The sequence below is a fragment of the Hyperoodon ampullatus genome (genome assembly GCF_949752795.1).
Source record: "Hyperoodon ampullatus genome assembly, chromosome: 16".
NCBI lineage: Eukaryota > Metazoa > Chordata > Mammalia > Artiodactyla > Ziphiidae > Hyperoodon > Hyperoodon ampullatus.
Window position 1 is genome coordinate 58,657,986 of NC_136929.1, and position 144,179 is coordinate 58,802,164.

General features: G+C 39.3%; 3 protein-coding genes across 3 annotated transcripts in view; 1 reads left to right on the forward strand and 2 right to left on the reverse strand.

The window, feature by feature from the left end:
* Positions 1-31,340: 31,340 nt before the first annotated feature.
* Positions 31,341-79,360, reverse strand: SUCLA2 (succinate-CoA ligase ADP-forming subunit beta; the record flags this gene model as incomplete). The annotated part of the gene is made up of 11 exons (XM_079721582.1): positions 31,341-31,415; positions 36,327-36,415; positions 37,398-37,518; positions 41,895-42,037; positions 42,128-42,289; positions 48,512-48,650; positions 51,564-51,692; positions 61,930-62,092; positions 62,286-62,385; positions 72,294-72,474; positions 79,271-79,360. 11 exons carry the CDS (start codon positions 79,358-79,360, stop codon positions 31,341-31,343), a joined length of 1,392 nt encoding a protein of 463 aa, XP_079577708.1.
* A 36,541-nt stretch (positions 79,361-115,901) lies between these two features.
* NUDT15 (nudix hydrolase 15) lies at positions 115,902-124,987 on the forward strand (the record flags this gene model as incomplete). The annotated part of the gene is made up of 3 exons (XM_079721907.1): positions 115,902-116,059; positions 120,756-120,952; positions 124,827-124,987. The coding sequence occupies 3 exons, from the start codon at positions 115,902-115,904 to the stop codon at positions 124,985-124,987; spliced, it is 516 nt and encodes a 171-aa protein (XP_079578033.1).
* Positions 124,988-134,428: 9,441 nt separating this feature from the next.
* The window catches only part of MED4 (mediator complex subunit 4), a gene marked incomplete at its 5' end in the record, with an annotated part of 20,777 nt that continues 11,026 nt past the window's right edge, over positions 134,429-144,179 (reverse strand). The window contains 6 exons of the mRNA XM_079722063.1: positions 134,429-135,085; positions 136,874-137,005; positions 138,527-138,613; positions 139,423-139,480; positions 141,443-141,613; positions 143,898-143,964. Coding sequence (XP_079578189.1) covers positions 134,913-135,085; positions 136,874-137,005; positions 138,527-138,613; positions 139,423-139,480; positions 141,443-141,613; positions 143,898-143,964 — 688 coding nt within the window. The 3' untranslated portion in view covers positions 134,429-134,912. The remainder of the gene's footprint in view (positions 135,086-136,873; positions 137,006-138,526; positions 138,614-139,422; positions 139,481-141,442; positions 141,614-143,897; positions 143,965-144,179) is intronic.

Here is a 144,179-nt window from a genome sequence, read left to right on the forward strand (position 1 = left end):
AGTAATCAAGACAGTATGGTACTGGCACAAAAACAGAAATATAGATCAATGGAACAGGACAGAAAGCCCAGAGATAAACCCACGCACATATGGTCACCTTATCTTTGATAAAGGGGGCAAGAATATACAATGGAGAAAAGACAGCCTCTTCAATAAGTGGTGCTGGGAAAACTGCTGGGACCAGCTACATGTAAAAGAATGAAATTAGAACACTTCCTAACACCATACACAAAAATAAACTCAAAATGGATTAAAGACCTAAGTGTAAGGCCCACCTCCTAGAGAAATGGAAATAAAAACAAAAATAAACAAATGGGACCTAATGAAACTTAAAAGCTTTTGCACAGCAAAGGAAACCATAAACAAGATGAAAAGACAGCCCTCAGAATGGGAGAAAATATTTGCAAATGAAGCAACTGACAAAGGAATAATCTCCAAAATATACAAGTAGCTCATGCAGCTCAATCTCAAAAAAAAAGAAAAATCCAATCCAAAAATTGGCAGAAGACCTAAATAGACAATTCTCCAAAAAAGATAAACAGATTGCCAACAAACACATGAAAGGACGCTCAACATCACTAATCATTAGAGAAATGCAAATCAAAACTATAATGAGGTATCACCTCACACCAGTCAGAATGGCCATCATCAAAAACCTACAAACAATAAATGCTGGAGAGGGTGTGGAGAAAAGGGAACCCTCTTGCACTGTTGGTGGGAATGTAAATTGATACAGCCACTATGGAGAACAGTATGGAAGTTCCTTAGAAAATTAAAGATAGAACAACCATACGACCCAGCAATCCCACTACTGGGCATATACCCGGAGAAAACCATAATTCAAAAAGAGTCATGTATCACAATATTCATTGCAGAACTATTTACAATAGCCAGGAAGTGGAAGCAACCTAAGTGTGCATTGACAGATGAATGGATAAAGAAAATGTGGCACACATATACAATGGAGTATAACTCAACCGTAAAAAGAAACGGAATTGAGTTATTTGTAGTGAGGTGGATGTACCTAGAGACTGTCATACAGAGTGAAGGAAGTCAGAAAGAGAAAAACAAATACCGTATGCTAACACATATATATGGAATCTAAAAAAAGAAAAAAAAAAGGTTCTGAAGAAGCTAGGGGCAGGACAGGAATAAAGATACAGACGTAGAGAATGCACTTGAGGACACGGGGACGGGGAAGGGTAGGGTGGGACAAAGTGAGAGAGTGGCATGGACATATATACACTACCAAATGTAAAATAGCTAGTGGGAAGCAGCTGCATAGCACAGGAAGATCAGCTTGGTGCTTTGTGTCCACCTAGAGGGGTGGGATAGGGAAGGTGGGAGAGAGACGCAAGAGGGAGGGGATATGGGGATATACATATATGTATAGCTGATTCACTTTGTTATACAACAGAAATTAACACACCATTGTAAAGCAATTATACTCCAATAAAGATGTTAAAAAAATACTTTAAGCAAAGTCAAAAGACAAAGGACAGACTGGTAGTAAATACCTGCGACACATACCAAAGCTAATATCCCCAATCTATTTTTTAGACTTTTTTAATTGAGGGAAAATTATAAGTAAAATGGGCAAAAGACATGAACAGACAATTCATAAAAGGATTTTTAAATGGACTTTCAATAAATGAAAAGATGTTTAACTTCACTCATAATAAGTGAAATGTAAAACTTTAAAACTTTACTGAGATAGCATTTATCACTTATAAGATTGGCAAAAAAAAAAAAAAAATCAAGGAGTTGCAATGCCCTCTCTGGACAAGACTGTGGGGAAAACAGGCACTTCCATACATTGTTGAGGGGAAAGCAAAGTGGAATAGTCCCCATGGAGGGGAATTTGGCAATATCTAAAAAACTATATTGGAACTTCCCTGGCGGTCTAGTGGTTAAGACCTCGCCTTCCAATGCAGGGGGTGTGGGTTCAATCCCTGGTCAGGGAGCTAAGGTCCCATATGCCTCGTGGCCAAAAAACCAAAAAAGGTAAAACAGAAGCAATTGTAACAAATTTGATAGACTTTAAAAATGGCCCACATCAAAAAAAAATCTTTAAAAAAATATATATATAAATAAAAATTTAAAAACTACATCAAACCAGTAATCCCATTTGTGGGAATGTATCCTAAAGATACACGTCCAATAACACCAACATATACAGGCACATGGTTATTCATTACAGCATTACTTGTACCTGCAAAATACTGGAAACTTCCTAATGTCCAGAGCAAGGGAATTGGTTGCATACGTTATGGTATGTACACCCAAGTGAGTACCACATAAAGAAGAAAGAGGAAGATGCCTATGAACTGAAGTAAAGCAGTTTCCAGGAGGTATTAAGTTAAAAAGAAAATTTTAAGCAAGTTGCAAAAACAGCATATATAGCATGCCACCATTTGTGTAAATTTTTTTAAATAAGAAAAAAATGCACAGATATTCTTATTATTATTTAAAAAAAAGAAAAAACCCAGAACTAATAAACCAGTAAACAATGAAACTGGTTACCTACAGAGGGGAGGGGAGAGAGAGAAATGGGAAACAATGGTGCTTCTGTATTTGTCTTTTTGTGTAGCTTTCACTTTTGAAAGCATCAACTGATCTCTTACTTGTCCCAAAAGATAGAGTGGAATCAGTAAGAATGGGAAGGAAAAAACCCTAAAATTGAAAGCAAACTGAAACAAATGAATCTAATCGTATGGATGAATAGTTTAATCACACTGAAAGAAAAAAATGAAAAGAACCAATCCAGGTAACTTATGAACACAGTACAGCAAAGTGTTTGACTATATTCCCCCCACCTGGGGCAGGTAGGATAGGGAGTAAGGGAAAGGAGTGCAAACAAAGCCTAACTCTTTTTAGTAGCTTGGCTTATGGCCGTGGGATGGGCAAAACAATTCTGAAACTATCTTGGATGCACTATTAGACTGAGAAAAAGAGTGAATATGTTGATATTGTTGAAATACGCGACTCTCATTGTGGAAGGAAGGACATTCGAATATTGATTCAGATTCAAAAACAGCTTCCGTCTGTGACATGGTTCCTTTCTATTGTCAGCTTGAACAGTTTGTTGGGCCTCTAGTGTTTTTCATAGGTCATTTTACATCTATGCCACATGAGACCAAGTAAATCTGAAGCACCTTTAAAAGGCAAGGTGAGGGCTTCCCTGGTGGCGCAGTGGTTGAGAGTCCGCCTGCCGATGCAGGGGACACGGGTTTGTGCCCCGGTCCGGGAAGATCCCACATGCCGCGGAGCGGCTGGGCCTGTGAGCCATGGCTGCTGAGCCTGCGCTTCCAGAGCCTGTGCTAAAAGGCAAGGTGAGACTCAAGGGCAATGACAATGATCCCAGATCCCACATCAAGTGGCTACAAAACAAATTTAAATTAGTCTTCGTAAGTGTGAAGTAGAAGGGACTTTCAATTGTGCTGGCATTCAGGAACCATTCATGGGACTTCCCTGGTGGCTCAGTGGTTAAGAATCCGCCTGCCAATGCAGGGGACACGGCTTCGAGCCCTGGTCCGGGAAGATCCCACATGCCGCGGAGCAACTAAGGCCGCGCGCCACAACTACTGAGCCCACGTGCTGCAACTACAGAAGCCTGTGCGCCTAGAGCCCGTGCTCCACAACAAGAGAAGCCACCGCAATGAGAAGCCCGCGCACCGCAGTGAAGAGTAGCCCCCACTCACCGCAACTAGAGAAAGCCCGCGCGCAGCAACAAAGACCCAACGCAGCCAAAAATAAATTAATTAATTAATTTAAAACAAAAAAAGAACCATTCGTATCCACTAGTTTGTTTTCTATATCTGTGAGTCCTAGTGGTTACCAGTGGGGAGAGGGAAGGGGGGAGGGGCAAGACAGGGGTATAGGAATTAGAGGAACAAACTACTGTGTATAAAATAGATAAGCAACAAGGATATACTGTACAACACAGGGAATATAGCCATTATTTTTTAGTAACTTGAAGTGGAGTAAAATCTATAAAAATATTGAATCACTATGTTGTACACCTGAAACTAATGTAATATTTTAAATCAACTACACTTCAATTTAAAAAAAAAAGAGCCATTAATAAGATCCTTTGAACCCTGGGCCTTGCAGGCTGCCAGGAAGCTCAGAGACCAGTTGAGAAACACAATTACCTTCATGCTTCACATAGGTGCTGCACCCTCCCTGCCTGGACTGTGATTTTCTATTCCCAAGCTAACTAATGTCACCGTGCGTGTGGTGCTGGCACTAGAGCTGCCTGCCTCACCTCTGCACAGGTGCTCAGGCCACTCCTTCACCAGGAATGCCCTTGCCCTACCTGTCCCCACCTGGCTGACTCCCACTCCTCCTTGAAGACCTGGCTACCCAAACTTTCCCTGATCTCCCCAGGGTGGTGAAGTACTGCCCGGCCCCTCCCCGCACCATCTCTTCCCTTCATCACCCTGAGCACACCCTTATCACAGTGGAAACTACATTCTAGCAAATGTAGTAAAGTTTCCCCTTAAAACCCCTAAAATGACAGAGACGTTAGTCACATTTGTATCCCCACTACTTACTAATGAGTCTAGCAATTGACAAATGTTTGTTCAACTCAGCTGAATTCCAAGTCTTTTGTTGTAAGCCACCGAAGCGTTTTTGCGGAAAGAAGAGTATAAATAAACAGGAAATATGAAATTTGGTGGGTGGAAGGACGTAGCTCTACCTCCCAGGAAAAGGAACAATCCTTCTCAGAAATTCTCTTTGGTGAATCGTAGGTGTCACAGTAGAAAATAAGGAAGGGATTTTATCTGATAATGAACTGGCTGGTTTGACTTGTGGAAAATCAACCTCTAGTGCCGTCTCTCAGGGTGACTGGGATTTTCATGTGAGAAAAAGCAGCTAATTATTGGGTGCTTAATTATAGCACTGCCTTGTCTAGAAATGGTAAAAGTAATAGACTGAGCTGTGTTGACTTAAGGTGACAGCTTATAGGAACCTTAAAGTCAATTTTAAACACAAATCATATTCCCTGTAAGTTATTTACTACCCAAACTTGTGTTCTTTGCTGATTAAAGATGCAGCAGCAGTGAGCTACCTGAGTTACTTTTAGCCAGACACAAGAAGAGGTGTCTTACCCTTACAAACTCAGCAGTGAGATGTTCATTTGATTTTGCCACCTCTGAGGAGTTCATGTCTCATTTCTTCATACAAGGTCTGGTGTTCTTCCTACCTCTACGCAGCGTTAACAGCTTTTTTGGAATGTGATTATAAAAGCACCACCCCCTTATACACTTGCTATCTGTGTTCTTAACTAATGCTCACTCCAGCTTTGCTATAGTTTACCAAGCAGCCTATTTTCCTTTGGGCGAGTTTTTCTCACTGTCTCCTAACTTAGGGCATAAAATCTACTCCAAATACATTTCGATTTGGTGGCTTAAGGAGTATGTTTATCTTTGCATCCCAGAGATTGCAGATTCAGGGTTGATTGAGTCTGACCCCTACTCCTGCCGATGACAGAAAATGCTCTAGCTCTGAGGTCATCAACCTTTCCAGTCTGGGAGATGAAAGCCTGTGCATTAGCAGAAGGAAAGAGCAAAAAGAAAACTAAAGAATAGAGAGGAAAGGTGGGCAGCCAACAGGGAAGAGAAGAAGAGGAAGAACTGAAACCGCACGAAGCTCGTGAGGAATAGGGGAGCCCCAGCAGGAACAGCCCCTGTGTGAGTTCTCCTCCTATTCAGAAAGGGAATCTTTCTGAATTGAGATCTTCCAGCAACTAGCGTCAAATGACAGAATATTCTACCATCAAATGACAGAATATTCTAACATCACTTTCACTTTAAAACCAACAAGGTATAGAGGAAGAGTGTGGAAATATCGTTTGAAAAAACATGGCATTTAAGTCAAAAGGCCGGGTTCAGGTCACAGTGACCTGACCGTGCAAAGACGTGATAGTGCTATCAAGGGTATTTCTTCTTAACTGATGTTCAGAAGTTCTCATAAGAGTCCCAGCCAAGACTGTTTCAAGTTCTTTGAGGGGAATGGTTTACTAGTCTACAACTTCCATCTGCAAACTGACTTCAGTCAATCCGGGGGCTACAGATTAACTAAATGAGTCCTCTTCTCTGGGAAATTAATTGGGTTTCTCTTCTCAGTGCCACTTCTGCTGGAGGACAGGCTGGGCAGAGAAAATAAATCAAGTCCAATTATGGGCATGGGCTTCCCTGGTGGCGTAGTGGTTGAGAGTCCGCCTGCCGATGCAGGGGACACGGGTTCGTGCCCCGGTCCGCGAAGATCCCACATGCTGCGGAGCGGCTGGGACCGTGAGCCATGGCCGCTGAGCCTGTGCGACCCAAGAGGCCACAACAGTGAGAGGCCCACGTACCGCAAAAAAAAAAAAAAAAAAAAAAAAAAAAAAATTATGGGCATGAATTTGGCAACTATAATAAAAGCCAGGACTCGTGAGCCTGGCTCTAGTGCTGTCTCTCTGGAACTCTCCCACTCAGACTCTTCTCCATCCCTCCACTCAAAGCTGTTCTATTTTTGCCCTCAGAAGGCTTGAATGTCTGTAAGCTGGTCCCTGAATCTGTTACCAGTCTATGCAACAAGGTAAGAAGTTACACCAGAACATAAATGAAAGCACTGAAGCACTGAAGCTTCCTTCATTGAAAAATCTTGCTACCAAGACAAAAATACATATCAGCTGAACTAAATAGCGGGCTTAGCGATGTAACTGATGTACATCTTGGCAGCAGATCCTTGCCTGGTTGCAAATCAGTAACAAATAGCTTCAGAGAATGGCATTGTGCTAAGGAATAAAATGGTATCTCCTCCTGGTGCTAAAGGACAATAAGAAGCTTAAAACCAAAGAAACAATTCCCTAGGTAGGGGTTCTAACACAAAAAAAAATCATTTCTAGAAGGTAGACACAGTACTTGAGGTTTGGGAGGGAACCACTGAAATGGGGTATCCTGGCATGACCGAGTCTGGTACTTAGTAGGGGCATAAATCAGTATCAACTCATTTTCTCATACCCTCTGCCCCAATCCAGTGTTTTGCAAAGGACCACCTGCATTAGAATTACCTAAGGGGTTTAATAAACATACACGTTGCCAGGTCAACTGAATTAGAATCTCTAGGTATGAGAACTAGGAAGCTGCATGCTTAACAGGCATCTGAAAGATTTTTTTATGTACACTAAAATCCAGAACCACTGGACTAGGTCAGCCAAGACTGCAGAAGAGATCTTATTACAGTTTTTACAGCTGCAAAGGAAACAAAAATAAAAGCCAAAAGTGGGCTTCAAAGAAGTTTGTGTCGCTGCCACACTTATTTCAGAAACTATGTGAGTACAGTGTAGTTGATCAACTGATGCAAATACTGCTTAATCTATAAAGAGGCCTTGCCGTACAGTCTGTCTACCATTTATTGTTTAAGCAAACCAAATGTATGATGATTTCCTGGCCCATGTTTAACTGCCATTAACTTCCTAGGATTCTTGACACTGGATAGCACATTTCTCAATAAGATACTGGATATCTGATTACATTGAAGTGAGAAACAATGGTTTCTTTGGTTTTGATTTTTTAAATATATATTTATTTATTTACTTTGGCTGCGCCGGGTCTTAGTTGCGGCAGGCAGGACCTAGTTCCCCGACCAGGGATCGAACCTGGTCCCCCTGCATTGGGAGCTCAGAGTCTTACCCACTGGACCACCAGGGAAGTCCCTAAATGAAACTTCCCCACTTTAGAACCAGCCTGAAATTCAATTGGCCTTTTTCTCACTGAGGAAATTTCAAAACGATGGACTTATTTCAAATAGAATTTTACTCACAAGTCCCCTAAATAACTGTCTTGCCAAGCCCTGCTCAAGTAAGCAAGCTGAGTGCACTACTAGAAGTTATTTGGCATTGCAGTGACAACGTAAACCGGGATGTCGTTTTTTATAATCCCACTCACTACAGGGTCTTATCAACAATGATACCTCTGTAAGATGGGCACTAGGCCAAGTGCTGTACCACAAAAAGTAACCTTTGCCTGTTGTGGCATTAATGCTCAGCCAAGCAGCTGGTCTCAGTCCACAGTCAAGTACAGAACAGGTATCAAAGGGCAGAATCTAAACCACTGGGGGAAGCACCACAGAAAGGAATCATACCAGACACCAAATGTCAGGAATGCTGGGTTTACCTAAGGTGTCAGATACGGTTCCTTATCTGGTCCTCTTGAGGACCTCCAACAGTAAGAAAAGGATTAGATAGGAAGATTCAGATCTATGCCTTCCCCCTTCACAAGAGTCTTGGTGCACCAGACATAAAGTAAATCATCACTCAACCCAGTATTTCCATTTCTTCCTTATCTGCCCACACAGGCTTATACATCTGGTGTCAAATATTATAGCTTATTTTTGCTCTAGTAGAATCTGAATCATCAGAAAGAGAAAAGTTAAATTTTTCACAAATAAACAGTGATAACTTTGATAGCTAAATGACTGAAGGGGAAACTCCTTCGCCTGTGATAACTTGTGCTATAGTTTCAACATTCTCCAACCGCAAGTAAAAGTTAAATAAAGAGTGTGTCTGTAAATGCTAGTTTCATGTACATCCAAGAACACACAGGAAGTTGGTATTTAATAAAGATGGTATTCTAAAATTGGTGGGAAATGGATGAAAGAGTAAACAAATTGTGTTTGTGAAGTTGGCCAGCCATTTAGGGGGAATAAATATATGCATTCATAACTCAAGTTCAGACCTTATGCCAAAATAAATTAAGCCTTTCAAAATATGTCACAAAAACCAGAAACCACAAAGACTGTACATTTAATTATATTAAAAAATTACATATGAGAAAAATACTATATGATTCCACTTATATGAGGTATCTAAAATAGTCAAACTCACAGAAACAGAGTAGAATGGTGGTTTTCCAGGGGCTGGGGAAGGGGGAAATGAGGAGCTGCTATTCAATGGGTATAAAGCTTCAGTTGTACAAGATGAACAAGTTCTGGAGATCTGTTAAACAGCACTGTGCCTACAGCTCACAATACTGTTATGTGCACTTAAAAATTTGTTGAGAGGGTAGATTTCCTGTTAAGTGTTCTCACCACGATAAAAAACTACAAATGATAAAACATATGTATTATAACAAATGGTTAATCTCAAATACGCAAAAAAGTTCTTAAATATCAAAGAATAAACGGTCATTGGAAAAAGTCAAAGAGCATGGAATGGAAGTCATACACATACACTCCTCCACAAAGGACTAGTAAACAGATGAAAGCCTAGTCAACATTCAACAGGAAGAACATGGTTTTTGCCTATTTGGAATTAGTGACACGCTGTTGTCAAAGGTTTGGAAAAACCATTATGCACCGCGAATGGGAGAGTAACCAGTACAGATTTTCTGCAAAGCAGCTCAGCAACTGCCATGAAAATATTACATACAGTTATGATTCTACACAGCTATTCCACCTACAGGTTTTTATCTGAAGGAGAAATTAACCACGTGATAAACATAGGCACCAGGGCATTCACCTCTGTTATTTATAATGCTAAAAATGTAGAAACTAAATGTCAAAAATGCAAGACTGGGTTGTGTAAGATGATAGTACATGCATTCTCTTGTGTGTGTAGCCATTGAAAAAGATGCAGACCTATATCGGACACCATGGAAAGTTACCTAAGTGTTTACTGAAGAAAAGCAAATTGTAAAACATTATATATAATTTGATCCCATTTGTGTAAAAGTATATTCGTATGTCTGTGCACATATGTTCATATATAGAGAAGACCAGAAGTATGTTTACCAAACTGTTAACAAGTTATCTCTGGGATCTGGCATTGCAATTGATTTTTACTTGTCTTACACTTTCTGTATTGTTGGGGGTTTTTGTTTTTACAATGAGTGTGTATCATTTTCACTAAACAAAGGTCTCTTTTTGTAAGACGATGCTAGTTTCATCAAACACATATATCAAAAACAGAATAAAAAGATGCTTTCTGTATTTGGAACTCATCAGAGGAATAATCACGCACTATTCAAGGTCTGTCTCCAGTTTCCTTCTTATGAAATGTCCATCCCTTTACCCTGGAACATGTTGCCTGAACATGCAAGATCTCAACTAGTGGTCAGATAACTCCTACCAAAGACATTGATAATGTTAGTATTCAGTTAGCATCATACAAACCAGACTTGAAGCTCAGGCCACCCCTGGCCCTTTCACTGCATCCCCCTCTAATTCACTAAACAGATCGATTTCGATATTAGAGTCAACTAGACGCTAGAGCACACAGAAGTCACGTGGCTTTTTTGATGAATGGTAATTGCTTCAGAGATTTACAAAGCTGCGAGTACCATAATGTTCACTAGAAACTATTCAATGTTGAGCCTCTCAACCCTAGATGTTTGTTTACATCCTACTTCCAATTCGTGTGTTTACATCCTCACAAATTGGTGTGATAGAGTCTTCCTTGGTCCTACTCAAAATGTGGTATGTGTGAACTGATGCTGATCCAGAGATAGTTCGCAAATCTCAAAGACATAAGAAGATATTTAAGAGTAATTAGAAACTCTTATAGCAATTTGAAAGAGCAATTTTATGCTGTTGAATCAAAAATAAATAAAAGAATTGGGGCTTATAATTTGTATGCTTTTTAAAATTTTATTTCTTTAGGAATAGTTTTTATTGTGTGTTATAAAAGAATCAGTCCATGACAGATTAGAAATGTTTAAATTGCTAACTTTTAAAAAAAGTCCCTTCACCTCAGTTTCAGGGGTGAAACTAATTTCCAGCAGTATGGATATGTTAGCATATTAAGTTTCCCATTACTGTCGTAACAAATTACCACCAAGTTTAGCATCTTAAAACAACACAAATTTATTACCTCCCACTTCTGTGGGTCAGAAGTCCCAGTGGGCTTGTCTGGTTTCTCTGCTCAGTCTCACAAAACCAAAATCAAGGTGTCAGCCAGCTACACTTTCATCAGGAGGCTCTGGGAAGAATCCACTACTGTATGCATTCCAACTGTTAGCAAAATCCGATTCCTTTCAGCTGTGGCACTGAGGTCACCCTTCCCTTGCTGGCTGTCAGCTGAGGGCCATCTTCAGCTAAAGGTCCCTCTCTGGTCCTTGCACATGGATACTCCTTCTCAGAAGCAGCAATGATGCACTGAATTCTCATGCTTGGAATCTCTCAACTTCCCCTTCAGCCGCATTGCTCTTGCTTCCAGCTGGCGACTGTATTCTGCTTTTAAGGGCTCGTAGGATTTAGATTGGACCTTGCTACAGACTATCTGTGTCCCCCAAAATTCATGTTGAAACTTAATGCCCAGTGTGGTAGTATTAGGAAGTGGGGCCTTTGGGAGGTGCTCAGATTATGAGGGTGGAGCCCCCATGAACGGAATTAGTGCCCTTATAAAAGGGACCCCCAAGAGCTCCCTCACCCTTTCTACCACGTGAGGACACAGTGAGAAGGCGTCATCTATGAACCAGGAAGCGGGCTCTCGCCAGACAATGAATCTACCAGTACCTTGATCTTAGACTTCCCAGCCTCCAGAGCTGTGAGAAACACATTTCTGTTGTTTATAAACCACCCAGTCTATGGTATTTTGTTATAGAAGCCCAAACAGACTAAACATTGGCCTTCAGGGATAATCCAGGATAATCTTCCTATTTTAAGGGCCACAGCCTTAATCACACCTGCAAGGTCCTTTGCCATGTAATGTAACATAGGCACAGGTTGCAGGGATTGGAACCACAGGATGTGGACATCTGTGAAGGGGGCGTTATTCTGCCGACCACAGACAGGGCAAGGTGAAGTCCAGGAGTCCTCACATACTTGTTCTTCAGGTGGGGAACCTAAAGGCTAAGTGAAAGGAATGAACAATGATGAAGGAATGACAAACAGTGGAAGTGACCATGGAGGACACATCAAACTCCCACAGGAAGCTAACCAACCTGACCCTGGAAAGGTAGGCCCTTCCAGTCTCATTTTTCCAGGATGGCTGCTTACTGAGTAGAGTTCGCTGCTGACTGCACCATCAGTGGGATTGTCAAGTGAAAGAAGACAAGTGGTGGTGGCTGCCCCTGACGAAAGCTGAAGGGGAGGCAATACACAGGAAAACAGCAAAGTACACACACAATTGAAAGAAACAAAAAATGGAAAGAAGCTGGTTATGTGTGAAGAAACAAAAAGGTGTCCACGATCTTACCTCCTTATGAGGCAAAGTTATGAACAACAAAGCCCTTCAATTTCTTCAGAGCAGAAAAAGATGCTGACAAAGCCGGCTTTTTGAAAAGAAGAACAAAGACTGCCAAAGCCTCAATCCGATAACATTCAGACAGTAGGTCAAATCCTGGTGCTCAAGGACAGTCAGCTCTATCTCCAGTCTCTTCTGCATCATCACGGACAGGCCTTCATTGCTCAGTTTTCTCCTCACCAGGCTGTCACTTAGACACCAACTTTCACATCATTATTATTTTATCCCTTCATGTTCACCGCTTCATTTTAAATCAAACTTTAAACAAAAATTGATTTACCAACGTCTTATCTTTCATTTTAGATTGCAAGCCTCTATATCTCATTTCAGGTTATCACCACACGATAAATTACGTAAATCTGAAAATTGATTTTTCCACAGGTTTTTCTCACCCTTTACGTTTCAACATGACCAAAGGGCATGATTCTAATTACAGCCTTGCACACCTGACCCACAGCCTGCTAACATTTACGCCTATGATCTTTTAATTTCTCTAAATAGAATTCTTTGCCAGGCAGAAACAACTCACTAAAGTGTAAATAGCTTCAATGTCCTGCTGGGGTTGTGAGTGTCATTTCTCTTTTTTGGTTTATGCTTGTTTTCTCCCTTAACATGTGTCGGTTTTTTAATCCCATCTGCTACAAAGCACCAGTATCTATTGGGCTTACTGTCCTAGGTTCTGTAGCTATAAAGTTGATATAATAGCCAAAATTGGTTATATTCTATGTAGAAACTGGAGACGTTTATATGTATCTACTCAGTTGTAACTTAGAGAATTTAAACATTGAAGTAGGTTTCTCCACATGAAGCAGGTACAGCTGTAGAGAAGGAAGCATCAAGACTGTATAAAGAATATTCATGGGTATACAGGCACACTGCGTTTTACTACACTTGACTTTATTGTGCTTCACAGATGCTGTTTTTTACAAGTTGAAGGTTTGTGGCATCCCTGCCTATCGGTGCCATTTTTCCAACAGCATTTGCTAAATTAGTGTCTCTGTGTCACGTTTTGGAATTCTTGCAATATTTCAAACTTCATTTTTATTTTATTTGTTACGGTGATCTGTTGTGATCAGTGACCTTTGATGTCACTAATATGACTCACTGAAGGCTCAGAAGATGGTTTGCATTTTTTTAGCAATAAAGACATTTTAATGAAGGTATGTATGCTGTTTTTTTAGATACAATGCCATTGCACACTTAATAGACGACAGTATAGTATAAACATAACTTTTATACGCACTGGGAAACCAAAAACTTTGTGTGACTCCCTTTATTGGATATTTGCTTTATTGCAGTCTTCTAGAACCAAACCCAAGATATGGCTGAGGTGTGTCTCTATGCGTGCTTGAGGGATGAGGTAGAAGGGTGTATAAGTAGCCACCAGCCACTTGTTTCAACTCTCCCTTCTCCACAGAACGGACTTCCTGCCCCAACATTACATTACAATCATTCTTACCAAGATTAGTTGTAGCCTGTTTCAGTTCCACTAGATAGTTTTTGTCCTGTTACCTGACTTCTCAGCAGTAATTGATACTGTCAATCGCTCCGGGTCCACCAGTTAAAGCAGGGTTTGAACATCAGCAGCCACGGCCCTCTCCCTCTCAGTGGTCTGAGCATCAGAACTCTTCCAAGCTCCTAGATTCTCATTACTACCTCAGTCCTAGCAGTTACTAATCTCTGAGTGAACTCAGCATGCACTGTTTGCTTTCAGCACCCAGCAGGAGTTGTGATGGTTCTAAAATATGTCAGTAAACTCCCTGATACTTCCCCCTTCAAGAATGGAGCTGGGTAGGGCTTCCCTGGTGGCGCAGTGGTTGAGAGTCCGCCTGCCGGTGCAGGGGACACGGGTTCGTGCCCTGGTCCGGGGAGATCCCACATGCCGCGGAGCGGCTGGGCCCGTGAGCCGTGGCCGCTGAGCCTGCGCGTCCGGAGCCTGTGCTCCGCAACGGGAGAGACCACAACAGTGAGAGGCCCGCGTACTGCAAAAAAAAAAAAAAAAAAAAAAGAATGGAGCTGGGAGGAGCTTCAAGATGGCGGAAGAGTAAGACATGGAGATCACCTTCCTCCCCATAAATACATCAGAAATATATCTACATGTGGAACAACCCCTAAAGAACACCTAATGAACGCTGGCAGAAGACCTCAGACCTCCCAAAAGGCAAGAAACTCCCTACGTACCTGGGTAGGGCAAAAGAAAAAAGGAAAAACAAAGACAAAAGAATAGGGATGGGACCTGCACCAGTGGGAGGGAGCCGTGAAGGAGGAAAAGTTTCCACACACTAGGAAGCCCCTTTGCGGGCGGAGATGGTGGCTGGTGGGGGTGGGGGAGCTTCAGAGCCGCAGAGGAGAGCGCAGCAACAGGGGTGCGGAGGGCAAAGCGGAGAGATTCCCGCACAGAGGATCGGTGCCGCCCGGCACTCACCAGCCCGAGAGGCTTGTCTGCTCACCTGCCAGGACGGGTGGGGGCTGGGAGCTGAGGCTCGGGCTTCGCAGGTCGGATCCCAGGGAGAGGACTGGGGTTGGCGGCGTGAACACAGCCTGAAGGGGTTAGTGCGCCACAGCTAGCCGGGAGGGAGTCCAGGAAAAAGCCTGGAGCTGCCGAAGAGACAAGAGACTTTTTCTTCCCTCTTTGTTTCCTAGTGCGCGAGGAGAGGGGATTAAGAACACCGCTTAAAGGAGCTCCAGAGACGTGTGCGAGTAACAGCTATCAGCGTGGACCCCAGAGACGGGCATGAGACGCTAAGGCGGCTCCTGCCGCCACCAAGAAGCCTGTGTGCGAGCACAGGTCACTCGCCCCACCTCCCCTCCCGGGAGCCTGTGCAGCCCGCCACTGCCAGGGTCCCGTGATCCAGGGACAACTTCCCCGGGAGAACACACGGCGCGAGGGGCGCCGCCGCCTCAGCTGCCACAGGCTCACCCCGCACTCCGTACCCCTCCCTCCCCTCGGCCTGAGTGAGCCAGAGCCCCCGAATCAGCTGTTCCTTTAACCCCGTCCTGTCTGAGTGAAGAACAGACGCCCTCAGGCGACCTACACGCAGAGGCGGGGCCAAATCCAAAGCTGTACCCCCGGAGCTGTGAGAACAAAGAAGAGAAAGGGAAATCTCTCCCAGCAGCCTCAAGAGCAGCGGATTAAATCTCCACAATCAACTCTATGTACCCTGCATCTGTGGAATACCCGAATAGACAACAAATCATCCCAAATTCAGGAGGTGGACTTTGGGAGGAACGATATATATATATTTTACCCTTTTTCTCTTTTTGTGTGTACGTGTATGCTTCTGTGTGTGATTTGTCTATATAGCTTTGCTTTTACCATTTTCCTAGGGTTCTATTTTTTTTTTCTTTCAGTATACTTTTTAGCACTTGTTATCATTGGTGGATTTGTTTCTAGGTGTCGTTGCTCTCTTCTTTCTTTTATTACTTAAAAAAAATTTTTATTCTTAATAATTATTATTTATTTTATTTTTTCTCCCTTTTATTCTGAGCCGTGTGGATGACAGGATCTTGGTGCTCCAGCCAGGCATCAGGCCTGTGCCTCTGAGGTGGGAGAGCCGAGTTCAGGACACTGGTCCACCAGAGAGCTAGCAGCTCCACGTAATATGAAACAGCGAAACTCTCCCAGAGATCTCCATCTCAACACCAACACCCAGCTCCACTCAACAACCAGAAAGCTACAGTGCTGGACACCCTATGCCAAACAACTAGCAAGACAGGAACACAACCCCACCCATTAGCAGAGAGGCTGCCTAAAATCATAGTAAGGTCACAGACACCCCAAAACACACCACCAGATGCGGTCTTGCCCACCAGAAGGACAAGATCCAGCTTCATCCACCAGAACAAAGGGACTAGTCCCCTCCACCAGGAAGCCTACACAACCCACTGAACCAATCTTAGCCACTGGGGGCAGACACCAAAAAACAACAGGAACTATGAACCTGCAGCCTACACAAAGCAGACCCCAAACACAGTAAGTTAAGCAAAATGAGAAGACAGAGAAACACACAACACATGAAGGAGCAAGGTAAACACCCACCAGACAAAACAAATGAAGAGGAAATAGGCAGTCTACCTGAAAAAGAATTTAGAATAATGATAGTAAAGATGATCCAAAATCTTGGAAATAGAATGGAGAAAATACAAGAAATGCTTAACAAGGACTTACAAGAACTAAAGAGAAAACAAACAATGATGAACAACACAATAAATGAAATTAAAAATTCTCTAGGAGGAATCAATAGCAGAATAACTGAGGCAGAAAAACGGAGAAGTGACCTGGGAGATAAAATAGTGGAAATATCTACCACAGAGCAGAATAAAGAAAAAACAATGAAAAGAACTGAGGACAGTCTCAGAGACTTCTGGGACAACATTAAACGCACCAACATTCGAATTATAGGGGTCCCAGAAGAAGAAGAGACAAAGAAAGGGACTGAGAAAATATTTGAAGAAATTATACTTGAAAACTTCCCTAACATGGGAAAGGAAATAATCAACTCCAGGAATTGCAGAGCCCCATACAGGATAAATCCAAGGAGAAACACGCCAAGACACATATTAATCAAACTATCAAAAATTAAATACAGAGAAAAAATATTACAAGCAGCAAGGAAAAAACAACAAATAACATACAAGGAAATCCCCATAAGGTTAACAGCTGATCTTTCAGCAGAAACTCTGCAAGCCAGAGGGAGTGGCAGGACATATTTAAAGAGATGAAATGGAAAAACCTACAACCAAGATTACTCTACCCAGCAAGGATCTCATTCAGATTCGATGGAGAAAACCTTTACAGACAAGCAAAAGCTAAGAGAATTCAGCACCATGAAACCAGCTTTACAACAAACGCTAAAGGAACTTATCTAGCAGGAAACACAAGAGAAGGGAAACACCTACAATAACAAACCCAAAACAATTAAGAAAATGGTAACAGGAACATCCATATCGATAATTACCTTAAATATAAATGTATTAAATACTCCAACCAAAAGACACAGACTGGCTGAATGGACACAAAAATATGACCTGTACGTATGCTGTCTACAAGAGACCCACTTGAGACATAGGGACACATAAAGACTGAAAGTGAGGGGATGGAAAAAGATATTCCATGCAAATGGAAATCAAAAGAAAGCTGGAATAGCAATTCTCATATTAGACAAAACAGACTTTAAAACAAAGACTATTACAAGAGACAAAGAAGGACACTACATAATGATCAAGGGATCAATCCAAGAAGATATAACAATTGTAAATACTTACGCACCCAACATAGGAGCACCTCAATACATAAGGCAAATGCTAACAGCCAGAAAACAGGAAACCAACAGTACACAATCATAGTAGGGGACTTTAACACCCCACTTTCTTTTTTTTTTTTTTGCGGTACGAGGGCCTCTCACTGTTGTGGCCTCTCCCGTTGCGGAGCACAGGCTCCGGACGCGCAGGCTCAGCGGCCATGGCTCACGGGCCCAGCCGCTTCACGGCATGTGGGATCTTCCCGGACCGGGGCACGAACCCGCGTCCCCTGCATCGGCAGGAAGACTCTCAACCACTGCGGCACCAGGGAAGCCCTAACACCCCACTTTCACCAATGGACAGATCATCCAAAATGAAAATAAATAAGGAAACACAAGCTTTAAATGATACATTAAACAAGATGGACTTAATTGATATTTATAGGACATTCCATCTAAAAACAGCAGAATACACTTTCTTCTCAAGTGCTCATGGAACATTCTCCAGGACAGATCATCTCTTGGGTCACAAGTCAAGCTTTGGTAAATTTGAGAAAACTGAAATCGTATCAAGTATCTCTTCCGACCACAGCGCTATGAGACTAGACATCAAATACAGGAAAAAGTCTGTAAAAAAACACAAACACATGGAAACTAAACAATACACTACTTAATAACCAAGAGATCACTGAAGAAATCAAAGAGGAAATCAAGAAATACCTAGAAACAAATAACAATGAAAACACGATGACCCAAAACCTATGGGATGCAGCAAAAGCAGTTCTAAGAGGGAAGTTTACAGCAATACAATCCTACCTTAAGAAACAAGAAACATCTCAAATAAACGATCTAACCTTACACCTAAAGCAATTAGAGAAAGAAGAACAAAAAAAAACCCCAAAGTTAGCAGAAGGAAAGAAATCATAAAGATCAGATTAGAAATAAATGAAAAAGAAATGAAGGAAACAACTGCAAAGATCAATAAAACTAAAAGCTGGTTCTTTGAGAAGATAAACAAAATTGATAAACCATTAGCCAGACTCATCAAGAAAAAAAGGGAGGGCCTCCCTGGTGGCGCAGTGGTTGAGAGTCCGCCTGCCGATGCAGGGGATACGGGTTCGTGCCCCGGTCTGGGAGGATCCCATATGCCGCGGAGCGGCTGGGCCCGTGAGCCATGGCTGCTGAGCCTGCGCATCCGGAGCCTGTGCTCCGCAACGGGAGAGGCCACAACAGTGAGAGGCCCGCGTACCACAAAAAAAAAAAAAAAAAAAAAAAAAAAAAAAAAAAAAAAAAAAAAAAAAAAAAGAAAAAAAGGGAGAAGACTCAAATCAATAGAATTAGAAATGAAAAAGGAGAAGTAACAACTGACACTGCAGAAATACAAAGGATCATGAGAGATTACTACAAGCAACTATATGCCAATAAAATGGACAACCTGGAAGAAATGGACAAATTCTTAGAAAAGTACAACCTTCCAAAACTGAACCAGGAAGAAACAGAAAATATAGAGACCAATCACAAGCACTGAAATTGAAACTGTGATAAAAAATCTTCCAACAAACAAAAGCCAAGGACCAGATGGCTCCACAGGTGAATTCTATCAAACATTTAGAGAAGAGCTAACACCTACCCTTCTCAAACTCTTCAAAAATATAGCAGAGGGAGGAACACTCCCAAACTCATTCTATGAGGCCACCATCACCCTGATACCAAAGCCAGACAAAGATGTCACAAAGAAAGAAAACTACAGGCCAATATCAGTGATGAACATAGATGCAAAAATCCTCAACAAAATACTAGCAAACAGAATCCAACAGCACATTAAAAGGATCATACACCATGATCAAGTGGGGTTTATTCCAGGAATGCAAGGATTCTTCAATATACGCAAATCAATCAATGTGATACACCACACTAAATGAAGAATAAAAACCATATGATCATCTCAATAGATGCAGAAAAAGCTTTTGACAAAATTCAACACCCATTTATGATAAAAACCCTGCAGAAAGTAGGCATAGAGGGAACTTATCTCAACATAATAAAGGCCATATACGACAAACCCACAGCCAACATCGTCCTCAGTGGTGAAAAACTGAAACCACTTCCTCTAAGATCAGGAAAAAGACAAGGTTGCCCACTCTCACCCCTATTATTCAACATTGTTTTGGAAGTTTTAGCCACAGCAATCAGAGAAGAAAAAGAAATAAAAGGAATCCAAATCGGAAGATAAGAAGTAAAGCTGTCACTGTTTGCAGATGACATGATACTATACATAGAGAATCCTGAAGATGCTACCAAAAAACTACTAGAGCTAATCAATGAATTTGGTATAGTAGCAGAATACAACATTAGTGCACAGAAATCTCTTGCATTCCTATACACTAATGATGAAAAATCTGAAAGTGAAATTAAGGAAACCCTCCCATTTACCATTGCAACAAAAAGAATAAAATACCTAGGAATAAACCTACTTAAGGAGACAAAAGACCTATATGCAGAAAACTATAAGACACTGATGGAATTAAAGGTGATACAAATAGATGGAGAGATACACCATGTTCTTGGATTAGAAGAATCAACATTGTGAAAATGACTATACTACCCAAGCAATCTACAGATTCAATGCAATCTCTATCAAATTACCAATTTTTCACAGAACTAAAACGAAAAATTTCACAATTTGTATGGAAACACAGAAGACCCCGCATAGCCAAAGCAATCTTGAGAAAGAATAACAGAGCTGGAGTATTCAGGCTCCCTGACTTCAGACTATACTACAAAGCTACAGTAATCAAGGCAGTATAGTACTGGCACAAAAACAGAAACAGAGATCAATGCAACAGGATGGAAAGCCCAGAGATAAACCCACGCACATATGGTCACCTTATCTTTGATAAAGGAGACAAGAATATACAATGGAGAAAAGACAGCCTCTTCAATAAATGTTACTGGGAAAACTGGACAGCTACATTTAAAAGAATGAAATTAGAACACTCCTTAACACCATACACAAAAATAAACTCAAAATGGATTAAAGACCTAAATGTAAGGCCAGGCACTACAAAACTCTTAGAGGAAAACATAACAGAACCCTCCATGACATAAACCACAGCAAGATCCTTTTTGACCCACCTCCTAGAGAAATGGAAATAAAAACAAAACTAAACAAATGGGACCTAATGAAACTTAAAAGCTTTTGCCCAGCAAAGGAAACCATAAACAAGACGAAAAGACAACCCTCAGAATGGGAGAAAATATTTGCAAATGAAGCAACTGACAAAGGATTAATCTCCAAAATTTACAAGCAGCTCATGAAGCTAAATATCAAAACAACAAACAACCCAATCCAAAAATGGGCAGAAGACCTAAATAGACATTTCTCCAAAGAAGATATACAGATTGCCCACACATGAAAGGATGCTCAACATCACTATCATTAGAGAAATGCAAATCAAATCTACAATATCACCTCACACTAGTCAGAATGGCCACCATCAAAAAATCTACAAATAATAAATGCTGGAGAGGGTGTAAAGAAAAGGGAACCCTCTTGCACTGTTGGTGGGAATGTAAATTGATACAGCCACTATGGAGAACAGTATGGAGGTTCCTTAAAAAACTAAAAATAGAACTACCATACAACCCAGGAATCCCACTACTGGGCATATACCCTGAGAAAACCATAATTCAGAGTCATGTACCACAATGTTCATTGCAGTTCTATTTATAACAGCTAGGACATGGAAGCAACCTAAGTGTCCATTGACAGATGAATGGATAAAGATGTGGCACATATATAGAATGGAATATTACTCAACCATAAAAAGAAACGTAATTGAGTTATTTGTAGTGAGGTGGATGGCCCTAGAGTCTGTCATACAGAGTGAAGTAAGTCAGAAAGAGAAAAACAAATACCGTATGCTAACACATATATATGGAATCTTAAAAAAAAAGAAAAATGGTCATGAAGAACCTAGGGACAGGAGAAGAAAGACACAGACCTACTAGAGAATGAACCTGAGGACACGGGGAGGGGGAAGGGTAAGCTGGGACAAAGTGAGAGCGTGGCATGGACATATATACACTACCAAATGTAAAACCGATAGCTAGCGGAAGCATCCGCATAGCACAGGGAGGTCAGCTCAGTGCTTTGTGACCGCCTGGAGGGGTGGGATAGGGAGGGTGGGAGGGAGGGAGACGTATGAGGGAAGACATATGGGGATATATGTATATGTATAGGTGATTCACCCTGTTATAAAGCAGAAACTAACAGACCATTGTAAAGCAATTATATTCCAATAAAGATATTTAAAAAAACAATGGAGCTGATTTCCCCTCTTCTTGGGGCCTGGACTTAGTGATTCATTTATAATAGAGTGTGGCAGAAATGACAACGAGAGGAGAACACAAGTATCTGAGATTAGAACACAGAAGGAATTGTAGCTTCCTTCTTGTTCCCTTGGATCACTTGCTCTGGAGGGAGCCAACTGCCCTATCACAAGGACACTCAATCAGCCCCGAGGATAGGCGGACACAGGGAGGAACTGAGGTCAACAGCCATGTGTGGGGGCCATCTTGGGAGAACTACTCAAACTTGCAAGTAACTGCATCACCAAAACTACCACCCAGCTGAACTGCTTCCAATTTTCTGACACATAGAAATGATATTAAAATTTTGTTGTTTGAAAATCACTAAATTTGGGGATAATGTATTATCCAAAAACAGATAACTAGAACACTGGCATTACATCCTCTCTGAAATACCAAGCATTGTCTTTAATTCCTGATTAGACCCAACCAATACAAACGCCAATATCTTCTGAGCTAATCACTGGCTGGCATTCTTTGGAATGACTTTTTTTTAATTAAAAGCTAAAGACTTGGACTTTTAATTATAACTTTATCACAATTTTAAATGGTTTAAGGGCTCTGATTTAGTCTTTTAATGTATAGGCAGGGAAGACAGACCAATATATAATCATATGATATACATATAGTTGGTTTCAATATATATATATTTCATGTGTTTTCTATACAATTTCCCTCCCTCTGTCTCTTTGCCTCTGTCTCCCTCTCCCCTCTAAATAATTCTAGTGAAGATGAGAAAGGAGCTTGAGGAAACTGAGGTACAGTGAAATTTAGAAACTTGCCCAACTTATATAGCTAGTAAGTAGTGTAGCCAAGATTCAAACCAGATTCACTTTCAAATTCTGCACTCATAATCAATTTATGCTATGCTGCCTCTCATTGTGTGTGTGTGTGTGTGTGTGTGAGAGAGAGAGAGAGAGAGAGAGAGAGAGAGAGAGAGAGAGAGAGAGAGAGAGAGAGAGAGAGAGAGAGAGAGAGAGAGATCACATTTTAAGAAACAGGTATAGACTTCCGGGTAAGATGGCGGAAGAGTAAGACGCGGAGATCACCTTCCTCCCCATGGATACACCAGAAATACAGCTACACGTGGAACAACTCCTACAGAACACCTACTGAAGGCTGGCAGAAGACCCCAGACCTCCCAAAAGGCAAGAAACTCCCCACATACCTGGGTAGGGCAAAGCGGAGAGATTCCCGCACAGAGGAGCGGTGCCGAGCGGCACTCACCAGCCCGAGGCTTGTCTGCTCGCCCGCCGGGGCGGGCGGCGCTGGAAGCTGAGGCTCAGGCTTCGGTCAGAGCGCAGGGAGAGGACTGGGGCTGGCGGCGAGAACTCAGCCTGAAGGGGGCTAATGCGCCACAGCTAGCCGGGAGGGAGTCCTGGAAAACTCTGGAGCTGCCGAAGAGGCAAGAGACTTTTTCTTCCCTCTTGGTTTCCTGGTGCGCGAGGAGAGGGGATTAAGAGCGCTGCTTAAAGGGGCTCCACAGACGGGCGCGACTCGCGGCTGAAAGCGCGGAGCCCAGAGACGGGCGTGGGACGCTGGGGCTGCTGCTGCCGCCGCCAAGAAGCCTGTGTGCGAGCGCAAGCCACTGTCCACACCACCCTTCCGGGAGCCTGTTCAGCCCGCCACTGCCGGGGTCCCGGGATCCAGGGGCGGCTTCCCTGGGAGAACGCACGGCGTGCCTCGGGCTGGTGCAACGTCACGCCGACCTCTGCCACTGCAGGCTCGCCCCGCACTCCGTGCCCCTCCCTCCCGCCCGGCCTGAGTGAGCCAGAGTCCCTGAAGAGGCTGCTCCTTTAACCCTGTCCTGTCTGAGCGAAGAACAGACACCCTCCGGCGACCTACACACAGAGGCGGGGCCAAATCCAAAGCTGAGACCCAGGAGCTGTGAGAACAAAGAAGAGAAAGGGAAACCTCTCCCAGCAGCCTCAGAAGCAGCGGATTAACGCTCCACAATCAACTTGATGTACTCTGCATCTGTGGAATACATGAATAGACAACAAATCATCCCAAATTGAGGAGCCAGGAGTCAGTGCTGTGCCTCTGAGGTGGGAGAGCCAACTTCAGGACACTGGTCCACAAGAGACCTCCCAGCTCCACATAATATTGAAGGCGAAAATCTTCCAGAGATCTCCATCTAAACACCAGCACCCAGCTTCACTCAACGACCAGCAAGCTACAGTGCTGGACACCCTATGCCAAACAACTAGCAAGACAGGAACACAACGCCACCCATTAGCAGAGAGGTGGCCTAAAATCATAAAAAGTCCGCAGACACCCCAAAACACACCCCCAGACGTGGACCTGCCCACCAGAAAGACAAGATCCAGCCTCATCCACCAGAACACAGGCACTAGTCCCCTCCACCAGGAAGCCTACACAACCCACTAAACCAACCTTAGCCACTGGGGACAGACACCAAAAACAACGGGAACTACGAACCTGCAGCCTGCAAAAAGGAGACCCCAAACACAGTAACATAAGCAAAATGAGAAGACAGAAAAACACACAGCAGGAGAAAGAGCAAGATAAAAACCCACCAGACCTAACAAATGAAGAGGTAATAGGCAGTCTACCTGAAAAAGAATTCAGAATAATGATGGTAAAGATGATCCAAGATTCTATTTCCAAGATCCAAAATCTTGGAAATAGAATAGACAAAATGCAAGAAACAGTTAACAAGGACCTAGAAGAACTAAAGATGAATCAAGCATCGATTAAAAACACAATAAATGAAATAAAAAATACTCTAGATGGGATCAATAGCAGAACAACTGAGGCAGAAGAACGGATAAGTGAGGTGGAAGATAAAATAGTGGAAATAACTGCTGCAGAGCAAAATAAAGAAAAAAGAATGAAAAGAACAGAGGACAGTCTCAGAGACCTCTGGGACAACATTAAACGCACCAACATTCGAATTATAGGGGTTCCAGAAGAAGAAGAGAAAAAGAAAGGGACTGAGAAAATATTTGAAGAGATTATAGTTGAAAACTTCCCTAATATGGGAAAGGAAATAGTTAATCAAGTCCAGGAGGCACAGAGAGTCCCATACAGAATAAATCCAAGGAGAAATACGCCAAGACACATATTAATCAAACTGTCAAAAATTAAACACAAAGAAATCATATTAAAAGCAGCAAGGCAAAAACAACAAATAACACACAAGGGAATCCCCATCAGGATAACAGCTGATCTCTCAGCAGAAACTCTACAAGCCAGAAGGGAGTGGCAGGACATAATTAAAGTGATGAAGGAGAAAAATCTGCAACCAAGATTACTCTACCCAGCAAGGATCTCATTCAGATTTGATGGAGAAATTAAAACGTTTTGCAGACAAGCAAAAGCTGAGAGAGTTCAGCACCACCAAACCAGCTTTACAACAAATGCTAAAGGAACTTCTCTAGGCAAGAAACACAACAGAAGGAAAAGACCTACAATAACGAACCCAAAACAATTAAGAAAATGGGAATAGGAACATACATATCGATAATTACCTTAAATGTAAATGGACTAAATGCCCCCACCAAAAGACACAGATTGGCTGAATGGATACAAAAACAAGACCCATATATATGCTGTCTACAAGAGACCCACTTCAGACCTAGAGACACATACAGACTGAAAGTAAGGGGATGGAAAAAGATATCCCATGCAAATGGAAACCAAAAGAAAGCTGGAGTAGCAATTCTCATATCAGACAAAATAGACTTTAAAATAAAGACTACTAGAAGAGACAAAGAAGGACACTACATAATGATCAAGGGATCGATCCAAGAAGAAGATATAACAATTGTAAATATTTATGCACCAAACGTAGGAGCACCTCAATACATAAGGCAAATACTAACAGCCATAAAAGGAGAAATTGACAGTAACACAATCATAGTAGGGGACTTTAACACCCCACTTTCACCAATGGACAGATCATCCAAAATGAAAATAAATAAGGAAACACAAGCTTTAAATGATACATTAAACAAGATGGACTTAATTGATATTTATAGGACATTCCATCCAAAAACAACAGAATACACATTTTTCTCAAGTGCTCATGGAACATTCTCCAGGATAGATCATATCTTGGGTCACAGATCAAGCCTTGGAAAATGTAAGAAAATTGAAATTGTATCAAGTATCTTTTCTGACCACAATGCTATGAGACTAGATATCAATTACAGGAAAAGAGCTGTAAAAAATACAAACACATGGAGGCTAAACAATACACTACTTAATAACGAAGTGATCACTGAAGAAATCAAAGAGGAAATTAAAAAATACCTAGAAACAAATGACAATGGAGACATGACGACCCAAAACTATGGGATGCAGCAAAAGCAGTTCTGAGAAGGAAGTTTATAGCAATACAATCCCACCTTAAGAAACAGGAAACATCTCGAATAAACAACATAACCTTGCACCTAAAGCAATTAGAGAAAGAAGAACAAAAACATCCCAAAGTTAGCAGAAGGAAAGAAATCATAAAAATCAGATCAGAAATAAATGAAAAAGAAATGAAGGAAACGATAGCAAAGATCAATAAAACTAAAAGCTGGTTCTTTGAGAAGATAAACAAAATTGATAAACCATTAGCCAGACTCATCAAGAAAAAAAGGGAGAAGACTCAAATCAATAGAATTAGAAATGAAAAAGGAGAAGTAACAACTGACACTGCAGAAATACAAAAGATCATGAGAGATTATTACAAGCAACTCTATGCCAATAAAATGGACAACCTGGAAGAAATGGACAAATTCTTAGAAATGCACAACCTGCCAAGACTGAATCAGGAAGAAATAGAAAATATGAACAGACCAATCACAAGCACTGAAATTGAAACTGTGATAAAAAAATCTTCCAACAAACAAAAGCCCAGGACCAGATGGCTTCACAGGCGAATTCTATCAAGCATTTAGAGAAGAGCTAACACCTATCCTTCTCAAACTCTTCCAAAATATAGCAGAGGGAGGAACACTCCCAAACTCATTCTACGAGGCCACCATCACCCTGATACCAAAACCAGACAAGGATGTCACAAAGAAAGAAAACTACAGGCCAATATCACTGATGAACATAGATGCAAAAATCCTCAACAAAATACTAGCAAACAGAATCCAACAGCACATTAAAAGGATCATACACCATGATCACATGGGGTTTATTCCAGGAATGCAAGGATTCTTCATTATATGCAAATCAATCAACGTGATACACCATATTAACAAATTGAAGGAGAAAAACCATATGATCATCTCAATAGATGCAGAGAAATCTTTCAACAAAAGTCAACACCCATTTATGATAAAAACCCTGCAGAAAGTAGGCATAGAGGGAACTTTCCTCAACATAATAAAGGCCATATATGACAAACCCACAGCCAGCATCGTCCTCAATGGTGAAAAACTGAAACCATTTCCACTGAGATCAGGAACAAGACAAGGTTGCCCACTCTCACCACTCTTATTCAACATAGTTTTGGAAGTTTTAGCCACAGCAATCAGAGAAGAAAAGGAAATAAAAGGAATCCAAATCGGAAAAGAAGAAGTAAAGCTGTCACTGTTTGCAGATGACATGATACTATACATAGAGAATCCTAAAGATGCTACCAGAAAACTACTAGAGCTAATCAATGAATTTGGTAAAGTTGCAGGATACAAAATTAATGCACAGAAATCTCTGGCATTCCTATATACTAATGATGAAAAATCTGAAAGTGAAATCAAGGAAACACTCCCATTTACCATTGCAACAAAAAGAATAAAATATCTAGGAATAAACCTACCTAAGGAGACAAAAGACCTGTCTGCAGAAAATTATAAGACACTGATGAAAGAAATTAAAGATGATACAAATAGATGGAGAGATATACCATGTTCTTGGATTGGAAGAATCAACATTGTGAAAATGACTCTACTACCCAAAGCAATCTACAGATTCAATGCAATCCCTATCAAACTACTACTGGCATTTTTCACAGAACTAGAACAAAAAATTTCACAATTTGTATGGAAACACAAAAGACCCTGAATAGCCAAAGCAATCTTGAGAACGAAAAATGGAGCTGGAGGAATCAGGCTCCCTGACTTCAGACTATACTACAAAGCTACAGTAATCAAGACAGGATGGTACTGGCACAAAAACAGAAAGATAGATCAATGGAACAGGATAGAAAGCCAAGAGATAAACCCACGGACATATGGTCACCTTATCTTTGATAAAGGAGGCAGGAATGTACAGTGGAGAAAGGACAGTCTCTTCAATAAGTGGTGCTGGGAAAACTGGACAGGGACATGTAAAAGTATGAGATTAGATCACTCCCTAACACCATACACAAAAATAAGCTCAAAATGGATTAAAGACCTAAATGTAAGGCCAGACACTATCAAACTCTTAGAGGAAAACACAGGCAGAACACTCTATGACATAAATCACAGCAAGATCCTTTTTGACCCACCTCCTAGAGAAATGTAAATAAAGACAAAAATAAACACATGGGACCTAATGAAACTTAAAAGCTTTTGCACAGCAAAGGAAACCATAAACAAGATGAAAAGACAGCCCTCAGAATGGGAGAAAATATTAGCAAATGAAGCAACTGACAAAGGATTAATCTCCAAAATTTATAAGCAGCTCATGCAGCTCAATAACAAAAAAAACAAACAACCCAATCCAAAAATGGGCAGAAGACCTAAATAGACATTTCTCCACAGAAGATATACAGACTGCCAACAAACACATGAAAGGATGCTCAACATCTTTACTCATTAGAGAAATGCAAATCAAAACTACAATGAGATATCATCTCACACCAGTCAGAATGGCCATCATCAAAAAATCTAGAAACAATAAATGCTGGAGAGGGTGTGGAAAAAAGGGATCCCTCTTGCACTGCTGGTGGGAATGTGAATTGGTACAGCCACTATGGAGAACAGTATGGAGGTTCCTTAAAAAACTACAAATAGAACTACCATATGACCCAGCAATCCCACTACTGGGCATATACCCTGAGAAAACCTTAATTCAAAAAGAGACATGTACCAAAATGTTCATAGCAGCCCTATTTACAATAGCCCGGAGATGGAAACAACCCAAGTGTCCATCATCGGATGAATGGGTAAAGAAGATGTGGCACATATATACAATGGAATATTACTCAGCCATAAAAAGAAATGAAATTGAGCTATTTGTAATGAGGTGGATGGACCTAGAGTCTGTCATACAGAGTGAAGTAAGTCAGAAAGAGAAAGACAAATACTGTATGCTGACACATATATATGGAATTTAAGAAAAAAAAATGTCATGAAGAACATAGGGGTAAGACAGAAATAAAGACACAGACCTACTTGAGAATGGACTTGAGGATATGGGGAGGGGGAAGGGTAAGCTGTGACAAAGCGAAAGAGAGGCATGGACATATATACATTACCAAACGTAAGATAGATAGTGGGAAGCAGCCGCAGAGCACAGGGAGATCAGCTGGGTGCTTTGTGACTGCCTGGAGGGGTGGGATGGGGAGGGTGGGAGGGAGGGAGATGCATGAGGGAAGGGATGTGGGAACAGATGTATATGTATGACTGATTCACTTTGTTATAAAGCAGAAACTAATAAAAAAAAAATGCCTACAAAAAAAAAAAAAAAAAAAAGAATGGTCTGGATCTACGGTATCGTATAAATATCCTATACCAAAGTCTTTGGTGACCAAAAATGTTTAATTGTATGTAAGGTACTGCAATAGGTTCTTTTTTTCCCCCTAAGTGGAAATGCATTGTTTTCTTTTCCTTATACAAATAATAAATGTTTGCTTGAAAAGGAATTCTGATAATGTAGAAAGGGCATAGAAAAACAGGTGGAAAGAATGACAGCTTTTAAGCCAATAATGTAACTTGTGAATTAAAGAATCTCTTGTTTACCACTGTCTGACACACACCATTTGTTGAATGGATGAATGAGTATTTGACTTCATAAATAAATAACTATCAAAAGAACCAAGAATCAAATTTGGGAATGTAAAAATGTACTTTGGGCTTCCCTGGTGGTGCAGTGGTTAAGAATCTGCCTGCCAATGCAGGAAGCATGGGTTCGAGCCCTGGTCCGGGAAGATCCCACATGCCGTGGAGCAACTAAGCCCGTGTGCCACAACTACTGAGCCTGCGAGTCACAGCTACTGAAGCCCGTGCACCTAGAACCCGTGCTCCACAACAAGAGAAGCCACCACGATGAGAAGCTTGTGCACCGCAACGAAGAGTAGCCCCTGCTCGCCACAACTAGAGAAAAGCCCACGCACAGCGATGAAAACCCAATGCAGCCAAAAATAGAATAAAATAAATTTTAAGAAAGAATAAATCTTTAAAAAAAAAAAAAAAAAGAAATAGGTATAAGTTCTCAAATTCACCAGTATGTTTACATACATAGTCTACTGCTTGGCTGGTATTTCCTTCCATGGTACTTACACTGTTATTATCACATGATCTGAACATTGTTAATAGTTAAATATCAACTGTTCTATGCAATGAAGAAAAGATGGACATGTACATATATACATACACACACACACACATACACAAGTTGGGACACAAAGGCCAATGTGGGCTTTTTGGAGAAGGTACCAGATGGCACACACATAAACAGTAGAATTCAACTGAAATATCTGTAGATCTCTTTATAATATGTAATATCATGCCCCAGTACATGATCTACAAATCAGTTCCTGAGAGGTGTTTAGTGCAATGATAAACACATCACCTTCGCTGTGTTTACTTAAAAAAGAAAAAAAAACACTAATGCAAATCACATTGGGAGATTTTTTATTAATTTAAATTGACATTGTTAATTTTGTCTGCCAAGTCCTTAATAAATATATCCTTACGTGATACAAACCTACAGCTTCTTCTCAATACCACAAGATCATGAGGACTTGCACATATCAGTGTTCTGTAATGATTAAAATAATGCTCAAATAATTCACAAGTTACTTTACTGAAATACTTAAAAGAATATTCTGGGGAGTGTTTGAAAGGTCTGTTTATAAATAGTGACTGATATATTTAGTTAGGTATTTGTTGTTGAAGATAGACACTTCTTATATAAACATTGTTTTAATACACTGCTCTACTAATGAAACTAGTTATTAGATATAATACATTTCTAACACTAAAGAATAAAGCTTTGTCTTCATATTTATTTCATTCATAAGACTCTTATCAAGGAAGAATGCTGTACCCAACAATAATAAACTGGCATATTGCAAGTGACATTCTGTGAAACTGAGAAAGAAAGCTGCAACAAAACAAACTAGGTAACTGCATTACACATTCTTTATACAAACAGCCCATTCTGAACAGAATTAAATGCAGACCAAATGCTTTTAAAAGTTTTTGTGCCTAGACGGTAATTACAATCTTCACACACTAAAGAGAAAAGGAACAATAATAATACAGAACTCAGTATTTTTAACAATTATAACACATTTAACATCTTCAGCCAACCACTGGGTTCTCAAATCAGATTGGCAACTGAAATTTCACATCCACCTGGGCTTGCTTGGCTAAGGTCACTATCTCAGAGAGCTTTACAACCTGAAAGGAAAAAAACAAGCTTTGTCTCTATTTTCTTTTTTTCTTTTTTATTAGTTTCTGCTTTATAACAAAGTGAATCAGTCATACATATACATCTGTTCCCACATCCCTTCCCTCATGCAGCTCCCTCCCTCCCACCCTCCCCATCCCACCCCTCCATGTCTCTATTTTCATAAAAACATAGAATCAGAACGATTGGTCAATGTAAAATTAACTGCATGTTCAGTCTTTTTCATTTAAAATATCTGGGCTATTCTGACATTGTTATAAATCACTTCACAGTCTTATAAGCATTTGCCGCTCTTGAAGGATAGTCAAATCTAACACTGTTCACAACCCACACCATAACCCACACTGGATTTTATTCATATATATAATATCAGAAGGTATTAAATAGATACATATCTGATATATGTATATATCTCTTTGTCATTGCCTAAATTTTATCTATATTATTTTCCTTTTTTCAAAATTATAGTTGATTTACAATGTTGTGTTAGTTTCAGGTGTACAGCAAAGTGATTCTGTATTATACATATATATATACACATATATATATTCAGTTTTATATATAGATTCTTTTCCCTTATAAATATTGAATATAGTTCCCTGTGCTATATAGTAGGTCCTTGTTGGTTATTTTTTTATATATAGTAGTTTGTATCTGTTAATCCCAAACTCCTAATTTATCCCTCCCCATCTCCCTTTCCCCTTTGGTAACCCTAAGTTTGTTTTCTATGTCTGTGAGTCTGTTCCTGTTTTGTAAATAAGTTCATTTGTGTCATATTTTAGATTCCACATATAAGTGATATCATATGGTATTTGTCTTTCTCTTTCTGACTTACTTCACTTAGAATGATGATCTCTAGGTCCATCCATATTGTTGCAAATGGCATTATATCATTCTTTTTTATGGCTGAGTAGTATTCAATTGCATATATATACTATATCTTCTTTATCCACTCATCTGTTGATGGACATTTAGGCTGCTTCCATGTCTTGGCTATTGTAAATAGTGCTGCTATGACCATAGGGGTGCATGTATCTTTTCCAATTATGGTTTTCTCCAGATATATGCCCAGGAGTGGGATTGCTGGATCACATGGTAGTTCTGTTTTTAGCGGTTGTTTTTTTTTTTTTGCGGTACGCGGGCCTCTCACTGTTGTGGCCTCTCCTGCTGCGGAGCACAGGCTCCGGACGCGCAGGCTCAGCGGCCATGGCTCACGGGCCCAGCCACTCCGCGGCATGTGGGATGCTCCCAGACCGGGGCACGAACCCGCGTCCCCTGCATCGGCAAGCGGACTCTCAACCACTGCGCCACCAGGGAAGCCCTGTTTTTAGTTTTTTGAGGAACCTCCATACTGTTCTCCATAGTGGCTGCACCAATTTACATTCCCACCAACAGTGTAGGAGGGTTCCCTTCTCTCCACACCCTCTCCAGCATTTGTTATTTGTAGAGTAAAATACAGACTGGCCATTCTGACCAGTGTGAGGTGATACCTCACTGTAGTTTTTAATTTGCATTTCTCTAATAATTAGTGATGTTGAGCATTTTTTCATGTGCCTGTTGGCCATCTGTATGTCTTCTTTGGAGAAATGTCTATTTAGATCTTCTGCCTTTATCTTTAAAGATAGAAACAGTGACTGTCTTAGCTGGATACTACAGAACGCAAGGCACATCTAAATAAAAGCAATTCCTTAGTGGTCCAGTGGTTAGGACTCAGCGCTTTCACTGCTGGGCCCCAGTTTAATCTCTAGTCAGGGAACTAAGATCCCGCAAGCCTTGCAGTGCAGCCATAAATAAATAAATAAATAAATAAATCTTTTAAAAAATGTAAATAATCTTAACTTACAATGTTGGGATAGGAGCTTGGGTTTAAGAGTTAGTATTTTACTTTCTGTCAGTAAGTTAACAATTATCAAGCTGAATTCCAATGTTCTCTCTATAATCTGTCTGGGAATATCCAGCTGGTACCATACAACATATACAAATTAAATATATCTAAAACCAAACAACAGATTTAGCTTCTCTCCTCCCCAGTAGAGTAGTTAAGAGAAGATTTTAAAGTTAGACACCTTGAGTTCAGATCCCACTCTGATGCTTATGATACATGATCCTGAATAAGTTAATTTATCTAGCCTCCGTTTCTTCATCTATAAAAATGGAGATTATTTCACCAAACTTGTATTAAATAAGATAATACCTGAAGGAAAAAAAAAGGCTTAGCATTGCATGCACAATAAATTATAAATGGTAGCAGCTGCTAGTATTATATTATTAATATTGTCATGACTTCCATAACCTCCTACTCAGTAGAAAAGCACTACAGACACAACGAAAATCAACTGTTCACTTTTATCTTTCATGGTCTATTTGATCAAGCTCCTACTGATTCTTCTCCTTTCTCTCCATGTCCACAAAGCTTTTCTTAATTCAGGCTCTCATTGCAAACAAGCATATTTTCAGAGAAAAGTTCTAACCTATCCATTACCTTCACCTCACATCTAATTATTACACTAGCCAGACTCCTACTGTCCCTCACTCTTCCCTTCAACAATTGACTCCACATCTCAAAGTCAAAACAGGCTTTCTGAAACACTTTCTCCCTAACATTCCCTTGCTCAAAATCTTAATTTAAACTCAGGACTGAGTGTAAATTCCTCTGTCTCTAAACTGCAGTTGAATTTTATTTACTAGCTAAGTTTTTTCCCAAAGTGTGTCCTAAAGAAGGAAATAAGACCTTTATTATTCTTATGAAAAGATATCACATTAACAAAGCAAATCTCAAAAGCCTAGTTACTGATTAAACCATATAGCCCCAAAGAGTATTCTGTGAAACGTCTATAAACATAGGTGGGAAAGAATCAGAAGTTTTCATTTAAAAACATCTCTGTATCTACTAGGGAGTGTGCACCAAGATATAGTGTTAAGTAAAAGAAATGAGGTAAAATACGTTACCATCATATAATGTGGGAAAGTGGAGAGATATATGTATACGTACATCTATATGTATACACATACATTATTTGCTTGTGTTTTTAAAAAAGTGAAAAGATGAACAAAAAAATCCTAAGAAAACCAAAAAACTGGTTACCTATGGGGAAGGAACAAACAGGAATAGGTATAAAGGTTAGATTCTCTAAGTATACCTTGTTTTACAGTTTGACTTTGGAAATATTATAACAAAAAAAATTTTAAGCAATTCCTTTAAAATAAATAAATGAAGCTAACCATGCATCAAAGGTGGGATAAAACAGAGAACTGTTTCATGTGAATTTTAAAATCCAGCAAATTATGGGAAATACTTCAAAGGACAAAAAGAACTGCACATACAAGTCTTGAACTACTTTCAGTAGTCATATTGTTGGTATTATTATTCTAAAACTGTCATGTCTGTATTGAGGGACAAAGCAAAGGAATATTTATGTTAGTACAGAATGGGAAAAAGAGAAACAGGTATCAGGTAAGAAAAAAAACTGTACCTTGGATTTGCATTGGAAATATTGGAAGTATGTACTCACGTATTTATCTCTTTAAAAAAATACATATTTTCCTAGATTTGCCACTTAAAAATATCTAGAAACAATGAACAACCCAATAGTTGTAAGCGCCCTTAAAGCTTAAATTGTGCTGTCTAAACACCATCTGGCTGATTCCAGGTCTGCAGCAAGAAATATAAAGATGAGCCTGAAAAATCTCATCATATCAGGAAGCATATCACAGGGCATGTAGGAAGGACTCAGGAGTCAACTTGAAGAGGTTCCCACTGACCAAACATGAAATAATCTAAGCATCAATAAAAATAACTAAAATGGACTGAACCACATCAAATATATTTAAATCCATGAGTTCAAAATAGCATGTGCATACATGTGTGCATGCAACACACAACACACATGCCTAAAACCAAAAACTAAGAAACAAAAAAGCCTTGGGTCACTTTAGTAGGCCATAATGGAACAAACCCATTATTTTGAAAACTGATCAATAAAACCAAAGAATTAAGTAAGTATCCTTTTTCTATGAAAAATGTACTTCACGCCAACAAATAGTTGATACAAGAAAGTTTCGCTTTTTATAAGTATGCCATATAATAAATAATCACAGAGTTAGAAAATCACCACTTTGCATAAACAAAATATTGGATCTAGTTATGAATGTCAATGACTAATACCTCCTTATGGAATTACACAAAATCAACCATAAAATATTCTTGCTCCCCGCTCCTCAAAATCAAATACATATATGATCAAACCTATAGATTGAACTACCAGTTTACAGGAAATACAGGAGCAGGGGAACATGTTAAATGACACCCCATGAATACAATCATTAAAATCCAGACTATAGGAAACACTACAAGACCATCAGCCTAGTTTTTTCAACCAATAAAGTTAAGAGTAAAAAAAGAGGCAAGGGAGAATCTATAAAAAGAAATTTAGTGATATATTAACCAACTGCAAGCACAGACTTATTTTGATCCTAATTCTAACAAAGAACCTAGGCAAAAAATAAGAGAATCAGGGAAATTTCAATACTGACTCGATTCTTTTTTTATAAAACATAAACATAATACCACTATCCCATCTGAAACAAGTAATAATCCCTTTATATCATCAATACCTTTATCTTTTACAGATACATGATAAGTATGAAATAATATAATGTCTGGGATTTGCTTCAAAATAATCATGGGCAAGGAAGGAAGTAGGTAAGAATAAGATGAGACAAGATTGATCATGAATTGGTAACTGTTTAAGATGGGTGATAGGTATATGGGGTTCAATACTCCTAGTGTTTAGCTGAAACACTAATTATTAGCAATATTAGCTGGTTCATTTTAGAATCCAAATGTTTATAAATCTTTCATACACTGCAAATTTATCCTCAGATCAACATAACCTGTTTACCATTTTAGCAGCTTCATCCAAGTCATCACAAGCAAGAATTTTAAGTCCACTGTCCGCTATCAGTGCCTTAGCATCATCAACTCGTGTACCTGGAAATGATTTATGCAAATATAGACATTTTAAATATCTACATAAAATCATTTAAAATGTTTGTCACAATATACGTTTACAAATATGAAATTTTAACTAACTTCAGTCATTTAATACAAATGCTTCTAAACCAAAGAAAATACTATAAAAACCTGGAGTTACCTTGTGAAATACTTTGCCTTATCACATTAATGGTAATTCAGACAAGTCAGAATTCAAGATATGCACAACAAATAAATAATGTATCAACTTATACCAAGCAAAACTATGAACAATTTTGCTCCAATGTTAGAATTTTTTTTAAACCCACGTTTTAAAAATTCCCTACTATACTCTCATTTTAAAAATACAGCTATTGGGACAAAGTAAGAGAGTGGCATGGACATATATACACTACCAAATGTATAATAGATAGCTAGTGGGAAGCAGCCGCATAGCACAGGGAGATCAGCTCGGTGCTTTGTGACCACCTAGAGGGGTGGGATAGGGAGGGTGGGAGGGAGATGCAAGAAGCAGGGGATATGAGGATATATGTATTCGTATAGATGATTCACTTCGTGATAGAGCAGAAACTAACACACTATCGTAAAGCCGTTATACTCCGATAAAGATGTTAAAAAAAAAATACAGCTATTTAAAACTATATTTAAAACTAAATGAACCGGGCTTCCCTGGTGGCGCAGTGGTTGAGAGTCCGCCTGCCGATGCAGGGGACACGGCTTCGTGCCCCGGTCCGGGAAGATCCCACATGCCGCGGAGCGGCTGGGCCCGTGAGCCATGGCCGCTGAGCCATGGCCGCTGAGCCTGCGCGTCCGGAGCCTGTGCTCCGCAACGGAAGAGGCCACAACAGTGAGAGGCCCACGTACCACACACACAAAAAAAAACCAAAAAAAAACCCCTAAATGAACCAAACCCCTTGGAATTATGAACTTTTAAGCAATTAGAGTTCACAGAACAACTCCAAGATCCTTTTACACTTACCTTGTAACCGTACCACAATAGGTATTTTAATTTCCAAATCCTTTACTGCCATGACTATACCCTGTGCAATAACATCACACCGCATGATTCCTCCGAAGATGTTGACCAGAATAGACAGTACCTGCCAATAAAATGTTTTAGATTAAAATTTTAAAGGAGTGACTGTTTTCCCTTCCTTCCCAAGAAAACACTAGTATCTGTGCCTTATGATAAAAGTTAACTCCATGGAAACATTTTCAGACCAAACAGCCATACTCTGCATGCAGCTCTCATCACTGAAACCTGTGCAGTCCACCACCCAGCAAAACTTATTTCCCCTCCTTGGGTAATTTCAACACCTGGCTCACAGTCTCTTCTCTCCTGTCACATATTAACAAGACCTCCCAATTCCATTTACTTGTTTCCTATTAAGCATAGTCATTACCAACATTACTAACCCAGACCATGTTGTAAGACAACATATGCAAGATCTCCAATTTAGTCCTCATTAACTATCATCTCTTCATTTTTCCCCATCAACTCTACCAACTTTTCACACAAACCAGGCCCTCAAAATTACTCAACATCTGTATGGCCACTCCTGGCTACACATCACATCCAAACCTCAGGGCCTATTTGGGTTGGCATTCTTTCATCATCACACTGATAGTCTGAATCGCTATTCTTCTCCTTTAGAAAAAAACCTTATTTGTGTTTTAAAAAGAGGCTTAGTTTATTCAGCTACACCAGAACTTCTCAACCAGTGAGATACAAATGGGTTATAGACACACCAAGATACCGTTCCCCTCACCGCTTAGAGCAGGGGTCGCCAAGCCCTGGACCGCTACCGGTCCGTGGCCTCTTAGGAACCGGGCCGCACAGCAGGAGGTGAGCGGCGGGTGAGGGAGCGAAGCTTCATCTGCCGCTCCCCACCGCTCCCACCACTCCGCATCGCTCGCGTTACCGCCTGAACCATCCCCCACACCCACCCCGTCCGTGGAAGAACTGTCTTCCACGAAACTGGTCCCTGGTGCCAAAAAGGTTGGGGACCTCTGCCTTAGAGTAATTAGGAAGGTTCTGGGACGGCTGGCACCTTGAGCCAGTGGCCTCTGACAACAAGCAACCTTCCCCATATACCTCCCATGCCCCACTGAAATGTTACTTTCTGTGAATGCCATGACAGGAAAAAACTTGAGACACACTGAGTTATACTAAGCGTTCCTTATCTTTACCACTATTATTTCTATACTTCAAGAAATAAAGGTCTAGAGTTCATAATGGAATAGAATTCACAGTGGACTCTGGCACCCTCCCATCTCACCCACTCCCGCCCCATGTGGGATAGCTACAGTATGCACCACAGGCATCATCTAGCACTTGAGCCTTAAAGTGACTGGAGCTCTACCATGTCACTTTTACCTCCAGTCCATATCAACTGATCACTACCAAGGACAGATCCTTGACCTGACCAGAATGAACGTCTCTACAACATCAAATGTGTAAATCCCGCTCTTGCTCGACCTCCTCTCCTTTCACGTAACGCCTTTCATCTCTAACTCTATCACGTCCAATCTGTTAAAGCCTCTAGTGCCTCAACCCTTTCCTAATCAACCAGTCTATCAGCTCTCCCCAATCTGGCGTGCTTCACAATAGAGCCTAGAAGCCACAGCTGAGCAAATCGATGACACTGTCGTGGGCACACTCAGCTTCCTCATAGCCACTCCTCTCTCATACCCAGTCTACCTGCCATCCCCATTCAAATAAGGCATGATTCCAGCCTATTAGTTTATCCATTCCAACTTCAAGAAAAGCAAAAGAGTGGGAAAAAACAAAACCAAACACCAAACCTGTGAAACACAAGCATAACCTGAAGAGCAGTATAATAATGATTCATCAGCAATAGTTTGACTCATACCTTAGGAATCTGACCCATACCTTTCAACTTTCTCCATGAGCCTCCTATCCCACTTCAAACTCTCTAACTTCTAGCATATGATCTTCCTTTTCCAGTAATACCATAAGGAGTAACCTCTTCTCCAAAACTAACCTCATCACTAATTACTGTACTGTGTCTCCTCCAGGTCTTCACTCCTTTAGCTATATTCACTCTCTTCTTTATCTTCAAATCTCTTCTCCAGCTAGAAATAGCCCATCTCCTTGGTCTTTTACACAAACACGCATACACCGCACAGCTCTTCTCAAGCTGACCTCCACTCAACTGTGAGAACTACGTCTTTCTGTGCCTCCTCAGACCCCACCGCCGAAAGAGTAACTCTCCTATATGACTCAACACCCTCAATTCCCAATCACAACTCAACCCACTGCAGCCTGGCCTCTGCCCCGCTCTCCTCTCTTTCAGCATCTAACACTACTGCCCATTCCCTTACTTCTCAGAACTCTTCACCCTGGCCTTTGATGTCACCACTCTCTCCTGATCTGCAACTATCTCTGTCGGTTTGTTCTCTCCTTCTTTTATTGGGTCTTCCTTCCTTATTCAATCCTTCAGCACTGGGTGGGAGGAGCCAGGTTCCATTCTTGGCTTCCTCAAATCACTTGCATGAGTCATATCACCAATGCCTAACACTTCAACTTTTCTCAATATACTGAGGACTCTCAAATACACATCTGACCATTATAGGAAGAATATCTTTACAACTATCTACCAGGTAGGCAAACTTAACACATTCATTCAAAAATACCAAATTTCTTTACTTTGCCTCTGACAGCACAGAAGATATCACCAACCAATGATTCTCTGCAGCCAGAAGTGCTAACCAATCCCTCACCATGCCACGCCCAAAAAGGAAAAAAATGAACTTAAGGATTCTATCTCAGCAGTGTAGGTTTCATTGCTTTATTCTTACTGACACTGCCTTCGTTACGGACCTCTTCATCCTTCCCAACAAGCAGGTATAATAACCAAATTGATCTCTCCTGCCAGTGTCTCCCTATTCTCCATTTCACCCTTTACTAGCAGAATTACCTTCTTTTTTAAAAATAAAAAAACAAAAAGGTAAGGAGCTGATAGATGTATTTGTAAATGCGCTGGGGTAGAAGTATTAAATTCAAAACTCCTTAGCTATAGATACAGGGATCTTCACAACTTGGGTCTCAATTTGCCAACATTACTTCTTATCATTCGTCCCAATAATGCTGTATCTTTATGCATAAGCATCTTACCAATCCATGAACACAGTGGCCCTCTCTGGACCCCAATGCCTCTGCACATTTCCTTCCCCTTTTGCCCAACTCTTTCAATTCTCAACACAGTTCAAGGTATCTTGATCCCTACCAATGACAAATTCTCAGTCTAAATTCAGTAAGACTAGTTACATGAAGGCCACTATCTTATTTCCATAAGCCTTAAAAAAACCCACATTGGTCACACAGTAGATATATTACTTAAAAACATATCTGATGAATGATAATATGTCTGTTTCTTGGATCAGAATGCTTCACATCTCTTGTATTCTGATAATCATTTATAAATTCGTAATTAAAATTATGGCATATCTATATATGACAGATTATGCAAACATTACAATGAGTGTTTTAGAATAATACTTTAACACAAAAAGTGCTCAAGAGATGTTAGCAAGAAAAGACTCAAAATGTGTGTATTGAAAGATATATATATGAATGGGTGAAATATATGGCATGTGAATTATATCATTTTTTAATTTTTGGAAGCCAGGTGTTTTTTTTGGTTTATTTTTATTTATTTTATTCATTTATTTTTGGCTGCACTGGGTCTTTGTTGCTGCCTGTGGGCTTTCTCTAGTTGCGGTGAGTGGGGGCTACTCTTCCTGTGGTGCACAGGCTTCTCCTTGTGGTAGCTTCTCTTGTTGCGGAGCATGGGCTCTAGGTGCGCAGGCTTCAGTAGTTGTGGCATGCAGGCTCAGTAGTTGTGGCACACGGGCTTAGTTGCTCCACAGCATGTGGGATCTTCACGGATAAGGGCTCGAACCCATGTCCCCTGCATTGGCAGGCAGATTCTTAACCACTGCGCCACCAGGGAAGCCCCGTGAATTATATCTTAATAAAGCTGTTTCTAGAATGATACATTTGCAATGTGTATGAGTGTATGTGTGAAATATATAAGCATTAACAAGGCTTAAAAAAAATAAATCAAATCAATAGTAACAAAAGCTATGTCTGAATAGAATTAAAGATGATTTTTATTTTCTTTTTAGCTTTACAGACTTTCCAGATTTCTGGCTTTTTTGATCAACTAACAGCTCCAAAATTTTTTCTATAGTAATGGGTTCTCATGCCAAATCACTACCATTTATAGTATTATCTAATATCATCCAGTATTTCTTCACCTTGTTTTCTAAATCACAATGGGAAAGTTTATCTTTCTTTCTTGCTAACTTCTATTTTATTGATTTCAGCAAATTTTTCCAAACTATTGAGGACTTCTGAATTTTAACACTCAACTACTATGACGACCACATTTACTAATTAATCAAGTTACTTCTCTCCATTCAAATTCTAAAACATAAGTTCTGCCCCTACCTTTTTATCTGAAGTGATAAGTTTAAATGCTTCTGTTACTTGATGGACTGTGGCACCACCACCAACATCAAGGAAGTTGGCTGGAGTCCCTCCATGAAGCTTTATTATATCCATTGTGGCCATTGCCAAACCAGCACCATTTACTATCAAGAAGGGAAAATGATTTGTATAAGCAACAAAGAAAATAAATTAAGCTTAGCCAATCCAACTCTTAACATAAAAACAGGTGGTACCTAGACAGCCTATATTTCCATCTAGGCCAATGTAGTTGAGATCTGCCTTAGCTGCATCTTTGTCCCTTTCATCTTCCTGGGTCCAGTCCTGTAGGTCAAAGATTTTCTTCTGGCGGTAAGCTGAATTAGAATCAAAATTGATCTTTGCATCCATACATAGCACTTTGAAGGAAAAAAAGAAAGTGATGTTAATTTCAAGATAAACACAATAAACTATACAGTAATCAGATGTTTTTAACTTCAGAAGAAAAACACATTTTGTTACTTACTTAAAGTATTTCAATCTATGTTCACAATTAAAATTCAAACTGTTTCTTGAAAAAGAATATGTGAGAATTAAAACTGCCCCATCAAAGTTACTGGTTCTACACCTATCCTAAGCAACAGATAAAGAAGGGGGAAAAAAAAAACCCTCAAAAGCATTTAATTTTCTTTTTAATTACCAAGAATTAACTGTCCATGCTCCTAGCTAACTCCTTTGCTTGGGCCCAGGGTCTCAACTCAAGGGGATTGTTCCACTAATTGTCTTTCCTGCACTATAAATTCCACCCCACCCCACTTTTCTATTGGCTAAATCAAACTGACTTGTAAAAATGCTGTTCTTTCCCCCACCTCAATAAAAAGAAAGAAAAAACTCTTTACTCCCTACCTCCCCCCAGCCCCTTACTCTCCTCTTTCTATACAGCATAACTCACGGAAAGAGTTGTCTCTTTAAACCTGGGGTCAGCAAACTATGGCCTACAGGCCAGATTCAGCCTGTGCTGGTTTTTTATGGCCTGTGAGCCTACAAAGGGTTTTATATTTTTAACAGGTTATGAAGAAGAAAGAAGAAAGGGTAAAGGAAGAAGAAGAACAAGTAGAGAAATAGCAGTAACTGAGACTACATCTGCCAAGCCCTGCCTAAAAAACTCCCTGTACCAAGTTTTTCTCCCGCCATTCTCTCTTAAATCCACTCTAATCAGGCTTTTACCTCCAACACTCTACCAAAATGGCCCTTATGAAGGTTAATTCTCTGACTTCATCTTACAGTATGTATTCTATCCCTTCCTTGCTCCAATGTAACTACAACTTTCTCCTTATTCCTGAACAGACAGAGGCTAAAAGAACTGAGCAGTTTCAGCTGTTGCACAAAACAAGAGACAAAGTTTAGAGTCAGCCAAATTAACTATTAACAATAAAAACCAACATTCTTTCAGAGGAAGATGACAGAATTCAGTCTCCCAAAATGTCTAGTATACAACTAGAAATTACTAGATCTGTGAAGAAACAGGAAAATGTAACCAACAGTAAAGAGACAAAGCAGTCAAAAGAAACCAAACTCAAGATGACTCAAATTTTAAAGTATCAGAGGACTGTGAAATAGCTATTTTAAACATGTTTAATGATTTAAGGGAAAATATGGTCATAATAAAGCACCACGTAAGTAATCTCAGCAGAAAAAAAAACTATGAAAGGAACCATATTGAAAATTTGGAACTAAAAAGTACAATATCTGAAATCACTGGTGAATGATAATATGTATGTTTCTTGGATTGTGATCCTTTAGATCCCTTGTATTTTGATAATCATTTATAAATTTATAGTTATAAATTGTGGCATATCTATATATGACAGATTTTACAAATATTAAAATAAGTGTTTTAGAAGAATGCTTTAGTAAATGCAAAAAGTGCTCAAGATATGTTAGCAAAAAAATCTGCATGTAACTTTACAGTTGGCCCTCCATACCTGCAGTTTTGCATCCAAAGATTCAACCAACCACGGATTATGTAGTACTGTAGTACATACTTATTGAAAAAAAAATCTGCTTATAAGTGGACCCTCATGGTTCAAATTCATGTTTTTCAAGAGTCAACCGTATATCTATTAAATTAATAAAATTAACATGCCATTCAAAAAACAATGAGGAACACATAGTAAAGGCATTAATCCTTAGTAGGCCTCTAAAGTATATAAACTCAAGAAGATAAAGACAGGTTCACTCAGGTGATGGTGATTCTCCAATAAAAACATACTTGGGGTGAAATACCTAGGAAGCATATTTCCTAGACCTGAGCTCTGCAACAACAGTTGTCAGCCACTGACAACTCTGCTAACAGCAAGGGTATGTGTAATATCAGTAAACAGAGCCCATACTCAATTCATAGTGTTCAAAAGAGGAAAAACTTTGAAGAAATGTACATTTTGGGGTTTTTTCCCCCCTAGAAGTCACAAATGCACCAGGCCAAAATTAATTCCTTACTTGGATATTTCTCCCAACTGAGTTCAGGTCCATAGGTAAGATAATCAAGACAATTGGCATCCTGGGGAGACTAATATCAGTCCATTCTCTTTCATTCAGCTTTCACTGAGTTTCTGCATTGACCCTTGATAAAACGAAGTACATGGTTCTGAGAACATTATTGTGCCTGAGATCACTGTCCCTGGCAGTGGGAATGGCTTGAGTTTTGGGGGGCGTTTTCTCCAAATTTGGTAATTGAGGATCAAAGCTGTGATAAACTTATATGTATTATTAACCTTTTGTACACTTTTAGAATTCAGGCACATAAGAGATCTGAAATTCAAATAATATAACTTCTGAGATCACAAAGAAACTCCACCCATTCCTATGACAGACAGTCCAAACTGCCATGGCTAAAAGAATTTTAAAACTATCTAGAATTCATAACCTCTCATTCAATCAAAATATTTATGAAATTAGAAAGAACATTAATTTCTTTGAACTTCTAACTCAGATAAGAGAATGTGACTTGGGACTTCAGTTCTCTAGGTCCTCTGGACTTTTATCACATTTGGACTTTAAATCCAGCTGTGTCTTTATGTAATTTACTATTAGAGTATTTCAGAGTATTTTAATGCCATAATCTAATCTCACTGATGAACTTTTGAAATTCCAATAGACAACCTGACTGAACATAACATGGTGTCAGAAACAGAAAAGAATAAATTTTCAGAATTGAGCATAACACTTTCTTAAAGCTGATACTGGTGTACTATTTTGACCCATTTTAGAAACTTCTGGGGGTAAAAATCTAAACTACCTATAGATGCTCCCATAATAGCCAAAGGAACAACGGCTGGGATTGGAAAGGCAGCCTCAAAGTCAGAACAAGATTACCCAAACAGACAACTAACCTCTCCTCCCTCAAGAGCTCCACATCCACCCTGACAGATCACAGGCTTGATGGTTGAGCTCAGTGGGTAAAGAAAATACTAAGGAATGTTTGGGGGGGAGGGGGCGGGATCAAATCTTCCCCACTCCTGATGCTTCCTTTCACATTCAAAGGATTCACTTAGTATAAGATCTGTCTCTCACTGTCTGTTTACTTAATTCTTCCCAGAGGAAAGGACGCAAATTATCTGTCTAGTTAATTTAGATATTATAAAACTAGGCATGCATAATTCTGCTCAATCCTTCTTCCTCTTGGGAGTAAGCTTCCCACAGCAAACAACCATTTCCAACTGCTATTCCCAAGGCATAGTCTATCCCTGAAAGGACTGCCCTGTTAAAGCCTCATATTTGAATAGATTTATTAAGTCTGTCTAATTGTGTAATTTAGTTGTCGGATCCATTTTAATTAGAACTCTGTCAGTGAAGATCAGTAATCACTGGAAGATCTCTCAGAAACCCCAATGATGGCAATGGTATGCTAAGCTATTTAAGCAACTGTATTCAAATATATATATACATTATATATATATGTATTTTTTTATATTACCTTATGTTTTCAGAGCATTACTAGGAAAATAAGTCTAGAGTCTATAAGCTTTCTTCTTACAATTATTCAAACAATTAAACCAGTACAAATTAAGAGGTATACTTCATTCTATGCAGCATATATGTTCCAAAAAAACTGTGCACAAAGGAAATAATTCCAAATTTAGTCATTCAAAATATCCTTAAACTATTTTAAGGAATACTATGATAATTTCCCCAAATGTATATTCTATCTTGTCATATGGTAACTTAGTACCAAAAGGAGACAAATATCATTACTTTCTATTTTTAAAAATATTACTTTTGAAACTCAATATGAACCTTATAAATAAAACATATCAATCTGCATATGTTTATAACTACATGGTCTGCATTGGTCTAAAGCCTCCATTCAAAATATATAAAGAAAGTACTGTGAGAAATGTAGATCTGCTAACAGAGCCTGAGCTTGAACTCATCTGTAAAATAAAGCCTTCTCCTTTCCATTCCCACTGCCTTTGTTACCTCCTGCTTAGACTACTGCTACAGCTTCTTAACCTAAAAGATATACCTTATCGCTAATCTCTTCCTACTCCAATAATGTTGATATACTACTCTCTACCCAAAATATCCCTGTCATACAACTGTGTCATATGTAAGAGTACAAATTCTGCAGTTGACTGTTTAGATTCACCGCCCAGTTATACCACTAGCTATGTGTCCCTGGGCAAGTCACTTAACCTTTTGGTAACTCAGTTTCCTAACCTATAAAATAAGGATAGTAATAGTATCTACCTCACAGAACTGCTATAAACATTTAATGAACTATAGGGGTCCATATCTGAAAAGTTCTTACAATAGTGCCTAGCATATAGTATTTGCTATGTTTTCATTAAATAGAGTTTAAAAAAATAAACTTTACTATAGGAAACCAAAGTATACTTAGAATGTCTCTTCTGTATGGTCAAAATTCAAAACTATGTACTATGAAAGAAGAAACTGAAAACAAACCTAAACATGGGAGACAAGCTGAAACTGAGCAGAGATATTTTTCAAAGACTAAGGAAAACAAATGCAACAATAGAATTAAAATCTTCAAATGAAGAACAAAATCAACAGTCTCTGTATACCAGCAATAAACAGTAAGAAAATTCAATGGCACAAAAGATCCCATTCAAAATAGCAAAAAAATATATTTCTACAGATAAATCTAAAAAGAAATATAATACCTATCCAAAGAAAATAAGTCTTATTTAAAAAAATATAAATCAAGACTTACATAAATGGAAAAATAAGGTATTTCTAGTTGGAAAAACTGATTACTAGGAAGATGTTAATTTTTCCCTAACAATTTATAGGATGAATACAATTCCAATAAAATTCCAGTATGATCAGTTTTGAAACCTGACAAAAGGATTCTAAAGGTTGCCTAGCAATAGGAGTTAGTAATTTCACATCCAAGTACCAAATGCAGGACCAAAGGCTTCAAGGAGTTTGAGAACCCCTAAACTGCATGAAAAACAGTGCATATGCACATGCACACATGGGAACACTGGTGCAGACTCCTTGGTGAGGGTTGCTCGTTTTCATGCAATTTTCACTGCATTTCTTAAAATTTGTCCTTGACCCACAAAGGGTTAAGTAATGCCAATCTAAAAGAATAAATAGGTAAGAACTGCCTCCCTTAAAAAAAAAATATCGGTTTCATACAGATAATTCTCCTTCACTGGACATTTCATTTTTAAAATGTGCATCAGCCCTCACTCTTTAAAAAAATTTAATTATTTTTAGTTTTATAAACTACCTCTACAATCACAAGAAAATTTACTCACTTTTCTTTATACAACCATATAAATGACCAGTTAAAAACTGACTTCTATAATAATGAATATAACTAATTAGAAGTATAAAAGTGAAAGAGAGCTACAAATGCTTAAGATTAGAAATGTCCAAAGAGACTTGAAACAAAATCAAACAAATTACAGCAACAGAAGCAATTAATGTAAAATATCAAGAAAAATTTAGGCTACAATAAAGCAACTTATATTTTTAGAAAAACTATACATGGAAGGCATGATAATTCAAAACCTGATTTACCTTTTAAACATACGTAAAAGAAAAATTGTCAAAGTGACAAGCTAATCTTACTTCCCTAATATTAAAGGACTCTAGTATCAGAATACACACTTTGTACAATAACAATCATGGTGTCTCTAAAGTTTGAAACCTGGGGAGACTAAAATGGCTAATTCCCCAAAACTACAACTATTTATTCACTACTGTAGTGGATACTCTAATCCATCACTGCCCAACAGAACTTTTTGCAATGATGAAACTGTTCTTTATGTGTGCTGTCCAATACAGAGCTGTCCAATACATGGGCCTACAGAGCACTGGAACTGTAAGTAGTGCAGCTGAGAAATATTTCAATCTTATATCATTTCAATTAATTTTAACTGCCTCATGTGACTGGTAGCTGCCATACAGTGCAGCTTTATATACTTATTTAAGGTGTTTGTTTTAAAGGGTCTGTTTAATATTTGGTCACATTCACTCTTTTCATTATAAAATAAGCTTCTACATAGAAATGAGTTCACTTCCTTATGAGTTCAACTTCCTCAGTGAAGAATAGGATAAGTGGATAAACAGACAATCAATGTTTGATAAAAGAAGATAAGGTACCTTACCAGCTCCGTCTGAATCCTCTACCATTGGATTTATTTCTACCATGGTTGCATCATATTTGAGAAAAAGGCTGTAAAGCTTGATCATGTTTTCTGCTGCAGAATCCACAATATTGGCTGGAAATCCCATCTTCTGTGCAAGCTGAAAGCAATTTGTCTCTTTATTATAGGAATGCTGTATACATCCAACCAACATTAAATTATTACAAATAAAAAACCTTGTAGTTTATCATTTAAATAATAAGCATGACTCATTTATGGTCAAACATCAATCACTGAAATAGCATCTACTATCACTAAATGGTTAAACAAAAGTTTTTATTCAAAATCCTCACAAAGCAGGTAGTATGCCCATTTTACAAAGAAAGAGATTCAGAGAGGTCAAATGACTTGTCATTTGCCTCAATTCCTGTCCCTGTGTTATTCCATAGCCTCCATACTACCACTAAGCCTTATGGCCAACCTAAACTGAAAAAAGAGGCTTACATTTTATTAAAACTACATATAAAAGGTAGACTGATAATCCAAATGGTCCAAAAACAATGGCCAAAATATTAACTCACCCTATTTTACCTTTTAGGTAATTTCTGAAGAGTGTCTACCAAGCAATGAAGACACATCCAGTCAAACAAGTATTATCCCATTCATTCAAAAATCTACTGAACACCTAACATATGCTAGATTCAAAAGATATACAGGTACTTAAGCTTCTAATCTAGTAGAAGAGTTTACAGTCTTGAGCAGAGATTCCTCCCTAAATATACCTGAAGAGCCTTTTTTTTTCCCTTTCAATTTTTATTTATTTATTTATTTATTTATGGCTGCATTGGGTCTCCGTTGCTGCACATGGGCTTTCTCTAGTTGTGGCGAGCAGGGGCTACTCTTCGTTGCGGTGTGCGGGCTTCTCATTGTGGTGGCTTCTCTCGTTGCGGAGCATGGGCTCTAGGCGCGCGGGCTTCAGTAGTTGTGGCGCATGGGCTTAGTTGCTCTGCGGCATGTGGGATCTTCCCGGGCCAGGGATCGAAACTGTATCCCCTGCATTTGCAGGCAGATTCTTATCTACTGTGCTCTTCAAGGAAGCCCTGAAGAGCTTTTTAAAAAATACACACACCAGGGCTTCCCTGGTGGTGCAGTGGTTGAGAGTCCGCCTGCCGATGCAGGGGACACAGGTTCGTACCCCGGTCCTGGAAGATCCCACATGCCGCGGAGCGGCTAGGCCCGTGAGTCATGGCCGCTGGGCCTGCGCGTCTGGAGCCTGTGCTCCGCAACGGGAGAGGCCACAACAGTGAGAGGCCCACGAACCGCAAAAAAATACATACACCAAGGTCTCAACCCAGAAGTTGTGGTTCACAAGTTCTACAGTGGACCAAAAATCCATAAATATTTTAAAGTTCTATAAGCAATTCTGAACCACTGGTGTAGAAGCCACATGTCTCTTTTTTTATCCTAACTGTTGCAGCTGCTCAGTAAACCTATGGAGTAGTTTTCTCCTCACTTCCAATTGCTATCTAAGGCTACAATATATCTGACTTTCAATAACAGAAAATATTAAATTCTTTGAAAGTGAATGTGATTCTTGCAAGAAGACAAATGAAAATAAAGTGGATGATCAAACTAAGAAATGTAATTTTGGGTTAAATATTTCAAAAAAAGAATAATGAGAAATAAAGTACCATTTCATTTAGAAAGATTTTCACTAGGTTACAATCTACTGTTTTAAATGTAAACATCTGAGAATTGCAAAAGAATTCTGATCAGCCCAGTATGACATTAGTTTGTCAAGCACTGGGCTGGGAACTATTTCTGTTCATCCATCACTCAAAAAGGTACAATCTTAGTAGATTATTCCTTCAAGTATTCTTGTAAATCAAGTATTTTCTTTTTCATTTAAATTTAAGTCTCCAGTCATCACTCTCACATAACTACCTAATGAATCAAATCTCTGTCCCCTTTAAACATTTATACGATTCACTTGCCTAAATGACTTGCTTCACGCTTTAGCAGGGAAATCTTTGTATCAGTCAAAATTCCTGCTCTATTGTACTTCAATACCATAAGCTTCTTTTGACAGTTTCCTAATAAGAGATGTTAATTTCATTCAAACTTTAATATTCAAACTTCTTTTTAAGATGGGTCACTCATTTTTTATATATAAACTAAACAATTTAATAGCAGTATTACAAACATTAACAAGCAACCCTCACAGGCCATAATACTAAACTTCATGGTTAAGTTTTTGTTTTGGGGGGCTTTTCTTGGGTGGGGTGGGAATCGAATGGGAGGAAGAGGCATACAAGAAGGATGGTACAGAAAACTAGTGAAACTGTAGGCACAATTTACTGAGTATGTGCATACACTGAGAGAAAGTCCACAGCTTTAAACAGATTCTTAAAAGCGTCCATAAAACCCCCCCAAAATAAAATCTCTGATCTATCGTAGGGATCTATGAGACAGTGTCCCTACCATTCCATACAACTTACAGGAAATAAAGGGGGGGGGGGATAGGACATGTTAAATGCCACCATGGGGATGTAAAATCTAGACTATGAAAAATGATAAAGTATAATTAACCCAGGTTCTTCAACAAAATGAAAGAAAATGGATGAAGAAAGTGAGGGAAAGGAAACCTATAAACTAGAAGAAGACCTATGAGACCTATTAACCAACCACAGTGAAAGAACTTATATGGATCCCAACTCAAACTGTAAAAGAAAAAAAAAAAAATTGAGACAATTAGGGAATTTGAATGACTGGGTAAGTGATGATATTAAGAAGTTATTGTTAGTTTTACTAGGGATGGCAATAGTGTAGTGGCTATTTTAAAAGAATCCTTATCTTTTAAAGATACATAGTAAAATATTTATGGAGGATATGAAGAAAAACGCTTTAGATACTTCTAAAAAGTTGCAATTTCAAACTACATATTAACATGCCTTAACACTCAAAAAATTTTTTTAAGACGTTTTGTCAATCACTTCACTTATACAGAGTTAATTCTCTTTAAGGGTTGTAATTATCCAATCAAAAGCTAGAAATGTTTCGGAGTACAACATACCCGGACAGCTTGTTCCTTTTTGATGCCTTCTACAATATCAATAGGTTCTTTAACTATGGCCTCAGGAGTCTCAGCAGCAACATCTTCAATGTTGACACCACCTTGAGAACTTCCTATCAATACAGGACCCTAGCAGGAGGGGAAACAGCCAAAATATCTAGATTTTATTTTGGAACCGTCAATAAAATCTTAATATCTATTTGTGTACACTATCAGACTTATACATCTATCACTCCCCACTATTTTTAAATTCCCTTGAGAATTTATCCTTGCATCTCCTGCACAATGCCCCCCTAAGTGTTCAACTGAAATAATGGAAAAGAAGTGAAAAGGAAGAGGAAGACAATGGCTCACCTGTGAGGGAAAAAGATTAAAAATAGATACAAATGTATACCAAACAACTTAATATAAACATATACATATGTGAAATATAACCTAAGCATTTTTCACAAGAACTGAAGGGACATTAAAGTATTGTTTAAAGAACATTAAAAAAACCATAAAACAGTTTACTGATATTTAATAAGGAAAGCCTAATAAACAAAAGGTCCTGATTTTATAAGCTCTAGCCCTACTGGAAGTCAGTAAAAAAGAAAGCTACCTACCTTGAAAGAATAGCTCTGGCTATTATCATGAGCAATATAAGAAGGTAAGATGATAAATACCAAACAATTAAGTTAACTTTTAAGTCTTCTAAAATCAATCAAGAAAAAACAAAGTAAAATTATCTAATAGATTTACTAATTTATGCATAAAACCAGAAATAATCTTAACATGCAAAAACAAGGAAATGGTAAAACCATGCTACTAAAGATTATTTAATGCATCTAGAAAGGAAAATGATCTCAGCAGTGTAATCTGGGAAAAAATGATACAAAACCTTAGATTCTATTCTCAACTGTGTTTTTTTTAACATAAAGTGTGTTTAAATATGCACCCTCCCACTATTCACACAAGCAGAAAAAAGATAAGAAATAAAACATTAAATGATAAGACTTTTGTTATTTTATGTGTCACTATTTTCCAAAAAAAATTTCTACAGTGAATATATTATTCTTAATCCAGAAAAAAGAAAAAACAAACCTCAAAAGACTAATTTCACTTTTCTATCCCAGCACCTAAGTGTTTCAGTAACAAATTCATTTCAAGGTATAATGTAAAGAAATAATATTATATTCATTACTCTTTGGAGAACAATACAGTCCTTCAAATCCTCAAAATATGGCAATAGCCAAAGGGACCGGGGTGGGGGAGGCGGGGGGTGTGTGTGGAATTTATTATTTTTTAAAGAGAGTTAACTGTTATTTAGGCAAAAAAAAGATTTAAGTATCAGCCTTCCAGGAGAAAAACTGGGTGCTTGAGGAACAAGGATGGGTGGAAGATTTGTATTTCCCTGTACATCTTTGTACCTTTTAAATTTTATACTGCCTGACTAGATTTCAATATACATGTGTAATAGAGAATTTGGCTGGCCTTTGTCCCCAGTGTGTGGGAGGCAACTTCTAAACCCTCCCCTACATCTGAGAGTTTATGTTAATGAGGTGACTCACAACGGACCCCTAGATAATACAAAGGAGATGACTCAGGTGGGCACTGACCAGGTCAGAAAGACTAATGATGTGATTAGAAGGTTGGAGCTTTGAGCCACATGATATCAGCCTACACTTCCAAGAGGGAAGGAGGCCTGGAGATTAAGTTTAACTCAGTGGGCAATGATTCAGTCAATCATTCCTACTTCATAACCCCTGCACACCCCCACTGCCACTACCCAAAAATACTCTGGACATCAGGGTCAGCAAGATGGTGGAAAAGAAAGCCCCAGATTTTGCTCTCCCACAGAAACACTAACTTAACAACAATATATGACCAAAATGTCTATTAGAGAAAACCAGAAACCAGTTAAGACGTTGCAGTACCCCAAGCAAGTTCAACTGCAAGGAAATGGGTAAGAAAAGTCATTTTATTTCATCTAAGTGAGCCCCTCCCCCAAGCCAACACAGCTCAATATCTGAGAAATAGCCCAATGCGGGGCTTCCCCCTTGGGAGGGAAAGAGAAGAGTCAAATGTGCATCCAACATTTCTGCTTTTCAGGGGTCTGTCCAAGGAACTGGTTTCTGTCTCACCTGACTTGGAGGGCTAACAGGGAACCTGCAAACTCTGAATGTCTTGTGGAGGAGAGGCATTGAGAACAAAAGAAAGCTCAGCAACTTGTGACAGCACCAGAGAACTTGTAATACTACAGACAGAAGCCAACACAGCTCACCAAAGTTGGAGGAAAGCACCCAACTCATGGCTTTCTTTTTAACAACTCAAGGAAGTAGAAAAAGAAGAACAAACTGAACCCAATGTTAGCAAAAGGAAGGAAATAATAAAGATTAAAGCAGAAACATATGAAATAGAAAATTTTAAAAAAAACAGAAAAAAATTGGTTTATTAAAATGATCAACAAAATTGACTAACCATTAGCTAGACTAAGAAAAAAAGAAAAGATTCAAATAACAAAAAGCAGCAGTGAAAGAGGAGACATTACAACTGATGCCACAGAAGTGAAAAGGACCATAAAAGACTACTATGAACAATCAAACACCAACAAATTGGGTAACCTAGAAGAAATAAATTCTTAGAAACATACAATCTACCAAGACTGAGCCATGAAGAAATAAAAAATCTGAATAGACCTATAACAAGGAGATTGAATGAGTAATCAAAAACCTCCCGACAAAGAAAACCCAGGACGAGATGGCTTCACTGAAGAATTCCACCATTCTTTCTCAAACTATTCCAAAAAAAAAGAAAACTGAAGAGGAGGGAACACTGCCAAACTCATTCTATAAGGTTAGCATTACCCTGTTACAACATCAGACAAAGATACTACAGGAAAACTACTGACCAATATCCCTGATGAATATTGATGGAAAAACTCTTAACAAAATATTAGCCTACCAAATTCAATGACACATTAAAAGGATTATATATCATGATCAAAGGGGGTTTATTCCTGGAATGCAAGGATAGTTCAACATAGGAAAATCAATCAGTGTACCACACCACATTAGTAGAATCAAGGTCAAAAACCACATGACCATCTCAATTGCTGCAGAAAAAGCATTTGAAAAAATTCAACACCCTTTCATAAAAACACTCAACAAACTAAGAAGAGAAGGACTACACCAACATAATAAAGGCCACAGATGAAAAGCCTACAAAGAACATCATATTCAATGGTGAACAACTAAACGCTTGCCTTCTAAGATTAGGAAAAAGGCAAGGATGCCCATTCTCACCATTTTATCCAATATAGTATTGGAAGTCCTAGCTAGAGCAACCAGACAAGAGAAAGAAACAGAAAGCACCCAAATAGGAAAGGAAGAAGTAAAATTACCTCTGTTCACAGGTATGATCATGCATATACAAAACTCTCAAGAATCCCCCAAAAAACTGGCTAAGAATAAATGAGTTCAGCAAAGTTATAGCACAAAATCAACACACAAATATGTCTTGTATCTCTATACACTGACAATGAACAATCCAAAAAGGAGATTAAGACAATGATCCCATTTATTGATATAACAGAGTCAAAAAGAATAAAATACTTAGGAATAAACTTAACCAAGGAGACAAAAGACTTGTACACTAAAAACTACAAAACAATGCTGAATGAAATTGAAGAAGACACAGATAAGTAAACATCCTGTGTTCATGGATTGGAAGACTTAATATTATTAGAATGTCCAATACTACCCAAAGCAATCTACAGATTCAATGCAATCCCTATTAAAATCCTAATGGTATTTTTTCCCCAATACAATCTTTTTTCCACTGTCCATTTTTTTGCAAAAATAGGGGAAAAAAAAATCCTAAAATTCACATGGAATCTCATAGGACCCTGAATAACCAAAATATCTTGAGAAAGAAAAACAAAGCTGGAGGCCTCTTACTTCCTGATTTCAAAACATATTACAAAGCTATAGTAATCAAAACAGTATGGTTCTGACATAAAGACAGACCTCAATGGAACAGAATAGAGAGCCCAGAAATAAATCCTCATATATATGGTCAAATGGTCTTCCAAAGGTACCAAGGCTACACAATGGGGAAAGGACAGGCTCTTCAACAAATGGTATTAGGGAAACTAGATACCACATGCATAATAATGAAGTTAGACCCTTACCTTATACATATACAAAAATTATCTCAAAATGGATGAAAGACCTAAATGTAAGACCTGAAACTGTAAAACTCCTAGAAAACACAGGGGGAAAAAAAGCTTCATGACATTGCATTTGGCAATAATTTCTTGAATAAGAGAAGATCACAGGCAACAAAAGCAAAATACACAAATGGGACTATATCAAACTTAAAAACTTCTACACAGCAGAAGAAACAACAAAAAGGCAACCTAGAGACTGGGAGAAAATATATGCAAACTGTATGTGAGAGATTAATATTCAGAATACACAAAGAACTATAACTCAACCAGAAAACCAAACAACCCAATTTAAAAATCGGCAAAAGATTTGAATAGACATTTCTCCAAAGGAAATACACATCTTAGCTTAGGATGCTATAACAAAATACCAGACTGGGTGGCTTAAACAACAGACATTTATTTCTCACAATTCATGGTTCACACCCATGTTAATCTCCTTATCAAATGGTTCTTCAGCCACACCCTTCATAATTATCTTCCGAATAGCTTTCTAGTTTTTTGCAATATAGGCAGGCTGAGAATTTTCCAAACGTTTAACTTCTGATTCCTTTTTGCTTAACAATTCCTTCTTCAATTCATTTCTCTCTTCTCAAATTTTACTATAAGCAGTAAGGAGAAATGAAGCCACCCCTTCAATACTTTGCTTAGAAATCTCCTCAGCTGGGACTTCCCTTGTGGCGCAGTGGTTAAGAATCCACCTGCCAACGCAGGGGATATGGGTTTGAGCCCTGGTCCGGGAAGATCCCATGTGCCTCAGCCCAACTAAGCCCGTACTCCAGACCCCAGGAGCCACAACTACTGAGCCTGCACACCACAACTACTGAAGCCTGCGCACCTAGAGCCGGTGCTCTGCAACAAGAGGAGCCACCGCAATGAGAAGCCTGTGCACCGCAATGAAGAGTAGCCCCCGCTCCCGCAACTAGAGAAAGCCCATGCGCAGCAACGAAGACCGAAAGCAGCCAAAATTTTTTAAATTAATAAATAAATTTGTTTAAAAAAATCTCCTCAGCTAAATATTTAATGTCATCACTCCCAAGTTCTACCTTCCACAAAACACTGGAACATGAATACAATTCAGTCAAATTCTTTGCCACTTTACAACAAGGATCATCTTTTTTGCACCATCCAAAGACATATTCTTCATTTCTGAGACCTCACCAGAATGGTCTTTACCATCCGTACTTCTACCAACATTCTGTTCATGATTATTTATATAATCTCTAAGAAGATGGAAGCTTTCTCTGTATCTCTACTCTTTTCTTTCTGAGTCCTCACCAGAATCAACTTTAAAAGTCCTTTCATGGCAATCTCAGCTTTTTCTAGCATGCACCTCAAAACTCTTGCAGTTACACAGTTCCATGACATTGGCAGTTAAGGCTTCAATATATGAATTTTGGGGAAGACATAAACATTCAGTCCATAATAACATACAAATGGCCAACAAGCATGTGAAAGGGTACTCAATATATTATTAATCATTGGGGAAATGCAAATCAAAACCACAATATTACCTCATACCCATTAGGATAATTTCTGTCAATAATAATAATAATAGTGTTTATGAGAAAGTGGAGAAAATGGAACTCTTGTACTCTGTTGGTAGAAATGTAAAATAGTGGACTCACTGTAGAAAACAGTATGGAGGTTCCTCAAAAACTTCAATATATGATCCAGCAATCCCACTTCTGGGTATATATCCAAAAAAACTGAAAACAGAACCTCAAATAGATACTTCCACACCCATGTTAACTGCAACATTATTGATAATAGCCAAGAGGCAGAAGAAACCTGGATGTCCGCCAACAGATGAAAGATAAAGAAAATAATGTACATAAATACAGTGGAATATTACTCAGCCTTTAAAAGTAAGGAAATCTTGACATATGCTACAACATAGATGAACCTTGAGGACATTAGGTTAAGCAAAATAAACCAATCGCAAAAAGACAAATACTGCATGATTCCACTGATATGAGGTATCTAGAAGAGTCAAAATCTTAAAAATAGAAAGAATGGTGGTTGCCAGGAGTTGGAGGAAGGGATAAAGGAGAAGGTGTTTTTCAATGGATATACAGTTTCAGTTTCACAAGATGGTAAATGTCCTTGATCTGTTGTACAATATGCACAAAGTTAACATTATTGTACTGTACGCATAAAAGCTGTTAAAGATAGTAAATTTCATATTCTATGTTTTGACCACAATTTAAAAAATAAAAACCACTCGACTAGAAACTCAGTGAGCTTTTGTGGTTGCCAATATTCTGTGTATTGTCACATATCAATATGTCAGGAGGGTGACACATCCCTGAAGCAAATGGAAACTTTATGCTTGGGACTCTCCCAGACCTTGCCCTATGCATCATCTGTCCATTTTGCTGGTTCTGATTTGTATCCTTTGGCAATAGTAAAACTGTAATCACAAGTGTAGTATTTTCCTAAGTTCTGTGAGTCATTCTAGCAAATTATGAAACCTGAGGGGTACTAGGAATTCCCAAACTTGTTGCCAGCTCATCAGAAGTGAGGGTGACCTGGGGACCCCCAAACTTGAGGCTGATGTCTGAAGTGAGGGCAGTCATGTGGAGGACTGTGCCCTTAACCTGTGAAGTCTGGCTCAATTCTGGTTACTTGGTGTCAGAACTCACTGCAACAAACACAAAAAAAATTTAATAGAAGAATTCATTGTGTGTTTCTGAGACTAAAGAAGAGAACAATGGCAAGCTTAAGTCAAGGGAAATGTTTGAAATTAAAGTCTAATTTTTACTTTCTCTATAAATTCCAAATGAAAAGGTATTCTTCATTTCCTCCCTAGAAAGGCAATTCAAAATTATAAGCTTTTACAGAGATCTAAAGAGAGAGGAAAAAACTCAGATTTAAGAAGAATCTATCAACTACTGTCATGCTATTAAAGTAAAATATAGATAAATGAATCTACTGTCATGCTATTGAAGTATAATATAAGTAAATTAATCTACAGATAACCCCCAAATACAATTTTATTCAACTGAAAAGGTAGAATCAACAAACTTTTAAAGTATTTGAACATTTTATTCTAGTTTTACTGTCCTTTTCTCTTCATACCTACTGATAAGAGAAGTGAAAAGCCACATAAAAGGCAGCACTACTGGGGGAAAAAAGTTTCTCACTAAAGTAATGATTAGATCTCCAAAAGTTTGCTATAAGTTAGAGAAAAGTCTTAAAAAAATACATATGAAATAATAAATATATAAAAGAAAGTGAACAAATTCTCTTTGTACTAATTCCCTGACCAACTAGAAAGAAACCCCAAAATTTACAGCCAATTAGTCAGAAGAAAGCTTACATAGGTAAATAAAATAGAGATCACTTAAAACAATGACTGTATTTTTGCATATGATCATGACTGCTGAATGAATTGGTGCTTCTGTTTAAATGATTTGGTTTTAACTTTTAAATTTTAGTAATAAGCTTTCAGAAAAATTTAAGTTCCAGCAAAGAACTGTAATTTCAAATAAATTAATAATGCTATTTTCACCGTCTTAACCTAAATCCTCTTTTCTTGTTGGTCTTGCAAAAGGTTTTGCCTTAAAATGGATTTGAATTTAAAATCATATGACAAAGAGGCCACTTAAAATAAATATCTCTTTTTAAGAAAAGTATGGAAAATAAAATTTGGAATTCTCACAGCACATTTTATATTTAATCCAAGCAAAGTAAAAAACTGACACAGTTAAACATACCATTCATTTACAGCAGACTGCAATGTTTTACTAGGAAAATAAAGCAGCAAATGTGATTTGTTAAATCAGATTTGTCTCAGCCCAGAAGTTCCCAACAGGCACTGGGCAAATGTTAAGAAATCTGATTTTTAAAAAGTACCAAAACACAGAATAGGAATTTAAATTGATTTTTTTTTTGGCATGTCAACCCCATGGTACATATCTGCCCAGGCTTCCTGATGCAATACATACAAAGAATACCAGTAGAGTTTATGATTCATCTTCTGAAAACAGATAAGCAACAAAAGCAATTTTCAAAGATCAGTTAAGTCCTGGACTTCCCTGGTGGCGGAGTTGTTAAGAATCCGCCTGCCAATTCAGGGGACACGGGTTCAAGCCCTGGTCCGGGAAGATCCCACATGCCGCAGAGCAACTAAGCCCGTGCGCCACAACTACTGAGCCCGCGTAACATAACTACTGAAGCCTGCACACCTAGAGCCCGTGCTCTGCAACAAGAGAAGCCACCACAATGAGAAGCCCACACATGGCAACAAAAAGTAGCCCGTGCTCACTGCAACTAGAGGAAGCCTGCACACAGCAACCAAGACCCAATGCAGCCAAAAATAAATAAATAAATAAATAAAATTTTAAGCCCACATATTAAAAAAAAATCAGTTAAGTCCTAAGCATATGACTTTAATTCAATCAAAATGGGCTTTTCTTTTTAAATAGCTAAATTATTTTTTGTTGTTTAATAGGAACCTGTCCAGAGGGATTCCCAAAATAGTTCTTTTTACCCCAAAAAGTAACACCAACCAACTCCACATTGGCCTAGTATGATAGCATCAAAGCACATTACAATGTCTTTGGCCAGATGGTTCAACTAGTACTATTGAATTTTTAGCATGAATTATTACAACTATATATTACTTGTGCAAATGAAATAAAAACATTTTTCCTTAATAAGACTCAAGAGTTCTGCAAAAATTCAAGTTCTTAAAATGAATTCAAATTTGATCATTTTTCCTAATGCTTTAACATATCTTTAATACAATATATTCACTGTGTTATATACATATCTTTAATAACACATATTCAGTTTGCTACATTTATTCTAATCAAGATGAGCTACTCTGTGCAATATTACAGGACTCATATCTTAAACTGTCCAGGCACATATACCTTGTTCCTGGCTATACAGAAAGTAAAAACATTAATAACTAACAAAATGATAGATGTTGATATATAACATCAATGAAAAGGAAAAGAAAATGTAGTGAAAATAAATGAATTTGTAAAAACATAATTTTTGCAAATATTTGTAATATATAAGGTTATTGTCATGGGATTTCTAAAGTAACTTACAAAACTAAATTCTATCACATAAAGAAACCTACAGAGGTAAAGACATCACTTAGGAACAAAACAATGTTCTTTAATCTTATATTCTTAGTGGGTTTTTACTACCATCTAGTGTTATACCTTGAAAAATACTTTCTTATAAAAATTCAAAGTTACAAAAGATATTTTATAATATCACTCAAACATTACAAGAAAACTTAATTAACTGTAAAAAAATCACAATATGGAAAACAGCTATTTTTTAAAAAGCTGTTTTATATAAGAAAACATTTTCATGACCCCTTAAAATTTTTGTTACATTACTAATTATGTAATTAGTGATGTTCTACATTAAATCCTGACTAGGGCTACCAAATATGTACCAGCCTGCTTCAAAAGACAAGCTAGTTACTACACAGATTCAGCTCATAAAAGTTAACCAATGCACTCAAAAAGCCAGATAATTACACCATAAAATCACTGTCAATGCCCTTTCCAAGCCCTAGGTCTATGAAGGAATTTTCTCTTCATGTGATGCCTTAAGTTCATTGCTAGCATTCTAAGTTCCATAAAGAGAACAGAGCAGAATAAGGTTATGCTCCTTAGAAGCATACTGTTTGCTACTGAATGCCATCCTTGAACTTACCAAGTATCAAATCCTCTTGTGAAACAAACTGCAAACTATAAAAAATACGAAGAGGTTGAAAAAGAAAAAGAGGAAGCCAGGGATACACATTCTCTTAGCGGTTCCAGAGACTTTCTCTTTGGTTAGAAGATCTTACTGTGCTAGAAGTTATTTTCTCAGTCTATGGAATCTAAAGGTGAATCAGAAATGATTTAAGCTGCTCTTAGCAAATTAACAATTTGGAAATTCTGTGGATTTTATTTCAGCATGGTTTTGCCTGCAGTTTTTATTACCACAATATTATAGTATTAAGTTTGATGGCATTAATCATGTTGGTTTTTAAAAATGACATAAAAATATTGTTCCCATGACATATACAAATAGATTATGGATCATACCTTTTTAACCCTTCCCATACAAATAGAAATAATAATCAACTTTTGAAATTGAATGTAATAAGATCATCCTAAATGTATCATGTCTACAATTACTCACTTGAAATGACCTTTCCATTGTAATAGCAAAGTAGTATTCTCTCCTGGGATATCTTCGCTCACAAACCAATACTTGATTGCATATTCTGCCCTTTTCTCCTGTTTGCTTGGTAAACAACCTTTTCCCAATCATCTGTGAGGAAACAGCTTTTGCTTCTTCTGGACTAAAATAAGAAAAAGAACTCTAACTCTTTTCTCCTCCAACTGAGAAAAATAAAAGCACATGACAGCCAAAATCTTACCTCATCTAATACTTAAATCTCAGTATCTTTATCAATTCAATAATAAGGGGCATCTTTTACAAATATACATTGTTTTCTTTAATAATGATGTTTGTATGTGTAAAACATAACTTACGAGAAAACTATCTTCACTCCCCCTTTGAGGCCACTTTCAAATGTTCCTTTTCCTCTACCACCAGCTAAAACTTGTGCCTTTATCACAACATCTTTTGAACCTAGAAGAAAAACACTTCTATTAGATACAAAGTATGGGGCAGCATGCAACACACAATATTTTGTTATTAAACATACATATTAAGCAGTGTTATTAAACGTAGTAAAGTCTCATTTACCCACAAAGTCAAAAAAGGAGGCATTCCATGTACATAGATTTTCTAGATTAGAACACTAAAACATTCACCACCTAAAGACCCACAAACTTAAAAAAATGAGCCACTCATATTAAGCCATTTCTTAAAGCATACTGAAAATAATTATACCTTTCCTTGATACTTTAAATATCTAGTACTTTGCAAGGTACTGAAAGTACAAAATTGAGGGTCAAATGTCTTCCTAACAATTTCTTCCCTCTATTGATATGTAAACTTACTACACTATGACAATTTGAATTATAAATGCTGCTTTGAGTAGAAATGTACAATGACTTTCAGGGAAAGTGCCACTATTGATACCAATTCACACTGTCCCACTGACAGAAAGTCCTGTTAATATACATTCTTGAGCTGTACTGCTGTGAGAAGGACTATTAGGAGTTAAGGTATGTTTATCAAAAGATTCTAGAATGTTACACTTCTAAGTCTTTAAAACATTTTTTAAGAAATACTCTGAATTTTTCTTCTTTAACAGGTAAACTGGTCTCTCTCTTTTCTTCCCCTTTCTAACATGCTGAAGAAAATTACCAAACTAGCTGTTTAAGCCTAGGTACTACTCTTCATGACCCAGAGCAATACATCTTAGAGGGGCATTCTGTCCCCCGAGACAGGCAGAATTTCAAAGCCTCCTCATGTCGCTTCTCATGGTATTTTGCCCAATACTAGCAGTGTAACACCAATATTACATTATGAAAAACAATTAACCTTTAAGGTCAGGGTTAAGGACATTGTCTTATTCGTTGTATCCCTAGCACAAAGCAGTTCCTGGGATATAACCACCACTCCATAAATGTGTATCTGAATAGGCTAAAGATGGGAATTCTACTACTGGGGAAAGGCCACTCCCTAATGCGCATATACCAAGCTGAACGAGAGGGCTCTCCCATCTGATCAAGGAGGTAACAAATAGTTTGTGATCAAACAAATATGAAATGACCAAAAGTTAACACTTAAACAATTACTACAAAATGTTTAGAAAATTAATGATATAAATGTGTCCACATTGGAGATGTACACTTAAGTCAGAAGACGGCCCTATGAATCAGTCCAGGCAGTGTTTTTTAAAAAAAAATCCTCTTTCTCATACTCCACATCCATTCAGTCAGGAAATCATAGTGGTTCCACCTTCAAAATGTATCTAGAATCTTGACCACTCTTCATCACCTCCATTTTAGGCCCTGGTCCCAGCCACCATTACATCTCACCTAGATTACCCTTGTCCCCAAAAGAATATTCTCAAAGCAGCAGCCAAAGTACGCATATAACTTCCTCTACTTAAAACCTTGCACTCAATGCCCACTTCACTCAGAGTTAAAGCCAGAGTCCCTACGATGGCCTCAAGGCCCTGTGTAATCCTCCAGCACCCTTGCCCTTTGCATCACACTCTCTTCATTGTTCACTCCACACCAGCAACTCTAATCTTCCTGTTCCTGGGCATGTTCCTCCCTTCTTTTAGGACTTGGCACTGATGCTCCCTCTCTCCCTGAATACTCTTCATCCAGGTATCCGTTTGGGAAAGGTCCTCATTCCCTTCCAGTTTTTCTTTAAGTCTAAATTGTCCATGAGACTTACCCTGATCACCCTACTTAACACTGCCAACTGCCCACCCATGACCAATCCCCCTTAGCCCGCTCATTTTTTTTCATAGAAATCACCTTTGAACATAACATATAATCTTCCCATGTTTATCATTTTTGTTTTGCTCCCCCCCTAAAATATAGACTCCAGGAGGGCAGAATCTTTGTTATGTTCGTTGATGTTTGCAAGGTCCTGGGAGGGTTCCTAGCACATAATATTTTCTGAATGATAAATAAAAGAACATTTAGAAATCAAGAGAATTCTTATGAATCTAGGTCTTCCACTGCTCTTGAGAAACACAGAACTGGAAATCCTGGGCCCTGCAACTAGAACTGACCGCAAGTGCCTTGTTTACACAAGACATCATTTTAATTTGCCACAGTCCCCACCATTCCCAAGTACCACAACTAATATCAGATGAAGATTAGAGAAAGTTTAGAAATTTCCTTAAAAGTAACAATAATTTTCTTACTGAGAAGACGACAGGTAGCCTCAGGGACTATGGCAAATTAGAGAGTTCATGCCCGAACTAAAAGGAGCAGCCACTAGTCATTCTACCTGTTTCTGGTTACCTGTCAAGTCAGTTTTCTAGTACTTCAGCAATATTCATTTATCTCCAAAGAGGATACCTATAATCCAAACAGTGTAAATGTAATGTAAAAATGGACAACAGTTAAACTGGTGCTTTGCTGGGCTAAATTCAAACATTCCTATTAATTAAGCTGGGAACTTAACATACTGAGCTATTACGTAAGAGTAATGAAGCTCTATTTTTTCAAAAACATTTTATAAGACAGAAGGCTCTTCCCTAAAGCGTCAATTTTCTTTTTTTAAGAAAATAAACTCCTTTAGGGCACAGATGATTCTTCAAAAATTCCTTCTAAAAAAGCCCTGGGCTTTCCTGGTGGCGCAGTGGTTGAGAGTCCACCTGCCAATGCAGGGAACACGGGTTCGTGCCCCGGTCCGGGAGGATCCCACATGCTGTGGAGCGGCTGGGCCTGTGAGCCATGGCTGCTGAGCCTGCGCGTCCAGAGCCTGTGCTCCTCAGCAGGAGAGGCCACAACAGTGAGAGGCCTGCGTACCGCAAAAAAAAAAAAAAAAAAAAAAAAAAAAAGCCCTTCACGGGAACTTCCCTGGTGGTCCACCCTGGCCAGAGAACCAGATCCCGCATGCATGCCACAACTAAGAGTTCACATGCCATAACTAAGAAGTCCATGTGCTGCAACTAAGACCTGACACAGCCTAAATAAATAAATAAATAAAATTTAAAAATAAAATAAAATAAAAAGACCTTCACAACAAAAGAAAAACAAACAAAAAAAAGTAATGACATACAATCTCATCAACTATCAAGACAGGGAGAAGAATTAGAAGATAAATCTGAGGACAACTGACCGAAACAAAGATTTTATTCAATTCCATTAATTCAGTCAACAGTTACATCTACATACCAGACACTGTGCTGGAGTTGCAGATACAACAACGAGCAAATCAGTCTTGCTAGATTTGGCCCTTTGCTCTAGCCAGACAAGATAGTTTATGGATCCCAAGATTGTCTTTAAAATATATTCACCATCCCTCCTAGCTTTAGTCATTCACAAATGTTGTAAGCATTCCTCATTTACAGTCATCTAATAAAACAATGGAAAAAGGAAAAAGAAGGCAAAGTCCTACTGTATGCCATGAGAAATCTCCCTCTGGGCTGACATTCATTAATTGACACCCTCTGCATGTTTATTCACCCAGAGAAAAATTCTATGTTAACTATACTAGAATCCAAACTATATTTCCACAGTCCATAGGGAAATCATAAGAACTCTGCTAAATGCCTTACTGAAATCTTATTTTCTTGTAACTACAAGAAGGAGGTGGGAATCTGCTCTTAGAACTGACCCCAAATTATAACTACTTCATTTCTCTGTGCTTAAAAACCATCCCTTTGATAATCCATTCCAGAAACTTCTCCATGATCTTCCAGCTCATCAACCTTCATTTGTGGACTCATATAGTCTTTTAAAATATTGGAATTAGATTTCTTTCTAACCATTTTTCCACCCCTAACTTCAGTTATTCACAACAGGTAAAACTTGCCTCCAGGACAGTGTTTTCCAACTTTTATCACATCATGACACACACAGAAAATGACAGAATTTGTAGGGAATACTGGGGAAAGAGGTCAGAACTATTTTGGGAGGAGTTACCAGCTATAGGGCTCAGGGGCCCCAGTCCCCATGTTAACTCAGCTTCTCTTGCCACCCACAAAGACAAGCAATAGTTTGCCACACCTGTAATGCATTTATGCCCTAATATATTGCTTGATGACGTAAGACTTTTTAAATAAATGGGAATTAACATTTTATGAATTTTGCAGTAACTGAGAAGCAAAAATTAGCCAAAGTCAGCACTGGGAATTGCTAGCTAGATGGAAATAACCAGGTGTATTTCTAGGGCACCTCATATCACACCCTGTGCAATTATATCTCATAATCAATATCTTCTGATATTAATGACTCACCACAAAAAAAAAAACTGTCTCAACATCCTCAAAGTAGCTAGGAAATACATCTTTTAAAAAGTAGTATTTCTGCTCCTCTAGATTTAAAGGTCCTTATTAGTCACTAATCCCACTCCCATACTACAATCATCATTTGCAGCCTTCTTTGACAAAGACACACTTTCTACATAAACAAGATGCCTTCTGTTTCAAGGAGCTGAAAATCAGAGCTGCCTACCTGCTGCTTACTACCTGTAAGTCCTGGTTCCAGAGAACTTGCCAGAAATACTCACAGTTACAGTATATCCTATACATATTAACTATTCCTTTTTCTACAGCTAAAAATCATTAAAGATTTTTACAATGAGTAAAGAAATCAAGAGACTGGCATCTGAATAAATCCTACTCGTTTTATGAAAAAGTTTGTATACAAATTATTTTTTGACAAAATAGTGAAATTTGACTAAATGAGAAAACATATGGAAAACTAATTAAGAAAACCAATTATAATAATTTGGAAATAGAGAAAGAAATACTGGCTTTCACTGACTGACTTCACTAAATCAGGCCCTTTAATCAGTGGTATGAAAAACACTTTATGCCTTCAGCATTATTAAGAAGGAAAGAACTGGTAAACAAAATATGCATCACTCAAGAGATTAAACTAACAAAATTAAAAGAACAAAGTCAAGGGTCTGAAATTCATCCTTAAGGATAGAAGGGTAGGATAAGAAAACCTTATACTTTCTCAATTACATTTCCAAATTTTCCTTCTTACTTAGCTGGGTCTTCTTTAGAAATTAACATTTAGGTCATATATGTAAGATTGAATCTCAAGAAGGTAGTTAATAAAGTGTCTTTGCAAGAAATACTACAGAAATACAATCATGAGTTTTCTTTAAGCCTTGACCCTAAGAGCCTCTAACATACTTAGCGTTTTAAAGGTTAAAATGACGTACATCTTTTACCATGGACAAGTTCAAACTACAAGTCACCATAAATTAACAAAAATTTCAGCAAAAGTAGTATGAATTTACATAAGGCTTTTGCTGAATAAAAAGAAGCTTGCTTGTAATCTGAATAAAAAGGATTGTTTTTCTAAGCTTTCGACAAAATTCAACACTCATTTATGAAAAAAACCCTCCAGAAAGTAGGCATAGAGGGAACTTACCTCAACATGGTAAAGGCCATATATAACAAACCCACAGCCAATATCATTCTCAATGGTGAAAAACTGAAACCGTTTCCTCTAAGATCAGGAACAAGGCAAGGTTGTCCACTCACACCACTATTGTTCAACCCAGTTTTGGAAGTTTTAGCCACAGCAGCAAGAGAAGAAAAAGAAATAAAAGGAATCCAAATCGGAAAAGGAGAAGTAAAGCTGTCACTGTTGGCAGATGACATGATACTATACATACAGAACCCTAAAGATGCTACCAGAAAACTACTAGAGCTAATCAATGAATTTGGTAAAGTAGCAGGATACAAAATTTAATGCCCAGAAATCTCTTGCATTCCTATACACTAATGACAAAAAATCTGAAAGAGAAAGTAAGGAAACACTCCCATTTATCACTGCAACAAAAAGAATAAAATACCAAGGAATAAACCTACCTAAGGAGACAAAAGACCTGTATGCAGAAAACTAAGACACTGATGAAAGAAATTAAAGATGATACAAATAGATGGAGAGATATATCATGTTCTTGGACTGGAAGAATCAACATTGTGAAAATGACTATACTACCCAAGCAATCTACAGATTCAATGCAGTCCCTATCAAACTACCAATGGCATTTTCCACAAAACTAGAACAAAAAATTTCACAATTTGTATGGAAACACAAAAGACCCCAAATAGCCAGAGCAATCTTGTGAAAGAAAAACAGAGCTGGAGGAATCAGGCTCCCAGACTTCAGACTATACTACAAAGCTACAGTAATCAAGGCAGTATGGTACTGGCACAAAAACAGAAATATAGATCAATGGAACAGGATAGAAAGCCCAGAGATAAACCCACACACACACGGTCACCTTATTTTTGATAAAGGAGGCAAGAATATACAATGGAGAAAAGACAGCCTCTTCATTAAGTGCGGCTGGGAAAACTGGACAGCTACATGTAAAAGAATGAAATTAGAACACTCCCTAACACCACAGACAAAAATAAACTCAAAATGGATTAAAGACCTAAATGTAAGGCCAGATACTACAAAACTCTTAGAGGAAAACATAGGCAGAACACTCTATGACATAAATTACAGCAAGATCCTTTTTGACCCACCTCCTAGAGAAATGGAAATAAAAACAAAAATAAACAAATGGGACCTAATGAAACTTAAAAGCTTCTGCACAGCAAAGGAAACCATAAACAAGAACAAAAGACAACCCTCAGAATGGGAGAAAATATTTGCAAATAAAGCAACTGACAAAGGATTAATCTCCAAAATTTATAAGCAGCTCATGCAGCTCAGTAACAAAAAATCAAACAATCCAATCCAAAAATGGGCAGAAGACCTAAATAGACATTTCTCCAAAGAAGATATACAGATTGCCAACAAACACATAAAAGGATGCTCAACATCACTAATCATTAGAGAAATGCAAATCAAAACTACAATGAGGTATCACCTCACACCAGTCAGAATGGGCATCATCAAAAAATCTACAAACAACAAATGCTGGCGAGGGTGTGGAGAAAAGGGAACCCTCTTGCACTGTTGGTGGGAATGTAAATTGATACAGCCACTATGGAGAGCAGTATGGAGGTTCCTTAGAAAAGTAAAAACAGAACTACCATACGACCCAGCAATCCCACTACTGGGCATAAACCCTGAGAAAACCGTAATTCAAAAAGAGTCATGTACCACAATGTTCACTGCAGCACCACTTAAATAGCCAGGACATGGAAGCAACCTAAGTGTCCATCGACAGATGAATGGATAAAGAAGATGTAGCACATATATATAATGGAATACTACTTAGCCATAAAAAGAAACTAAATTGAGTTATTTGTAGTGAGGTAGATGGACCTAGAGACTGTCATACAGAGTGAATTAAGTCAGAAAGAGAAAAACAAATCCTGTATGCTAACACATATATATGGAATCTAAAAAAAAAAAAAAAAAAAAAAAAAAGGTTCTGAAGAACCTAGGGGCAGGACAGGAATAAAGTCCCAGACATAGAGAATGGACTTGAGGACACGGGGAGGGGGAAGGGTAAGCTGGGACGAAGTGAGATAGTGGCATGGACATATATACACTACCAAATGTAAAATAGATAGCTAGTGGGAAGCAGCTGCACAGCACAGGGGGATCAGCTCGGTGCTTTGTGACCACCTACAGGGGTGGGATAGGGAGAATGGAGGGAGACACAAGAGGGAGGAGATATGGGGATATATGTATATGTATAGCTGATTCACTTTGTTATAAAGCAGAAACTAACATACCATTGTAAAGCAATTATACTCCAATAAAGATGTTAAATAAATAAATTAAGTAAGTATGTAAGTATGTATAAGCCCTTCAAGCCAGCAGTTTCACTCCTGGGATTCTGTACTAAATAAATAAAACCATCAGTCCTTAAAAAAAAAAAAACCTGTTTCTCTGATTAACAATAAACAAAACTGTAAATTAAAAATCATGCTTCCGGGGCTTCCCTGCTGGCGCAGTGGTTGGAAGGCCGCCTGCCGGTGCAGGGGACACGGGTTTGTGCCCCAGTCCGGGAGGATCCCACACACCTTGGAGCGGCTGGACCCGTGAGCCATGGCCACTGAGCCTGAGCGTCTGGAGCCTGTGCTCCGTGGCAGCGAGGCTACAGCAGTGAGAGGCCCGCGTACTGCAAAAAAAAAAAAAAAAAAAAAAATCATGCTTCCTTGACATATATACACTACCAAATGTAAAACAGATAGCTAGTGGGAAGCAGCTGCATCACACAGGGAGAACAGCTCGGTGCTTTGTGACCACCTAGAGCGGTGGGATAGGGAGGGTGGGAGGGAGACGCAAGAGGGAGGGGATATGGGGATATATGTATATATATAGCTGATTCACTTTGTTATACAGCAGAAACTAACACACCATTGTAAAGCAATTATACTCCAATAAAGATGTTTTAAAAACAAATCATGCTTCCATGTCAAGGAAATCAAGCCTACCTCATTCAAAAACATATCATATAACTTATGACAACTTTCTGATCTTCTACATGCTCTCACTTTTGAAAGGAAAACCCATTCTAGAAACAAATAAGTACAAATAGAGATGAAGACTTTTACAATTTTAAAGTTTAAAATGTTCCACATCTTTCTTGAAAAACTAATAAAAGCAAAATCTCCACCAAAGCACATTTAAAGCCATATTAATCAAATGTACCTAAGTGTCCATCATCGGATGAATGGATAAAGGAGATGTGGCACATATATACAATGGAATATTACTCAGCCATAAAAAGAAACGAAACTGAGCTATTTGTAATGAGGTGGATAGACCTAGAGTCTGTCATGCAGAGTGAAGTAAGTCAGAAAGAGAAAGACAAATACCGTATGCTAACACATATATATGGGATTTTTTTTAAAATGTCATGAAGAACCTAGGGGTAAAACGGGAATAAAGAGAATACTTGAGAATGGACTTGAGGATATGGGGAGGGGAAGGGTAAGCTGTGACAAAGTGAAAGAGAGGCATGGACATATATACACTACCAAACGTAAGGTAGATAGATAGTGGGAAGCAGCCGCAGAGCACAGGGAGATCAGCTCGGTGCTTTGTGACCGCCTGGAGGGGTGGTATGGGGAGGGTGGGAGGGAGGGAGATGCATGAGGGAAGGGATGTGGGAACAGATGTATATGTATGACTGATTCACTTTGTTATAAAGCAGAAACTAATAAAAAAAAAAGAGATTAATTATGGTAATCTACATAAAATTGTTGGGATTTTAAATATTACTACTAAGAAAATGCAGTGTATAGCTATTACATTACTCATTATCATGTTCTTATTAAATCCTTAAAAATATAAAGTGAAGCATACTTTCCAAACTCAAAATTTATTTTATAATTAAAAGATTAATATAAATTAACAAAACCTATTAAGGTTTCTGTTATCAATAAAATAATCTACTAATAAACATAGGCAACTATTTAATTCATTTAACGATATTAATATTTATTGATTACCTAAGTGTCAGGCCCTCTTCTAAGAGATTGGGATATATCAGTGAACAAAATAAAGACAAATAAACCCTGCTCTTATAGAGCTTATATTCTAATGCTCAACTTCTTTTTTCCCCCTTCTGGCTCTCTATTTTTCACGTCCAAAAAAAGGACGGGAGAAATACTGGACCTCCCTTTACAATCACATAAACAGGTAAGATTTTCTGTCACCATTTCCCTGAAGAATCATCACAGCCAGAATTTTCTTCCCCATAATTATAGCATATAAAAACAGGACTTCAGCTTCCCGAAGCTTTGATTCTTACGTTATCAGCACTACGGGAGCGCAGAATAATCTCATAATAATTTTAGGATGCCAACAATCATAAGTTCCACCTTCTCTTTTACGTTAATAAAACTTATTTTTTAAATATAAAATAAAAGCCAAAAGTTGTTATTAAACCAAAAGTAAAGTTCGTATCTTATCAAAGATCCCATGTCGAGATGGCATAAGTTTTTCTTAATTTAGTACCTAATTTTTTGGCAATTGCATAAGCCTCATCTGGTGACTTAGCCACGTGTCCTTTGGGAATGGAGACGCCAGCTTCTTGCAACAATTCCATACTCATGTATTCATGTAGTGAGAGATTCCTTTGCTGTTGCTGCTGTATTTGGAGTCCATGGTTGTTAAATAATCCAGAACTTCCCAGAACCTAGAGAAATTGGGGACACATTTATACAGAGAGTGATTTAGCAGTAATTCTTGTTAAAAACACCTTCTGAAAATAATTTATTTAGAGTACTCCGTTCTTCAAAACTATAACAAAATTGTTATATTAAGACATCAAAATATAATATTCAGAGTAAATTACAACACAAAACTAAGAGCTAATCTACTAGCTAATATCAAATGTTACCCTTGTAGTTTTAACTATTTCCTCATCACCTCTAGTCCTTATCTTTTATTTGAGCTTTAGTACCATATCTCTAATGATCTACAGAGCATTTCTACCTCAATGCCAAATTTCGCAGATCTAAAACCAATCTCCTATTTCCACCAAATCAAAAATCCTTCCCATCTTTCTTCTCTCCACCATTCCTCCAGAACCTAACAAATTGCCTGACACTAGATATAACTGAATGATTTGGTACCATTAAGCTTTTGTGCATTCAAAGCTAAAACCCCTACTTCATCTGTAGTGCACATTGTGGTGTGCTGCCCAGATCCTCCCTTGGGACCAAGGCATTCATAGCCCAGCTGCTGGGAGTGTTGGCAGCTGACAGGTCTCAGCTGAGTCCCCTCACTGGAGCCTCCCTGCCTTAAGTCATACCTCCTTTCCCACTGTCAGCCTGCAGCCAATGACTGGCCAATGAGGGTTAAGGGAAGGATGTAAAGACCTGGCACCTCACCCCAATTTGGGACAATTCAGGACCATCCTAGCTGCAGACCTTCCATAGGAAGAGCAGAGGTCCCCAATGCACTGCACCACAGTTCTATGACTCCCTCTATTCAGTCCTCCTTCCTTCACTCTCCCGCAGGTGTTGATCCAGAGATCACTTTCTAGTAAACTTCCTCCATGACACTCTCCATCTAATAGTCTGCAAATTACAGCTCAGAGAACCAATCTGCAACATCATCTTTAATGCATTCCTTCTAAATGATTCCTTTAATTGGTGTCTCCTTTACAAACCCAGTTCAGGTGTATGTCCTTCACAACTGGACTGCGAAAACTTCCAAGAAAGAAGTGCCCTACAAACTTCTCTTTTTCAATCTACATAGAACGTTCATTCATTCAAAAACTTACTGAGCACCTAGACGCTGGAAATAGTGAGGTGAACCCAACAAAACCCTTGCACCTAAAGCTGACAATCTACTGTGTATTTGTGTGTCGGGGGTAGGGGAGGCACAGACAATAAACAAAATACATCAAACAGTAGTAATAAGAGTAAGGAGACAGAAAATGTAATAAGAGTAAGGAGACAGAAAATAAAAAATAAGAAGTGCTATTTTATACAGCTGGAGGAGTTTTCTCCACTAAAATATCCCTCAGTAGAGCTGAGTAAGAATTATTTTTTCAAAAAGAAATAAGTAGGAAACAGAAATAAGATGTCCCTCTACCAGCTGAATAAGTCACTGCTGAAAGACAAAGGATTATGAGAGCTGTCAGCCACCAGTGGCAAGGCCACAACAATGAGAACTATTGAAGGAAGGATGCAATCAGAAAGATCTCTAGCATCTATGGTCCCAAAGCTCCACTAAGTTAGAGCCTAGTCTTAGCCTATCATTAACAACACACAGAAACACCTCCCTCTCTTTTTTCAAACTCCTCAATCCTATCAACTTTATATGGCAATATGTAGAACAAATTAAGTGCTATGAAAGCCTTGGAAAACTGCACTGGAATCACACATTTAAGTGTTATCCACCCATACATTCCCATTATCTCCACACAGAATACAGAATACTGAAACATCGTACATACGAAACAGTATCGTAAGAACTGAATTGAAAGAAATCTTATACAAAACAGTCTGATTTTAAAGAGAAAAGTCTGCATCAAAATTACCTGGGAATGCCTCTAAAAATGCAGATTCTAGGGTCCCCCTTTCATCTACAAAATCAGAGCCTCTGGATTGGGCCACAAGAAATCTGCACTTGTAAAAAGTTATTCAGCTGATTCTTAAGCACGCTACAGCGTGAGAACCACTAGTCTAACAAATCAATCACATAGAATAGCAAGCTATTTCTGATTCATCTGGTAAGCTAAAGTCCTGGATAACATCTCTCTTGGGTAGCTCAATTCCCTGATTTAGTTTCACTTTAATATTAAAAAACAACAACTTCCCAAACTTCAGTATACATCTACCTTGCGAAATCCCATTCCTGGGTATACACTCAACAGAAATGAGTGCTTAGTCTACCAAAAGGCATATATAAGAATGCTCATAGCAGGCTTATTCATAATAGACAAAAAAATGAATTGCCCATCAATAGAAGAATGGGTAAATTGTAGTATATTAATATAATAGAATAATACAGAGCAAAAAAGAAAAAACCTACTGCTCACAAAACAATGGATTAATCTCACAAATATAATTTTAAGGGAAAGAAGACAGACACAAGAATACATACTTATATGATTTCTTTTTTTTTTTTTTTTTGTGGTATGCGGGCCTCTCACTGTTGTGGCCTCTCCCGTTGCGGAGCACAGGCTCCGGATGCGCAGGCTCAGCAGCCATGGCTCACGGGCCCAGCCGCTCCGCGGCATATGGGATCCTCCCAGACCGGGGCACGAACCCGTATCCCCTGCATCGGCAGGCGGACTCTCAACCACTGCGCCACCAGGGAGGCCCATATGATTTCTTTTTATATAGTTCGGACCCAGTCAGAATTAACATACAGTGATGGAAGTCAGAATAAGTGGTTACCTTCTATTAGTGAGTATTGGTAAAGAGAGTGCCTTCTGAGGGCTGAAAACACTGTATGTATATCTTGATCTGAATGGTGGCTACATAGATGGACACATACATAAAAATTAATCTAGCTATCCACTGAAGTTGTACATAAATTATGCACTTTGCTGTACATAAGCTATACCTCAAAATAATAAAAATAAGGGGGGAAGGGGGAGTACCTAGCATAAGCTTGGCGAAAATAGTCATACACTGAAACATTTTTGAATGCCTATATACCAGACACTGTACCAGGGACACATAAAGAATGAGGCCAACCACAGAGTTCACAGATGTATAAATAAACAGCTGCAACACATATAAGAGCAATCACAATCACTAGGTGGCACCTAATTAGCTGGACAGACCAGAAAAAAATACCATAGAGGCCTGATCCTAGTTTAAAAAAAAAAAAATCTAACATTTATAGAGGACACTTTGGGGACAACTGGGGAAATATGAATCTGATTTATACGCTAGACATAAGTATTTCAGCAATTTAAAATTTCCTAAGTATGATAACTATATTGTGGTTATTTAGGAGAATGTCCTTATTCTTAAGAGACATACACTGAAACATCTAAGGGTGAAGAAGTGCCATGATACCTGCAACTTACTCTCAAATGGTTCAGCAAAAATAAATGAATATAATTTATACATACATACATATGTATATAAATTATATGACTGCATAGCATATAATTTTTTTAAAGATAAAGCAAATGTGGCATAAAGTTAAATGTAGGTGAAGGCAATATAGGTGTTCAATGTACTGGCTGGAACATACCTATCAGTTTGAAATTTTTCCAAAAAAGGCTGAGGATAAATCCATGATGCAAAACTCTAAGTATATTTTTATGGTTTCTTTCAAATATCTATATCTATTTTCAAATATCTTTATTTACAAAGAATTAGTAGTACTCATAAGGTATTGCTGATAGTTTTTTATACCACTTTAAAGTTTTTTTAAATATCTGAAATATTTTGATAATCCTTTCCTTGCACCACTACAAGTTGTAACTTGAAATATCATCAGCTGTGAATTATGTTGGTAACACAAATCACTGCATAATCACAAAGATTCCCACATTTAAGTATTTTTCTTTCCTGATATTATCACTTAGAAGATTCCTACTGCCAAAAGGCCACAAATTCCTGGCCAAATTCCTACCCCACCACCTATCCAATCACATACCTAGTTTAAATAATACTTAGTCAAAAGTGGAAAAATGTAGTTACTGGGGAGTATGAGTCATAACAAACAAGAAGATACCTTAAATTATTTAACTTGAACTATTTTTACCAAATATACACTGGATGAAAGACAGAGAAACTAGAAAAGGGTCAGAGAACTAAACAGAATGTTTAAGAGAATTTGCTAAACTCAGTGGGTGACCTTGAACAAGATTCCTTAGGCCCTACACCTCTATGTCCCCATGTACAAAAGCAAGAGGTTAGACCCAATTTTCACTGCAGCACAATTTACAATAGCCAAGACGTGGAAGCAACCTAAATATCCATCGAAAGATGAATGGATTAAGAAGATGTGGTACACATATACAATGAAATACTACTCAGCCATAAAAAAGAATGAAATAATGCCATTTGCAGCAACATGGATGGACCTAAAGATTATCATACTAAGTGAACTCAGTCAGACAGAGAGACAAATACCATATCATATCACTTACATGTGGAATTTTTAAAAAATGGATACAAATTAACTTATTTACAAAACAGAAACAGACTCACAGACACAGAAAACAAACTTATGGTTACCAAAGGGGAAACGTTGTGGGGGGGGGTGGAGTGATAAATTAGGAGATTGGGATTGACATATACACACTACTATATATAAAATAGATAATCAATAAGGACCTACTGTATAGTACACGGAACTCTACTCAATATTCCGTAATAACTTGTATGGGAAGACAGTTTGAAAAAGAATGGATATGTGTATAACTGAATCACTTAGCTGTACACCTGAAACTAACACAACACTGTAAATTAACTATACTCCAATATAAAACAAAAATTAAATTTAAAAAAAAAGCAAGGGGTTAGACTAAGGTGATTCCAAACTCTAAAGCTATATTACTTAATGTGAGGGTGGAAGAGAAGGTGTTTAAGACAATATAATAAGCATCTCTATATGGAGAGATAAAGACTTTTAAAGGAATTTCCAAAAGTATAAAGACAATGTTAAGAATGGAAACATATTTGTTCACCAAAGTCTCATTTTCTAAAAACTAGACAGCCCCCTTTAAGACCCATAAGAGGGAAGTTCAAGGCCAAAAAAGAATCACTTCTCCTATTAGGAAGCAAACTCACAGAATTCACTAGGTTGAATGTATGAATAGTTCTAAAAAGAAAAAAAAAGTCTAAATCAATTCATTTATGGCATGTCTGAGGTTACTTCAGAACACAACCTAAAATTCTGGAATTGACTTAGGAAGCTAATCATGCCCTTCCACAAATTTATCAGTGCCAATGTTGGAAAGAATTGTTTAATTCTTATGCTCTAGGAAAAACCGTAAAGCAGATTCAAGCACACAGGTTTTAGAGCCAGACACTTCTGGAATTAAGCCTCAGCTATGACCTCACCTGCTTGGTGACCTAGACCAAATTACTCGTTCTCTTAGCCAAGGTTTCTCCATCAATGATGCGGAAATTAATGACTGACTTACAGTGTCGCTGAAAAGCCTACTGAGAGATTACATGTAAAATGCTTGGCACAGTTCCTGGCCTACAATAAATGCTCCAACTGAGCCCTCCTACAACCAAGTTCCCTTACTGAACTTATGATTAATCTCTCTACCCAAAAGCTTATTCCCTTTCTTGTCCCCTCCAACTTCAATCCTGTGTTAACTGAACACCAATCAACCAGAGTCAGATGACTAAAATTGCTGTGTTGATAACATCATTAATGCACTAAAATTGCTATTGCAGATACCATCATTAAAGTACAAACTCAGGTTGTTTCTCCAGGGCAAGATGAGTTAATAGGCCCCCAAGCCATGGACCATTTGGCCAGAGAACCATAAACAGGAGACAACCTGACCCTCTGTAACTAGAATTAAGAAATGTCACAGAAATTACACAAGCCAATGATTAATCCCAGCTTCTTTGTTCTTCCCCTTTAAAAACAACTCCTAACTCAAAAGACCAAGTTGTAGTGGATTTGTGACTTGTCTCAACTCCCTTGCTTGGCGCGCTGCAAATAAACGCTTACTTTGCTGCAAACAACCCCTGACAGTTTGGCTTTCTGTGCCATGGGCACACAAGCCCTTGCTCCCTTACACACACACACACACACACACACACACGCATACAAGCCCTTGCTCCCTTACACACACACACGCACACACACACACACACACACATACCCTGCGTCTATCATACTATATTCCATGCAAAAATGAAGTGATCCAAAAGACTATCTTATTTCCCCAGTTGGTAAGCTGGTAAACATCATGTCACTACCGCTATTAAACAGAACAGTACACCACTACTTGGGGGAGATGGGACACTTCCCGGCCTCGTCCCAGAAAAGGCCAGTCAGCAAGCACGGCTGGTTTTGTGAAGCCACTCCTACGTGTGACAGCTTCCAAGAGACACAAGAGTACATCTGAAGGGCATTTTCCCCCTCCCCAGAGAGGGGCCGCGGAAACCTCGGCCCACCGCGCCGGACGCCGGAGCAGCAGGAGAAAGCGTCCGGCCGCCACCTCTCCACACGGAGCCCACCCTGGCTCCCCGCCGCCCCCCTCAGTGACTAGGTGAGCAGCCCTCGCCAGAATGCTGGAGCTCCTCGCAGACTTAAGCCTGGAGCAGAAAAGCGCAAACAAGAGTCCGCTCGCAGTCCTGGCGGGCAGCACTCCCAGGCAAGCCGCCCGCCGGCCCGGCGGGGCACCCCCTGTTACCCAATGTCACCGACTGCGGAGTGACCCCGAGCCGGGCCCCGGATCCCCTCACACCTCGCCCACAGGAGCCAGTCCCCCAACTCGCCCTTTCTCCTGCCGACCCTCAAAGCGAGGGCAGGCTGGGCTGCAATACCTGGGCAGCGGCCCGCAGCGCCGTCCGGGGCCCGTGGCTCCTAAGGGTGGCAGCAGCCAACAGCCGGCTGTAGAACATGGAGGCCGCCATTTCTGAGTCCGACCCAGGCTCCTGGGCGCCGCGCGCAGTCGCAGAAGCTCTAGGCTGCGGACGACGCAGGGGCTCCCGACACGCGGACCGCCCCTGGCCCCGCCCATGGGGCGGAGTCTCGGGTTAACTCTGCTGAGGCTGCTCGCCCCGGGCAGGCAAAGCAGGAATTGCTCCTGAGAAGCTGGGCTTGGCGGGCGTAGAGCAAACTTTGACCTTTGTAACTGTTCACTGCAGCCTCAATATACGACCTTCGGCCATCGCTCAGCAACCTGTAGTTTTCCTAGCGAAATGTAATAGAGAGACGACCAGCGCCACCACCTGTGTGATCTTAAGTTCTCTGAGCCTCAGGTGCCTCATCTCTTTAAGATGGGGTTCATTCAGAAAATAAGAACTGCATGTCTGTTTTGTGCCAAACACTGCAGTTGAGCTTTGGGATACAGCAGTGAGTAAAACAGAGCGGTTCTGCCCTCTAAGAGAAGATGCTCAGCCACTGGTTACTGAGAACTGTTGCCGGGAGACAGCCTCTCAGCTCTGAGGAACTGCTCCAAAAAGGTAAGGGAGGAGCCAGGTTGTACAGGAGTTTTTTGGTGGGGAAAAAAAACATGTAGTCGAACATAGAAGGATCACTGCTAATCACAAAGAGCAGACATCTCAAGTTAATGATTTTAGTGCCTTTCTAGGTATGGGAAGATGCAAGGATCTGGGTTCATTGAAATTATTCCTCAGAAATGCATCTTAACTAACTAGGACCAGTATCCAGAGCACAGAATGCTTCCTGTTTTTCTCCATCCTGAATTCCCCTCGGGGCACACCCAGGAGAGGAGGTGTATGTGTCTGGGGCTCCGGTGGCTGATGATGGCTTGATCCTTGGGTAAGTGGAATGGGGGGCAACATTCGCTATCCAGATTACCAACCCAGAGGATGTATCAGAATCACCTGGGAAGCTTTTTAAAAAAATACTTTCACCAGAACCCATCTAAGGAGTGGAGTCAGGGCATCTGTAAGAGTTCTGCAGGTGAATCACATGCACACATTGTGCATGGAAAAACCCTGAGATGACATGTGCCCCACCAAAGAGTTGACCACTGGACAAATGACTGGGTGCCCATTCGGCTCTGAACAGCGAGCTTTAAAATGTGTCAAAGCGATTTCTGTGGGCAAGATCTTAACCTAAGAGTAAGTGGGCGTTGCTGACAGACAGTAGCCAGGCTCTGGCACCTACCTCTGATGCACAGTGACCCGATCCACAGAACAGCACTGTGCAAAGAAAAAGTGAATCTAAAACAAGCAGCCTATTGAATTAGGGAATGGAAAGGAGCTTTGTGCATCCCCCCTTCCCCCCCACCCAAATCTCTTAAGTTCTTAAAGGTAGGACTTTCTTAAAGACTTTATTGTTTCATTGACACTCATGCGGGGACTGACCTCAAGTCTCCTTTCATCACTAATTGATATTTTGTGCAGTTAGAAACAGGAAGAGGGGAAACAGACATTAGCAGTTCAGATGTCTCTTGCTCCACCTTTCTTCTGCCCAATCTAACCAATCAAATAAAATCTGGATAATGTCCCAAAACCCAGCATTGAGACCTACTGGTTTCTGTTAGGAACAGCTATCCCATCAGATACGAATAGAGCTTATACTTATTTTCAAGCCAGCTCTTTTTAATTGACAGTAGACACAGTAGTTGAGCTACCAAGTACCACCAACCGTCTGAGTCCAAGGCCAGTTATTTAAAGGGCACGTGGGTAAACCCAGAATAAGTCAGCATACTAAAATAAGATGTAATGCTATAGCCCGGCTAGGATCCTGACTGGGTTAACTTTGCTTCACAAGCTTCAAGTCGGTCATAGGTGATTCATTAAAGAAAACATCTCCACTGCCATGCCCTCTGCAATACTAGCTCAAAAACAAGAACAGCAACAGCAGAAGTAGGGAATAGGAGCAGGAGTGAGAAAGAGCACATGCAGGTCCCATGGGCCCCAGCTCCTTTGGAAGCGTAGGCAAGGAGGTGGGAGCAAACTCGTCCCACAGCATTTCTTGGCTGTGCTCAGAGCTCTGTACCTCTAGATAGGTAGGTAAAATGATGATGGGCGTCATATCTGCTAAGTGCTTCACCACTACACAACGAGCCTTAAAAAATGAAATCATTTTATCAAGAAACTACTTTTTGCACAGCAAAAACCTGTGCAGTCCTTATCTACAAGGATCTTAGAAACTAGTAAAGGATAGCAGAATGTGATTAAGGAAAATAGACGCTGAGGTCTTGGTTTGCTTTTTTTTTTTAAGTTGGGAGAGGTAGGAGGGAGAATCCTTGAGGAAGAGGGGAAAGGAAGAATTGTTCTTCAGGTACAATCCTTAACCTTTAGTCTCCCACTTTGTCTATCTCTTCCTTTTACTAGGTGATTAATGGTAGTATGGTATGCAGGAAAAAAGGCAAAAGAAATTTCCTGAGGGAAATTTAATTTTAATTTTTAAATTAAATTTTTCAAAGTTTTTTAAAAACATTAAAGGTTTACACCCTCTACATTTCAATGCCCAGAGCAAAGCCTTAGCTAAACTGTCCTATTGTTAACTATAGAATTAATAGAATTACAAAGTGCTGTAGAAACAACTTGCAACATATCTGCTTACCCCAAACTTCTGAGGGCTAAAATGAATAATAGGGCTTCCCTGGTGGCGCAGTGGTTGAGAGTCTGCCTGCCGATGCAGGGGACACGGGTTCGTGCCCTGGTCCGGGAGGATCCCACATGCTGCGGAGCGGCTGGGCCCGTGGGCCATGGCCACTGGGCCTGCGCATCTGGAGCCTGTGCTCTGCAACGGGAGAGGCCACAGCAGTGAGAGGACTGTGTAATGCAAAAAAAAAAAAAAAAAAGATGAATAATAGCCATCTACTGAACACTTAGTTTTTAGTGCCAGATTCTTACATCCATTTTCTCTCTTTTTTTCCCCTATCCTTTATTTTGCCGTGAGACATTTTCAGAATTCTCTGGTTTTCATCTTACTCCATTTTACACATCCAACCTCTGCAAGAGAAAGAAACTAACCAGATATATACAGTCTCTTGAACTAAAGTTTGGGGGTGAAGGAAGATCAGTAACACAACATAGGACAGCTGGATGTTTACACAAGATTTCTCTTAGTTCTCCTGAAGCCTCAGAAATGGAAGGAGAAGCCTCATCTAGCCCACCCTTGAATGGCAGTGGCAACAGAGAGAGAAACATACATTTGCATATTAATCCTCACAACAAATCCTGCATTTTACATAAAGGAAAACTGAGGCTCAGAAACAGTAAGTAACTTGCCCAGTGTCACAGCTTTTACTTGGCTGTTGCAGCATGATATCTGAACCCAATTCTGGGTGGCAGGATGAGAATTTGAGATAACAACTGAGATTCAAATCTTCTTCTTTAATCCTTTACCTTTCACACCATTTAGATAAAAGTATTCATCACCTAAAGAAAAAAATGATAGTGCAGACCAGCAGAGGACAGGTTTTGAATTGCAAGTTCAAGAGCTTTGAATTGCAAGAGACTGAACTTTAAGTCAACATCCAGTAGGACTCAAGGAAGGTTTATGCCTCAGAAATAGAATTGGAATTACCTTGTCCCTTGAGACAATGGGCAGGAGAGTAGAAGGGAAGCAAGACACTCTCTGGTGGTTCCTTGAGGAAGGTCCCCTTGCTGTGTACTTGCCAAAGCCATTGTCTCCAGGACAAAAGGCAATTCCACCCCCAAAGAGATTCAGGAATCTAAAACAAGGAGCACTGGAGGGAGATTCAAAATCCCTTGAGTACAGGGATGGCACAGGGGTGGAAACCTCTGGCAGGCTGGTGCACCCCTGCAGATGGAGCTGAATAATATTCTCAGGATTTGGGAAAGTCTACAAGGGCTTTCTGAACCCTTGAGAGTTATGTCGACAAGCATGGAGAGCCAGCAGGCCAGAACAAGAAAGGATAGACCTGTAAGGAGAAATGACCCAGAGCATACAAGAAGAGGGTGTATCAATATATGCCAGCTTAGTTAAGTATATGCCAAGGACTAGATGTTCCCTGCTGATCTGTCCTGCATGTATCTCCTGGATCTAAAGAGGAGGGAGAGAGATAGATCCTAATTTAACAAAGGTTAAGTTTCTGGCACTTGATGCAATAATAGTTAATAACAGAATTCAAATTCAAATGTAGAAAAATATACAAATATTTTCATAAACATGAATATATGGAATGAACTTGGAATCACTGCACCACTGGTTCTCAACCTTGGCTGCCCCCTAGTATCACGTGGAGAGCTTTTAAAAATACCTTTACTTGGACCCCACCACCAAAGAGTCTAATTCAGTTGTCCAGGGTGGGTCCTAGAGAGGTATTTTGTAAAAGTTCCCCTAATGTTTCTAATAAGTACCCAAAGATGACAACCACTTCCGTCTTGCTCTTTCTATGATCCTCTCTGTCTCACTGAGGGAAGGGGCTCAGTAAGGGAGGAGGCAGCCACCATGGATGAGCATTGGATTTAAAGTCAATAGACCTGGATTTGAATTCCAGTTCGGCCACCTGCTAGCAGTATGGTCTTAAACAAGTTGTTTACTCTCTCTGAGTTTCAGGTTCTACATTTGTAAACGTGGGTGTATTCATTTCCAATAGCTGCTGTAACAAATTGCCACAAACTTGGTGGCTTTAAAACAACAGAAATTTATCCTCAGTTCTGAAACCAGAAGTCCAAAATCCTTATCATTGGGCCAAATTGAAGGTGTCAGCAGGGACATGCTCCATCTGGAAGATTTAGGGGAAAATCTGTTCCTTGACTTTTCCAGCTTCTAGCAGATACTGGCACTTCTTAGCCTGTAGCCACGTTACTTCAACCTCTGCCTCCTTCTCTTCTATCTGTGTCAGATCTCCTTCTGCTTTTCTCTTATAAGGATACATGTACATTTAGGGCCAACCATAATCCAGAATGATCTCCTCATCTCAAAATCCTAGTTTAATCACATCTGCAAAGTACTTTTTGCCATATAAGTTACAAAGTATGTAAGGTAAATGTAGTTAGGAACAACTAATATAAGTGTGTGAAAGCTCCTTAAATTTTAGACAAATATAAGCTGTAATCAATATTGCCAGTTTTCATGACTTAGCTTTTAAAACCGCCAATGACGTGTGCTGTGTCCCCGGCAGCCCTGGCAGCTTCCCAGCTGCTCTCCTAGAACATCTCCCTTGAGGCAGAACCAGCACCACCCCAAGTCTATACAGTCCCTTATGAGAATTAAAAAGGGAAGTGACTCTATCCTCAAGACACTTCACTTCTGCCTGTTGGAAAATTAACAAAATATATTCTACCATCTCTCAAAAACTTGTTGTAAGAGGAAATTGAGCAAATAAGTGACTATATTAAGAATAGTGGGGGCCAGGTTTCTCTCTATCAGAGAAGGAACTTAAAGCATAGCAAGAAAGAATTTCCTCTCAATTGGAATTAAGTATTAGTGTAAACTCATGGTTTTCAATATATAGATATAAATATACATATTGTATTAGGATTCTCCAGAGAAACAGAACCAATAGGATATGAATATATATATAGAGAGAGATTCATTTTGGTAAATTAGCTCATTCAATAATGAAAGCTGGCAAATGCAAAATCTACAAGGTGAGTCATCAGGCAGGAAACCCAAGGAAGAGCTGATGTTGTGGTTCAAGTCCAAAGGCCATCAGGCTGGAGAATTTGCTCTTTCTTGGGAGAGGTGCGTCTCTTGTTCTAGTCAGGCCTTCGGATGATTGGGTAAGGCCCACCCACACTATGGAGGACAACCTGCTTTACTCAAAGTCCACTGATTTAAATGTAAATCTCTTACAAAAACACCCTCATAGACACATATAGAATAATGTTTGACCAAATATCTGGGCACCATGGCCCAGTCAAGTGGAAACATAAAATTAACTGTCACAGATATAAATATGTGTTTGCGCTCTGTCCACTGAGAAGGCCTGGGAGCAGCAACCCCCAATAAAAATAAGCACATCTAGTGCCCATATATAACTACCCTCCTCCACTAGAAGGTACTAGAGCTTCTTAGAGAAATGGCTGCTTACAGGATTGGGCAGGGAAAGTACAAGATGAGCCTGGAACATTTTGTTAGCCCAAAATGTTAGGATGTGTATAAAGAATGATGGAAATGCATCAGATATATGCCAATTTGAAGGGTCTCCCAGTGGCCAGTTATGAGAAAGTTTGAAAAACAAAATAAGTAATAGTGGGGAACATGGAGCAGATGTACTTTTCCTATTCTTCCCACTTAGTACAACTAAAAACTGTAGACATTATATATAAAACAATCATAACAAGATTCTGATAGGAGGCGAGAAGAAGACAAACCAGCTGGGAACCTCTGGAACCAAGGAACAGCATGGTGGTGAGTTCCCTGGGTTTTCCTTTCTGCCCTATATATCCCAAATTGGTGCTAAAGAAGCTAGCAAGCCAGAGATGCCATTGGGTGCAGACCAGAAAAAAGCACTCCCATCCAAGCCAGCTCGCTGTAACTAAAAGACTAGGAAATGTACAGCCTAACAAGATAGAAAGTTTTCAGGCAACAACATTTTACTCTGCCAAACACCACAAGTTAAACTGTGGCCCCACTTCCACCAATGCCAACAAAGTCTGAGTGAGGCATCAAGAATTTCATCCTTGCAAGAGTGTAGCTAGTTACTCCAGCACCCCACTAAGGGTGGTGTGTCAGAGAAGGACACTGAGAACCTTATTTCCACTGACTGACATTGAGCTCCGCCCATCCCTCAGTGTTAGTAGAGACCATACAGGGAACCTGGACTTCAGCCCCAACCCAGAAGTAATGAGATGCTCCTCCCCTTTCCCACTGGGGTGGTGAAAGAAGAAGCCTAATGGAGAGTCAGTATTTTCATCATTGAGGAGTGGTAACAAAACCACCTCCACTGTGGTGTCAGTGGAAACCAGAACTCCCATTCCCACTCGGCAGTAATAAGGATCTCCCCACCTTGGGGGTCCATGAAGGCCAAGAGGAGAACCTTGTCTTCTACCTCTACCTGGCAGTATCTAGGCAGCACTGCCCCTTTTCCCTGACAAAGCAGTGTCAAAAAAAAAAAGTTTAAGTAAAATGCAGAATCTCATAACATAATACAAAGTGTCCAGATTTCAATACAAAATCATTCATCATATGAAGAAGCAGAAAATCTCGAACTGAATGAAAAAAGATGATCAATACATGCCAACACAGGGATGATACAGATGTTAGATTACCTGACAAAGATTTTAAAGCAACCATGATAAAAATGCTTCAACGAGCAATTATAGACATGCTTGAAACAGATGAAAAAATAAAAAACCTCAGCAAACCATCAGAGATATAAGGAATTTCCAAATGGAAATTTTAGGAATGAAAAATACAATAACTGAAATAAACGATGCGCTCAACAGCAGAACGGAACAGAGCAAAAACTGAGTGAACTGGAAGATAGAAGAATATAAATTAGCCAATCTGAACAACAGAAAGGAAACTATAAATAAATAAATAAAATAAACAGAGCCTCAGGGACTTACAAAACTGTAACAAAAGATTGAATATTTATGACATCAGAATTCAGAAGGAGAGAAGAAAGAGGACAGGGCTGAAAAAGTACTCCAAGAAATAATGGCTGAAAATTTCCCACATTTGGCAAGAAACATAAACCTATAGATTGAAGAAGTTGAGCAGACTCTAAACAGGACAAACCCAAAAAGATCCACACAAGACACATCATAATTAAACTTATGAAAACAAAGAAAAATCTTGACAGCAGCCAGAGAAAAATGATTCTTAACTGAGGGGGAAAACAATTCAAATCATAGCAGATTTCTCATCAGTGATCTTTGAGGCCAGAAGGAAACAGCACAATATTCCTCAAGCACTGAAAGAAAAAGATTGTCAACCCAGAATCCTATACCTAGTAAAAATATCCTTCAGGAACAAAGAGGAAATCAAGACATTTTTGAATGAATGAAAACTAAGAGAATTTGTCACCAGAGAACTTAAGACCTAAAAGAAGGTATAAAGGGAGTTCTCTAAACAGAGGGGAAAAGATCAAAGAAGAAACCTTGGAACATCAGTAAGGAAAAAGAACATGGCAAGCAAAAATATGATTAATACAATAGGTGTTCTTTTTCCTCTTGAGTTTTCTAAATTATGTTTGATAGTTGAAGCAAAAATGATAACACTGTCAGATATGGTTCAAAATGTATGCAGAGAAAATACTTAAGACAATTATATACTATAAACAAATGACAGTAAAGGGACAAAAATGGAGGTACGTTTTCTATACTTCACACACCTGAAAAAAACAACAGTATTCTATGGTAAGTGAAGTAAGTATAATGTAATACCTAGAGCAACCACTAAAAAAGCTATAAAAAGAGACACAAAAACAGTATAAGTAAATAAAAATATAATTCTAAAAAGGTATTCAGGTAACCTTTAGGAAGATGGGAAAAGGAAAACAGAGAAACAAATAACAGAGAACAAACAGAAAATAAAATGACAGCCTTAAGCCCTAACATATCAATAATTACATTAAATGTAAATGGTCTAAATGCACCAATCAAAATACAGATATTGACAAGGTTGCTTAAAATACAACTCAACTATATGCTGTCTTTGAGAAACACTTCACATATAATGATGTAGGCAAATTGAAAGTAAAAGGGTAAAAAAATATGTCATGCAAATATTAATCAAAGGAAAGCAGGAGTGACTATATTAATATCAGATAAAGTACTTTAGATGAAAGAAAATTACCAGAGAAAAAGAGGGACATTATATATTATAAAAGAATTAATCCACAAAGTCATAGGAATCCTAATGTATAGGCACCAAACAACAGAGTGCAAAATATGTGAAGCAAAAACACAGAAGTGAAAGGAGAAATAGACAAATCAACAATTATAGTTGGAGACTTCAATGCCCCTCTCTTAATAATTGCTAGAACAACTATACAGAAAACCAGCAAGGATATGGAAGAACTCAACAACATTCTCAACCAACAGATAATAGACATTTATATAGCACTCCAGCAAACAACAACAAAATACACATTCATTTCAGGTGTGTACCAAGACAGATCATATCCTAGGCCATAAAACAAATCTCAGCAAATTCAACGGAATTGAAATCATACAGAGTATGTTTTCTGGTCACAGTGGAATCAAACTAGAAATAAATAACAGAAGGATAACAAAAGAATCTCCAAACACTTGGAAACTAAGCAACACACTTTTAAATGATTCACAGATCAAGGAGAAACTCCCAAGAGAATTAAAAATATATATACATTGAAGTAATGACAGTGAAAATACAATATATCAAAATTTGTGGGACACACCCAAAGCAGAGCTGACGGGGAAATTTATAACACAAATGTTTGCCTTAGAAAAGAATAAAATTCTCAAATGAATAATCTAAGTTCCCACCACAAGAACCTAGAAAAGAAAAGAAAAGTAAACCCAAAGCAAGCAGATGGAAGAAAATAATAAAGATGAGAGCACAAATAAATGAAATCAAAAAAAGTAAAACAGTAGAGAAAATCAGTGAAACAAGGAGCTGATTCTTTGAAAAGATCAAAAAAATTAATAAAACTCTGACAAGACTAAGAAAAAACAAGAGAAGACATAAATTACCAGTGTGAGCAATGTAGCAGGGCGTATAATTTATAGACCCTACAGATGTCGAAAGGATAATAAGGGAATATCACAAATAATACCACACACACATAAATTTGATAACTTTGATGAAATGGACCAATTTTTCAAAAGGCACAAATTATCACAACTCATCCAGTATGAAAAACATAATTTGAATAAATCCTATAACTATAAGGAAAATTGTAATTTTAAAATTTAAAAAAACTCCAAGTCCAAGTGGTTTCACTGAAGAATTCTATCAGATGTTTAAACAAGAATTAACACCAATTCTATACAATCTCTTCCAGAGATTGAAGAGGAGAAAACACTTCTCAATTCATGTTATGAATCTAGTGTTACCCTGATACCAGAACCAGAAAAATACAGAACACACACAAAAAAGAATACAAACCAATATCTTTTATGAATAGATGGAAAAATTCATAACAAAATGTTAACAAATACACTTCAGCAACATATAAAAAAAACTATACACCATGACCAAGTGGGATTTATTCCAGGGATGCAGGACTGTTTCAATATTTGAAAATATGTAATCCAGCATATTAGTAGAATAAAGAAGAAAACTCACTGATCATATTAATCAAAGCAGGAAAAAAAGCATTTTACAACTTCAGGACCGCTTCATGATAAAAACTCAGATAAACAGAAGTATAGGAAGCTTCCTCAACTTTGATAAAGAGCATCTGCAAAACACCTATAGTTAACATTGTAATTAATGGTGAAAGACCGACTGCTTTCCCCCTAAGATTGGGAATGAGGCAAGGATATTCACTCTCACCACTCTTTTTTTTTTTTTAAATTAGTTTCTGCTTTGTAACAAAGTGAATCAGTCATACATATACATCTGTTCCCACATCCCTTCCCTCATGCATCTCCCTCCCTCCCACCCTCCCCATCCCACCCCTCCAGGCGGTCACAAAGCACCGAGCTGATCTCCCTGTGCTCTGCGGCTGCTTCCCACTAGCTATCTACCTTACGTTTGGTAGTGTATATATGTCCATGCCTCTCTTTCGCTTTGTCACAGCTTACCCTTCCCCCTCCCCATATCCTCAAGTCCATTCTCAAGTAGGTCTGTGTCTTTATTCCCGTTTTACCCCTAGGTTCTTCAGGACATTTTTTTTTAAATTCCATATATATGTGTTAGCATACGGTATTTGTCTTTCTCTTTCTGACTTACTTCACTCTGTATGACAGACTCTAGGTCTATCCACCTCATTACAAATAGCTCAGTTTCGTTTCTTTTTATGGCTGAGTAATATTCCATTGTATATATGTGCCACATCTTCTTTATCCATTCATCCGATGATGGACACTTAGGTTGTTTCCACCTCCGGGCTATTGTGAATAGAGCTGCAATGAACATTTTGGTACATGTCTCTTTTTGAATTATGGTTTTCTCAGGGTATATGCCTAGTAGTGGGATTGCTGGGTCATATGGTAGTTCTATTTGTAGTTTTTTAAGGAACCTCCATACTGTTCTCCATAGTGGCTGTACCAATTCACATTCCCACCAGCATTGCAAGAGTGTTCCCTTTTCTCCACACCCTCTCCAGCATTTATTGTTTCTAGATTTCTTGATGATGGCCATTCTGACTGGTGTGAGATGATATCTCATTGTAGTTTTGATTTGCATTTCTCTAATGATTAATGATGTTGCACTCTCACCACTCTTATTCAACATAGTTCACACAAAAGTCTGTACATGAATGTTTATAGCAGCTTTATTTATAATAGCCAAAAACTAGAAACAATCCATATGTCATTCAATGAATGAATGGCTAAACACACTGTGTAACATTTATACTATGAAATACAACTCAGCAATAAAAAGGAACTACTGATACACCCAGAATTATGCTAAATTCAAAAAGCCAATCCCAAAAGTTTACATATTGTATCATTCCATTTATATAACATTCTTGCAATGACAAAACTGTACACATGGAGAACAGATTACTGGTTGCCAGGGTGGGGTGGTGGGGTGGGAGAGAAATGGGTGTAGCTATAAAAGGGCAACATGAGGGATTCTGTGGTGATAGAAATGTTCTATTGATATATCTTGACTGTATCAGTATCCTGTTTATGATGTTACAATTGTTGGAAAAGTAATTTTTTAAGATGCAGGGGAGGGGAGGATCTGGCAATGGTAACAGATTTTTCCCATTACCTAGCAGTGTAACCTTGGGGCAGTCAAGTAACCACCTTATGCTTCAGATTCTTATGTGTAACATGAGAGAATGGACTAGGTATCCTCTGGGGTCCCTTCTGGTACTAAAGTGCTCCCATTCTGTAAACCACCATAACTTATCCCTTATTCCCCCAACAACCAACACAGGACAAACTAAAGTTGTTTCCTCAAATCCAAGGCTTTCCAAACCCCTGCTAGCTCTCCTTTGTTTCTTTAACAAATTCGGAAAAGCTACACCAAAGTATTACATGTTACAAATGATCATTCTTTTTCCTGAGCAGCCTGCCCTGTGATCTGGCAGAGAAAAAAATGCCCCACTCCTGAGAGACATTGTCCGAGGAGAATGGCACACCTAGGTGGAGATAAGTATTGAATATAGAAAATGAGTTCTCTTTCCTGTGCAAACATGACAGTGCCAACTGAAAGTAGAGCATACTGTCCATCCTCTGGCCATGATGCTAGTTGCTACGACAGGCCTGAGGCCCTTATTAGTTGACGTATGCATTTGCAAGATTGCTGGCCAGGTTTAGGTATGCAATTCTTGGCTATGTACCAGGGCTAAACTAGATACTCATTCATTCATTTATTCATTCATTTAGTGCCCATCCAAGCAGAGCAATGTAGTAGTGAAGAGCATGGACTACAAAGCCAGACAACCTGGGCTACAATTTCAGCTCTACCATTAAAATCCATGTGATGCCAATTAAGATGTTAAAAAAAAAATCCATGTGATGCTGGACATTAACTTCTCTGTGCCTCAGTGTCTTCATTGACAAGCTGAGGATGACTGCTGAGTACCTACTTCAGAGGTTTGTCACGAGGGCCAAATAAGTTCATAAATATTTAGCATTTATAACAGTGCTTGGCACATAGCTCTCAAAATATATTACTTATTATTGTTGTCATTATTATTATTATTATTATTGGCCGCACCGTGCAGTATGTGGGATCTCAATTCCCTGACCAGGGATCGAACCCATGCCCCCTGCAGTGGGAGCTCGGCGTCTTAACCACTGGACCACCAGGGAAATCCCTGTTATCATTACTCTTATTTGTAGGTCCTAAGTTTCCAAATAAATAAACCACTTAGGAATTACATGATTATGCTTAGAATATAGAACATAAGCACGAGGGTTTTGTCTTTTTCATTACCATAGGACCTTTATGAGTCAATTACACATTTTGGACACTCAATAAATGTTCACTGAGTAAGTCAATGACCTAATTAACGAAATTAATCTAAAATTAGACAGCAGCTTAGCCAGGCACATGGATAATTTTCAGATTGTTGATTTGAATGTAAATATCAATTTTGAGTTTAAGAATTTTATCTTGAAATTAACTGGTAAAGGAAACTTGTCATTTTAATTTCTTGTCTTTTTATTATCTGAGCAAGAATTTTATAAAGCTTATTCTGATAAATAGTAGAACATTTCATCGTGGCATTGCAAGGCCTTGGGTAAGTGCATTATAACCAAAGTGTTTCAAAGTGTGATCCAAGCATTGGGAAAAATTGTTAAGAAATGGTTTGCAGCCATCCTATATATTGGTCAGGAATTGTTCACAGAATTTATGCATCAAATGAAACAGAAGTATCATTTCTATGACAAATCTATAGAAGCTAGTATATACCTGAATTAATTGTTGCATCTTCTGTGTTACCTTTCTGAGGTTGTATCTAACTTGATAAATGAAATAATACTCATCAGTTGATGTGAGCAGGCATTTGAAAATAAATTCATTCAGACCTTAAATCTAATTTTAATTATTGTACATTGACCTGTAGAACTCTAACACATTTGTATAATTAGTGCACTAAAAGGAAAAAGAAGACAAACAACCCAATTGAAAAACGGACAAAAGAGGCTTACTTAATTCTCACTGGAGTGTGGGATATCAAAATTGTACCTAAATCCTATTCTAAATGAGCCTTTAAATTATTTCTTTGTTTAGGAAAGCTTATCTAAAATTGCTCCATAAGACAGTTCCAGCCGGTTTTAAAATTTGAAATCCATCTCATTAACATGAAGAATGGCTTCCCTTTGGCTACTGGCCATGGTCAAGGGCTGTTGTACTCTTCGGCCCATTGCACCCTAAGTGAAGGATACAGAAGTGAAGGGAAAGCCTCCAACGTCCACTCCATCTTCTATGAATAGTAACAGTGACAGCTGGTGTGAGTCATAACTCCTTGGCTCCGGTCCTGATAAGGATCAAGAATTCCAAAGGAGGGCTTCCTTGGTGGTGCAGTGGTTGAGAGTCCGCCTGCCGATGCAGGGGACACGGGTTCGTGCCCCGGTCCGGGAAGATCCCACATGCCGCGGAGCGGCTGGGCCCGTGAGCCATGGCCGTTGAGCCTGCGCGTCCGGAGCCTGTGCTCCGCAACAGGAGAGGCCACAACAGTGAGAGGCCCACATACCGCAAAAAAAAAAAAAAAAAAAAAAATTCCAAAGGAGGTACGTTTACAATTATTATAAGAATCTAGACTAGCTATGCAAAGCACACTAAACCAGCAATTCTCAAACTTTTTGGTCTCAGAATGCTTTTACACCCTTAAAGTTGTTGAGGATCCCAAAGAGTCTTTGTTGGTGTGGTTATATCTATCAATGTTTACCATCTTAATTTTAATTTAACTGAGAAAATTTAGATTTACTTTAAAAATAACTATAATGACCTATTGCATGTTAACATAAAGAGTGTACTTTTTTGTGAAAAACAATTATTTCCAAAACAAAAAACATTAGTGAGAAGAGTGGCATTTACATTTTTTGCAAACCTCTGTAATGGCTGGCTTAATAGAAGACATGAAACAGCAAGATTCTCATATCTGTTTCTGCATTCAGTCTGCTGCAATATGTGTTTTGGTTGAAGTGTATGAAGAAAATATGTACACATAGTAGTTGGGTAAGGCGGGAGTATTTTACTAGCCTTTTCAGATAATTATGGATATTTGTCTTTGACACTGTACTGAAACTCAACAAGTGGTAGTTTCTTAAAGATGTGCTGCAACGTAGAATCTGAAACTATATCAACAAACTTTTCAGCCTGTCATTTTGAAATCTACTGATCTATTGTAAATGCTGAATGAATCTTTACCCATGCGTGACTTTGTACCGGTATGTATTGATCATTTGAAAAAGTATTTGTTCACTGAGCTATGTAGCATTTGCAAATATTGACGTATTCATTATGAAATATTTTTACAATGACATTTGTTAATATCACCACTTATTTCATCAGAAAAGCCTTTAAATATTGGGAAGCTGTCCAGCTCAGGGTGGCAGATAAGAAGTTTTCCAAAATTCTAATTTGAAAGCTTGAATTGTAGAATTTTAATGACAAACAGTATCCGTTGTTTACCTTGAAGTGACAGGTTGACTTCATTCATTTTTGAGACAATATGTACTAAATACCCAAATCTGAAAATCGCTGTTTGTCTATCACTCCTTCCTTGAAGTAAAACTGATGAGCCACAAAAAAAGGCTGCTGGTTCAGCTCACAGCCCCATTCCTACAATTGTTTTTCCTCAAGACAACCATCATTCTCCCATTGCAGCAAAAAGCCCTTCATGAACACATCCCATTTCATCACACAGAATATTAAAAAGACATGTACTCGTGGGTTGAGTTTTAATGAAATTAATAGTTTTTACTGCTTCATCAAGGATGTTCTCAAGGCTTGTGCTTTCTTTTTTTAATAATAACGTGTGTCATGGTGAAGAATTAAATGACTAATGACTATCGTTGAGGTTTTGTGCCACAACCTTGATTCTTACTAAGTTCTAAAAGTTTTAACCACCATAGCTTTTGATCAACACTGCAGATATCAGCACAAGGTAAAAACAAATCAAACAAATCTTTGTATTTTTATGAAAATAGTTTTGGCCTCATGGATCTGCTAGACTTAACAGCTGCAGAAGGAAATAAACTAGTCAAGCCATAAATGATAATGACAAAATAAGAATTTGTGTTTATGTAGGAACTTACAACATAATTTCTCATGCCTTACTTCATTTGGCCATCACAAGGCCCTCTTGAGGTGTTAGGTGAAGCTGGTATTGTTTTTCACACACATAGGGAAACATCCTTTGAGTTAACAGAAATGACACCTTGTCATCTTAGCTAGTAAGTGATGGAGTTAGCATTCATATCTAGATTTTCTGACTCCAAGTGCAGAATTTTTCCCACAATACCACATTTCCTCTCTGCTCTACCCTGGAACAAAGATCTGCTTCTCTTTTTCCTCCTTAATATGTCTGTAGCCTGTCCTCTGTTGATCCACATCCCCAATCCACGCCTTGTACTGAATTTAACAGGAATCTTCACATATTAGACAGGATAGGGAATTGCAGAAACTGGCCCATGAGTGGGCTTGAAGTTTGGGAGATTTTCTCCAAAGGGAATAAAATATTGATACATCGCAGAAATTGCCGCCATGAAGATGGTAAATGGTAAACAGAAGACATCTCAGCAGACCACTCAATGCTCTTCTCTTTGACCATGATGATGCTCTAGAACCTGACAGAGCAACTGCTTGTAAGCAACCTGTATCCCTAGATGACCCCGGACATCAGAGGTACCCCACCAGCCTAGACGTTTCACATCGGGACTATTAAATGAGAAAAACAAACTTTTTTATTGTTTAAGCCCCTTCACCGTTATAACAGCCGTGTTTTACCCTGATTAATGCACTCTTATTTCTTCAAGATTTTAGTTCCTGGTTCACTGTTCCCCTTCCCACTCTCATCCAATGATAATTCTTCATGATTTTAGTACCCACAAAGGTGATCCTCCCCACACCTCTACATTTCATTGAAACTGCGTTTATCACGATCACCTCTGACCTCCACATCGCTAAATCAAAGGGTCACTTCTCAGTACTCTTTACCAGGTTATCAGCAGTATTTGATCAATCTCTTTGAAACACTCTGTACCCTAGGTCTCTGGAATACTACGTTCCACTGGTTTCCCTCCCATTTCTCTGGCATCTCCTTAGTTTCCTTTGTTGGTTTCTCCACATCTCTCCAACCAAAACTCAGGTTTTGTACCATTCCCTTTTTCCAAATGCATTCATGCCCTTGGTGATCTCATTCAGCCTCTTAGTTTTAAATATAAACAATATGATCATCATGCCCACATCTCCCTCTCCAAGCCAGTTCTTTCTTGCCCCAGAATCTAAACTCATATATTCAGCACCTATTCAGCACCCATTCAGCATCTCCACTTCTGGGTACAATAGACATGTCACACTTACCATGTCCAAAACTTAACTCCTGAGTTTCCTTCCCAAGCCTGCTCCTCTTGAAACTTAATATCAAGTATACTTTTCCAGTTGCTCACATCCCACACTTTCTTGCATATCCAAACCATCAGCAAATTCTGTTGACTCCACCTTCGAAAGATATCTAGAATCCAGCCACTTCTCAATCCTTCCATTAATACCACTGCTGTCCAAGCCACTATTAACTTTCACTTGCATTATTGCAACAGCTTCCTAACTGGCATCCCAGCTACACCCTTGCTCCCTGCAGCCAAAATGGTCCTTTAAAACATAAGCTAGGGGGGCTTCCCTGGTGGCGCAGTGGTTGAGAGTCCGCCTGCCGATGCAGGGGACATGGGTTCGTGCCCTGGTCCAGGAAGATCCCACATGCTGCGGAGTGGCTGGGCCCGTGAGCCATGGCCGTTGAGCCTGCGCATCCGGAGCCTGTGCTCCATAACGTGAGAGGCCACAACAGTGAGAGGCCCGCATACCGTAAAAAAAAAAAACAAACAAAAAAACACATATAAGTTAGATCGTGCCACTTCTCTGAATCTTAGGGTAAAAGCCAAAGTTCTTCAAAATGTCCTGCAAAGCCATGGGTCTAGACCTGATAACCAATAAGACTGTATCTCCTGTTACTCTCCCTTGTTTTTTCCACCCCAAGCACACTGGCTTCTGTGCTCTTCTTGGAATACATCAGGCATGTTTCTGCCTTGAGCTTTTGACAATTGTCCTTCCTTCTGCCTAGAAGGAACTGTATAAGTTTAAGGGTACAGCATGATGGTTTGATTTATATATATTGTGAAATGATACCACAATAGGTCTAGCTAACATCCATCATCTCATATAGATACAATAAAAAGAAAAAAAAATTCTCCTTGTGATGAGAACTCTTAAGATCTACTCTCTTAATGTCTTTCCTATACATCATACAGCAGTGTTAACTATAGTCGTCATATTGTATGTTACATCCTTAGTATTTATTTATCTTTAACTGGAAGTTTGTTCAACTACCTTCCTCCAATTCCCCCTACCCCATCCCACCCCACTCCTCACCTCTGATAATCACAGATCTGATCTCTTTTTCTATGAATTTGGTGGAGGGTTTTTGGTTATTGCTCATTTTTGAAAATCATTTTTGACAATATCCTTAGAGTAAGTATAGCATTAATACTCCCACAGAGCTGTTTCTTATAGTCCTCAATTCAAAGGTCAATTCAACTTAAAAAACAAAAACAAAACAGAACAAAAGTAGGGACTTCCCTGGTGGCACAGCAGATAGGACTCCACACTCCCAGTGCAGGGGGCCCAGGTTCGATCCCTGGTCAGGGAAATAGATTCCACATGCATGCCGCAACTAAGGAGCTGGCAAGCCACAACTAAGGAGCCCTCCTGCTGCAACTAAGATCCAGTGCAACCAAATAATAAATATTAAAACAAACAAACAAACAAACAAAAAACAGAACAAAAATAAACAGAGGTTGGGGAGGTGCGGAGAATAATACAACAATAATCCAAATACCCAGGCCAGTGCAGGGATGTATTTTGGAGTCTGGATTAGGAGGTGAACTGAATGTAGGTCTTTTAATCTCTTGACCTAGAACATCATTTATCTCTCATTTGAGGTTTTAATAAATGTTGAAAGATGGCAAGCTGAAGATTTAACTGTCTGGCCTGGAGAGAAGCTATTCTAATGTTACCAGTTAAAGATCAACTAGACCTGGGAATTCCCTGGTGGTCCAGTGGTTAGGACTCCACGCCACTTTCACTGCCAAGGGTGCGGGTTCAGTCCCTGGTTGGGGAACGAAGATCCCTCAAGCCCAGTGACCAAAAAACCCAAAAGCAAACAAAACAAAAACAACAATAACAACAAAAAACCAAGCCCTTAAAGGGCAAGATCAATTAAAAATAAACAACAAAAAAGATCAACTAGACTTGTAGACCTTAAGTAGACCCTGTGTCTCAATAGGCCATCTCACTCTGGTTTTGAAGATACCTAGCTTTTCCTTAGAACACTGTTTCAGTCTGCTCTATAGAACAGAGGAACAGGAGCATCATGTCTTAGACAAATTAAGCAGGGACAAAAATTCCACAAAGACTGTTAGTCTTTATAAGAGTGTGCAGGGCAGTAACAGGAAGTACATCATCCTAGATGGGCCCCTGCCCTGACCCCTTCTCCTTCACCTCTTTGGTATTGCCCCAAAGATGCAAAGGAACAAGCGAAACAGGAACCCAAAGGGTGTCCCCAGATTCTCCTAGCCACCCTGCGATCTATCCTCCATAGTGTGACTAGATTTATTAATGCAAATGCAGCATTACAGAAGCTTCAGAGGTGCAGTTGTGTTTCCAAGTATAAAGACCATCAGTGGTTCCTTGGCATTCAAAACCTCTTCGTCTCCCGTCTCCCTCCACATTCTTACATACTCTGAAGACTTGCTGAACTGCTTGCAGTTAAAAGTATATTGCAATTAAAGGTCGTGGCACTGGGCCAGTGTATATGCTGCTCCTTGTCTTACTCATCTCTCACTGGGCAGCTGCCTCCTAGTTGGCTTTTAGGACTTAATACAACAGGCAACTCTTCTTGGAACACTTTCCCAACTGCCTCTACCTGTCCTTTCTCACTCCCCACTCCCACCCAGGCTGAGGCTGAAGCTCCTGTGCTGTGTATGTCTTTTCATAGCACATATAGCATTATATTGAAATCACTGAGGGGTTTGATCTTTTTTTCTCACTGGACTTGAGCTCTCTGAGGCAAGGTCTATACTTTTATCTTTGGTGCTTAATTCAGTGCCTGACAGCTGGTCAAAAATTAAGTGTTGAATGAATGAAGGAGTTCAACACAAAATATCTATTGATTGAATGTCTGTTCTAGAAGCTGTGGATCTGGGCACCTGGGGAAACAGTGGCAAGCAAAAAATCAACACAGCGTTACCTCTCATGTGGAGGAGCAGGCATGAGCTAAATACCCATAGTAACGAATAAATAACTGAAACTAAAATGTATGTTTTAGGACTTCCCTGGTGGTCCAATGGTTACGACTCCATGCTTCCAATGCAGGGGTTGTGGGTTTGATCCCTGGTCAGGGAAGTAAGATCCCTCATGCTGCACCACACGGCCAAAAAATAAAAAATAAAGAAATTTAAAATGTGTGCTTTGAAATGAGGAGCACCGTTTAATGAGAGCAGTTAAAAAGGACCACGATTGGGACTTCCCTGGTGGCGCAGTGGTTAAGAATCTGCCTGCCAATGCTGGGGACACGGGTTCAAGCCCTGGCCCGGGAAGATCCCACATGCTGCGAGCAACTAAGCCCATGTGCCACAACTACTGAAGCCCGTGCGCCTGGAGTCCGTGCTTCACAACAAGAGAAACCACCGCAATGAGAAGCCCGCACACCGCAACGAAGAGTAGCCCCTGCTCGCCACAACTAGAGAGAGCCCACACACAGCAACGGAGACCCAACGCAGCCAAAAATAAGTAAATTAGTTTTTTTAAATGACCATGATCTAGACTATTTATCTCTTTTATTTTCTGTTTGTATTTGTTTGTTTGGTTTTAGATGGAATAGATCTGAGTGTATTTAGACTGGATGGGAACAATTCAGGTGAGTGAAAGAGGTTAAATAATATACAGGAGAGAAAAGGATTAAATAACAGAGCACGCTTCTGGAGAGGATGAGGATCTTACACCCCTCGTGGAGGGACTGGCCTCTTCTGAAGCCACAAAAGGGAACATTGAGAGAGTGGATACAGAAGTAGGGGGGTGGCAGGTTTTGTACCAGAAAATTGAATGAGGTCCTGTCCACAAGCTTGGATTTTCTCTGAGGGGGAGGAGTCAAAGTGGTCTATTGGAAATAAGGCAGAAGGGGAGAAAGTCAGACATCTGAAAGAGTCTGGAGAGGGTTTGAAGCTTTCACCATGGACTGCAGGAAAGCAAGTCAACTGAGAAATGCAGCAGGATGGTTGGGGTGTGTCAAGAAGAACCCATCTGAGGTAGGTGATGGTGACTATATACTAACAACAGTCTGCCTATTGTGTAATTTTCCCCAGAAACCACAGAGAAAGCATACAGTTGGTTTCATTCAGGGTTGGGGATTTGCCAAATTGAGATGAGGAAGTGCCAGTGGGTCAAGGGAGTTTAGGATAATTGGTAAGAATGTGATGGAAATAAAGGACCCCAGAATCCAAGAGGAGAAGCCTGATTAATTGGAAAAAGGGGAGGGGTGTCAGGGGACTGGAGTTGCCAAGGAGATGGAAGAACAACTATAGTGAGGGTGGTTGAACAGTAGGCTGGAAGGAAGGACAAGAGCACGGCTGGAAGACGGCAGGATGGGGGGACTATCCCTGAACACATCCTCCAAACATAGAACCTCTTCAACAATATTAGATATTAAGACATGATGAAAAAATATTAGAGGAAGCAGCATGAAAGCAAGGCAGTGAGAGCCAAGACCCATCAATAAAGTGATACAAGAGTGGTGCTTTTTTAGCATCACTTTTGCTCCACTCTCAACCATTAGCATAAGCCCCAGGCCTCAGCCCACACCCTACCCACTCCCAGGCTTTGTCTCCCCAGTGTTGGAGCCTGACTAGGCTGGTGAGGAGGGAAGGACACAATTACAGGTCATTACACATTTATCAGTGCTTAAATTCGTTATTCTGGACAGTTTCAAATGGTTACAAAAGTCGGGGTATGGCTGTGGGAGTGGGTGGCGGAAGTGGAGAAAGGCCATTGGAAATGAGGAAGTCAGCATCTTGGAGGGTCATCCACGCAGGGTGATGGTACACTTGGTAGAGAAGGCTGAGTTAAGCATAAAAGTCTTCATTGAATGATAGACTGTAACCCCAAGGTGGGTGTATGACAGGGACCCGAAGACAGATGGGACAACACATGACCCATAGGAAAGGAGATTTTTTTGCAGGAGAGTGAGGGAGTAATGGTCTGGAAGAAGCAGTGGAAAGAAGGCAGACACAAAACCTAATGCTGGTTCCTGAGGACAGTGGGTATAAGGGCATAAACAGTCAACATTTACTCTAGTGAAAGGGACACATTAGAAGAATCATGCCCTAAGCTGTGCCCCAGTGGACTGTATCAGCCCAAAGGCATGTCTTTCAGATTTGCCAAATGCACCCTCCAGACTGGCTGTGACCTTGGCTGAGAAAGTGCTGACCTAAGGAAGAGTCAGATTTCAGTTAAGGCAAGGAGATGGAAGGGATGGCAGAGAAAGGCTGATTATGGATTAGCCAAGGGTTCAGTAGAATAGTCATTCAGTCATTTAAGAGAAAGCTCTAAGGTTTTATCTCTAGATTGAAAGCTGGATGGACAAGCTGCAGCTTGTTAACCATTGTCGTCCCAGGGCCCAGCACTATCTCTAGCAGAGAGCAAGTTTCTGAAATACATTAGTTAAAAGTAGGAATGGGGCTTCCCTGGTGGCGCAGCGGTTGAGAGTCCGCCTGCCGATGCAGGGGACACGTGTTCGTGCCCCGGTCTGGGAAGATCCCACATGCCACGAAGCGGCTGGGCCCGTGAGCCATGGCTGCTAAGCCTGCGCATCCGGAGGCTGTGCTCCGCAACGGGAGAGGCCACAACAGTGAGAGGCCCGCGTACCTCAAAAAAAAAAAAAAAAAAAAAGTAGGAATGAACTTCCTATTACTAGAGTTGTAGTTTGGAAGGGAAATGAGTGAGCAAAACAGTGATACTTTAAACTCCATAGGTAGAAATAAGGTGTGGATATAGAGCACAAAGGAGATTGAAAGTCAATGCCCTCAAGAGAAGCTTTAAACTCCATAGGTAGAAATAATGTGTGGATATAGAGCACAAAGGAGATTGAAAGTCAATGCCCTCAAGAGAAGCTTTGCAAAGTGCCTTTGTCCCCTGACTTCTAAAGTCATTGTTCCAGAAATGGACTACACCCAGGATGCCTCCTCCCAAGATGAGTTCTCAAGTACTACAGTAGAGGCTGAGCAGTCACTAAAATGGGGGAGAGAGAGGGAGAGAGAAAAAGAGAGAGAGTTGTCTCTATTAGAAGAGGGTGTAACTAGTACTCATCTAAATTCAAAGATGGAAATTCAAGCCCGTATTGATTTTATCCTATATTTTATATGAAGTAAGAAGGAGCAGTAGATACATAAGATGCTTATTAATTTTCCAGTAGTATCTTAGGAGAGGGACGGCAGAGAGACACAGCATAAATGTTAACAGTAGTTCTCTCTGACTGGTAGACTTGTTTTTCCTCTTTGTACATTTCTTCATGTCTGCATATTCTACATTGTATATATCTAACTTTGATTTTCTTAGAAAAAACTGTAGAAATATATTATGCCCCTTCTAAATTTCTCACAAGCCCAGAATATCTTTTTTTAGGGCAAAATTGGTTGCAAACTAAAGGGATTATAAGGCTTCAAAAGAAATTATTTCTAGTAATTTCAGCAGTGGTGCAGTAATTGTGAAGAATCAATACATAGTAAATTTAATAAAATGAAAGTTGTTAGGAAAGCAAACAACATGCAAAACACCAGCTGTCTGACTTAATATTGATATTGATCTTCAGCATACAAGAAGGAAGATTCAAGGCTACAAGAAACCTTGCTACTTTTAATGGGAGAAAGACACACGTTTTAGGAAATCTGCATGACAAGCTACCCAAGGGAAAATAACTAAATAACTATTATTATAAATAGTCTCAGAGTGATACTAGTTTGAAACTAGATGAGAAATTTTTTAATTAAACAGAATTTTTCCTTACTTGAAGTACCTATAAGGATACATCCATTATTCCAACACAACTAAGAACTAGAAATATGTATTTGATTTAGCTAGATCATGCTGCAGTAACGAACAGCCCCCAAAATCTCCATGGCTTCCAACAAGTTTATTTCTCATTCATGTTACATGTGAGGGGCTGCAGGTCAGCTGTGGCTCTGCTTCATTTGTTTTCTCATTTTAAGACCTGGGCTGAAGGAATGGTCTTTATCTGGAGCTGACATTCTCATGGCAGAGGAAAATATTACGTGAGTTAGTGGGAAACAACAATGGCTCTTAACACTTCTGCTAAGAACTGCCATATTGTAATCTCCCTTGTTTGTTTTTGGTTTTTGTGGGGTTTTGTTGTTTTGTTGTTGTTTTTGTTGTTGTTAAAGAGACATGGCTAAGCCTAGTGATAAGGCAGTGACTTATACTCCTTCCAAGGGAAGCACTACATGGCAGTAGGCAGACGTGTACAATCATTTTACAAGGAAGGGATCAGTGGATATTTGGGAATAATAATACAATCTCTCACAAAATGTATTCACTTACTGAGCAATTACTATGATGGTGAGAACTGGAAAAATGCAGAGAAGATGAAAAACATCATTTGTATTCTTAGGAGCTCAGTGCATAGCTACATATCGAGTGCCTGCTGTGCGGCATATACTACACTAGATCCTCTGCTTACTGTGTCCCATTTAAGCCTTTCGGTAATTATAGGTACTCATTTTTCTCATTTTATTTAAGAGAAAACTGGAGTTGGCTAACTCTTCCAGGGTCTATCTGGTAGATTGTAAAAATGGCCACAATCTTCTCCCTGCATCAACACCTTGCAATGTCACTTGGCAGATCTTCCCATTAAGGAATGGAGACTATTCCTCCATCTTAAATCAGATTGGCTGGCCATGTGGCTTGCTTTGGCCAATGAGACATTAATACATGTGACAAGCTTGAAAAGTGCTTGCACACTGGGGCTTGTCCTTTTGCTGCTCTTGAATCATGTGCCATGAGAACAAGTCCAGGCTACCTTTCCGGATGAGCAACATGTGGTTCATTGCTCCTCTTGTCCCAACTAACAGCCTGCTAATCTAATGACCAGACAAGTGAGTGAGGCCATCCTAAATCATCTAGCCACTAGACAAACCACCACTTGACAACAGATGCATGAGACAGCCCAGTAGAGACCAGCTGAGATGGCCATCCAGTGAGCCTAAGAATCATTAGCTAAATAAACAGTTGTTTCAAGTCACCAAGTTTTGGGGTGGTTTGTTATGAAGCAAAAGCTAACTAAAACGCAGGAAGAAAGGACAGGAAAGGAGTTTGGGTACAAGTCTGTCTGTCTACAAAGCCCCTGTTCTTTCTACTAAGCTATACTCCTTCTCTAGGGTGGAAGAGGGACCTTGAAAAGTCATGCATGCCATTCATTCATGCAACATGCTTGTAACAAATATTGATGAGTGACCAGCCTAGCTTATGTCAGGCACTTGACTGTTTACCTTCACTGTATTGAACAAGAAGTAAAAAGCCTCTGTCATTAAGAGCTTACAGTATCACGGCTAGAGGGAAAGCAACAACAAATAATACACAAAGAATTTATTATTATTATTATTATTATTATGTTGTTTTTTTTTTTGCGGTACACGGGCCTCTCACTGTTGTGGCCTCTCCTGTTGCGGAGCACAGGCTCCGGACGCGCAGGCTCAGCGGCCATGGCTCACGGGCCTAGCCGCTCCGCGGCATGTGGGATCTTCCCGGACCGGGGCACGAACCCGCGTCCCCTGCATCGGCAGGCAGACTCTCAACCACTGCGCCACCAGGGAAGCCCCTAGAATTTGTTATTTTTAATTGTGATAAGAGATATAAAGAACACCAACATAATTAGGTATCAACAGTAGAAATTTGTAGGATGGGAGAAAAAGACAGGGTTAGGGCAAGGGCTATAGTTTATGTAGAGTTGCCAGCGAGCAGGGAAGGCCCCTCTAAGGAGGTTGTGCTTGTTAGGTTCCCCTGGAAGCAAATATAGAGATTGAGTTAGGAGTGCAGAAGCTTTATTGGAGAGTGACGCTTCTTAAGAAAAAGTGAGGGAGAAATATTGGGCAGGAGGACCATCAAGCAATAACCTGACCACAAGACTGCTAACCCAATAGGGAACTCTGGAGCAAAAATGGCCTGTTAGATAAATTCTACATGAGGTAAAAATGCCTTGTACCTCTGACTCTAACTGTGACCTCAGTCACTGGCCGAGGAACACCATGAGAAGAATGTGACCTCAGCCAAACACTGAAGCGGGGAGATCCTGAAGAAGCTAACAGCTGGACAATGCTGGCTAACCACACAAGGGTTTATTTCTTGGTTCTCTATTCTGTTCCATTGGTCTATATGTCTGTCTTTATGCCAGTACAATACTGTTTTGATAACTATAGTTTTATATGTTTTGCAATCAGAAAATGTAATATCTCCAACTTTTGTTCTTCTTTTACAAGTTGTTTTGGCTATTTGTGATCCTTTAAGATTCCTTAAAGGATTTTGCTATTTCTGCAAAAAAACAACATTGGCATTTTGATAAGGATTGTGTTGGATCCATAGATTGCTTTGGATAATATTGACATTTTAACCACATTAAGTCTTCCAACCTATGAACATGGGATTTCTTTCCATTTATTTGTCTTCTTTAATTTCCTTCAACAACATTTTGTAACTTTTATTGCTAAGTATTTTTGATGCTATTGTAAATGTAATTTTCTTAATTTCCTTTTCAAATTGTTCATTTTTAATGTATTCATATACAAGTGATTTTTGCACATTGATTTTGTATCCACAACTTTTTTGAATTCATTTATTGGTTCTGATCATTTTTTTATAGGATATTTAGGGTTTTCTACATATAAGATCCTGTTATCTGTGAACAGAGATAATTTTAGTTCTTCCTTCTAATTGGAATGCCATGTTTCTTCTTTCTTGCCTAAATGCTCTGGCTACATCTTCCGGTACGATGTTGAGTAGAAGTGGCAGAAGCAGGGTATATGCATCAGAGCTGATTCCTGAGTGACACTCAAAGAAGCTGGAAGAGCGTATGGTCTGAGTACAAAGTAGTAGAGGTCTTTTTTTTTTTTTTTGGCCATGCTGTGTGGCTTGTGGGATCTTAGTTCCCCAACCAGGGACTGAACCCGGGCCCTCAGCAGTGAAAGTGCAGAGTCCTAACCACTGGACCACCAGGGAATTCCCATCAGCCAAACATTTTTATAACAGCTTTATTGATATATAATTCACATATTATACATTTTATCCATTTAAACAGTACAATTCAATAGTTTTTAGTATATTCAGAGTTGTGCTGTGCAACAATCAATTTCAGGACACTTTCATGGCCCACAAAAGCAGTCACTACCCGTTAGCAATCACTACCCATTTCCCTTCAACCTTTCCCAACCCTAGGTAACCAGTAGCCTATCTTCTGTCTCTATGAATCTCTCTTTTATGGATATTCCATATAAATGGGGTCATACAACAAGAGGCTTTTTGTGTCTAGCTTCTTGCACTTAGCATAATGCTTTCAAGGGTCATCCAGTGTTGTAACACAGCCTAACATTTTAATGATCGCTACAAACTGGTTTCATAATATTTTGTATTTTGTTAAAGACACATAAAGGTTAATATTTGGGACAGACAGATATCATTCTGTAATGGAACTGTATCTAATGTAATGCTATGTAAAAAACCACCTTAAATCTTAGTGGCATAAAACCACAGCCATTTTACTATGTACATGGTTTTGTGGGTAAGGAATTTGCACAGGGCACAGCAGGGAATTTTTCTTGATTTATAATAACTAGGATGGCTCAAAAGGCTAGAGATTTGCTAGAATGGCTTCAAACAGAAGAAACCATTATGTGGCTTATATATGTGGAGAAGGTCTGGCTTCACAGGTGTGTGACCTATGCTGACTCAAAAATAAAAGGGTCCCGTACTCATTAAATCATGCCTGGTTTAATTCTTGGGCTGTCACCATCTTGAACTTCAGAACAATTTTTGAAAAAGGGCTCCACAGTTTCATTTAGCACTGGGTCCCTCAAAATATGTAGTCAGTCCCACAGTTCTGGTTGTCAGCTGGGTTCTTCAGTTCTCTATGTCATGTCTGCTTGGGCTAAAATGTCAGAGATGGCTTCTTCACTCACATAGTTGGTTGCCTGTGTTGGGATGACTGGGAAAGCTAGGGATGGCCAAGCATCTCTCTCCCTCTAAGTGGCCTCTTTTTGTTGCAGGGTAATCAGACTTTTCACATGATGCCCAGCATTCTCTACAATGAGCAGTCTAAAAGCCTGGGGGGAAAAAATTCAAGGATCCTTATGACCTCATGTGGGAAATCACAGAACATCATTTCTATTACATTCTATTGGTCAAGGAAGTCGCTAAGGCTAGCCCAGCTAAAAAGGAAGGGAAATTAAACTCCACATCCCAATGGAAGGAAGAGCAAAGAATTTAGCAAATACTATCTTTAATCTATCACTGGCTAATATCCACCTGATACATTCATTTTGTGGGGACAAAATTAGTGTGTGTTATAGAAGAAATGCAAAGAGATAGACCAATGGAATATTCAGTTTCTAACATTCAAAATAGAATCATGAAGTATGTCGCTATGCTTTACATCATATTGTAAATCAGACGTTTACCTCTTCCTTAAGAATCTGAAAGACTAGGGCTAGTCCATAAATTGTAAAGAATGGAAGGTAGCAACCTTCTCTTTTTGTCCCTTGAGGATAGTTGTAAATAGAGAGGAAAGAAGTGAGTGAAGGTGGAGGAGGATTCTTTTGTCGTGCCCCAGTCTTGTCACACTTCCCCTTTAAGGCTTTGAGAGAAGATTGCCTTGAAGAGTCCCCTGAACCAAAGCATATTTGGTAATTGTATGGTAGGGAGAAGGGGGCTTAGTCACCCTTGGTTCCTCTGTGTGGACACTTGAGATTTCTTGCCTGCCTGATCCCTGGGCACCATGTTGAGTCCACATGGATTCAAGAAAACTGTCTTCCAAAAATGTTACAATATGGCACAAACCACACACATCAACCTCATACATCTGGACATCTTCCATGGAAATAAAGAAGAGAAAGCTGACTGAGAGGTCAGTTGTTTAAGCTAAGACAGCCTGGGGCCTTCCCTGGCAGTCCAGTGGTTAGGGCTCTGTGTTTCCACTTCAGGGGGCCCAGGTTTGATCCCTGGTCAGGGAACTAAGATCCCACACATGCTGTGGGGCGCAGCCAAAAAAAAAAAAAAAAAAACTAAGACAGCCTGAACATGATTTAAAGAGACTGATTAAATTTATTAGACTGAACTGTTTTGAATTAAATTGAACATTTAATGAACTCTGCACAGACTCATACCCTAACTAGTAGCAAGGTTTGGGGAGAAAAATGGAAGAGAGAGAGGGGGAAAGGGAGGGAGGGAGGGAAGAAGGAAGAAAGAAAGAGGGAGGGAGGGAGGGAGGGAAAGAAAGTCATTATTTTTGCACATCTGAGTTGCAGTATGAGTTATATTTGTGATTCTTCTGCAATACATACCATACCATACTACATAAGGGTGTGGGATAAGGACTAAGGACATCCAATCAGCACAAGGCTGTCTAGGGCAGGGCGGGGTGAAGGACTTGATCCAGCTACAGTGGGCTCTCTCTTCCAAATCAAGCTCCTGAGTCGGAGTTACGGGTGAAGGAAAGAGGGAAAAGCATTACTTTAACTGTATCATTCCATCTTATGCCCTAACTGTATTAGTTAGATTTTTTTTTTTTTTTCAGAAAATAAAGGAGGGTCTACTTCATAATTCATTGCTAGGAATATTCTCAGCCTAAGTATAAATTGTGAAGTAAGATCAGATAACCTTCTGGTAAAAAGCTGATTCAATTATAATAAATAAATAGAAGAGGTATGGAAAATAAATTAAACAGGCTTTCATTAAAATAAGGATGTACTGGGACTTCCCTGGCAGTCCAGTGGTTAAGACTCTGTGCTTCCAATGCAGGAGGCGTGGGTTTGATCCCTCATCAGGGAATTAAGATCCCACATGCCGCGCAGTGTGGGGGAAAAAAAAAAAATGATGTACTGAAGCTTGACAAAATAGTTTGGGAACCCTCCAGGCTGAGTGTGCAATATTTCCATGTGGATGGGCAGGAGGAGAAGGGTGCTCTCCTGGTAAAGTCCTGGAATTGGGCAGGGGAGGGGCCCCTGGGCCTGAGTGCCCTACCCTTCAGCTGGCAATCTGGATAAACTAGGAGGAGATGTGGTGATAAAAAGCTCTGTCAGATTCTAATGTTCCAGTAACTACTGGTATACCCTGTTCAACTGGCTGGGGGTCCTGCAGAAAGGAATTTTGGTATGTGGATTCTCTAATTAGAGTAAGTAACATCTATGTGGTTGATTTATGTTTCTCTTGTAGGAGTCCTAAACATCATCAGCTTGGTGCCTTTTTCCTTTCATAACCATTTGTATTTCACATAAATCAGCATAAAGATTTTGAGAGAAGTTGTTTTCTAGTTTGCTTAAATGATAATGAGGAGAGAAGCTTTCGTTCAAGTATTCATTTATAGGGCACTCATGTGTTAATCACTGTTCTGAGTACACGGAGCAGTGAGATCAAAGACATTCTCCTTGACCTCAAAGCTCTCTGGCCCTATGCCTTTCTTTTTCACTCCTTCATGGGAGGGTAAACCCAGGCCCATCCCAACCCTTCAAAGCAAGTTAAGACCAGGCTGTAACATATAACTAGACTTTATTGAAGGTTTCAGGATAGCAAAATGGAATTACAATGTAGTAAAGGAAAACTTTAAACTGTCTACTAAATGTGACTTCTGAATGTCAATGTCCTTACCTACCCACTCCTTTTAGCCCCGGACTTCCTACTATGTTTTAGGAGTAGCCTACTCTCCTTAACACAGGAGGATGCCTGTGACCATGAACATCACTCCCCACCTCCCAGAGCTCAGGCTCCTTGAATCCTCTAAGGCCCAGTGAGAGGAGGAACCTGTCTCCCCTCAGCTCCAGCCTAAGGCTAGCTTTCTGGGAGACATCATCATCTACACAGCTCCACCCACAAGGATGACAACTTCTGATATTGTTAAAAGAGCAGTTTAGTTCTGCAATGTCTTGAATCTCACCACTGCTGAATGGCATCTTGACTTTTCCTTTCTCAAGTCCACAGTGCATTATTCTTTTTTAACTCAGATTTGTTGAGATTTAATTACATATAGTAAAATTCACCCATTTAATGTACAGTTCTGAGTTTTGACAAACACATACCCATGGTACCACCACCACAATCGGAACATGGAACAGTTGCTTCACCCAAAAAAATCCCTCGTGTCCTTTTGTAGTCAACCTCCTTATACCCTCAGCCCCAGGCAGATAGTGACCTGTTTTCTGTGTCCATAGTTTTACCTCCTTCAGAATGTCATACAAATGGATCCAAACAACTGGTAGCTTTTTATATCTGATTTCTTTCACTTAGCATAATGCAACTGAGATTCATCCATGTTGTTAAGTGTATCAGAAGTTCACTCCTTGTATTGCTGAGTCATTTTCCATTGTATGAACGTACTATAGTAGATTTATCCATTCACCAGTTGAAGAACATCTGAGTTATTTCCAGTTTTTGATGATTATAAATAAAGCCTCTGTAACATTTGCATACAGGTGTTTGAATGAAGATAAGTTTTCATTTCTCTCGGGTAAATATCTAAGAATGGAACCGCTGAGTTGTGTGATAAGCATATGCTTAACATTATACGAAATAGTAAATTGTTTGCCAAAGTGTTTGTACCATTTTGCATTCTTACCGACAATGTATGAGAGTTCTAACTAGTCTGTATCCACAGTAGTACTTAGTAATACCAGTTTTTCTGTTTTTTTTTTTTTTTTTTTTTTTTTTTTTTTTTTTTTTTTTTTTGTGGTATGCGGGCCTCTCACTGTTGTGGCCTCTCCCGTTGCGGAGCACAGGCTCTGGATGCGCAGGCTCAGCAGCCATGGCTCACGGGCCCAGCCGCTCCGTGGCATATGGGATCCTCCCAGACCGGGGCACGAACCCGTATCCCCTGCATCGGCAGGCGGACTCTCAACCACTGCGCCACCAGGGAGGCCCTGTTTTTTTTTTTAAATCTTATTCATTGTAATGGATGTGTACCAGTACCGCAGTGTACTTTTAAGTTTTTAATGACTCGAGTCTTTTCACGTGCTTATTTGCCACCCATATTTCTTTTTGGTGAAATATATTTTCAATTCTTTTCCCTATTTACTTATTAACTTGTTTGCTTTATTGTTGGGTTTTGAGGATTCCTTACATATTCTATATACAAGTCCTTTAGCAGAAATATGCTTTGCAAATATTTTCTCCCATGCCTGTAGTTTGTCTTTTCATTTTCTTAAATATTTTGTCTTAGCAGCTCAGCAGCTATAATAAAATGTTGTAGACTGGGTGGTTTAAACAACAGAGTTATTTCTCACAGCTCTGGAGGCTGAGATGTCCAAGATCAAGATGCCAGCAGATTCAGTACCTGGTGAGAGATCTCTTTCTGGCTTGCAGACTGCCACCTTCTGGCTGTTTCCGCACATGGTGGGGAGAGATCAAGCTCTCTGGTCTCTTCTCATAAAGCCACTAATCCCATCATGAGGATCCCACCTTCATGATCTCATCTAAATCTAATTACCTCCTAAAGGCTCCATGAGAAGATATATTGGGGGGTAGGCCTTCAACGTATAAGTCTGTGGGGAGATACAGTTCAGTCCATAGCAGTGTCTCTCAGAGAGAGTAAATTTTAAATTTTGAGGAAGTCCAACTTAACAATTTTTCTTTTATGGATCATGCCTTTGGTGTCATATCTAAGAAGTTTATGCCTAACCCCAAATCACAAAGCTTTTCTCTTATATTTTCTTCTAGAAAACTTATACTTTCAGCTGTTTTTATGTAGGTCTACAATCCATTTTAATTGTTATACATGGTGCCAGGTATAGATCAAGGCTTTTTTTTTTTTTTAACATTCGTATGTCACATTGCTCTAGCGCCATTTGTTAAAAAGACTATCTTTTCTCTTGAATTTCCTTTGAAAATTTTTCAAAAATCAATTACCCAAATCCATAGGTCTATTTCTTGTTTCTCTCTTCTTTTCCATTGACTTATGTGTCTATGCTTTTACCCGTACTATGCTCTCCTGATTAGTGTGGCCTTATCCTAAATCTGAAATCAGGTGGTATGAATCCTCCAAAAATTTTTAATTGTTTTGATTTTTCTAGCCCTTTGTATGTCCATACAAATTTTAGAATCAGCCTGTCAGTTTCTACTAGAAAAAAAAAAAAGCCTTCTGGCATTATGGTTAGGATTTCATTGAGTTTATGCAAATCAATTTGAAGAAAATTGATAGCTTAACAATATGGAGTCTTCTGATTCATGATCACAGTATTTCTCCCCATTTCTTTAAATCTTCTTTAATTTCCCTCAGTAAGGTTTAATAGTTTTTAGTGTACAGGTCTTGAACCTCTTTTGCTAAATTTACCCTTTAGTATTTTACTTAAAAATTTTTTTAAACATTTATTGTTTGTCGTGGTCCGAGCACAGGTTGGAAAAGAATTTCCAGACACAGGCAGAATGTAAGGAAGATATAGTTTATTCAAGAGAAGAGTTGCTGCAAGAACAGTGGGTCGACTTCCTGGTAGCCAGGGAAAGTCGACCATGAGCATGGGTTTCTGGTCTGTTTTTATAGCCAGGGAACCTGTAAGTCATCTGCTGACTGGGCAGAGTATGTATACTTTCAGTGTGGGGAGCAGGAGAAGAACGGGGCAAATATTTTTCCTTATATGGGATGGGAAAGGGACAGGGCATGCTGCCTGGGAGGGCTCTGGAACATTGCAATGGTCACATTGACAGTGATAGGAGTCCTGTAACTCTTTGTTCTGGCAATATTGGCCCTTTGAGTTTATCTTGTTCTTTGTCCTTGGAGCACACCACATTGTTGTCTAGTACATGTTGTTTAGTAGCATGTCCATTTATTTTATTTACTTCTTGGCCACACCATACAGCATGTGGGATCTTAGTTCCCTGACCAGGGATCAAACCCGCGCCTCCTGCATTGGAACTGCAGAGTCTTAACCACTGGGCCACCAAGAAGCCCCTAGTATTTTATATTTTTCCATTTTTCATGGTAATTTTAGAATTTTCTGATTATTCATTGCTAGTGTAGAGAAATATAATTGATTTTGTATATTGACCTTGAATCCTATGAACTTGCTAGACTCACTTATTCTGGTAGCTTTTTTTGTGGATTCCTTAGGATTGTCTGTGAATAAGGTCAGCTACTTCTTTTCCAGTTTAACTATCCTTTAGTGATTTTTTTTTTTTTTTTTTTTTTTTTTTTTGCGGTACGCGGGCCTCTCACCGCTGTGGCCTCTCCCGTTGCGGAGCACAGGCTCTGGATGCACAGGCTCAGCGGCCATGGCTCACGGGCCCAGACGCTCCGCGGCATGTGGGATCCTCCTGGACCGGGGCACGAACCCGCGTCCCCAGCATCAGCAGGCAGACTCCCAACCACTGCGCCACCAGGGAAGCCCTAGTGATTTTTCTTGATTTTCTAGTTTTAACTAGAACCTCCAGCAATATGATGACTAAAAGTGCTGAGAGTGGCTATCCTTGCTTCTCTCAAATCTTATTCATTCACTATTGTATTAGTTTGCTGGGGCCACCATAACAGAGTACCACAGACTAGGTGGCCTAAACAACAGAAATGTATTTTCTCAAACTCTAGAGTCTAGAATTCTAAGATCGGTGTCAGTGGGGTTGGCTTTTTCTGAGGCCTCACTCATTGTCTTGCAGATGGCTGTCTTCTTCCTGTTTTCACATGGTCTTCTCTCTGTATCTATGTCTGTGTCTTAATCTCCTGTTCTTTAAGGCCACCAGTCATATTGGATTAGGATTAATCCTAATGACCTCATTTTAACTTAATTACCTCTTTAAAGATCCTGTCTACAAATACAGTTATATTCTGAGGTATCGAGGGTTAGGATTTCAAAATGTGAATTTTGGGGGGACATGATTCAGCCCTAACAATCATTAAATAAGATGTTAACTGTAGGTCTTTGTAGATACCTTACCTAAGGTTGTTAAAATTCCCTTTTATTTCTAGTTTGTTTTTAAAATCTTGAATGAGTACTAAATTTTATCAAATTATTTTCTACATCTATTAAAATGATAATATGTGTTTCCTTTCTCCCTCTTTTAGTATGATGAATTACATAGATTGAGTTTTCAAATTTCAAGCCAGACTTGTATTTCTGGGAATAACCCATTCAGTCATGATGTATTATCCTTTTCATATGTTGCCAATTTTTATTTGGGAAAATATCATGGAGTATTTTTGTGGTGCACACCACACTGAAGACTGTTGAGTTTCTGGGTGGAAGGAGAAATGCTATAAAAATGTTTCATCAGTCTTCATTTACCGTAACATGCAAAATAAGCATATTACTTAAAAATATATAAGCAAATATCAGAAATAACAGTTCAAAGAGTTAAAAGTAGGGACTTCCCTGGAGGTCCAGTGGTTAAGACTCTGCACTCCCAATGCAGGGGCACAGGTTTGATCCCTGGTCCAGGAACTAAGACCCGGCATGCCGGGACCAAAAACACGCCCAAACAAAAAGTTAAAAGTGAATGGAGAGCTTCCCTGGTGGCGCAGTGGTTGAGAGTCCGCTTGCCAATGCATGGGACACGGGTTCGTGCCCCGGTCCGGGAAGATCCCACATGCTGCAGAGCGGCTGGGCCCGTGAGCCATGGCCGCTGAGCCTGCGCGTCCGGAGCCTGTGCTCCGCAACGGGAGAGGCCACAACAGTGAGAGGCCCGAGTACCGAAAAAAAAAAAAAAAGTGAATAGAAACATGACTAGAAAGTAAGGTTGTTCTTCTTACAGTTTTTGTACCATTTGACTTTTAAAAATTATGTGCACATTATTTTAGAAGTAAAACTTAATTTACATTAATTTTTTAAAAAAGTCTCCAACCAGAAACCAGTCATTTGTTTTTAGTTTGTTTTCATTACAACTCTGATTCAGTTGGGATTTTTTTGTTGGTGCATGGCATGCAAACAACTGGAACAGCGCTATTTTTCCTCCTAAATAGGTAACTAATTCGTCCCAGCATAACTGATTAGTGTTTTTCTTCCCATGATTTGTTAATACTCAGTTATTCATACCAGGATATTTCTATAGTATTTGTCTTTGCTCCGGTACCACACTGATTTGAGCTATAGTGGAATGAGTTTACTGTGGTGAAACTCATTTATTAAAAAAAAAAAAAAAAAATGTGCAAAGACACAGAGGTTTATCAAAGTAGGTGGCTGGTTAAGTGCATGGAGGAATCTGAGAGTAGATAAATAATGAATGTTGAAAGCGCAACAGTAAACAGCATTAGTTAAAGCCAAACTCTGGCCACATAGTCTTTCGGGAGGAAACAACCTTCACAAGTTTGGACCCGTAGATGAGGGAGAGACAGCAAGCACAAAGGAAAAGCGGCGGAAGCCCGGGGGATCCCACAGCGATTTACAGCCCCTCACCTGCTCTGGGAGATTAGCGGCGGCCCCGGGGGCGGGGCAAAGCGAACGTCACTTCCGGCCGCGGCCCGCGAGATCCTCTCGCGCTATGACGGCCAGTGCGGAGGCGCGGGGGCGGCGCCCAGGAGTCGGGGTAGGAGTAGTGGTGACCAGCTGCAGGCATCCTCGCTGCGTCCTCCTGGGGAGGAGGAAAGGGTCATTTGGAGCCGGCAAATTCCAACTTCCCGGGGGCCACTTGGAGTTCGGGTAAGCAGCCGCCTGGCGGACAGGGAAAGCGGGACGTGCACGGGAAGGACGACCTCGCTCTCTGCGTGCGTCCGTGCGTACGCGCCGACGCTGCGTCGTTTCTCGCGCGTTCCTCTTTTCTCCTCTCGGGCCGGGAGGGGGCACTGCCCTGGGTATGGCTGAAGGAGAGATTTCCTCGTTCCCGTTGAGCTGCGCCTGCGCCATCAGCTCCTCGCGAGACCTGACGCGGCTGGGAGTAGACTGGTGAGTTCTGGTTTTCTTACTGCTAGTAGTTGAGAGACCGGAAGTTGGTGTTTATAGGCCGTGGTCAATGTAGTTCTGTCAGTTAAGGCTTCTGCACGTTTTGCTGGTGATTTAAACGCACATGGATATATTCCGTGTTTCCTGCTCCAGTAAGTTTAGTTGCGCTCTAACCAAGCGAATGGGCGACTGAAACTCTGGGCCTCAGTTTCTCTCTTTTTAAAATGGGGAAGTTAGATGATGTACTCCTTAAGGTCCCTCTCTGCGTTGGCATATTGTGGTTTGATGATGTGTCAGACCGACAAAGAAAGTTAGTTCTACACAAGGGTGAAAAAAGGCTGAGATTGTGCTAGAAGGTGGATTCACTCAGACTCTTGGACTGTTTAATCAATAGAAATTGATAAGATGCCAGATGAGGAATTTAGGCGAAGCTTTATTGGGGCTCGTGCTATAGCAAGAGGGAGGGAGAACAAGACACAGATGCCCTTGCTCGGCTCCCCTGGAGGGGACGTGGTGGTGGGCTGGTTCCTTAAATGGGGTGAGAATAGGGATGGATCTGCGGGCTGTGCAGGAGGCGCAGCTTAGGTGGCACGCCTAACCCCTTGGTGTGTGTGGGAATTACGCCTGGTACCCTGCTTTGCTCTCAGCAGCTCTGAAATGGCACTTGGTTTGTGGCCTTTTTATAGCTTGTTTATTATTGCCGCAACTGCGCATGCGTGCTGTTATTTTTAGCCTCTACCTTTTGTCCAGGTGCAAGCGCTCTGGTAAATGAACTATCTCAAAGTGAGAATAAAGCGTTCAAGACACAGAGCTTGTTTTTCCTTTTGTATAGAAAGTTTCAAACATACATAAAAATAGAATAGTCAGTGAATCCTCATGTACCCATTACTCAGTTTGTTCTTGTTTCGTCTTTACTGCTCTTCCCTCCCGGCAAACAGACACACACACCCCCTTGTTTTCTAAACTATTTTAAAGGAAAGCAGGCATCTTATTACACCACCCCTAAGTAATTCAGTATCTATCTGTAATAGGCTTTTAAAAAGAAGTAACCACCATACCATTTTCAAACCTTAAAATATTTTATAGCATCTGTCACCCAGTCTGTACCATTTTCTGCAGTCATCTTGAAAATGTCTTTTTACTGTTTTGTACCAATTCAGATTAAAGGAAGGGCACATGTTGCATGTGATTGATACATTTTTTAAGTCTCTTAATCAAGCAGTACCCGCCCTCCCCTTTTACCTATGCCATGTTGAATATGGGTCATTTGAATTTCTCACATTATGACTATATTCTTCTAATTCACGTATTTCTTATAAAGTGGTTGTTAGAAGTAGAGACTTGATCCTAGTGCCTTTTAATCAGACTTAGATCTTTATAGAATATGAAATTCTTATCTTCTAGCACAGGGAATTGTTTAAATGGTCTTCAGAATTTTTAAAAGCATCAATAAGTTCCTCGTTTTTAGATAAGTAAGATAAGCTGTCACTTAATAAATAATAAAATGCCTAGATTAAGAATCAAATTGCCCAGACAAGCACACCATATTGTACTTTGTCAGTTTGGGGGGAGGGGGAGCATTAGCCAAAGTTCGATCACAAATTAAGCACTATTTAGAATGTGTAATTTCTAGAGTAGTGGTTCGAGATAGCTATCCTAACAGTAACACAAGACAGTATTGGAGTCTTGACTCATACTGAATGATAATGGCCAAAATTGAACTTTAATGACCTTTTTACTAAGTGCTAGGTGTTATGCTAAGCTCTTCACAGGTGTGCTTTCACTTATCTTTGTGTAACTGGTAAACAGAGTGAGCTAAATCGATGGGAAACCAACAGGAAGGAAGTGGCTTTATTTTCTCTTTTCATTGTCTTCAAATATGATTTGTCTTTCCCTTCTCTTCTTCTCCATGACGTTTTCTGCAAATTCAATTGTTTTGCTCTTGTTACCAACCTGGGTTCTTGAACTCTTTAATCAATAGAAATTGATAAGACGTCAGACAGGAATTCAGGCAAGACTTTATTGGGACTCATGCTACGCCATGAGAGGGAACAAGTAACAGGTGCCCTTGCTCACTGTCTGAGGCAGGCGAGTTGGTCCCTTAAACGGGGTGAGGGTGGGAGTGGATAGGTGCTTTGGGCTGGAGGGGTGGCTTAGGTGATCTCTCCACCCTCTTGGTGGTGCCGGGTGCCTGTGTCGTGTGTGGTACCCTGGTTTTGCTCCTGGCGCCTCAAAAGTGGCAGTTGGGTTTTGGCCTTTTTGTATCTTTGTTCACAGTTTGCCCCAGCTGTACATGGGTGCAGTTAGTTTTCGTCGTCCCTTAGAGTTTCTTTGTATTCTGTTGTTCAAGGAGAGGAGATGTTAGTCCAGGTGCAAGCACTGCAGTAAAGGGTCCCAGTCCCAGCCTGTCTCACTTTCACTTGATTATAAAAGTAAATCATATTTTGGTTATTATGATCCTCTTCCAGGCATTTAGCTTTCCTTTGTAGTGAGGGAAGGAGGTGTGGGCCATTGTTTTGCTTTCTCTACCTCCTTCTCTTCTCACTGTTTCTGGTTTCTTTTTCTGGTGTGTTGAGGAACGAGGGGAGGAAGCAAAACTTTTACCTGAGTGGTGCTGCTGTGATCTATGTTATGTGCCCTCTGGGTGCAGTATTCACAGGCGTGCTCTCTTTCTTTCTTTCTTTCTTTTTTTAAATTTATTTTTGGCTGCGTTGGGTCTTTGTTGCTGCGTGAGGGTTTTCTCTAGTTGCGGCAAGTGGGGGCTACTGTTCGTTGTGGTGCGCGGGCTTCAGTAGTTGTGGCTCGCAGGCTCTAGAGCACAGGTTCAGTAGTTGTGGCGCACGGGCTTAGTTGCTCTGAGGCATGTGGGATCTTCCCGGACCAGGGATCCAACCCGTGTCCCCTGCATTGGCAGGCAGATTCTTAACCACTGCACCACCAGGGAAGTCTGCATGCTCTCTTTCTTAGGGTGTGTTTATTGGTTGGTTGGAAGTCCTACAAGGATTTCTACACTGCACAGTTCCCTGACATAGGTGACTGACTTTTTGTGATGCTGGCCACCAGCTCCTGCTGTTAGCACACCACGCTACATTTTCTTTCTGATGGGGCCCCCAGCAGTCTCTTGTAGCATCTGCTTGGCCCAAAGGAAACACACGTTGGGAAGGATGCTTTCACTGCTGCCCATTTTCTCTGCTCAGCCATCATGGGCTGCTTTAGCCACTCTCCTGCCTTCCAAATTCTTAAAGTGGGAATGAGCATCACCTTGTGTATTCACATGCATCCCTAAACACCACGGGACACATTTCAGATTAACCCAAGAGCTCTTTCCCTCCTACACCTCTGCTCTGATGCACTGGGGTAGACCCATGAGGTTCCCCAGCTCAGTCTTTAACTGGGGAGTAACATACCAGTACCTCCTTCTTGAGAGTCTCACCCAGTCTCTGTGACTAATTCTCTTGGAGGACCTCCCACTTGGTTTCGAGGCAGAGCTGGCCCCTCATCAGGAGGAAGAGGAACGTTCCTGCAGGCTGAAAGCGCACAGCTCTCCTCCCTCCCAAAGATCTGTCTTCTTATGTAGACTGGGTAGTGACAGTAGTTTAGATAATTAGAGATACAAAAAGAAAGATGGAGAAACAGTATTCTTTTTTGCTGAATATCACACTAAAGTGCCTCATAAATATTTGGAAGTTCAATCTAAAGTGCATATGAAATGACTTTTAGAGAAACTGAATCACACTAATGATTTCTTTTAATGATGTTTGTTTTCATTCAATACTCACATTTTATCTGATTGTATACAATTTCATTTGGAACAGTTTCTAAAGGGAGATATTATATATTTTAAATCTTGTCTCATGTATGAAAACTGCAGTGAAATGTTTTCATTTATATACAGGCTTTTGTAACTTTTGCAATATCAGCGTTTTTGTCAATATCTAGTTATTATGGATCATACGTTGAAGGTGAACTAATCACATCAGTGTATTTTAATATTTCATGAATGCCTGTTGCCCTCAATTTTGAGCCTTCTGAGCCTTCAGAAAAGACAGTGTCCACTTCTTGATACACTTAACACAACCCCATGAGAAAGTAGCATTGTCTTCTTACTTGTCTAATAATGGACTTTGAACTCAAACCCAGGTCTAGTTGACTCCAAAGCTGTGCTCTTAACTGATGTATTAAACCACCTCCTGGTTGCATGCTGCTTCCAGGCACATGAACTAGTGCTGAATTGGCTAAGTGTTCATTTTTTTGTTCAATATGAAGTCCTTTTGGTCTTCAGATACTTGATATAGGATAAACAGAGCGTCAAAGGAGAGTTGTTGATTTATTGTTGTAAAGCGTGAACCAATTACAGCTCTTTTTGCTTTACACTAGGAATTTCTAGTCAGGAATTTCATGGCAAAAAAAAATGCATAAATAGAATTGAATACGGTGGTGTGTTTCTGTTTTTCAGTGAAAGCTGGGAAGAATGTGCTCAAAGGGAAACCTGGGAAGAAGCAGCTCTTCACCTGAAAAATGTTCGCTTTGCCTCGGTCGTCAATTCTTTCATTGAGGAAGAGAATTACCATTATGTCACTATTTTAATGAAAGGAGAGGTGGACGTGACTCATGATTCAGAACCAAAGAATGTAGAGCCTGAGAAAAATGAAAGTAAGAGAACTATAAATAATGCATTTTCTATGAGAGCGTATGGTCTGAAGGAAGATTACATTATGTTGCCATAGGAAGAGAATTAGATTAGAATATAATTATACTTCAGTTAGAATGTAAATATACTTAAATCCTGGATACATAAGGACAGAACAGGAAAGAGAACTGGGCCTAGAGCCAGACTACTTGGTTCGCATCCTGGTTCTTCTACTTAGAGGTTTGTAACCTTGGACAAGTTATTTAGGTCTCTGGGCCTCTTTTCTCACTTGTGACAATAGTACCTACTTCAGATGCGTTGTTGTAAGGATAAAATGAGTTAGTTAATACATACAACGGGCCTGGCCTAGTGAACACAGTAAGTACTCAGTAAATGTTAGTTTTATTGTTAGCGTTTAATTTTGTTTCACACTGTGATTTTCTTTTTTTTTTTTTTTTTTTCGGTACACGGGCCTCTCACTGTTGTGGCCTCTCCCGTTGCGGAGCACAAGCTCCGGACACGCAGGCCCAGCGGCCATGGCTCACGGGCCCAGCCGCTCCGTGGCATGTGGGATCTTCCCGGACCGGGGCACGAACCCGTGTCCCCTGCATCAGCAGGCAGACTCTCAACCACTGCGCCACCACGGAATACCCCACACCGTGATTTTTAAGCAAAACATTTAACGTGCCTTCCTCAGTTTTTTCACCTGTGCAAGAGAGGTAAAACTTTCTTTTATAGAGAATGCTTAACTTGACAAAACACTTAGCTGTTACCTTCTGTGTTGAATTGAGTGCTCTGAAAACTTTAATGATAATAACTGACATTCTGTTATTTACTGTGTACTAAGCATTGTTCTTAGGGCTTTGCATGTATCATCTCTCTTCAAATTTCATAAAACTGCGTGATAGGGGCTTCCCTGGTGGCGCAGTGGTTGAGAGTTCGCCTGCCGATGCAAGGGACACGGGTTCGTGCCCCGGTCCGGGAAGATCCCACATGCCGCGGAGTGGCTGGGCCTGTGAGCCATGGCCTCTGAGGCTGTGTGTCCGGAGCCTGTGCTCTGCAACAGGAGAGGCCACAACAGTGAGAGGCCCGCGTACCGCAAAAAAAAAAAAAACTGCATGATAAAAGGAACTAAAGAGTAAAATATCAAACTTATTCAATATATTATTTGCCATAAGAAACCTTATCCAAGTGGTCTCATGTAGGATCACTCCTCTAAACGTTTAATTTCTCCTCTAATAGTGAAAATCTTTTCATTCACAAATACTTGCTGAGTACTGTGTGCCAGACATTGTTCTAAGCACTAAAGAAAAAGTGGTGTTTAAAACAAAGTCCCTGCCCTCCTGGACTTTACATTTTATCTGGGGGGAAAGGCAACAAATTAGCAGACATTTTATGATAGTAATGATAGGAGTAAGAATAAAAATAAAGCTGTGTAAAGACAGTGATGCATGGGTGTTGTGTCAGGTGGGGTGGTCAGGGAGGGCTTCGGTGCAGAGCCTGAAGGAAGTGACATTACTAGAATGAATAAGTCATATCTGAAGTGTTTTACAGACTGACTTGATTGAATGAACAGAAGGGCACGTTCTACCCGAAGGCCCGTTGAGTCATATAAGATTTTTTATAAAATAGGTAACTACTTGGAATCCTTTAAAATAAGCTAGCAAAGTCTGAACTGTTTTTACTCACAACACTTCTGATACCAAATGTGTGGACTTTTTTCCTCACACTAATTCTCCAACTCTCCAGACATCAGTTGAGTGTCCTATAATTCAGTTCAATTCTTACACTGTCTACTTGGATCTGAAAAGTTAAAGAGCTCAGTCCCGTGAGACTGCCCCCATTTCCAATGCCAGTCTCACGTCCAGGCCTCCTGTACTTTTGACGGCCTGGCTATAAATCGAGGCTCCCACAACCCCCCTCTTCAGTAATTTGCTAGAATGTTCCACAGAATTAAGGAAAACACTCTCCTTACATTACCGGTTTGTTTTAAAGGGTACAGCTCAGGAACAGCCAAATGAGAGAGGTAGGGCCAGGTCTGGGGAGGGGGCACGGGACTTTCATGCCCTCTCTGGATGTGCCACCCTCCCAGCACCTCGATATGTTCAACTCGGAAACTCTCTGAACCCAGCTGTGTAGAGTTTTTATGGAGGTTCCTATGTAACGGGATTATTATTACTGTGATTGGTTAAATCAATGTCCATTGGCTGTTAACTCAGTCTCCAGCCCCTCTCTCCACCCCTAAGGTGGAGTGTGGGGTGAGAGGTGGGCTGAAAGTTCCAACCCTGTGATCACGCCTGGGTCTTTCTGGTCACCAGCCCCCATCCTGAAACTCTCTAGGGGTCCCCAGCCACCAGCCATCTCATTAGCATAAACTCAGCATTGGTTGTAAGGAGCTTATTATGGAAACAAAAGATGCTCCTCTGATCCCTGTCACTCGGGAAATTACACAGATTTTAGGAACCCCGCCAAGAAACAGAGATAAAGACCAAATACCTATTTCTTATATCACGATGTCACACAAAGAAGCACACAGAAAGTACACAAAGGCCTTCAGCTGGCCTAGGGTACAACAAAAATTATTCATGCCTTAAGAAGTGGGAGGCAGGATTGTACCAGGTTCACTGGGGGAGCTGATAACCTGGCCAAGGTGCAGGCACTCGGGGGTCTTCGTTTTTTATAATATAAGCATGCAGTCTCTGCCCCATGTTCATCAGGTCCTGGATCTGGGTTGCCTGCTTCCATTTCCTCCAGCCACCTGTTTATACTTAGAAGCATTATCCAGATGCTTCGTTTTCTAGGGGGCCCCTAGGATAAACTTTACTTCAGCTCTCTTGAGACTCAGTTAATTGAGCATCTTGCAACACATTGTGAGTGTCTCCCTCCCCCTCCTCCTCTCCCTCTCTCTCTGTCTCTCTCTGTCTCTCTCTCTCTCTCTGTCTCTCCCCTTCTCTCTCTGTCTCTCTCTGTCCCTCTCTCTCTCTGTCTCTCTCTCACCACAGGTGCTGATCAGCCCTTCCGCAGCTTATTCCAATTTCATGGATTCTTTGTCCCCTGCCTTGCCGGAGTGAAATTACATACCTGTATTTTATAGGCAGACAAATACTGAAGGGAATAAACAGTACTTACACATAGATATATGCATGTAATCCTAAACTAATTTAGAACATGGAGTTCTAATAATTATTATATTTCTGTATTATTATCATAATATTTAAACATTCACCTGTCACGGGCATCTGTGCTTTCATGTTATTTACATTTAAATCATCAAAACACCATCCCCTAGAATATTTTTCTAGGATTTCATGTACTTTACAATTAATAGACACTGTTAAATCTTTCACATTTCAGTGGATTTTTAAGAAGACAGCTCCTTCCATTCTCGTCTTTCTATCTAAAATATACCACAGCACAGAGAATACTTTTTATTCTCTGTACAGCTTCCATTACTTTTTTAAGAAATGGAGGATAGCTTAGAAATTTTGTAATCTACCTTATTTTGTAGGTGAGGAAACTGGCTTATTTTAATGTAGTTTAACCTGTAGTATCAATGCAATATATAAAATTCTGTGAGTCTTGTTTAACCAGATATTTAAATGAAAATTGAGTGGTATTAAATCTGGGTTTTACCACAATGTGGCCTTTGTAAACTTGGCTTCATATTCAGATAACAGCATGTTTTAAATGATCATCATTCCCTTCTTAAGATCTTCATTCTAAATGCAAATTATGTTTGTATAGCCAAGCTAATGCATAGCATCACTATTGCACTTCATTAGTAGCAAATCATTTTTAAATTTAATTAATTTTTCTTAGTATAGGTTAACTTGCCAAAATAAATATCCTTTGTTTCCTTTCACCTAAAGAAATTGCTTTGATACCTTTCTTTTCTAGGTTGGGAGTGGGTTCCTTGGGAAGAATTTCCTCCCCTGGATCAGCTTTTCTGGGCACTACGTTGTTTAAAGGAACAAGGCTATGATCCATTTAAAGAAGATTTGGATCATCTGGTAGGATACAAAGGAAATCACCTAGAGGTGAACAAGGAGACCCCCTGATTTTTTTTTTAATGGGTTAGCCAAAAAAAAAAAAGTTCGTCCGGTTTTCCCGTAAGATGACTCTAGTAGTGCTTAGTTGTGTTTAACTTCATTCGAAACAATTTTGTTGGATTGTATTGTGACAGCTGTCATATCAGCGTGTATTTAAAAAAACACTTATCAAAATTGGTGAACTTTTGTGTAGCCATTTTAGTATAGAAGATGGAAGAAAAAAAACAACATTTTCGGCATATTATGCTTGATTATTTCAAGAAAGGTAAAAATGCAACTGAAACGCAAAAAAAGATTTGTGCAGTGTATGGAGAAGGTGCTGTGACTGAGCGAACGTGTCAAAAGTGGTTTGCGAAGTTTCGTGCTGGAGATTTCTCGCTGGACGATGCTCCACGGTCAGGTAGACCAGTTGAAGTTGATAGCGATCAAATCGAGACATTAATTGAGAGCAATCGACGTTATACCACTCGGGAGATAGCGGACATACTCAAAATATCCAAATCAAGTGTTGAAAATCATTTGCACCAGCTTGGTTACATGAATCGCTTTGACGTTTGGGTTCCACATAAGTTAAGCGAAAAAAACCTTCTTGACCGTATTTCCGCATGCGATTCTCTACTGAAACGTAATGAAAACGTTCCATTTTTAAAACAAATTGTGATGGGCAATGAAAAATGGATACTGTACAATAACGTGGAACGGAAGAGATCATGGGGGAAGCGAAATGAACCACCACCAAGCACACCAAAGGCCAGTCTTCATCCAAAGAAAGTGATGTTGTGTATATGGTGGGATTGGAAGGGAGTCCTCTATTATGAGCTCCTTCCGGAAAACCAAACGATTAATTCCAATAAGTACTGCTCCCAGTTAGATCAACTGAAAGCAGCACTCGACGAAAAGCGTCCAGAATTAGTCAACAGAAAACATATAATCTTCCATCAGGATACCACAAGACCACATGTTTCTTTGATGACCAGGCAGAAACTGTCACAGCTTGGCTGGGAAGTTCTGATTCCTCCACCGTATTCACCAGACATTGCACCTTCAGATTTCCATTTATTTCGGTCTTTACAAAATTCTCTTAATGGAAGAAATTTCAATTCCCTGGAAGACTGTAAAAGGCACCTGGAACAGTTCTTTGCTCAAAAAGATAAAAAGTTTTGGGAAGATGGAATTATGAAGTTGCCTGAAAAATGGCAGAAGGTAGTGGAACAAAAGGGTGAATACGTTGTTCAATGAAGTTCTTGGTGAAAATGAAAAATGTGTCTTTTATTTTTACCCAAAAAACCAAAGGAACTTTTTGGCCAACCCATACATAAAAGGCAAAATAGGTCCTGTAAAAGAATGAAAAATATCTACATTTCAGAACAACTCCATTTTAGCTGAAAAGTCCCACATGATTGCCAGTAATTTATTTGTAGTCTCTTAATATACCCAATACCCTTTCAGCCTGTACTCGTGAAAAATTTTCAGGGATTGTGTCATGAATTGTATTTCAGACTCAGAAAGTGTGATAAATGGTGATGTGTTGCGGTAATTCTGCTTTCCGTATTACTCTGTGGTTTGACTGTGCTGTTTATCATTACCAGTGTGCGTGGAGGAGAGTGCAGAATTTGTCTTAGTGTTTCAGTTCTAATAGAGAACCTAATTCAGGTGCTAACACACTATGCCTGTTGGAGAATTTATCACATTTGTTGATTTTCCTCTTTTGTTTTATTTAAATCAAAAAAAATTTTGGTAATATATTGTGACAGTCCCTGCAACTAGAGCAAACATGACAGGTCTTTAGGGTGTATTTCCCAGGTTTCCAATTGAGAACCTAAAGCAAGGGAAGTGAGACAAACCATCCAGCATCTGTATCCTATCATTAACAGGCCCTGTCATTTGGGATCTCAGTTGATCGATCTCTCTGAGATTCAGCTTCCTTATGGGTAAAATGCGATTAGACTAGGGCAGTGGATCTCAAAGTGTGGCCCGGGGAAGTCCTCAAGACCCTTTCAAGGGTCCTCAGGGTTAAAGCTGTTTTTGTCATACGAAGACTTCATTTGCTATTTTTCATTCTCATTCTTTCCTGAGTGTACGGAGGAGTTTGCATGTTGTGTGATACTGTAGCAGACTGAATGCAAAGCAGATATGAGAGTCTAGCTCTCTTCTATTAAGCTAGATGTGAACGAAATCGACAAAAATGTAAAACAGTGCCACTCTTCTCACTGGTTCTTTTGCTTTTTTTTATTTTAAGAAAAATAGCTATATTTTTTATAAAAATTATGTTAACATATAACTGTTTTGAGTTATGGGTTTTTGTTATTTGTAAATAAATTAATAAAAGAATTCTTAAAATTTCTTGGTTTTAATTCCTAACATGGTCCTATCACTAGGTAAAATCCTACAAAAACAAGAACTCTTTGGGGTCCTTAGTAATTTTTTTTTAAATGAAGTATAGTTGTTTACAATGTTGTGTTTCAGGTATACAGCAAAGTGATTCAGATATATATTAATACACACACACACACACGCACACACATTCCTTTTCAGATTCTTTTCTGTTATAGGTTATTACAAGATACTGAGTATAGTTCCCTGTGCTATACAGTAGGTCCTTGTTTATTTTATATCTAATAGTGTGTATTTGTTAATCCCAAACTCCTAATTTATCCCTCCCCTCCCTCTCCCCCTCGGTAATCGTATGTTTTTTTCCTATGTTTGTGAGTCTCTGTTTCTGTTTTGTAAATAAGTTCATTTGTATCATTTTTTTAGATTCTACATATTAGTGATATCATATGACTTACTTCACTTGATATGATAATCTCTAGGTCCGTCCGTGTTGCTGCAAATGGCATTATTTCATTCCTTTTTATGGTTGAGTAATATTCCATTGTACATATGTGCCACATCTTCTTTATCCATTCATCTGTCGATGGACACTTAGGTTGCTTTCATGTCTTGGCTACTGTAAATAGTGCTGCTATGAACATTGGGGGGTGTGTATCTTTTTAAATTCATTTTCATCTTTTCTGGATATCTGCCCAGAAGTGGGATTGCTGGGTCATATGGTAGTTCTATTTTCAGTTTTTTAAGGAACCTCCATATTGTTCTCCATAGTTTCTGCACCAATGTACATTCCCACCGACAGTGTAGGAGGGTTCCCTTTTCTCCACACCCTCCTCAGCATTTATTATTTGTAGACTTTTTGATGATGGCCATTCTGACTGGTGTGAGGTGATACCTCATTGTAGTTTTGATTTGCATTTCTCTAATAATTAGTGACGTTAAACATCTTTTCATATGCCTCTTGGCCATCTGTATGTTTTCTTTGGAGAAATGTGTGTTTAGGTCTTCTGCCCATTTTTTGATTGGGTTGTTTTTTTGATATTGAGCTATATGAGCTGTTTGTATATTTTGGAAATCAAGCCCTTGTTGGTCACATCATTTGCAAATATTTTCTCCCATTCTGTAGGTTGTCCTTTTGTTTATGGTTTCCTTTGCTGTGCAAAAGCTTATAAGTTTGATTAGGTCCCATTTGCTTATTTTTGCTTTTATTTCTTTTGCCTTGGGAAGCCAATCTAAGAAAACATTGGTACAGTTTATGTCAGAGTTTTGCCTATGTCCTCTTCAAGGAGTTTTATGGTGTCGTGTCTTATTTAAGTCTTTAAGCCGTTTTGAGTTTATTTTTGTGTATGGTGAGAGGGAGTGTTCTAACTTCATTGATTTACATGCTGCTTTCCAACTTTTCCACCACTTGCTGAAGGGAGACTCTTTTCTCCGTTGTATATTCTTGCCTCCTTTGTGGAAGATTAACTGACCATAGGTGTGCGGGTTCATTTCTGCACTCTCTGTTCTGCTCCATTGATCCGTATGTCTGTTTCTGTGCCAGTACCACGCTGTTTTGATACTCTAGTATTGTCTGAAGTCTGGGAAGGTTATGCGTCCAGCTTGTTCTTTTTCCTCAGGATTGCTTTGGCAATTCTGGGTCTTTTGTGGTTCCGTATAAATTTTAGGATTATTTGTTCAGGTTCTGTGAAAAATGCTTGAGTTATTTGATACAGATTGCATTAAATCTGTAGATTTCTTTGGGTAGTATGGCCACTTTAATATTCTTCCAATCCAAGAGCATGGGATATCTTTCCATTTTTTTTGGAATCGTCTTCAGTTTCATTTATCAATGTTTTATAGTTCTTAGCATGTAAGTCTCTCACCTTCTTAGTCAGGGTTATTCCTAGGTGGGTTTTTTTGCACAATTTTAAAAGGGATTGTTTTTTCACTTTCTGATATTTCATTGTTAGTGTAAAGAAATGCAACAGATTTATGTATATTAATCTTGTATCCTCCTACCTTGCTGAATTCATTTATCTGTTCTAATAGTTTTTGTGTTGAGTCTTTAGGTCCTTAGTAATTTTTAAGAGTGTAACGGGATCCAAAACCCAAAAGTTTGAGAACGGCTGGATTAGACCATGAACTCACATCCTTTTCTTTATGAGCCCGTTTCTGTAAAATCCCTTGCTTCTCCTAAAGCTGGTTATATTTGAATTTTGCCCTTTCAACAGACTCAAATACTGTTGTAATACGTGTTACAAAAGAATCTTTCTTCAGTGAATGAAGATCATTTTTAAAGTTGTTTTCTTTTTTTTAAATATTTATTTATTTGGCTGTGTCAGGTCTTAGTAGCGGCACACAGGATCTTCATTGTGGCATGCGGGATCTTTTGCTGCGGTGCGCGGGCTTAGTTGCCCTGCGGCATGTGGGATCTTAGTTCCCCAACCAGGGATTGAACCCGCGTCCCCTGCATTGGAAGGCAGATTCTTAACCACTGGACCACCAGGCAAGTCCCAAAAGTTGTTTCCTTAATTGCTTACTTTTTCAAAGTTATATGTGCACGTTGTATAGTTTACCATTTACAAATCTCATTTTCTATTTTATTTTAACAGACTTTTTTTTAAGAGTGTGAGAGGAGCTCAAGTGAAATTAGTGTATATTCCGTGAACTAATGAATTTCACACAGTTTTTCCTACTCCTGTTTGATTACTCCATATCCTTCTGTTGCTTGCTTATTAGTTTTACTCCCTTCCTCAACTGACTTAATCCCTGTTTGTCCCTGGCTTCTCCCTAAATGATAGACACGGGAGGCTTGATAAGAAGAACCCAGGCAGCCTTGTAGATGAAACTCCTCCATGGCTTTATCCCAAGTACAGTTGATTGGAAATTCATTGAGATATGTCTTTATGCCAGTACTTATCCAAGCAGGTGTTTTATAGTTTCAGAAACTTATCACAAACCTGAGGAGTTTTTTCTGTATCTGCTACTTTTCAATTTTTAGTAGACAAACTCATTAGGAGCTTGTGAGGTTTTCCATTTGTTTGTTTTAAATTCACCAAATTAGACATGAAGGTCTATTTCAATGAAAAGAAAAAAACCAACCTGGGCCCTTATTTATAGTAAAAAGTAAAAAGCTAAGTTTCATGTTAGAGGGGGGTTGCACTTACTCGGCACCCAGCATGCTCAGTGGCATCCAATAATCACTGTAAATATTTCTCTAAAAGAGTGAATGACCAGAGCAGGATTTAGAGTGCTTTAAGTAAGCAGTTAATTCTTAAATGTTTTGAGAATTGCCTTTAACTGAAAAAACTAACACTAGCAGTATTCTCATGAAATGTCTGTACCTCACTCTGCCAGGATGCTGGCAAGTCTGAAGCAGCTCTTCATGTATTTGCTGAATCAAGCCCCGAGGTGTCCTCTATCCCAAGATAGGCAAGTGCTCCTACCCTGACCCTCACAACATCCGAGCAGAGGTCTGCCCAGCGGAGCATGATGTGAATTTGGCCTCCCTGAGATCCACTTGGAAGAGGCAGTTCTTCGTTATCTGGACTGCCAGCTTTCCAAATAAGGCAAATGTTCCTTCAGATGAAGTATTCTCTTCTTGGGGGCATCAGGGATCATTTAGGGATCGTGGAGAAGGAGGGCTCAGGGAGTCACCTGTAAGGGAGGAAACAAAGTCTTCCAACATAAACTCAATCACATATTGATGCTGCCTCTCTTTTATTTTTAAATTATTTATGTTGTACTTAGAAATCAGTGTTGCACTTGAGTAGTGCTTGTGAAAAATGCAAATTAAAAATAACAGTAGGCATTGACTGAGAGGTGTGTACCAAGCTTTCCATTTTATGTACCTCAAGAAGTTGAACACGTAAGTTAAGGCCCTCCATAAACATTTAATTTGCATTTACTATGTGCCAAATATTGTGGTAGATGCTTAATATTTACACTGTAAATTTAATCTATCACACTTCCTTAATGCCAAATTCCCATTCTAGATTTCCCATTTTTATGTTTAAAATGTTTAAGTATTTGGCTTTCTGCATAGTGTCGCTTAATAGCTTTGTATGCACTAAGTTATATCACTCCTCATTTTATTTACCAGAACAGTTTATGGGCAAACAGAACAAAGTAGCCAGCAAGCCAAGGTTATCACCAGGTTCAGTCTGACTTGGTATTCTGTCCTCTATTCTTCTGTTTTTCTTTACAGATTCACTTTCCACCTATCGTCTGATGGCTCCCCAAACAACATTATCTTTAGCTCAAACCTTTTTCCTAACTCCAGATCACACACCAGTCACACACCAGTCATCTCTAGGTGAGATTTTCTCTGTCCTTCTCACCTGATACATTACAAACTGAATTTCCTCTTGTATTCCTCGAAGGGAATGCCTTTACCATCTGCTTACTTGCTCAGATTAGTTTCCTTTTCCCCACATAAAGCAGTCTCTTGTCCATCCTGTTTCTTTCATGTCTCTTGGATCCATCCTCATCACATTGTCCTGGTTGCCTCTCCCCTGGTCCAGGTCCTTCATCATCATCTCTCCTGTTCCTGCAGCTGTACCCTCAGACTGATTGATTGATTGAGGTAAAATACACAACATAAAATTTACCATCTTAACCCTCTGACTTAGCTTTGACAGTACTCCTAGAATGACTTCTCAGAATCGTAAATTTGGTCATGTCTCTTGTCTTCCCAAACTTCTTGAGAAGTTCCCCATTGCTTGTATGAAAAATCCTTAACTTGACATGCAAGGTCTTTCCTAATTTCTCCGTAGTAACTTTCCCACCATATCCACATCACTTTTTCACTCTACTACATTCCAGGTGTTATTTCTTTGTGCTTCCTCAAGGGTACTTCGCCAGTGTGTCTGCAGCTCCTGTGAACTGAATGTCACTCTCACCCTCAGTCTGCCTCAACAAAACCTTACCAATTTTTCATACTGCACTTCAAGGGTCCCTTCCTCTGTGAAGCTTTCTAGACTCAACCAGGCTGACTTTCACATACCACGCCTTACACTATTTCTACTGCAGTTTTTCAGTGGTGGCTTTTGAATTAGTGAGGCTGTAGGCTTAAGTGATATGTGACACTTGTGTTCTTCTAAAGTCATCTACTTTTGCCTTCTTGTATAACTTGGTTTAATTTCTAATGGGTTGAATTCACTCCCAAAGCATTTGTGAATAGATTCTGAAGATAAAATGCTCCCAAATCAGCCTTCTCCTTAAAAATGGCTGAAAATAGGTGCTCCTCTATAGTGCATAGTTTGCATAAGCACCGTTTGTATGAATGAAGAGGAAACATGTCCACATTTCAGGGATCAGGTGTGACTCTCGGGGTATTTACTGTGGCTGAACACCACCGTTGACTATCTGCAGTCTTGGGCTTGGTTCAGTGCCTGTGAACTGCAGCACATGCCATGCTGTGTTCTGTTGATTGCTTGCCTCCCCAGGGAAAGTAAACTTCAGGCTGGAGACTGTATTATACACACAGCAGCCAGTGGTGACTGGGAGTACTAAATGCCCAGTGTGTGCTGGTTGAGTGAAAATTTGACCTTCTAGTAGTTCTTAACTAGTCCTTGTCCTGGGCTGGAACAAGACAAATAGTGCTGAGCATACTCAGAGAAGGGAATGCAAATTGTGTTCCAGGCATTTGGAGGGACATAAAGGAGAGCTGTTTCTATAGGTGTAGGGAGAGAGGAGCTAGAGTCTGAAATAGAAACAAGGGTAGCCTTGGAGGTTAAAGACCTACACAAAATTCAAAACCAGGTGGGGGAAGCTGAAATCCAAACGTCCGTTTACCAACAGTGAGGAATAATGAGGACAAGTTCCTGTGTTTTGGGGGAAATCGCTAAATAACGTGTATGTGAAATGTGCCTTAAAATGAAAGTTTAATGTGCTTAATTTATAAGATGCCTCTTCAGATCTTGCTGGAGGTATTATATAACATATGATATATAAGTCCTATTAACTTTCTAGGATATTTTTAAAAATCCAAGTTCTGAGATACATTTAGACCCGAGGGTTTTGGATGAGCGGTTGTAGAGCTGTACAGATAAACGCCAGGTGAGCATGTATACAGCAGCTTGATTTCTTTGAGGTACATGTGAAATTTCCACTTGTTTTCTAATCCACTGATCCATCAACACTCATAAGGAATCTATATACTCCTTAGTCCTATTTTTCCGTTTGGGTTTATTTTTTTTTAATGTTCTTAGTCTGTGTTGGTTTATAAGTAAAAACCCCTGGAGGGAAGAGGTGCTAAGATTCTTGAATTGTGAATGGCAGTGACTGATAAGGATCTTAAAGGCTTTAGGGTGCCAATACTTAGATTTGGATGTGAAGGCCTCACACAGATTCCCATTCAGCAGGTAAGAAGAAGGTTCTTGAATCTGCCTTCTACCGGCCACCACAGTAATTTGGATACGCTTGGTTTGTGGCCAGACTTTGAGAAATACCACTTTCAAGACAGTTAAAATGTAACCAACATGGCCATTGTGCTTTGCACAAGTCTGACATCCTTCATATGGGGTATGCTTTTTCTTTTTTCAGTATTCTCTTTTCAAACAAAATGTATATAATGTGTTTTTTTTAAGATAAAAGTCTACACCAAAATGTTAATTGATACGATCTCTGGGTAGAATGCTAATTTCATTGTGTCTCCTTTATGCTGAACCATATTTGCTAAATTTTCCACAAAAGATCAGGAAAAAGAGTAAAGGGTGCAATACTGTCTAAAACTGGTAAGTCAAAATATAGCTGTATAAGCATATTATTTAAACATGGATGTTAACCACCAGAAGTTAAAAGTGATTCCTTCTGGGAACTGCCATAAGAGGGAAGGTGAAGGCCAGAGTGTTTTCCATTCTAAAACCTTTCATAGAATTTGTTATGCTTGTTATATTATTTTTTAAACTAATTGAATTAATTCATTCAATTAGTTTTAAAAACTACTTCATTTTATTTCTTCTAAGAATGGCAGTGTGTGCCTTTAAGAAACCTACCAAAGCTGGTATTAACTAGTTCAGATGTATGCATTACCTCATGTTCATTCATCCTCCAAATTCTAAAGTATGTACAAAATGCAACTGGATTTACAGAAATATCCTACCTACGCTGAAATTTAAAAAAAAAAAGCATAGAAAGTACAAACAAAAGTGAGTTTATTTACAAAATATACAATAATTACAAATAGTACAAATTGAGACGATTTCTCCTGTTCCTGTGACAGAAGCTAATGGCCTTTACTTTCAAATGAGGGTTTCTGTTATTCTGAGTTATGATGCATTCAGTGATCTGCTGCCTTTGTTTATGCCTTTCTAAATAATTCCAGGAGGCCTATTAGTGACACGTACATGGGTCACACAACTGGAATAGAACAAGACAGCACTGAACTGAATAATCTTTTTTTCCAACAGTAAATTTTGATTTTCTCTAAGTATTCACCTAGTGGTTTAGAACTGAAACCATGACTTCTGGCTTTAAAAAGAAAGTCCACTGTGATTTTTAATAGGCAGCACAATTCTACTACAGCTGATTATCACCTGGCTATTTTTACAGGTTTGCAATTATTTAAGAAACAGAATTCTATAGTATTCAGTTCTGTATGTTTTTGTCTTATGCTTTTTTAATCAGAGTCACTACTACTGCTTGAGGAGTCTGTTGACATAACCTCTACATCATCTTCATTTTCTTTGTTATGTCCTGGAGGTTCCAGCAAAAAGTCATTACTGTGATTTGGTGGTAACATATTCATTGCTATATCATTTGACTGCCATGGATACTGTGGAGCAAGGACATCTGGAGAAAAGAAAGAAGCACACATGAGAATGTTTCTACTAAAAATTAATTTACTTCTTAGTTATACTTTCCTTCATGCAAATAATCTGAAGTAAAATTTCTTAAAGGCTAGAAATCAAAATATACATTTGGCCAAATTGATAATCAAATTTATCACGGAGAAGTGTGATGTTCTAGTAACATGTGATGTTTAGACTCTATGGTTTATTTTTTTTAAATCATACTTTCCTGTAGTCACTATTCAAGATGTTCACAATTTCAAATCGAATGTCTCATATCTATACATATTTTACACACATATATAATAGGTCATATATAGTACTTTCTATATATTCTCTCTATATATATTATAAATAGCTAATGTAAACTATACTGTGTATTCCAGTTTAAACTGCCTCTTAAGCTTCAATTCCACTCTTCTCCCTGGACCCTGAAAACACTTCTCCTTTGCCAGCAGCCACAATGTTAAGCTGTCAGTAGAGGGCACTGCAAGGACTCTACAGGAGGAACAGGCTTCCCTTTGGGATCCTGCATTTCCCTCCTGTGGTGCCTGGGGGGTGTGTAGGACATCAGTGGCATGCCAGTTGGATGACTTCCCAGCAAGTCTCCCAGGGACCCTAGTGGATAATTTCCTACTTGCTAGCTCTGGCCTGTGACACCTCATCTAACTTCTCTGCCATCCAACAGGCCAGAGCTACACCTTTTCCACTCCGGGCTGAATATCAGCCTTGGGATTGGGGGTGTGGCGGGGAGGAGCCTCTTCTCAGTCGGTCCCTTCCTTGGGTATCTGCCTCATCCTACATGCAGTAGCTGCTCCCTGCATCTGTTATTACTGAATTTAAAAAATATAGTTCTCTTTACTGTCTAGTAGTTAGTATACTACTCAGTAGTTCTTTAAATTTTCCTTCATATTGCTGGTGTGGTTTCTGCCTCCTGCCTGGACCTGACTGGCATACTATGATACAGTACAATCAAAATGAGAAAAATGAGGAGATACCAAGGGAAATTAATGCACAGTGACTTCCCCGTTTGTACTTTAGTTAACAACAGCGATGTTTATAAAAAGCATTTTTAATAACACAGGGACAGCCTTACAATGAAATGTTAAACATAAAAAAGCATTATCTACAGTATGTTTTTAGTGATGTAAAAAATACATGAAAAAACATGAAATATGTAAAATATTAAAACTGCTCAAAAAAGACTAATTTTTCCCTTTATGCCTTTTAAAAAACTTTTAAAATGTTCTACCAGATCAAAACAAAACAAGTCACCTACAAAAGGTAAAAGGGGAACATAAAATAAATATAAGAACAGTACAAACCTATATGCAAAACCTGAGGAAGGCTGAAGTTCAGAATGAGCTGAGTCTCACAAAAAATGATATTCTATTTAGGTATTAAAATGCCCATAAAAAGCTTTGTTAGTCACTTTGTTAATTTGGGTTTTTTTCAACAAGTGTGCTCACTTGGTATTCTTTAAACTGAACATACATACATCTTATTCTGTTTATAAAATATATTTCATTTAAAAAAGCTATGTTTGGAGCTTAGTTAATGAGGCCTAATTCCTGAGGAAAATGGCACATAAAATCAGTTTATTATAATTTCATAGCCTCCATCTAGAACAGTCTTTAAACTAGAGGAAGCAGAGAGGAGGATAAACTGGTAGAGAACCTAGCAACTAAAAGGAGTTGGGTCCAGACCCTCAAACTTCTTCAGATCTCTGTCTTCCTCATCATTTCTGAAAAAAACCTTTGTTTGAAAGCATTATTCTGATTAACGTTACCTGGCAATCTTCCTGCTGCAAGTGCGTCCCCTGGTAGATGACCGTTCACTCCATTAGTAGAAGGGTTGTTCATCTGGCCCAATAATCCACTTCTCATCTCCAAATCAGTTGGGTATGGTCTCCGTGGGTCCCCTAAAAAATAAGACTGCTTTTAATTCAGTCACATATGAAAATAAACTGATACCTTCTCTGAAATATTGATTTTCCTTGGTTGACTTTGAAAAACTCAAGCCACATTTTCAATTTTGGAATATGAAGGTCATCTTATCAATTGTTATTAAGACATAATATATTAAAATTTTAAATACATGTATTCTTATTTCTCTCTAGATCTTCACAATAATACACTATTCTCTATATGAAAAGAAGACAAGTCTCTCATTTAAGCAAACATTCCAAATGACAAAGTAAGAAAAGTATAATCTTGAGTCTTCTAAATTAAAACCTTTTCCTAACCAACCTCTTTGATCACGTAATTTAAAGACTAATTCCTGGGGACTTCCCTGGCAGTCCAGTGGTTAAGACTCTGCGCTTCCACTGCAGGGGGCGTGGGTTCCATCCCTGGTCCAGGAACTAAGGTCCCACATGCCGCATGCTTTGGGAAGGGAGGGAGGAAGGAATGCTAATTCCTGTAACATTCCAGTGGAGTATCAGGAGCCAATAACATTCATTTCCAATCATGAAAGCACACTTTTTAGTTCTGCGTTGATGAAAACTTGGCCAGATTTGGACCAATTTTTTGGTAATATTTTCTCACCAACTCCAGATTATTTATCCTCCAAAACCGTAGCTACCCTTAGTGTTTCAGGTATGGCAAAATACCACCGTCAGGAGTGACTAGAGCTGAGATAACTACCTCCCATTCCTCCCAAAAGGCTGCTGCTCTACCTGAGGTCTCTGCTGTCAGTATATGTAACAAGGGATTTCCCTGGTGGCGCAGTCGATAAGACTGTGCTCCCAATGCAGGGGGCCGGGGTTCGATCCCTGGTCAGGGAACTAGATCCCACATGCCACAGGGCAACTAAGAGTTGGCATGCCACAGCTAAGGAGCCCACATGCCACAACTAAGGAGACCGCCTGCAGTCACTAGGGAGCCCACGTGCCACAACTAAGACCTGATGCAACCAAATAAATATTTAAATATATATATATATATATATATATGGCAGTTTGTTTCTCTGCTATTTCTAATTACTCCAGCTCTCTGCAGTCCTGTGTGTCTGCTGCTGGGTGTCCAGTGCTTCATCTTTATCCCCTAAGAGCTGGGACGTCTCTTTCTCAGGCTGGAACCCTTGTGGAAATCCTAACGGCTCAAAAAAGTTAGCTTCTGGCCAGCCTGGGTTTTACAGGTACATAAATCTATAGCTTTAGAATCATCACATATTATACTTTTAAAATTTATTAATTTATTACTGATTTTTTTTAAAAAAAGGAAAGAAACAGTTTCCAGTGGCAACAGCTTTGTAGAAAACCAAACTGATAAAACCCACAGCCTATATTATCACTTATAAGACACTAAAGATGTGAAAATATGAAACATGTTTCTAAGGATAAATACATTCCATATTTAAATCTTTTCTTCCTATTTTTGTGTACAGTCACCTAAGAACTTTCAAAACCACATATATCTCATACAAAGAGAATTACTTTTACCTGGGACCCAGGTCAGTGGGGCACACACAGCATTACTTGCACTAATCCTATGTGCATACTTAATTATTTCTTCAGAGGAGATAGCACCTGAGAGAGTCAAGAGGCGAGTGTTAACATTTCAGTCTAGTAAACATACAAGTCTGTCAGTGCTTACATCACACACACACTTCATACTTAAAATATATTCATTAGGTTAAAAAAGTACACTAGTAAATAATATGTATAGCACAACCTGGTTTTTATTTTAGAATATATGTCATATATGTATTTGTATTGTTCTTGTTACGTATGTATTACAGATCTAAGAGAAATCTGGAAGAACACACACCAAACATTAACAGTAGTTAATCTAAAATAGGACAAGAGGCAAGTTAGATGTAAATCATACCTACAAATCATTAAAGTAACCAAAGGCTTCATTATAATTCTGACTTTTAGTATGCAATCTGAAAGATCCAAAATGGAAGCCTTTTAAAGAGAAAAGCAGGACAGGACAAGAGGTCATGCTGAGCCTCTAGAAGCACCACTACATGTGCACACATCCCAAAGTCTTATCTAGTTCTGACTTCACGGTGTCTTTCAAGATCGACCTCAAATCCCATTTGCTTCCAGCCCATATTCTACTCTCCCAACAATTAAAAAAACCCACTGTCTTTATTGCACATTTGGGTAATAGCCGTAACTTCTATTATTGCTTCTTATAACCTGAAAAAGGATGTGACACCTCCCTAGCAATGCCTAGCATAGTGCTATAACATAGCAGACACTTTACAATGAAAATTTATTGGAAACTTTTCAACAGGAGCAAATGATTACCAATAATCCTCTCTCATCAGTTTCTTGAAACCAAAATTTGGATTTTTCAGAAAGTCATTCAGTGTTCCCACAGTACTAACCTTTTCTTGCTTTTTCTATTGACTTGAGTTTTTCTTTTGCTTGGTAAACAGCTGTTGCCTAATTTAAACAACATTTAAAAAAGAAATATGGATTATTCAAAACTATACCAAGCCCAGTTTTTGGCTAAATTCACAAAATCATTTATCCCATAGAAACAATATGTAAAATTTGGAAATCCCCACAATTTATTTGTAATATTCTGAACCACCACTTGGGTATCGTTTGTGTAAGTTACAGTCAATGAAAAAAGAAACATTTATGAGTCAGTCTCCATACACGTTAGTTGTTAGAAACAAAACGTAAATTGGATTGTTCACCACCATTTTTTCTTCATGTCATCTCTCATAAACATGCAGAAAACAGACCACGTTCTACTCCCAAAGCATCCTATTCTTTTTTTTTTTTTTTTGCGGTATGTGGGCCTCTCACTGTTGTGGCCTCTCCCGTTGCGGAGCACAGGCTCCGGACACACAGGCCCAGCGGCCATGGCTCACGGGCCCAGCCGCTCCGCGGCATGTGGGATCTTCCCAGACCGGGGCACGAACCCATCTCCCCTGCATCGGCAGGCGGACTCTCAACCACTGCGCCACCAGGGAAGCCCAGCATCCTATTCTTATATCTAGTTCAAGGATAAAATACCAAAAAAATTTTTTTTCTAGTTTACAAGATAAATTCTTGGATTGATAGTTTCATTCATTTATACATTACCATTACCTCCATGATGAATGACTATTATAATGAACTCTTCCACCCACCCTCCCCTGGGCAAAGGCAAACTAAAGGGTAAAATGAAGCTAACCTAGTATATGCATCCTCCACCGTAACACAGCATTTAAGAGTATGGAGTCAGAGAGATCTAGGTTTATGTTCCATCTCTCAACTTTTACCTCTTGGGCAAGGTAGGTATTCATTTAAAATCATGGTTTTGTCTGTAAAAATAGAATAACGGTACTGACCTCATATAATTGTTACGAAGATTGAGATAATACACATAAAGTGCAAAGTACAGGGCCTGGTGCACTAGGACTTAATAACTGTTAGTTGCCACTATCTAAATCATAAAATTTAGTCTTTTTATAGTCCTTGTGTTCACTGTCTTTTGGAAATCTAATCTAGAGAAGAGCCAGCAATGTCTGGTCCATATGAGAATCAAACTCAGGTCTTCCTGCAATACCACCACGTAACAATTACATTAGTTAATATTTAGTGAAATAACTAAGCAAATAATAATAAATTGTCTCTTTGAAATAGTAGCCAGGAACAAGAAAGGAAAAACTAGAGTCCTTAACGTATATCCAAATCCCATCTAGTTTAGGATGGAAGACTAAATAAATGTAAATTTTATTCAATATATAAAATTGGTATATACTTTTACTGATTTCAAAAATTATTTCTAAAACTGAAGTAGAGATTTAGACTATTAACAAATGAAAACTTAGGACAGGATAAGAATAAAACTTCCCATTTCCATTAATTCAAACTTGTGAAATCTTCAAATAATGAAAATATGGTTCAAAAGTAACGCAGACTATTGGAAAACAATAATTAAAAAGGGAGGGACTTCCCCGGTGGTCCAGTGGTAAAGAATCCGCTTTCTTCTTGGTCAGGGAACTGAGATCCCACATGCCGCGGGGCAACTAAGCCCACGTGCCGCAACTACTGAGCTCGCGCGCCTCAACGAGAGAGCCCTCGTGCTGCAACTACAGAGCCCATTCGCTCTCGAGCCCACACGCCACAACTAGAGAGAAGCCCACGCGCCGCAACGAAAAGATCCTGCATGCTGCAACTAAGACCAGACACAGCCAAATAAATAAATAAAATAAACAAATAAAATAAATAAATGTTTTTTTTAAAAAGGGGGAATGACATGGTCTTTCATCTAACCAAAGTGACAAGGGGTCACTTTTAGACTTGGAAATTCAAGTTTTCTACCACTTCAAAATTGTAATAGATTTATTTTTCAGAAATAGAGTAAATAATATCCTTTTTTACATTAAGAAACAGCCTCTATCAACTTACCAGTATCTGTTCCGCTTCCTTTAGCTGTTTTTGTAGTTGCTGAATATCACTGTCTCTTTTTTCTACTTCTTTTTCTAAAACTTGCATTTCATGATGGATTTTTCCCTGATTAAGTGCCAATTTCATCAGTTCTTGAAATTCCCCATCTCTATGAATTAACAACTCCAGGACCTGTCAGATAATAGGTGATTAAAGCAGACAACAGAATACTGAAGAACTACATTCCAATGAAACAAAGAATCCACACGTGAATTGGCTACGTGAATTGGCTAGTCCATAAAGTTTTAACACCTTCAAAGTACTGTTTACTAATCGTTGTTAAAAATAGCCTACCTATGATTATTTTAGAAGAGATTAATATCAAGGTTTTCTGCTTTTTCTAATTATATGCTATTCTTTCACACAAAATAAAACAAACCTTTCAGAACTAGCAATATGCCAAAATGAGCAGGTTTATTCATTTCTCAGGGAAGGTAAAATTTGAGATGATTTTATTAGCTGACACCAGGAACTGAACAGACATTCCTCTGAACATATACAAACGGCCAAAAATACATGAGAAGGTATTCAACATCACTAACCATCAGGGAAGTGCAAATCAACACCACAACTGGATATGACCCTGCACCAGCTAGAATGGCTATAATCAGAAAGACAAAAGTTAACAAACGTTGGTGAGAATGTGGAGACAAAGGGAACCCTTAGAATCTGAATTGGTGCAACTACTGCGGAAAACATTCCATTAAGTGTGGAGGTTACTTAAAAAATTAAAATTAGAACTACCACATGATCCAGCAATTATACTTCTGAGTATTTATCCAAAGGAAATGAAATCACTATTTTCGAAAAGATATTTGCACTCATATGTTCACTGTAGGATTATTCACAATAGCCAAGACAAGGAAGTAATCTAAGTGTCCATCAATGGATGAATGGATAAAGAAAACGTGATGTAAATCTATACACACGCACACACACACAAAGGAATATCATTCAGCCACAAAAAAGAAGGAAATCTTGGCATTTGGGATAACATGGACGGACCTTAAGAACATTGCATTAAAGGAAATAAGTCAGACAGAGAAAAACAACCACCGTATGATCTCAGTTATATGTGGAATGTAAAAAGAGCCAAACACATAGAAAAAGAGCTCAGATTGGTGGTTGCCAGGGGGAAAGCGGCAAAATGGGTAAAGGTGGTCAAAAGGTACAAACTCCAGGCTATAAGATAAATAAGTTCTGGAAATATAACGTACACCATGATGACTATAATTAAGAATACAGTACTGTAAATTTGAAAACAGCTAAGAGAATAAATCTCAGCAACTTAAAGAAGTCCTTTAAAAATGTGCAGGGGATTCCCTGGTGGCGCAGTGGTTGGGAGTCCACCTGCCGATGCAGGGGACACAGGTTCGTGCCTCGGTCCGGGAAGATCTCACATGCCGTGGAGTGGCTGGGCCCGTGAGCCGTGGCCGCTGAGCCTGCATGTCCGGAGCCTGTGCTCCGCACAGGGAGAGGCCACAACAGTGAGAGGCCCGTGTACCGCAAAAAAAAAAAAAAAAAAAAAATGTGCAGAGGAACTTCCACAGACATACAAATGGTCAACAGGTACTTGAAAAGGTGCCACTTTCCCTGCAATTTTCTTAGAAGTTTTTATCATAGAAGAGAAAGGACTTCCCTGGTGGTACAGTGGTTAAGAATCCACCTGCCAACACAGGGGACACAGGTTCGAGCCCTGCTCCAGGAAGATCCCATATGCTTCAGAGCAACTAAGCCCATGCGCCACAACTACTGAGCCCACGTGCCACAACTACTGAAGCCCTTGTGCCCTAGAGCCTGTGCTCCACAACAAGAGAGGCCACCTCAATGAAAAAGCTGCGCACCGCAACGAAGAGTAACCCCTGCTCGCTACAACTAGAGAAAGACCGTGTGCAGCAACAAAAACCCAACGCAGCCCAAAATAAATAAATAAATAGATAGATAGATAAATAAATAAATAAAATTTGTTTAAGGGAAAAAAAAAAGAAAAAACTGGGGACTTCCCTGGTGGTCCAGTGGTTAAAACTCCACGCTTCCACTGCAGGGGGCGTGGGTTCCATCCCTGCTTGGGGAACTAAGATCCCACATGCCGCGCGGTGTGGCCAAAAAAAAAAAAAAGGAAAAAAAACTTAACCATGTGAGGTGATGGATGTTAACTAAACTTACTGTGGTAATCATTCTGCATTATGTACCTGTATCAAATTGTTATGATATACATCTTAAACTAATACAATATTACATGTCAATTATATTTCAATTATATCTTACCTAAATGATGCAAAAAAATCAATTTAAAAACTGCAATTAATAATTTAATAGAATCTGATCTTCCTGTTCTCACACAAAGTAAATATAAATAGGAAATTGTAGAAATGATGGAGGTTTTTTGTGTTTAATTCAAAAAGAAACCACTTACCTGGTTTTCCTCTCCAGACTGTAACAACTTTTGGTTCCTTGAAATCGCCAGCATTTCTATAAGTTCTCTATAAAACAAAAACAAAGTTTGCAAAGTAAATACAAGAGAGGCTCTACCTGATCTCCACCTGACTGACTTGCTCGATTCACGGTACCCACAGCAAGCTGAGTACTCAGAGCTATTGCCCCACAGGCCGCTTTGACTGTGGACTTCAGCTCTCACTGGCACAGTGCATTCTCACCAAGACTCAGCTGTGTTCATTACCAGACCCATTTATTCAAA